Genomic DNA, 144,179 nt, shown 5'->3' on the forward strand with positions numbered 1-144,179 from the left:
ACAATCTCAGGCCTGGCTGCGGAGTACTGGCTACTTGTCCAAGGCTAGCCAGCAGATGTCCACCATGCAGTCTGCACAGATCCTCTTGAATGCCATCAGTAATATGCAGCGTTTTTATGGCCTGGAGGTTACTGGAGTGCTGGACCAGACTACCCTTAAGTATGGATGCCCTATATTCTGTCATCCTGTTCACAATTATAAGAGCATGTCCTGTAGACATTCAAACTGGGTATTGGTCCATTCAAAAGCTGTGAAGGTTAATGACCAACTAATATGCATTAATTAATTTTATACATTACCTTTGTTTTTATACAAGCAGTTCAGAAACAAGACTTAGTGTGTGACACAGACAGCTGTTAATATTTCTAATCTTAAGTGTTATAACACTTTAGTGCCATGAAGAGGCCTCGTTGTGGTGTGCCAGATCGTTTTGTGCAGCACGATGAAGCAAACGTGCGAAGAAAGCGCTTCGTACTCACTGGCCAAAAATGGGATAAGGATAAATTAACTTACAGGTACATATCTACTTTTTTACCCATCATTTTTATGTAGTTTTTTATAATCGCGTGAATTACCTGTTTGGTCAATCTGTATGCAGATATTATGTTTTCCGAATGTTAACATAACGATTAGCCTACTTATGAGTAACTTTTATACAACAGATGGATTTTGTCTCCTTTTTATGCTCTTCAGTCTTCTTAACCACACACCCAAAATTGGAAAGCAGAGGTCATTTGAGGCAATTCGTAAGGCTTTTAAGGTGTGGGAAAGGGTGATACCACTTCATTTTGACGAGATCCCTCACCAGGATATAAAAAATGGCAGCCAAGGAGAGCCAGACATATTGGTGCTGTTTGCCTCAGGATTCCATGGTGATATGTCTCTCTTTGATGGAGAGGGAGGGTCCCTTGCTCACGCCTTCTTCCCAGGCCCAGGTATGGGTGGAGACACACACTTTGACCTAGATGAGCCCTGGACCCTTGGTAACCACAATGAGCAAGGTGACTACATTTTAAGATCATTCACAGGCAATTTGTGTTCCAAAGATGAATATTGTCCGGTATGTTGTACTTATCTTTGTGAGTCAGTCACATTGACAATTGGGAACCTCTTCCCCTGGTATTTGTCTTTATTCTGTGAAGTCAGAAGAAAAAAGTATTTTGTCACACCACTGTTTGTTTGTTTGTTTGTTTGTTTGTTTGTATCCAGGTATTGATCTTTTTCTGGTGGCGGTCCATGAGCTGGGTCATGCTCTCGGTCTGGAACACTCTGATAACCCATCAGCTATCATGGCTCCTTTCTATCAGTGGATGAAGACGGATGAGTTTTCTCTCCATGAGGATGATCTGGATGGAATTCATGAAATTTATGGTGCATTTCTTTAAATAATTGCAAAAAATGTATATTTTTGTCTTGTGCCATCTGGCCTGTTACTGTTAATATTAAGCAAAAAAAATTGTAAGATGAACTGTGAATGTACGTGAATATGAATATGAATGTACAATGTCTTGAAGGATATCCAGTGCATGACGCGACCCCGGCCACCCCTACTCCATCGTTTGACTTGGACCCAGACATCATTTCTACTGTTGCTCACCGCATCACCCCAAAACCCAGACCAAGACCTACCAGACCCTGGGTCCCACCTGCAGCCCCCACCAGAAGGACCTACCGACCACGGCCCACAGAGCGGTCTGGTGGAGCTCCCCCCAATATCTGCGATGGGAACTTTGACACAGTAACTATGCTGCGGGGAGAGATGTTTGTTTTTAAGGTAAATCAAGTCTTCCAAACCAAACCACTTCATCTTCAGTATTAACAAGCATTTTAAGTTCAGATTTTTTTGTTTTCTATTGTTATTAATAGCCCTGTATTGCTTGGTGCAATCTGATTTGATATGGATACAGACTGCTGTCTTAATGTCTTTCAACAGGGTGGCTGGTTCTGGAGGGTCAGAAGAAACAAGGTTCAGGACAATTACCCAATGCCTATTTCACTCTTCTGGACGGGCCTGCCAGATAACATAGATGCCGCCTATGAACGTCATGATGGGAAATTTGTCTTTTTCAAAGGTCTTACATGCATTTAAATACCCGTTGTCACTTTCTTTCATTGCAGTTTTCGAACTGCAGTTTTGACTTAAACTACCACAAACCCACTTGGTTTTGCAAGTACTGAGCATGCAAAACTGTGCTATGTCTTTAAGCTGTCTGTTTATCCCATTGAAATTCTTTTTTGCCAAATTATGTCACTAGTAAAACACTCTGAAATGTTAATGTGGAAAAACAGCCTCTTAGTGTTGAGCACCTGGCACATCTGCTCAACTGTTGATGGCGTCATCCACTACACCAGATGCTGACTGCTCTGCTCTCATGAATCAGAAAGTGGCCTACATTTGAAAAGTTAGCAGCATTTTATGCCGGAATGGCTAAAAATGTCTTTGGAATACGTAGTTACTGTCATGTTTCATTTAATCATGTTGAGGTGACGTTGGTGTAACTGTATGATATTGCAGGGAGTCAGTACTGGGTGTTCCGAGAGGCTGATGTGGAGCCAGGGTATCCACAGGAGCTCTTTCGGTATGGCCAGGATATTCCCACTGACAGAATTGACACAGCCATTTGGTGGGAGCCAGCGGGCCACACATATTTCTTCAGAGGAGATCAGTACGTATGCAGTCCATCCTTTGATTTTCTGATGTAACGCTCTGATGTACTGTATGGGGCCATAAGGGCCACCAGGAGAAGGCCTCCAAAGTACATGTCGGTCATTTTGTGCCCCTCAGGTATTGGCGCTTCAAGGAAGAAACCCGCACTGTAGACACAGGCTACCCTAAACCAGTGAGCGTATGGAATGGTGTTCCTGCTTTCATCAAAGGAGCCTTTCTCAGTGAAGACGGAGGTGCGTCAGAGAGTGTGAAGTGTCCCCCTAGGGACCCTAAATTAGAAAGATTAGGAGATTTAACCAAAAAAGTATTCTAGCGCCAACAGTTACCTTCACTTTATTTTACCCATAATTGTAAAAGCAAAAAACAAGGACATAAAATGGTAACTGCATCTGGCACACAAAAACTGGAGAACCCTGCAATTGAATGGTGTACATGCACACTCATTATTATTCTCTTCTACTTTCAATACAGCATACACTTACTTCTACAAAGGCTCTGAATACTGGAGACTTGACAATGTGAAGCTGAGAGTGGACACGGGATACCCCAGATCTATTGTCAATGACTTCATGGGCTGCAGGGTGGATTGGCGCCCAGATACGGACACTGAGACAGACCAGAAAGAGACGGAATCAAACCCAGATGGGGGCACACGTGCCGATGAAGATCCCACAGTCAACGGAGATCCAAATCACGATGATCGAGAGGAGAAGGATGAAGACAATAAGGAGATAGATGTTGTAGTGAAGGTCAATGAGGGGGATGATCATGTCATAACCCTAGTCCTGATTACTGTGCCCTTGGTCCTTATCTTGTGCATCCTGGGCGTTATCTATATCATCATTACCACTCTTCAGAACAAGGAGACTCCAAAGCTGCTGGTTCATTGCAAACGGTCCCTGCAGGAGTGGGTCTGATCTCCTTAGTAGAGCAGTTGATCTAAACCTCTTTCATCCTAACATAGAGCACTGCACTCACCCACACGCCTCACACTCATGTCACTCAACACACTAAAATCAACAAATGCATAGAGGTTTCACAGCAGTATGGATCCGGCCCCTTCTCTGACCATAGTGCTCAACCCTTTCTTAGATATGGTAAAAGAGACTATTTGCACTTTTATGTACTTGAGTGTATATGTTCAGGGGATGTTTGTGTTGTGGTCATCTGCTCTCAAGGTATACCTGTGTGTCCCTCGTCCACTGAGCTCAGGCTCACCTGCCTTGAACTGAAAGAATGTCATGCCTGTTATGATGAGCCTTACACCACTATATGTACCCATATGTCTTTAAAAGTTGGTCGTTCACTGAAGACCAAAGGTACAGGCAAAGAATGTGTAGTTGCCTCAACATATTCAAGAGGGTTTTTGAGTTTCTGTCCGCAGAAACACTGGCCTGGCTAATGCAACGCAGATGTTGCTGATTTAGGAGTTTGCAGGCTGGGGATTTTTGGACTGTCAGTATTTCCTAAGTCTGTCTTTAACAGTCACTGCCAAGGAGGAAGGGGGTGGGGGGCGGGGGGCGGGGGGCGGGCGGGGTAGGGCTCCACTGGCACCAGGCCATGTGACCTACATTAGTGAGCCCAACCACTATTTATGGGCTCTTTTTTCTTTCAGAGGTCTGCCTGAAAAACTTTTTTCCTGGGGGATTTTTGGTTGATTTCCCTTCCCCTCCTTGTTTCGCTGTAGGCACACTCAGTGTGGACTCTTTGTTTATACATTTGATTCCCTGTCTGGGTGTGCCATTGTTCATGATCTGTGGTGCTTGAAGTGTTTGAAATGATTGGAAAGTCGAGCAATATGTACCTAATTTTTAACTCTTGACAATGCGTCAGGCTTCCCTGCTGTTTACCAACAATCTGGCTTGTATCTGTTTTTGCCTTTGCACCGTGTGTGGTGACTATGCCTTATTCATTTTCCTCTCTGTTTGTTTGAATAACAAGTTTTTGACGTTTAAAAGTTTTTGAAAGATTTTTTGAAAATGTTATACTTTAACATTGTTTTCTTGTTGCTAAAAGAATCATGCAGGACATGTATGGCTTTTGCACAGATACATGTATCAATTTGTTGCTTCTTCGTAATAAACACAGCTGTTAGAGTCTGGACTGTTTTGTACACCAATGTTTTCGATGCTCCCCTTGCAGAAAATGGTTGAAGTGGCCATCTGTGAGGAAGGCGACAGATCTATTCAGTGTTAGGCAAAAAATATTTTTTACTAAACGTTACATCTTTTGCAAAAATGTTTCTTCTTATATTTTGGAATTTTTGAGAATATAACTATGAGGATATGGACAACCCAGCCAGCTGAATAGTGGAAACCAGCTGCAGAAATGCAGGTGTAAGCTACAACAACCAGGCAACACCTGTCAGCGCAGTGTACAACTTATTAGGTGTCCAGGGACTTCCTGTTTTCTGTTGCTTTTTAATCCGTGAAAAGCTGTAACCTTGTGAAAAAACATACTGGATGTAAATATTTGTAATTATAGTCTTAAGACTATGTGGTTTGTACCAGTTTAGTTTCTCTAGTATTATTTTAAATGTCTGTGCTACATTAAAAATGTGATCAAAATTAGTTTTTACAAACACTAGCTCAAGCAGGCAACATATTGAAGCTTGCCATTTCTTGTTGAGACTTTTATCTGTCATTTGGTCACCCCATAGCTGTGATGTGCCAAGACATGTGTAAACCATCTCGTGTAATGCTGGCGCTACAGGGGAAATCATGACCATGACGCCATGTTGAACTCTCCCACTGTCAGTCACTATTGTGAGGAGTGGCCTCACCCTATGTTCCATCAACATCAAAATAAGTAGTCTATCCAGATTGTATATTTTGATAGTAAGCCTCCAACAAATTAAGGAATCATTAAACAGTCATTAGGCTTACCTCTTGCTTTTATTTTTAACTATCATCGAGAGCCCGGTAATGCTACTCAATAAAAAGTGGTTCAGTTCCTGGAGAGTTGGCCCTTTTCCCTGAGACAAATGATCTGGCCCACAGAAAGAGCTGGAGTTTTACAAGTAGTTGCAAAGGTTAGTCAGGGACGGGAATAAACTTGGAAACATGAAAAAACACAAGCCTGCACCCTGGAGCTAATGACCAGACTGATTATTTCAGCTGGGGAGGGGGTTCATATCATCAGAAACAGGGAAAGCAGTGAGTTATTAAGGAGAGGTGAGGGAGGAGGAGAGCTACATTTAAACACAGCAACTGATTCTAATGATGTGAACAGGTCACCACATCCCCACTCTGACTCTCAACTCAGCACAAATGAAGCAATCAATGTCCCTCGGCGAGGCCTACATCAGATTCAGATGACGGGCTGGTCATCTCCTTTGAATCAGCCTTGTTTTGATTGACACATCAGATTGTGAGAGATTGCTGTCCAACCTGGCTGATGTGACACATTTTGGGGCAGAAATCTCTGGACAGCTGAATATGTTCCATTTTTTAAACACATGTCTTCCATTCCATCTTTCTTTATGTCTGCCGCTGTCATCTGTAACACTATCTTTTGTTGTTTTGTTGATTGGACTGTTCAAGTGTCCAATCACATGTGAGGACATTGTTAAACTTAGCTTTAGTGACGTAGCTCATGTCAACCAGTTGCGTAATTGTCATACCTGAGCTTATCCTCATCTTATCTCGTTATGGGATCTCCTGCCTCTTAGGCCTTCTCAATCCAATCTGCAACAGGGGCACTGACTTCATGGTTACCTTTGCTGGAGCCTTAGGTGTCATCACTTACAGGAAGTTGTTGGTGTTGCCTCAGGTATTGATATCATAGAAACTGTGCCAATCCTATGGTAATACTTTTTGCAGAAATAGAATCTTGGTTCATACATAGTTACTGTTAATAATATAAAGGTTTGTATTTGAAATCCTGTTTTTATCATCTGATTGCAGATACATTGCCTTTAAAGATAATTCAGAGTTATGGCTGTTTCTGTGAAATATATTATCATCCAAATCATACTGTACCTGTGTGTAAATGACAGACTGAGTCAATGACTATGAAGTGTAGGAGAAGCTTAAAAATGCTGAAAAATGAAACTGATGGTGTCCTGACCTGTCCTGCTGCTCAGGCTTGTGCATGTCATGGTACTGATGAACTGGCAACAAAACCAATTAGCCACCTGATGAGTAAAATGAGTACAATGTAAGACTGGCTATGCACAGGTGTCTTTGTAGGACCTTGAGTGTCTTTATAGAACTGAACTGTTATGTATGCAATTCTGTAATCTGTAAATTATATTTAAAGTAGCATCACTGAGCAAGCAGGGAGGCATTAATGAGTAAGCATAGATATTTACAATTAATATAAATAAAAGAAGATCAGATAAATAGAAAAGATACTACAACTGATACTGCAAATAAACAAGACATAGTCTGCATGTACTAATTTACTGCATGTCCATCACACCAATTATGAATGTTTTGACATCACAAGACAATTCAAATGTTACTTTTGTATGTGATACCCTCACCACACCTCTCACCATTGAATGTACTGGAATCCCGAATATACCCCTTCAAATGGCAGCACTAATACAAGTGAACTAACAAATAACTAAGATATGAAGTGTTAAATACAAATGTTTCAACTACATTTTGAAGTGTCCTTAGAGCACTGCTTTGCTATCAGAACTTGTGGTGTTGGCCAGAATGTGACTTGGCTAATCTCAAATGGATAGTCGTGTTCCTCAGGCCCTAATCCTGTTAGCGGAGTCTTCTCTCACCTTAATCCACACAGTCCGCTGCAGCTCCTCCAGGGCCGTGTTAGTCCCATCAACATGCAACATCTCTGCTGACGACAGGTAAAAGGACAAGCCAAACATGATTGAGTTTATCAAATGAACTTTCTTGAATTTAAGAATGTGGAGTGTATAAAAAAAAACGGATATTGTGAGCTTGAAGTTTATCGGATTTTTGTGGTCAAGAACACTGATCAAATAGTGGGCTAGTCTCCAAGGTATGATTATCTGATTGCAGTGCTCTTCATGTTTATGTCCCTTTTAAGGCTGGATTCAAAAGAATTGTTGTGAAGTTTTTGGGTAATGACTTTTGACAGGGCCACAAACAGGTCTTATGTGCTTGTGTCTTGCTTTGATTCGTCTCACAGAAGCTGACAGTTAAAGACCTTGAGCTTGGAATACTGCGTTGTTTTCTCTGGACATATGGGCTGCATACTGCAGGTTCGTGTGAGACAGATAGAAAGAACTAGAAGAAATGGAGGCAAGCGGAGCGAGGGACAGATGGGCTGAGAAAGAAAGTAAAAGAGAAATCAGGTGTGATTAGCAGGTGGTTGGTCATACTCTTTGTCTTGTGTCTCCGGTGTCTGTTGTTTCTTAGATACCACTTACTTATTGAGTATTATTTGAATCAAAGACAAGGTATAAATAATGACATTGACTGTTGTAGTGTGTTCTTGCAGTAGTGTGTTCAGATGGAATAATGTGCTGTAGTGTGTTCAGATGAAATAATGTGCAGTAGTGTGTTCAGATGAAATAATGTGCAGTAGTGTGTTCAGATGAAATAATGTGCAGTTGTGTGTTCAGATGGAGTAATGTGCAGTAGTGTGTTCAGATGGAGTAATGTGCAGTAGTGTGTTCAGATGGAGTAATGTGCAGTAGTGTGTTCAGATGGAGTAATGTGAAGTAGTGTGTTCAGATGGAATAATGTGCAGTAGTGTGTTCAGATGGAATAATGAGCAGTAGTGTGTTCAGATGGAATAATGAGCAGTAGTGTGTTCAGATGGAATAATGAGCAGTAGTGTGTTCAGATGGAATAATGTGCAGTAGTTGAAAAGCCTCTCTTCTTAAGCCTAAGCGGTGACTGCTGCTGTCTGAGAGGATGATGGTTGATCTTTTATCTAACCCTAACCCTAACTTCTGTCTCTTCTTCGTGTGTTACTTTGGTTTTCCCAGCCATGCTTGTCTTTTTATGTGTGTTGTAATTGTTCTGTAGAAAAGGTTTAAAAATCTGCGTTAGCACCCCCCCTAACTTTCAGATATTTGCAGATTGTACGTCTAAAGGTGATGGGATAGCAAAGTCAATGTCAAAGTCTGTGGTTTTCCTTCACATGTCAGCATAGTGCTGCTAATAGGGGTTGATAACTCCCTTCCGCTCATGTTTCAGGATGTTTAACTGGGTGGTGAAAGTGGTTCCACAGCCGCCTGAGTCTGAAGAGCCGGTAAAAATACTTTTTGAAATATTATACACCAACTTTCGACATGATTAATATTTCATTAAATGTGACTCTCCTGATCTGTAAATATCACCCGACTAATGTCCTAAATCATGTCCCTTTTAAATCAGGACAAGAGTTCGTCTAAAGATGGTAAATTCACCAATTTTGACCACTTTCCAAACAATTCCTTAACCTCTGAGAATAGTTTCATTTTAGTTAAAATAGTTCTAAGTAGTATTTTAAATAATAATAGTAATAGTAATAATACGTAATTGTTCCTGTTGTTGATGGTGGTGGTGGTGGTAGTTATATTGGTAGTAGTAGTAATTCTAATTCTAAGTCAGTGACATATCCAGACACACAATTATACTTCAACTTTTTCAATGTTCTAACAGCAAAGAAAACGGCCCTGAAACCCATTGATGAGGACCATAATTCACTTGATAGCAGGTGTGTGCACTGTTCACTCTGTGAGTTCTGTAAATTGCATATATGCCATAACATAATTTGTGAAACAGCCACTGCCGTTCTTCTACATTTGTCTATAATTGTCTTCCTAGTGGTGCACCCAATGGGGTCCTGACCTGGCTGTCCAATGGCTTTGTCAGCGCTCTGCCCCAACCGGCCGGGAGTCTTCCACACATCAGAGCTAACTCCGATGCCAAGGTACTCATCAGGCTTTTGCAGTTAATCCAGATCACCACAGAACACTCCTCTAATCTACCTGTACTGTACTGTGGTTAGTTCATGAGATCAAATAACCTGTTTCTTCCTGTCTGTCTCTGACTCAGTCAATTGCCCCAGAGGATGATCCAAGGTAATGTAGGCTGAAGTTTCAGTGCAGTAAATAGAGATAGCTGTAGAGGCCACAACGGATGGATGAGTCATTAACGTCCCTTCTGCACACAGGCAAGGTGGGGTGATCGGCTGGATCTCCCAGGGGCTGGGCAAGGTAGTGCCACAGCCAGATGACAAGTACAAGGAGGGACAAACTGATGATGTGACAGAGGTAAGAGCACGTCATTAGCCTATCAATACCTGTCAGCACTGTCAGACATCAGTACAAAATATTGCACATGGTTCATTTATTAAAAGTTTCTCCTCATACCCACTACATACTTAAAACTTTTTTTCTACTATATTTAGATTACATTTTTTTTGCTACATTAGATTTAAAAAATTCACAATTGAAAGCTTCACACATGGATATGGGACTAGCGGCATTGTCAGCTCCACTGCTCTATTGTAGTACACAAGGCATTTACACAGAGTATCCATGTGCCTCTGGGTTCCTATGAGCAGTCTCTCAGGAGTAGTATTCAGATGAGTCAGAGAAATACAGGCCTTGTTTGAGACTGTTTGATATCTCAGATGTATTTATGGCGACACACTGAATTTCACCGTTTTGTTACTTCATTATTCATTCTTGATTCTGCTGGGGAGAACGGAATTTCAGTAGGCGGGGCATGGCAGGTCGACTACAAAGACTTGTGTGTGTCCTATGATGTAAATAATTAATCTGATACCTTTCCCTCAAATTATGGCACCACCTTGTGACGGGGGATAGAAAATACAATCTATGTCCCTTTCTAAAGATTTCCAATCCATTCAGTTGGGGTTGTGGAGACAATGTTAATAGAAGCCATCCAAAATGTTTCAATTGATTTTTTATCAATCATGTGTGGCATAACAATATGGTGAGTGGAGATGGGACTACCTAAAGCACGACTATGCCACCCTGGGAATTTCGCCCAGGGAAATAGTTAAACTAAATTAGCACACTAGGGGCACACAGGTTCGTCAACTGAGGAAGCTGGAGACGTGTTTCCATAAATAATCAATATGTTTTATTTAATTACAACAATAAAAACACAGTAGGGGACAGACAAAGTACAACGCATATACCACAGATATATGGACACAACACCGACACTGGACTGAGGCTTACCAGTCAGGCAGGGGTATTTAAATAGCGGGGAATTACCTCCAGGAGGTCACAGCAAACGTGCACTGCTCACACCAAATGCACACACAAACCTAGTGAAAGGCAAATACACATCAAAAATGTTCTCAAAGCATTCACACAAAGAGATAGTAACACCACTAGGGGAGGTTAGGATGGACTATTAGCCTTGGGCACCTAGCACAGCCAACAGAACATTGAACACAAAACAAACCAAACCAAAACACAAACAGACACGAACACGCGCGCAGCAGCAGCTCTTGCGAACAGCAGCTGCTTTTAAGGACAAGACGTGAAGCACGAAGACGAACTGACGAATAAATTGCATAACATTTTGTTTATAATATACTGGGCCTAGTGCCAAATAAACATAGCTACCCTGTTATTGTGTCGATGGCACACATCCTCCCACATTAGTGAGATGTATCTTCTTTTCAATTACTCCTGACTGACACGATCCAACGGATGACGGAGGAGGAGTCTGGCGCATGGAGTTGTGTTGACAACATAGATGTTATAGTGAGATTGACAGGTCAACAAACCAATCACACCGCTAGCAAGTTGTTAAGATTGTAGGTAGTAGCATGCTAACATTAGCTAGGAGGCTCACACACCTCGCAAATCCTCACTTATTTTTCAGTTACAATTAACGTTTTTTGACCTTTGTACAGTGTCTATTTCTCTTTATTTTTATTTTTTTAAATCTAAGCAAAAAAATGTCAAACTAACAATGTATAGGTACAAACAAGACCAGCTATGGAGTTTGGTCCGCCATCTTTTATTTTTGACCTTCGTGCTCTTTAGACTTGAGAAGAAACGCGATCTGATTGGCTAGTGCCTGTGCATGAAAGGTGCTGTGAGTGAACCGGTGCCCAGCTTGAGAGAGCTCCTGTGGGTAGCTGAATGTGTCGATTGGACTGAGAGATAACGTCTTCTCGATCAATTTATACGTTCGCTACAATATGTTGAATTTATGTTAATGTAAATTTAAAGGGAATAAATACAATTCTGATTTGGAAGACATTTAAATTTGTGGAAAAAAAAATTGGTTGAATTTATTTTAATATTTTTTTTTTAGAAATATAAAAAAAAATTATCTTGTCAACCAAAGATTTCGCGACCCCCCTGCAGTACCTCCGCGGACCCCCTGTTGAAGACCCCTGGTCTAGTGTCTGTGTTGCCCTTAAGTGGTCCGGGAGGCTGTTCCACAGTCGAGGTGTAAGTGTAGAGCAAGGACCATTACATACCTGTATGTAGCGCACAACGAGCGTATAATTCATCTCGAAGTGATACAGGTGCAACGGCTGGGAACGAGGACCCAACCAAATAAGCATAGCGCTTCCACAACCTGGTGCACCTGTGCTTGACGCAAGCAGGTACCGTGGAATCAAAGCATGCCCATATGGCACCTCGTTGCCCAATTATAGGGGCTGGACCGATTTACAGAGTGCCACCTAATTATGTGCAAATTAGATGGACGGGGTGAAGTAAACAGACGCTGCAGTGACGTCGGTTTAAATCTATCCTGCTACACATAATGCAAAAAATATGACAGCATGAATATATTTGTATTTATTAGATTTCATTCAACCAACCAAACAGTCATGGATGTATTAACTTTGTTAGGAAATAATGTTGGCAATAAAGAGTGTAAAGAATTATTTTTTTGTATTTAATGTATTCCACTCCCTTAGGTCTATAATGCAAAAGACCTGCCAGGTATGTAGGAATTTACTTTCATTGTAGTTAAATGCAGTAGTGCATTTCAAATGAACTATTACAAGTTTAATAACGCCAACAAATAGATGGCAGCTGTGCTGTATTCTTCATTTTGCCATCAACCATACCAATGACCTTATGAGAGTAAAAGCCCTATCTTTGCTTCTTCTAGATGCCGAGCCGCTGCCACACATACCAGTTGTGGAGCTTTTTTCTGATGAAGAATCCGAAACTGACAGTATCCCAATTCAGTTCCCTCCCAAGTAAGTAGATATATGAGCAGACTCATCCCTAAACAACCTCTGGGTTTTTGCCAACTATCAACAACATCCAAGCTAATGACGATGCTATGGTTCTGGGAGCAAACGATTCACACTCCCTTTTTGCGTGCTCTTTAATTGTGATTTTGAAAGTTCTAGATCTAGGTATTTTCCAAACTTATATTACTATTATTACAGTTTACATAATTGATCTGTGTGTGTCTATTTGGCCTGATAGAGTGATTGACTGGTTAAAGAACAGTGTTGAGAATGCCATACCTCAGCACCGGCCAGGCTACACGTCAGAGCCTTCCACGAGAAGGAACACCCCCTGTTCAGAAAAAGGTAGTACAGCGGCAGACACACACCTGCTGGCTTACAAGCTATTCACCACTCCACAGGGCCTGAGCTTTATTTGGGGAGGTAATGGAGGAGTTTTTGCCAGTGGATCTGTCTGTGTTAGCTGTGCCTGTGCTAGCACGTCCACGCATTATAGTGACTGTGTTCAGGTGTCTGTGTTAGCTGTGCTTGTGCTAGCACGTCCACTCATTGTGGTGACTGTGTCCAGGTGTTTGTGAACAGAGTCCATAAACGTCTTTGATTTTCCCCATAGTTTATTCACCACCCCCGGAGTCTCTTACCAGCGCAAATGACGAGGACACAAAAAACTCAAAGTGAGTGTGACTGTCACTGGCATAGGTCTGTGTGTGTGTGTCTCTCTCTCTGTGTATGCCCCTCATGAAGGACATGTCATAATGGCTCATGTGTTTCATGTGTTTCAAGTGTGGTGGGTTGGATTATTCATGGTCTGGGCCGTATGATGCCGCAGCCGGCATTGAAAGGAAGCGATGATTCTGGAGTGAGTAAATCAATGATTATTCAATTATTATAAATAATCAAATATTTTATGTGCATTCTCCATTATCTCCCAGTCCACCTGATTCTCTTTTTTTTTATTTCTTCAGGAGAATGGTGGCATTGTGGTACAAAATGGTAAGTGAACTTTTTCTCTCCACAAGTTCCCTCACACAGCATAATTCAGTCAGTGTAATGCCGTTCAGTCTAATTTCATTTAAGAAAGATCATTCTATAGAAAACAGATCACTGCTTGAAAACAAGGGCCCCATAAGAACCAGTCTCACTGAAGGCTTTTCTGCTTCATTTCTCAGTAGTTCTCATCAGAGGGTCAGTGTTGGTTCTTCAGACTCTAACTCCGTCCATCTTCTCCTTCTGTTTCAGGGGGGAGAGCAATGAGAGCCCCTTAAACAAAAGGAGAAGAAGACTGAGGAACTGTCTGTAAAAATCACATGATCTTGCTTACAGAGCTACTTACATCCAATACGTTACATCAGCATAAGAAAAGACAGTAGTGCCCATTCATCATTTTCAGAGATGTTCAAGCTCGAAGGAGCAATAAGGCAGCTTTATATTGACTGTGATGGTCAAAACATGTACTTTATTGTATGGAGAAAAATATTTATTTTTTCACAAGTTTGGATATACTGTGAATTGTGACAGTAGTTGTCAGAAACTATTGTATTGATATAGTTTTAAAGCTTGATTTTTAGAATAAAATGGGTTTGTTTTCACAGCAGTGATCATCCTTGTATGCATTTTAAAATGTAAAACCTTCTAGTAGTTGCACACTCTGTGCACTACTTTCTTGCACTACACTTTACTGTGTTTTTCCACGATAATACATTTGAGAATCTCTTAGCATGTGCATATTCTGACATAATTGCAGTTGAGTAATCATACACATTTAGACATAATTTGGATTGCTGAACGTATTTGAAATACACTTGACATTGCGCAACTAGTTCTGATTTTGTGTCCCATTCTTTGGAAAACTGGGCTAATTAGGTCTATCAATTAGGTCTATGAGTGCAGGGACAAATTATATCAACTCCCCTGCACTGTAAAATATGTTGCCTTTCACCTCGATTGAGGCCTATATCAGAACAAGCAACAAAACTCTCTTCAAAGGCCAACTCTCCAGTTTGCACTGGCTTGGTTGTGACAAGCATACATGCAATGAATGGGCTGTGGGTGATATGATTACGTTACATAGTGGCAGGCGTTATTGTGACTTAATGTATAATGTATACAATAAACTGATGAACTGAGTCATGTTGTGTTGTATATTCAGATGTTTTGGCAGATACTCACAGGAACATTGTTATGGGCTTTTAACTGACAAACATTCTAAACAAAGACTTCAAGAAATCATGCAAAAAATGCAATAAAAGAAACTGTGAGAATAGTATAAAGGTTTATAGTTACTGAGTAAGAGTGGCATAAAAGTTTAAAAATGTATAGCTACTGTCTTAGAGTGGTATAATAGTTTAAAAGTGTATAGTTACTAAGTAAGAGTGGTATAATAGTATAAAAGTATATAGTTACTGAGTCAGAGTGGAATAATAATTTAAAGGTTTATAGTTACTGAGTAAGAGTGGTATAAAAGTTTAAAAGTGTATTGTCACTGAGTAAGAGCGGCATAATAGTTTAAAAGTGTATTGTCACTGAGTAAGAGCGGCATAATAGTTTAAAAGTGTAAAGTTACTGAGTAAGAGTGGTATTATAGTTTAAAAGTGAACCTATTGTGTAAGACTAGTGTACTGAGATCAAAACGATAGATAGAAAAGGATAGATGGATAAGAACAGAGATTACAAAACTGTACCTTCACTGAAATACAATGACAGTGATAATATAATACGTGTGAATACAATAACAATATAATAACTAAATAATATAGTTATGTTAGATTGGTTACATTAGTTCAACACATACACATCAGAGGAGACATTTTTTTATTTGAAATTACCACAACGCCATGGGGAGGTAGGAGGAAAACAATATAACTTTGGATGGTTCTGAAGGTCAAACTCTACTCTACTCAAGCCCAGAGACAAGTAGCTAAGAGGTCTCCTGAAATGTGTGTCAGATATTGTATGTTTAGTGTATACAGAATGTAAGCACTGACTGATCTAGGAATCTCCACAGCTTGGACTCCCCCGGCACAGGGAGTACGGTCAAAGGGTCAAACGCCGAAGAAGGCCCCCCACCCTGCCCCAGCAGTCCCCTCTGCTCATTCAGTAAGTGTCACATCACATTCTGCTCACCTAAGGGCAGAGGAGCAGTCTACGCAGCTGGGACAGTCCGTGGTCCTGGAGGAGCTGGAGCCAGTGGAGATGGAGGATGCAGAGACACAGACAGGAAGATGGACCCCTTTCATAGAGAACCTCAAGAGGGAGGCCGAGCATGCAGCCATCACTTCAATGGAGGAACGGTTAGAAAAAAACTCACAGTGATCTAAGCTTTCAGAACTTAGTACTTTACCTTTTAAAATCAATCAACCATACCCATATGGAAAAAGTCTGAAAAAACCATAGGAATCACACTTGTAATTTGCTTGCAAAAGAGCTTGCATATACATTTTACATTGAGATGGCATAATGCCCTTCACCACGCATAGGTCATATATAAAACATATATTTTTCTACGTTGCTGTGTATAAAAGGGGCAATAATGGTGTCTAACTGTAGTATTGTTTAGACCAGTGGTTCTCAACCTTTTTTCAGTATTGTACCCCCTGTGAAATATTTTTTCAGCCAAGTACCCCCTAACCAGCGCAAAGCATTTTTGATTGAAAAAAATGTTATACACAGCGCTATGCCATCATTGTCTGATTTATTAAACTGTCAGCACTGAAGATTGAACATTGAATTTTGTTGTATTGAACTGAGTGCGTTTGCAATTACATTTTGGTAAGAAACTTGTGCTTGTGCTTTGCTGAAAATCTTTGTCAGTCTTGGTGGCAAGGAGGCAACTGCTGTGATCAAGCTCTTCTCCAGGCACAGTCTGTTTCTCTGCTTTGTTTTGATCACAGTCATTGCAGAGGAGGAGGCCTCACATAAATATGTGGAGGCATAGGGTAGTAGCTGCTCCAAAGCTTTCTCTCCCAGGTCAGGGTGCTCCTGCTTCACACACATCCAAAACTGTGTGAGTGTGGATGTGGCAAACTTCATCTGGAGTCCACGGTCAGATGACCCTTCCATGAGTGTTTCCTGATTAGTGACAGAGCTTCCACATGCTTCGGACAAGAGAAATGGGTTTTTCACCCAATCCAGCTGTGTAGATTTCTCCTCCATGTCAGGAAAGTAGGAAATTGAAAATTAAAAAATGTAATCAAATTGGTCTAATGTCCCACGATGACCAACTGGACTGGAGCTCTGTCCACATCCTCACTAGAGAGAAAATCATCCATCTGCACCAAAGCAGGTAAAATCCCCCTGTGCAGAGGCTCTTCTCCACAGCTCTGCTTTCTTCAGGAAGCCTCCCACCTTGTCATACAGGTTTAAAATGCTGATGTCCTTTCCCTGCAGACATATTCAGTTCGTTCAGTTTGCTGAATATATCTGATAGCATTTGCAAGCCAGTCTGTGTGGCATTGGGGGATCTGTGCTCAATCAGAAAGGTCTGTACTTCAGATCGTAATTCCAACAGCCGTTTGAGTATTCTCCCTCGAGAGAGCCAACGCACTTCTGTGTGCAGCAGCAGTTGTGTGTGTTCAGCTCCCATGTTTTTGCGAAAAACATCGCGCTTATTATACAGTTACTTGCCAAAACGATAGAAGACATTCCTCCAGAATACCTCTTTTGAATGAGTTTGTTGACATTTCGTGATTTCCGCTAAGAAAAAAATAGTTCTGCACGCAAATGCTGAGCAATCCACCTTCTGACTTCAAGTTTCAATGACCTTCCGTTACGTTAACTACGTTACTTGCGGAATGATATGCAAGGTGAATTAGAAGCAAAAAACCCGTTGCCAATGGCAGCGGTGATAAACTTTCCGCAGCAGTTAATATCTAGGAATTACAAACCTGCGAACGCAGACATTTAACCCACATATGGCCCATACAAATCAACGTACATTTTGGAACATTCTGAAGAGCCGTATAATAAGTATTTTTAAATGATTTTTGAATGGAGGCTTATTTTAAATATATCTTTTTAAAAATCTCAAGTACCCCCTGGACTACCTTCACGTACCCCCAGGGGTACGCGGACCCCCGGTTGAGAACCACTGGTTTAGACTATATAAAAAAGTACATGTATATGATTTTACAGACTTTTTTCAAATGGGTAACCAAAGGATAGAGAGGATAGAGCAAGCACATGAGATATTTAATGCTCTCCATGTCCACCAGTCTGCGTCAGGAGCGCCTGGAGACTGCACAGATGGCCCAGGAGGTGGCTAGGGAGGCAGCTGCGATGACCGTAAGGCAAATGGCAGGGGAGCAAGGGATGAGACTGGCCATGCCACCGCACATCCAGGTGGAGGATCTTGAAGAGGATCTGGAGCCAGAGTAAGTGGAGCTTCCCCCTCCGACACCTCCCAGTGAAATAGCACTCTAAACATGCTGTTGTGAACACTCACTCAAAAACATTGTGCCATCACACACTTACACACATGTATTAGCGTGAACCAAACCAGGACTGCTCTCCAGATTATCCAGGTATTTAAGGATTTAAGGAAAGCTGTTTGTTGCATCTGTCTGATGTAGTCATGGGGTGTGGGAGCTGCATGCTGTCTCTCAGCCGTGTCCCTGTCATGCTCTGCACAGGTTACAGGGGCTGCTGCAGGAGGAGAGTGAGGGGGCGACCTCATACAGTGTAATCACAGAGTAAGAGTCTACATGAAACTGGCTCAAGTTTTATCATATGAGTTCACCCTCCTCATATGATACTCTCCCTACCCACTATCTTCATGATGGACTGCTGATTATATGTGCTTGTGGGGGTGTGGGAGCTGCATGCTGTCTCTCAGCCGTGTCCTTGAAGTTTGGAGGCATCCTAGCTGTTATTTTAATGAATATTCTGCACCCTCCTCATATGATACTCTCCCCATGATGAATGACTTAACGAAAGGTCTTTGTCAATTATTTAACACCTTCAGTTTTAGAATGTTGTGATTAAGAAAAGGCTAGTCAGTGCTGAATGCAGGCACAGGTTTGTGAAAGTATAAGGGGTAGGATAGAAATTTGATAGCAGCAAATGGACATGTCCATCTTTCTGTCCATCCGTGCTCCTTCCCTCATGTCCCTGTCATGATCTGCACAGGTTACAGGTGCTGCAGCAGGAGGAGAGTGAGGGGGCGACCTCATACAGTGTAATCACAGAGTAAGAGTCTACATGAAACTGGCTCAAGTTTTATCATATGAGTTCACCCTCCTCATATGATACTCTCCCTACCCACTATCTTCATGATGGACTGCTGATTATATGTGCTTGTGGGGGTGTGGGAGCTGCATGCTGTCTCTCAGCCGTGTCCTTGAAGTTTGGAGGCATCCTAGCTGTTATTTTAATGAATATTCTGCACCCTCCTCATATGATACTCTCCCCATGATGAATGACTTAACGAAAGGTCTTTGTCAATTATTTAACACCTTCAGTTTTAGAATGTTGTGATTAAGAAAAGGCTAGTCAGTGCTGAATGCAGGCACAGGTTTGTGAAAGTATAAGGGGTAGGATAGAAATTTGATAGCAGCAAATGGACATGTCCATCTTTCTGTCCATCCGTGCTCCTTCCCTCATGTCCCTGTCATGATCTGCACAGGTTACAGGTGCTGCAGCAGGAGGAGAGTGAGGTGGCGACCTCATACAGTGTAATCACAGAGTAAGAGTCTACATGAAACTGGCTCAAGTTTTATCATATGAGTGCACCTTCCTCATATGATACTCTCCCCATGATGAATGACTTAATGAAAGGTCCTCGTCAATTATTTAACACCTTCAGTTTTAGAATGTTGTGATTAAGAAAAGGCTAGTCAGTGCTGATTGCAGGCACAGGTTTGTGAAAGTATAAGAGGTAGGATAGAAATTTGATAGCAGCAAATGGACATGTCCATCTTTCTGTCCATCCGTGCTCCTTCCCTCATGTCCCTGTCATGATCTGCACAGGTTACAGGTGCTGCAGCAGGAGGAGAGTGAGGTGGCGACCTCACACAGTGTAATCACAGAGTAAGAGTCTACATGAAACTGGCTCAAGTTTTATCATATGAGTGCACCGTCCTCATATGATACTCTCCCTACACACTATGGAACATCTGGTGCTCTACATATGGCTTACATACGTAGCTGTTTTGCTGCTGAACCTAGAAGGAATCTTTAATGAAAGATCACAGATGGTCAATTGTTGTTTTACAGAACATTCAAAAACTTTTAGAATTGGTAGTCTCAAGTGCTTGTAGGGGTGTGGAAGCTGCATGCTGTCTCTCAGCCGTGTCCCTGTCATGATCTGCACAGGTTACAGGGGCTGCTGCAGGAGGAGAGTGAGGGGGCGACCTCATACAGTGTAATCACAGAGTAAGAGTCTACATGAAACTGGCTCAAGTTTTATCATATGAGTTCACTCTCCTCATATGATACTCTCCCCATGATGAATGACTTAATGAAAGGTCCTCGTCAATTATTTAACACCTTCAGTTTTAGAATGTTGTGATTAAGAAAAGGCTAGTCAGTGCTGATTGCAGGCACAGGTTTGTGAAAGTATAAGGGGTAGGATAGAAATTTGATAGCAGCAAATGGACATGTCCATCTTTCTGTCCATCCGTGCTCCTTCCCTCATGTCCCTGTCATGATCTGCACAGGTTACAGGTGCTGCAGCAGGAGGAGAGTGAGGGGGCGACCTCACACAGTGTAATCACAGAGTAAGAGTCTACATGAAACTGGCTCAAGTTTTATCATATGAGTTCACCCTCCTCATATGATACTCTCCCTACACACTATGGAACATCTGGTGCTCTATTGCTTACATAGCTCTGTGCTGCTTTTAAAGTTTGGAGGCATCCTAGCTGTTATTTTAATGAATATTCTGCACCCTCCTCATATGATACTCTCCCCATGATGAATGACTTAATGAAAGGTCCTCGTCAATTATTTAACACCTTCAGTTTTAGAATGTTGTGATTAAGAAAAGGCTAGTCAGTGCTGATTGCAGGCACAGGTTTGTGAAAGTATAAGGGGTAGGATAGAAATTTGATAGCAGCAAATGGACATGTCCATCTTTCTGTCCATCCGTGCTCCTTCCCTCATGTCCCTGTCATGATCTGCACAGGTTACAGGTGCTGCAGCAGGAGGAGAGTGAGGGGGCGACCTCACACAGTGTAATCACAGAGTAAGAGTCTACATGAAACTGGCTCAAGTTTTATCATATGAGTTCACTCTCCTCATATGATACTCTCCCCATGATGAATGACTTAATGAAAGGTCTTTGTCAATTATTTAACACCTTCAGTTTTAGAATGTTGTGATTAAGAAAAGGCTAGTCAGTGCTGATTGCAGGCACAGGTTTGTGAAAGTATAAGGGGTAGGATAGAAATTTGATAGCAGCAAATGGACATGTCCATCTTTCTGTCCATCCGTGCTCCTTCCCTCATGTCCCTGTCATGATCTGCACAGGTTACAGGTGCTGCAGCAGGAGGAGAGTGAGGGGGCGACCTCACACAGTGTAATCACAGAGTAAGAGTCTACATGAAACTGGCTCAAGTTTTATCATATGAGTGCACCCTCCTCATATGATACTCTCCCTATCCACTATGGAACATCTGGTGCTCTATTGCTTACATAGCTCTGTGCTGCTTTTAAAGTTTGGAGGCATCCTAGCTGTTATTTTAATGAATATTCTGCACCCTCCTCATATGATACTCTCCCCATGATGAATGACTTAATGAAAGGTCCTCGTCAATTATTTAACACCTTCAGTTTTAGAATGTTGTCAGTGCTGAATGCAGGCACAGGTTTGTGAGAGTATAAGGAGTAAAATAGAAGTTTGATAATGCCCAGCAGCAAATGGCCCATCTTTCTGTCCATCCGTGCTCCTTCCCTCATGTCCCTGTCATGATCTGCACAGGTTACAGGTGCTGCAGCAGGAGGAGAGTGAGGGGGCGACCTCACACAGTGTAATCACAGAGTAAGAGTCTACATGAAACTGGCTCAAGTTTAATCATATGAGTTCACCCTCCTCATATGATACTCTCCCCATGATGAATAGCTTAATGAAAGGTCCTCGGTAATAATTTTTTTTTTCTAAAGAATATTGAGCTTAAGAAAGGCTAGTTGGTACTGAATACTGGTACCGGTATGTGAAAGTATAAGGGGTAGGATATACATTTGATATAGCCCAGCAGCAAATGGACATGTCCAGCTTTCTGTTCATCCATGCTCTTTCCCTCATGTCCCTGTCATGCTCTGCACAGGTTACAAGTGCTACAGCAGGAGGAGAGTGAGGTGGAGATCACACAGAATGGGTTCACAGAGTAAGAGTCTCTATTATACTGTCTGTACACCTGCTTGGTTTGCAGCCCATATTAAAGAGTTCCTTCAAGGGTTGGTGTCATTCGGAAGCAAGTTTGCAGCAGCTGGATGCTTTGCAGTCAATCAGTTAATAAATGGTTCACTGTAAGGTATAGTCCAAATTCCAACACATCCTTGTTAAGGTAAATAACATCCAACAGGCTTCAATACCTACCTTATCTTTAATATGGGTGACCCCAATATGCTTCAATACCTACATTATCTTTAATATGGGTGGCCCTAATTGTATTAGTCAGATATTGCTACCTGTGCTCTAATTCATTCTCTCTTCCACTAAGTTTCCATGATCAATATTGTACTCCTAATAGTATTTTACTGTTTGCAATTGTTCCACCCAACTTGTGTTTCAAAGGACCATTAAAGCTACAGAATACAATTCCCTGTTAATCAAGGTAGTGCCATACAGAGATGTGAAAAAAATCTCTATATTCCTTCTTCCCACCCCTTTCACCTACGTTCTTTTAAGAAATGAAGGCTTAATCTCTGATTTGCTTGAGCATCAAACTGCTCAAACTGCTTCCACGCTGTAGCTTTAATGGAAGGTTGTCCTTGTCTTCCATCCTGCTGCTTTTCCACTGCTTGGGAGTGGAGCACTTATTGTTTTATCTGAATTGTTAAACACAGGACTTTTCGCACAAGCCTGCCTGAACCACTCCCCACTAGTTGCTGATAGGTGGACTCGAAACTGGTGCCTAGGAAACGGTCCCTACGGGGCTTAGGCTACTCACCATATATTTAAAATCCTATTTAAGACTGGAGCCGCTATAGAACTTCAGAAGGGAATATCCCTGTAATGCTGTCCAGGCTGTTCAATAAGCCTGGCTCTCAAAACGCTCTTGGAACGCATATCCACACTCTTAACTCGCATATCCACACCAAGATAGGCTTTGGAGTACATTTCAAACAAACGGAACAAACATAAAATGTAGACTGAATCATGAAATTGACATTTAATTTCCTATTATCAGTGCGCATGGAAAGTCAACAGTAGCAAGCTGCAAGGCATGGATTGTCAGTTCTCTCCTGAATCGCTCTGAGGTATTGACTATGAGAGATTCATAGCCCCTAATTAATTTTGCAGCCATGGCAACATGTTATTCCTCATAGCAACTGCATCACCACCATAGACACTGCGGATTCCCTCTTGACGGTTGCCGTAGTAACTAATCACGCCTCAGGTCTTATTTTTCTGGTTTGGATGTTAAAGGAAGGCGCAGGTAAGATGCTTTGAGTAGTCTGTTATTTAGTTATTTACTATTTTGAATCAAATTGATCTTCCAAATTTAGCAATTCAGTTGCAATGTTATCTACAACACATCATTTAAAATGATTGTGCTATGTGATAATCCTTGGGCCTGTGTTACTCATTTGAAAATGTTAACTACAGCCAGTTTATATGACAAGATTTTTGAGACATATTTTATTGCAATGACTTCTGCATTGTGATTTCGATTCCGAATACTGTTTGTGTTCTGAATTCAGTTTTCTGACTTGCCCTTCAGACCCTTGCTGTTGCTGTTGTTAACCGATGGGGATTTGTGTTAAGATGTTCATGTGTGCAGATTTATTCATATGGGTGTATGCCTTCTCCTGTAGGGGCCAGGAAGTGTGCTATGTTGAAGAATTTCAACCAGTGGAAGAAGAGCTGGTAGAGCCAGCTGAAGAACAGGCCGTGGACGTTGTATCACGCAGTACTCAGCCCTCACCTCCGCAGGAGGAGATAGAGCCAAAGAAAGAGCTACAGGAAGAGGAGGAGGAGGAGGAGGAGGAGGAGGAGGCTTCACCCCCCATACAGGAAGTCCCCTCACCTGTAAAAGCACCGTCACCTGTGAGATCACCATCGCCTGAACCGGAGCAGGAGCAGGAGCAGGAAAAGAAGAAGGAACAGGAGCAGGAGAGCAGAGAGCCAGTAGCGGAGTCTACCCCTGTTACAGAGCAGCCACAGGCAGCCACCTCCTCTTCAGACACCACCACACAGGTAGGATGCCCTAAAGTTAATATAACTTCAGTCCCAGTAATAAACTATGCGTGAATCTCATGGCTATACTGTTACTGCATTCACTTTCATTGCATCTTCTTCAAGACGGTTTATACTATATATACAGTATATGGAAGCATGAACCAGATCAGAGGATTTGGGGGGTATTGCGTTATAGTGTTTTAAACACTGATTTGTCAAGCTTTTCGCTACAAAAAGGGAACAAGGAAAAGCATGGTTTAAGTGATGTTGGCTAAACCTAGGGTGTTTTAAGGCCCCATAATGTTAATAAATGTATTGTGCCATTGCGTTTATAATGTAAATTGCTTCTTGCATAATCTGCCCTGTTTGTAAGGTTAAACCCAGGTTGGTCTAGCCAGGTTGCTTTGTTAACAAACCAGACCGTGAAGACATAGTCTGTGGTCTAAATGTTCATACATGTAACACGTGGTACTTTGTATGATTTAGATTTAAGAGCTATTTGAATGGGGCCAATGAATAAGCATTAAACCAGTTATCTATGTAGGATGGTTTTGCATAATCTACACCACTGCATCAAAATACTAACCAGCAAGAAGCACAATTATATTCAAATGATATTCCATAAATACTGGACCTAACCAGTATTTTATTTTTTAGCATTTTTTTTTTCACACAACCTTTTGTACCCCCCGGATGCCCCCCCCCCAGAAAAATAGATAGAATAACAACCCAATGATCCTGCTAATCCCACATTCTTTTTTTAATGTACTTTTGTATAGGAGGAAGGAGCCGTGGCAGAAGAGGAAATTGGTGGTGAGTTTCTTTGTATGTTTTTACAAGTTTGGCTTCAGGGTGCAGAGGGTAAATGGGAGCAATTACTTAGTGTGTTATATATTTTTGAATAACAAGGTCAAGACATTAATAATGTTGTTATAATATTACGTCATATTTAAAGATGGTGGCAAAGGTGTTAATGTGAGTGAGTTAAGATGTTCTGCTGCAGTGTAACCGCCTGTACTCAAAAGTGATACCTGTCCAGATGACAAGCCTCTATGCCTCTTGACTCCGCTGTGCTCTCCTTTCAGTCACCCCCCGCTGTGATGTATTGAAGAGCTGTCTCATGCACATCCCTCACGCACCCCAGTGTATCAGCCGAGTGGAGCAGCTGATGCAGGAGAACAACATCACTCCTCCTACACTGCCCCAGATGCCCCAGATGCCCACCTCCCTGTCTCAGCTACAGCAAACGATAACCAAGCAGTTTCCTGTGACGCAGCAGTTCTGTGAGCTCCCACAGCAGTTTTCCCAGCGTCTCTCTCAGGGACTCCCCCAGGGACTACCCCAGCAGTTCTCCCAACAGGTCTCTCAGCTCACCCAAAGGTTCTCAAACCTGCCTCAGCAGTTACCGCATCTATCACAGCAGTTCCCCACTGCGCCGCCACAGCTGTCAAGTATATCCCAGAAATTATCCAATTTGCCCCAGCAATTATCCAGCCTGCCGGAGCAGGCCTCTTCCATGTCACAACGTGCCCAGCAGTACTACTCAAACGTGGCCAACCGCCTCAACAGCCTTAAGCCCCAGTAGGATGCCTAAACAACAGCAACAGCAGCAGACGAGAGATATGGAGTTGGACAGCCTTGTTCGTCAGTCACCCCTCCAACAGCCACGCACCCCCTCCCCCTTGTCCCCCAGCAGTGCCCTTGAGCTGCCCAACATCCCCTCCTACCACCGCTTACCCCCCATCGCCCTCCCCAGGCAGCTATCCGGACTCTCCAACCCTGGGTTCCATATTGAGGATGACCTTCCCCCCGCACGGCACTCAGGTGGATTAAACGCTCTTTACTGTGCTGTCCTTTAGTCTTCTTCAGCTGTTGAGTCATTTACATTGGTTGGTATGTTTTTGTAGGTATCTCAGGCCAGTATCCAAGTAACAGAATGATCCTCTTGTTACCCCTAGGGAGCTCCAGGCTTAGTTTGCACCCCGCTGTCAATGTTGAAGATGTAGATTCAGATGGAGAGCTAGGCAAGAAATCTCACAAAACACCCCAAGTTATCAATTACCAGGGCCCAAACCTGAAAACACTGACAGTGCCTGGAGTCCCCAAACCTAACCGCTCAAGGTAAGCTTCCTCTCTCCCTTGTACGATGCTTTAGACACAAGCGTTTGCTTAATGACTAAATGTAAATGTAAATGTATGGGCATGTCCATGTTCAACAGAATTAGAGTCCAGGCCTATCCATAACTGCCATGCATTTACTCCAACTGAATTCTTATGTGAAATCATGTTCTGCTTATCATTTGCTTTCCTTATCACAGATGAGATGGCAAAAATCTATTGCCCTATGATTGTGGTGCTGAAAGATTATTTGGGTCTGTCTTTGCTCGATCAGTTTAGGTTTAGGTTTTTAAAATTGTTGTTTTGACTACTGCAATTTAGTTTTATGTTTTAGTATTATTCCTTCACATTAATGTTATTTTTCTCAGTTTCTGATTATTCTCTTTCCCTCCTCTAAACCTCACATGACATCCTTCCATATTACCATTCACATAAACGCACCCGCACTTTACTTTTGTAGGAAGCAGCAGAATATCTGGAACAAAATGTAAGACCTTTTCCTGTTGGTCAAAATTCATCAGTCCATTAATCCTCCACCATATTTCAATGTATTTTCATGAAACTTAATTTCAACCTTTATGAAAGTTTCATTGTGTGCTCATACTGTCCTCCTGGGATGTAGCAGCTAGCTGACAGTGGAAGGGACAGACTATGGAAGGTGTAAGGTGGTGGGTGGGTTGAAGGCTGCTTATAATTGTGGACCAACCTGCTGAGTGGGATATCACCGTTTTGAAATAAAACTTGCCCACTGAAACCTACCCTGTGGACAAAGCTTGTTCAGAGTTAAATAGTTGAAGTAAAGTTTGAAAAAGGTCTGTATGCTTACTCTAAAATCCTTTTGCTCTTATAAATGGTCAAAAAGAGTTGCTTTAGCTTTAACATGTAACTTAACCAAAAGTAACGTTACCTTTGAGATGGTCAGATGATTGCCTTATCTTGTCATCATGATACAACAATCAGCCACATTTAGGTAGGTAGGCTGCTGATTTCAGTTACTATTGGCAAGGTCCCTGGATTACTTCTTCATAGGGTAATATTTCTTACATAACCCAATTTCCGCAGTTTGATGTTAATTTTCCTGTGAAGCTAGTAAACCACAGACAACAGAAGTACATTTCTTTGAAACATAGGGTATCCCCCCCCCCCCCCCCCCCCCCCCACTGTCAACTTTCTGTTGTCCTGCATGAATGGTTGTGCGTGTTTGTTGTTTATCAACTGATAACTAACCATAACTAACCTGACTCAATGTAAGATGATGTGCTGATACCCTGCTCTCTTTCTCATTAAGAAAAAAGCTCTACTCTCAAGACAACGCAGATGAGGATGAGAGAGAGACTGCAGTCCATGCATGGCCCAGCCGCAGCAGCCAGAGCAGCCTCCTCAGTGTGGATGAAGGGTTAGTGACTGTTACTATGGCAACTCACCATTGTTCTACTCAAGTAAAAGGCCTCCATAAAATAATGGTTATAACCTTTCCCCCCTCAGGTTAAAAGAACGCCCAGCCTCCTCTGCTAGCCAGACCAGCGCTATTGTCAATGATCGCTTGCAGGAGTTAGTGAAGCTGTTTAAAGAGAGAACAGAACGAGCTAAGGAGAAGCTCATTGATCCAGATGAGTCAGATGATGAAGACACGCCTCCTGCTAGTGAGTTTGACCAGAAGAGGCCAACTAAATCTATGATGAGCGAGCGCGTATGACTTGGTAACACTGAGCAAAACATGTCTTGTTATTTTCTATCCTTTGGAACATGGATTACATTTTTTATAATAAAGTGTTACAAGTCATTTTCACAAGCAATATACTGTATGGACCCTCGACTACTGAAATCATCCACACACAATCTGTGCCAAAACTAAGCAGATTTTTAAAAGTCTCAACTTTTAGTGTGATGCTCAGGACTGTGTGTGTGTGTGGGTCCTTTAGCCCCTGCTAAAGCTGCTGCTGCGCCTCCTGCAGACCAGAGGGTGGACGAGGTCCCCCCACCCCCGCCACCAACACAGGGGGAGGAGCAAGAACCCACTCCACTCTGTTGCCAAGGCAGGCTGGGATCTTGCCTAAGAAGAATGCTGCAGTACCGATTCCCCGCCAGCATTGACCCCTTCACAAGTGAGTGTGGAAGAGCAGTGCTGGCCAGGCTCTCTGCTCAAACCTTCGTGTTCAAAGCCTGCAATATTTACTTTTTTGTGCTAAAATACCCATTTATAGGGTTTATATATTAAATCTTCCTCTTAGTCTTTTTCCTTCTTCATTATCCGTACAATAGGGCCTCAAAAGAAGATTGGGTAATAGTTTATATCAAGGTTCCACTCAGTAACTATAGTTAATGTGTTGATCAATACAAAACTTTAGTACAAATAAACGGTTTTAAAACTTGAATGCATGCTGAACCTGCATTAGTTACATACAACTAGCAGGAGAACAAGAACACAGCCAAGCATTCTAGTCCCTTATTTATAAGATTTGGCAAAGTTAGCAGTTACTACTAGTTAGGCGGTTAGCTGCCTAAAGGCCTCACTATGCTTCTGCATTCTTCTCAGACCTTCTCCGCCCCCGAAAAATAAATGGGCGGGTGGTCGAATTCAGAAGGATTTGATCGTACTTACAGGCCATATACACTTCTACAACGGCTGTGGGTGCTGAAAGTAATTTTATCGCGGCAATAATAATTATAAGGACGGCAACAGCGCTTTAAAACGACGTTTTACCTTATTCAAAGGTGAAAGATTAAATGCAAGAGAATCGCCAGGTGTAGGCTACCTTCTCATTATGTGTGTGTGTTGTCAGTGTTTGTAATACAATGGTGTTGGCTGTAAATAAACTCCACTTCGCGTTTTTGACAATAAAATAAATCCCATTTAGGATAACAGCCTTTTTCCTATGTGCGGGAGTTTGTTTAACAGTTTATGTGCGCATGAAGCCCATGAGGCTTTGCTCCGACCATTCTACATTAAGAAACACATTAAATCACTGGCCAATTTATATTTGTGGTCTTGAAAGTTATGTAACGTCTGAATAAAAAGAAATAGATCAAGATAGATCAAGATAGGAGGCTAAACAAAAATCAGTAGGCTGGATTAATGAAAGTGAGTTCGCCCCACCGTGAGTGAGATATAGAGAGACAACAAGTGTTATATATAGTGGTTGGAATCGGCTAGGTTCAGCTGTTGGAGAACTTGGCGATTATTTTCTTTTATGAGAGACATTGACTCCGTGGGTGATGATGTCGTTGGGAAATAATGTCGTTAGTGAACCAATCACAGCCAAAGGGGTATCCGACCCTCTCCGACTCTTTAAGAAAAGTTAGAAAAAAGCGTTCCTCTCCGACCAGCTCTCCGACGAGGGCTCTCTGAGGGCTCGGATGGGCGTCAACACCTGGGTGAAGGTGTAACCAAGGCGTGCCAAGGCGTGCCAAAGTGTCCCTCTACGACCGAATCGGAGAGGATCGGAGAAGTAAAAAAAGGCCTTAACAGTTTTACTCCTTTTCTTTCCATAGATCTTGTATACGTCCTGTGGCTGCTCTTTGTTACCTTGGCGTGGAACTGGAATGTGTGGCTGATCCCGGTGCGTTGGGCTTTCCCCTACCAGACACCAGGCAACCTCTACTTGTGGCTGCTCACAGACTACCTGTGTGACACCATTTACATCCTGGATATCTTAGTCTTTCAGCCCCGGCTACAGTTTGTGCGTGGTGGGGACATTGTGGTAAGAGAAAACTTTGGGGAACCCTAGTTATATAGAATCAAAACATACTGTATGTCCTACCATACAAAGAATGTGTGCTGATAATATACATTATTAACACAGAATATGTATACTATTAGCAATTGAAACAAAAGGTTGGTCTCCTCTTTTTTTCTGCAGTGTGATAAAACAGAAATGCGGAAAAACTACATGAAAACCTTTCGTTTCAAGGTAAAGATCTTACACCATGCTGTGCTATCTTTACCTCTGCTACCTCTGCCTCCTACAATTCCATGATCTCACTGATCTTACACATCACATCAGAGCTTGTACTAATAAAATGTAATAACATCAGTAATACTCTGTATAGATACTAACTGATACTTTGTTACAGATGGATGTCTTTAGTCTTGTGCCCCTTGAGTTATTTTACTTCAGAACCGGTGTCAATCCTCTCTTACGTTTCCCCAGACTACTGAAGGCAAGTCAATCGTTTTATGAACCAACTTTAAAGGAAAAGAAGCACATTCAGCTGTTTCTATCGTCCACAGTATGTGACCTCTCCATCTTCTCCTTCCAGGTCATGTCTTTCTTTGAGTTCAATGAACGTCTAGAGGCTATCTTGACCAAACCTTACTTTTACAGGTGAACAAAGAGTTGAATTACTAATGTAATTCTGCCATGTTGTGTTCATAGAAGACACTATTCTTGCACCTCAAATATGGTGCCATGATATACATGTACATATATGCGTGTATGGATATTGGTGGATCATTGATATTGGTCTTTTGTTGTTTTTTATCCATTTGTTATCTTACATATTTCCAGTCACTGGTGGTCAGTTTCTTGTCTGACCACCAAAACAACTGTAAAATAAAAATAAATTTATTGACTAAAGAAAAAGCAAAAGTTACACTTATTAAGGCCTTGTAAGGGATATGACTTTTGTACTATTTCTATTTTTAGAGTCATTCGTACTACGACATATTTGCTCTACTCCTTGCACTGTAATGCCTGCCTGTTCTACTGGGGTTCTGCTTATGAGGGCCTGGGCTCAACCCAGTGGGTGTATGATGGAAAGGGAAACAGGTGTGTTAACCTTTACAATCAATACCATTCCATGTGATATTTTGATGAAACTATGATTATTATGCTTATGCTAACATATTAACCTTGCCTTTATATCCTTTGTATGTTTCAGCTACATCCGCTGCTATTATTTTGCAGTGAAGACGCTGATCACCATCGGAGGCCTTCCAGACCCCACCACACTGTTTGAGATTGTGTTCCAGCTCATCAACTACTTTGTTGGAGTTTTTGTGTTCTCTATCATGATTGGTCAGGTGGGTCCTGTAATATATTTTTTAGTTTATTTTGAAAATGTATCAGTTAAATTATTATTAAATAGCTTGATCACATTAAATGCAGATTAGTGTCCTGAAAACCACTTTACCAGAACCTATTTACTTTTCAACTGTATTGAAGTTAATTGACTTATTTGCTGATTCACTTTGAAACAATTGCCATGAAGTAGAGATGCCTTTTATGTCAGATTTATTAAGGGAATCAGTACATGACAATGACTTCAATGTATGTTGTTCCATTAGATGAGGGATGTGGTGGGTGCAGCAACAGCAGGAAAAACCTACTACAGATCCTGCATGGACAACACAGTGAAATATATGGCTGCATACCGGATACCCAAAGAGGTGCAGAACCGTGTAAAGACCTGGTATGAGTACACCTGGCAGTCTCAAGGCATGCTCGGTAAGCTACCTCTACTTAAAAGACTTGTATGTATTACATTTACTGTACTAAATCATAAAATGACCATGATATGTCACGAGTATTTAAGGAAACAAGCTAAACTGAAATACTGGCTTCTCCGACAACTTCTACATCGTCACCTCTGCCATGATGTCTCTCGTGTCTCATACAGGCCACTGAATGTCATAGATGTTCACCCCCAATATTATAGAATAATAATAATAATTACAAGTCATTTCCTATCTACTTATAGTGCAGGACACTGCAAACGTACCTACTTATAGTGTATGACTCGTCACTTGTAGTTTAATGTTGATCTCGTCTTGCACTTGTTCATGTAAGTTCAGTGTCCTCAGTCTGGCAACCTGTTTGAGAATTGAGTCTGGGGAGGTGGGGGGGAGGGGGAGGAGGGGGAGAGGGGGAGGAGGGGGAGAGGGGGAGAGGGGGAGAGAGGGAGAGGGGGAGGAGGGGAGAGGGGGAGGAGGGGGAGAGGGGGAGAGGGGGAGGAGGGGGAGGAGGGGGAGAGGGGGAGAGGGGAGACAACGCCTTCAAATGATTTGAATTTGGAATGTGGTACTGATTTTAAACGCTTGGTTTCTGGGCTACATATGGCTCCTTTAAAAGCTTCTTAGTTATCCATCACAGAGGGCATCATTTGAAAGCTTTTAACATTTTCTTCCATTGCTTCCTTCCATTCAGATGAACAAGAGCTCCTAGTGCAGCTACCTGACAAGATGCGACTGGATATTGCAGTAGACGTAAACTACTCCATTGTCAGTAAAGTTGCACTCTTCCAGGTGAGACTAATTACAATTACCTTTGTATGTACTTTATTTTTAAATCATGCCTTCCATTGATGATGTACCTTGATTCTGAATGTTTTTTTTATTGGGTTTTGTCTCCGTCTTAGGGTTGTGATCGCCAGATGATCTTTGACATGCTGAAGAGCCTCAGATCTGTTGTCTACCTGCCGGGGGACTATGTCTGTAAAAAGGTACAGATCTCAAGTCAGATGCAGAACCTCTGTGAGTTGTCTATCATCTGTTCCGTTACATGCCTTTTCTTGTCCTGTAGGGAGAAGTGGGTCGAGAGATGTACATCATCAAAGCTGGAGAGGTGCAGGTGGTTGGTGGTCCAGACGGGAAGACAGTCTTTGTCACCCTGAAAGCTGGCTCTGTGTTTGGGGAGATCAGGTGAATGTGAGCATGAGTAAGAGAATGTGGTCAAAGCTGATTCACTGTAAACAGGATATTGGTTGTAATATTATTTATTCATACTTCCTCATGTTTGTGAAAAAAGCTTACTGGCCATAGGTGGAGGGAACCGGCGCACAGCTAATGTCATTGCCCATGGCTTTGCCAACCTCTTCATTCTGGACAAAAAGGACCTGAATGAGATTCTAGTGCATTACCCGGAATCTCAGAAGCTGCTTCGGAGAAAAGCCAAGTAAGTGATACAGCAGTTCTATGCTTGGTTACAAATTCATATATACACTAAAGTATACACACTGCAGCCTAACTTACATATATACAATACTGCAAAGATGATGGACCTTACATATATACAATACTGCAAAGATGATGGACCTTACATAATATACAATACTGCAAAGATGATGGACCTTACATATACAATCCTGGAAAGATGATGGACCTTACATACTGTATGTAGCATTACTGCAAAAATGATGGACCTTACGATAATTGTGTGTTGGAGATCCTGGCATGTTGGCATAATTGGATTATGTTTAATTACCTCAGGAAGATGCTGGCAAAGGACAAAAAGCCTGATGCAAAGAAGGAAGACAAAAAAATAAAAGCCCAGGTCATCCCTCCTCGAGCTGAAACACCCAAACTCTTTAAGGCTGCTCTTGAGATGACAGGGAAGTCAGGCCTCAAAGGAGCACTTTCCAAACTGAAAGAGAAAAACAAGTCCAGTGTCTCTCTTCAGGTACCAATGGGTTGATGTACATTCTTTTAAAACAATCTACCCAAGAGTGTTGCTCATATCCTCATACTCATGTCTTCCTCCTGTTTTACAGCCCTCCTTGGCATCAACTCTGCTGTCACCTTCACCCACCCCAGGGCAGCCTCTGGAACCAGAGCTCGATAATCTGTCTCAAAACTCAGGGAGCTCTTCAGTGACTCGCAAAACAAAGGCCTGTCAAAGGGATAATGCTCCCTCTTCCAAGGAGCAAGAAGGTTTGGAAGAAAAGGAGAATAAAGAGAAGTAGGAAAAAGGATGAAATGATTGGACATACCAGGAAATCATTCCTCCTTTGATCCAAATACGCATTCTTCTCCTCTCACCTCCAAAAAGTGGTAATCAACATACAATTTCCTGAGGACTCAACTGTCATGAAATCTTTCTGGATAATGGTGTCCTTCATAAAATAGGGACACTGCTTTATGTCTTTGGGTCTTAACTGTCAAATGATGTCGATTACTTGTAGTGCAATACTTTGTTTAAAACATTGAATTGAATATATGTTAATCAAGCAAAAGAGATTTTTGAGGTGTAAGCATGGTACTGCCATCTCCATATTTTGTATTGGCTGCTGTTGCTGTTGCTGTTGAATAAATGCCTTAACCTGAACCATAAATCTACACTGGCAACATAACACACAACAACTGTGCTCTCCACTCCTCACTTTCTGTCATTTCCCCCTCCCTTTCCACCATCTTAAAGAGGCAGACAGCTCTAGATGCAGATTGTATTGGTGTGTTAGTTGTTAAGGAGAAGGCTGAGACTGACCGTACTCCTTAACATGTTGTCTTGGATACACTTTCATGCATAGTATATGGTGGTGAGGATAAAGCCAGAAAAGGTTATGTAAGAAATGATGAACAATGAGGAGTGGTAGAAACTGTGAAATAGAAAATAATGATACCTCAGTCAATTGCCTTTTATTTTTTTAAATGTATGGAATTTATTTTATTTGCCATTTTTCCCTACAAACTAATTTCAGTACAGGAACATTGTTTTCTTTTACATTAGGCAATGTGATTGGTATGCATAATTGACATTACAGTACATATTTTACATTACAGGTTTACAAATGTATCTTGCAAATACGTATAAAGAGACATTTATACTTATTTGTCTTTTATATTATTATTATTTTGTTATTTTAAGATAAGCAAGGGGTTTCATGGAGATGTGACAAGGTCTGTTGTACGGTTGGCTACTGAATGTGTTTGGTTGTTGTTGGTTGGTTGGTTGTTGTTGTTGTTTTTAGTAGATAACTTCTTTTTGTGAGTCCTCTCTTTGTTTCTTTTGGTATGTTTCTGGCCATGTTTTTCCCCTGGGACCTAATGCTGAATTATTTCACAAATAGTTTCTTATGTGAAACAAGTTCTTTGTGGACTTCTGAGAGTATTACAGTTGACTGCGAAGGATGTCCTCCATCAACTGCACATTAGGCATAGGCCTCCCTGTAGGCTAAATGTGGAATGTGGAAAGCCTAAATAAGCAGTGAGCATAGAACTGGTTGAAAGATTGTTAATCATTAAATCACTGAATTACCTTGCATAAACATCATCACTTAGTAATGTGTCAGTGAGTTGTCAATGAGTTTTATTACATTTATGACAGATAATACCCCTGATTATAATCATCTAGTGTCAGCTGTATGTTTAAATATGATCACAATCTAACTACCTTTCCCTTCAACCATTGCAGCGTTTATTAAATCGCAATGGTGCACATCCAAAATTCATAGCCATGCACTGCCAAGGCAATGACACTAACAACGGGGTTAACTGGTCCAACACTCCAGCCTCATACACTATGGAACTGCATCCAATTCCAGGATGTCTCCTTCTCATAGTCACAGAAGAAAAATAAACATGACGTATGTAAAACGTCATCAAACGACATTCAAAGACACAAACACAGCATCCAAAAACACAATGGAGTAAAAACTAGCGTGATTTTTATTGATCTTTTTACAAAACTACAGTGACTGAAGAGAGGACCGTAGGTTTGTATCAACTAATCCTTTTGGGGTCTTTGTGTGCTATAAAACCTTTTGCAAAAGTTGTACTGACAAAAACCATAATATAGAGCAAACAACACCATAGCAAGTAATGTAACTAACATTAGTGGGTTAGCAAACTGTCTCTAGTTGCTGCTGCGAGGGCTAACATGGAGAGGTCGAGACGGTTTCACACAGCCAGACACCAATACTCATAACTCCCCTGCTACTATAGCCATCACTATATTGTATTCACTATATAGATATTTGCTGAATTTGACATTGTAAGTATATCTGATTAGAATTGCTTACTGCACCTTTAACAGGCTTAGGTAGATTTTTTGTTATCACTTTGAGGAATTTTCCAGGGATTTAACCAGGGAACTTTGCAAATATACACACTGGTTGACATTATGTTAGTATTTCTAGGCAGGGATTTAAGGGTGTAAACACTTTGGGCCAAAGAAAATGCATTTTAGTATGACAGATTATTATGTCCGACATATTACGTATGACAAGATTTTGTCCAACATATAACAAGACGTATCACTTCTTATTTGTCTGGATTAACGTATTCTTCACCATCAAACCCACCTGGGAACATATACACTCGTTGGGCAACACTGTGAGGAATCACAGGCAGGGACACAAGGACTTAAATGGTTTGAGCCACTGAAAATTCACTTCAGTATGACAGAACGTGGCTTCTGAACGTAGTATCAGTAAATGGCCGAACATTTTTCACACTCCATGTACACATAACTTTCACACTATTGTACATATTAGTTGCCATTATATGACAATTGCCAGGTTGGTGCCCAAGGGGTTAAATGCTTTGGGTCACTGAAAGTCCACTTATAAAGGAAAATTACGGTAGGCCTACATCTAAATGTAAAATCACTTTTAACCTGTCTGGCCCAATGTAATCTTCACCTTTAAATTATTATTTCAATTCAATTGACGTTATGTGACGACTTATTGAGCCCGGGGGGCTAAGACAGTGTTGGCAACTGAACACTCACTTCAGTATGACAGAACATGATATCTTGTCACAGGCTGGCACATCTCTTTTTCACTATTAAAGCAACTGGAGACCATTGCTCATGCACAGATTGGTTGACATTACATGTGAACTTACAGGATGGAGTCCAAGGAGTTATCACCTCTTACTTGTCTAACCCAAATTTGTTTTCAACTTGTATTATACGGCTCCTCAGTATGTTGCAAAAAGTTGAAATTGTTGCAGAATGTTATAAATAAATTAATTGCCGCTATTTGTATTTACGACAGTGGTGTAAAAGTGAGCTACACTCCGCGACGTTAGGGGGAGCTCAGTAACAAAAAAAATACCAATACTCGTGGATCTGACAGCTGACTAAGCTGCTAGCTAGCCAGCCAGGCTCAATGTTATTAAATCTAACTAACGTGGTAGTAATTCCCAATGACCCCCCCACAATGATGGCTTTGTTATTGCCAACATGTCTGAAACGTGTGAGACGGGTGTAAAATGAAGTAACGGTAGGGGATTCGAGCACAAACAACACGGTGTGGTTGGATGTGGCTAGGTAACATTCATTTAGGTACCGAGGGACTACGTTAGCTGGCAAACGTTGTCTTTTGCTGAGTGTGGCATATCAACTAACTATCCAACACAACCATCTCACTGTATCTTCATATTACATAGAAATACAAAGAAGCATGGACGCACCAGAATTACCTGTTGAGGTGAGGCCCCTGTAGCTAGGCTACTTTATCACTTACTAGTCAGTTAAATAACGTTAATTCTTTAGCAAATCAACCTACAAACTGTCTTGAGCATACTTGTTGCTACAGTTAAAGCGAAAGGTAGTTAATTCGGCGATACTGCTACTGTATTTCTTTTAGCTGTGACGGTACCCTACTGTGACAAGGAATAGAGTCTCAATAATGGATGGCTGGCATGGCTGCTCACTGTCGCACTCACAACCAAAACATGTCTATGCTCACAACTGTTACATTATAGTTCAGTAGTATGTTGGAACTTCCGGGAATTGATCAGACGTCTGTGCTAAGTGAAATAAAGCTTTGCCCACATATGGGAATCTGGATTAAAGTATTCAATAATAGGAGTATAACAAATACATATCAAATACATTTTCGTATTTCGTAGGTCAGATGTTCAGTCACTCTCATAGTGGTGTGTAGTGCAGCTTTCTCAAACTGGGAGATCATGGCAGTGTCTCTCATGTCATTTTACCAGATATCTAAGAAACCGTAGTGACAAGGGCTCCAGTGACAGCTTATCTCTGTCTCCTGGTCTGTTTGTGTGCTGATCTTACCCCAGATTTAGATTTAGGTCTTGAGTTTAAACCTAGCGTGTTTAAAGTTGGTTTAAAACAAAGTGTTTGAAAACATTGACATTGTCTTCTGAATGTAAACAATTTCTTTCTCTTTTTCGAGTGGAAATACCACAGTTGAAAGGGACCTCAGTTATTTTGGAGAACTGGTTGGGAGTGTTAGACGTGCTTATACTTTTAACCAAAATCCTGAGTTACTGTCCAGCAAGGTTGCATTAGTTAATGTGCATGTATTTTTTAACTTTAAGTAAAACTGTTGAATACGGATGCTGTCACCCTGATCAAAACACTTTCAGCATTAGCCATGAGTTTGTTCTCTTTCCTCAGATAATTACCTACATCTTCAGCCTCCTTCATGTGTCTGACAGAAAAGACGCTTCATTGGTTTGCAGAAGCTGGTATGAAGCAAGCCAAGACTACCAGTTTCAGGTAATTTGAGAGAATGTCCATACGTCGGGTAAATGTAATGTTTATATAATATAAGAGAACTGATATCAATTGGAGACCCTGATCTTTGAGCCATATTGTTCCTAGTCAGTGTTCCAGGTCTTCTGTGGTTTACCCTGTTTACTCTGTAAGATTGCATATAGCACCAGCACTGTGGTGTCATGAAGAATGGCTTGTAGAATAGCCATGGCTACTGGCTTGCTTCGTCTAGACATAACATCTGTCTTACATCTGTCATGTGCCTCCTTATAGAAGAATGTCACTTTTAGGTTGCCAGCCAGCACCTCCTCCTTGGCGGTGATTCAGGGACTTGGTAGACACTCCCGGTGCGGCCTCATCATCAGCCATCTGGATGGGTCGAGTCTGTCCAGAGCTCTCCTGATGGAGGTTGGCATGCACCTAGGTCCCAGGCTGGTGTCTTTGTCTTTACCGGGGAGCAGCATTACGGAGTCCTCCCTTCTTGACCTCCTGCCCCACCTTACAGGCCTGCGCAAGTTGGACCTCCGAGGCTTGGACAGCCTCTTCATGTCAGGAGCTTTCCTGTCTCGAGAAGAACATCGTCACCAGGTAGCAAAAATGAAAACATTGACATTGGACAATATGCCCTTTAAAATAGCTTTTCAAGATAATCAAAGAAAAATAAGAAACTAATCTGTGATTTGCCGCAGTAATGGCAGCGCTAGCACTGCATGGTTAAATGACGATAGTTTTTATTAGCAAGCAAACTAGCTAACAGCCTGCAGAAATGACAAAAACTGTCTGAAATACAGGCATTTATATAAGCTAGCAAGCTTGCTAAATGGTGTTGTCCTGTAATGGGGTTTTAGAGCACAAAACAGAGTGGGTATGACAGGTGTGTTCACCTCTCCTTCACATTATCATACCCCACCAAAGTCAATTTGTGGATGGTAGAAGGACTAGCTATTTACAAAAACATACCTTACTGTAACGGCAAACAGCTTCATAATGCTTTAAGTGTAAGTTGTTTCTATTGACAGTTGTGTCTTATGTACCCTGCATGTACCCTTTCTCTCAGGGTGAAATGTCATGCCTTCTTAAAATCCCAGAGATTGACCTGAGTTTGTTCCCAGAGTCGCTTTCCCCCAAACATGGAGAGAAACTGAATTTGGCCGGTAATTAACACAATGCTGCAGATAATGGATAAAGTTCAGGTTGAAAAATATCACTTTATAAGTATTCTTTAGTGAGGCTTTTTCAGAATACTTACTGAGTATCAGTGGCATAGCCAGAAATGTTAATGTGTGCCTGTGGGATATAAGGTGTGCAAGAACCAAAGCAAAAAGTGTATCTGTGAGAGAGAAAAGAGCATAGTTGCATTTGGTCTGCTAGCTTTGAAAACTGAAAGTCATTTGGGCATCATACACTCCTTGGAAGTACGTTATTTTAGTACTTTAAAAATAAGTATTTTATCTTCTCTCAGGTGCGAAAGGCCTTGGAGGGTCTTGAGGAGTTAAATTTGTCGGACCTGAGGTACCTGTCAGACCTTTCCTTCAATCGGTTAACAGGCTGCACCCCAAGACTGAAGAAGCTGGCTCTCTCTGGCTGCCACATTGCCTTTGAGTTCGACCCGTACCGGGGGTGTCCTGTGGGGCCTGACTGCTCTGCCCTGCTTTCACTGCGAAACCTTCGCCGACTGCTTCAAGAACAGGCCAGCACAGTACGGGCCCTGGACCTGAGCAGAACCTCAATCACCCCTGAGTCGCTGCGCACCGTGGCCCAGGTGCCTGGCCTGGCTCTGGAGGATCTGTGTCTGCGAGGCTGTAAAGAGCTGTCAGACACCGCAGTGGAGGTCCTGTGCCAGCATCAGCCCACCATCAGGAGTCTGGACCTCAGCGCGTGCACAGAACTCACCAGCAGGTCAGTGCAGGCCGTGACCGCCGGCCTGAAGGGGCTGCAGGTTCTGTCTCTGTCACGGGACTGGCGGGTGACTGATAAGGGTCTAGCGGAGCTTGTGAAACTGCCAAGCCTGCGGAGGCTGGACCTCTCAGAGTGCTTGCACGTCAGTGGGGCTGAGATGATTAAGGGCCTCTCCTCTCCGCAGCCCAGGGCAAAGCTGGAGACCCTCAGCCTCAGGAGCTGCACCTACATCAGGGTCAGTCCATCCAGTGTCCCTCTGGGCTTGATGATTGGATAGTCTCTCTCTCTCTCTTAGCCTTTGGAAAACTAACATTTCCCCGGCCTTCCTCTGGTAAAACGTTTACTCCTGACTTCTGGTGCCTTTACAGGACATTTCCATCTTCTCGATGAGTCAGCTACTGGGCTTCAGTTTGAGGGTGCTTGACCTGACTTCCTGTGTGTACCTCACGGATCTGAGTGTGCGTTCCATCGCCACATACATGCCTGGACTGCTGGTGTTGCGGCTCGGCTGGTGCAAGGAGATCACGGACTGGGGGCTCCTTGGAATGGTAGAGCCCACTAAGGAGTGTGAACCCAGCACTGAGAAGGTGAGACAGGAGATCTTACTGCATGACACTGGTACATGTCTATCTGAGAAGCAAAACAAGCATATTGTGTAATTATGTGTAAATGTATTCAATGCAAATGACGGGGGGGTGGGGGGGGGGCGATGAGGGAAATAAATCTCTCTTTTTCTCGGACCCCTTCCCCCACCAGGAGGACAAGGGACCTAGTTTCACGCGCACATTTGGAAACATGGGCTTCTTCCAGCCTCCCAGTCTGCCCTTTCAGGAGAGACCACGGCTGGTGACAGATGAGGACCTGGGGGCCTTTCGGGAACAGATGGGGGCCTCTCTGCTGGCCATCAGGGGGCTCCAGGAGCTTGACCTCTCAGCCTGTTCCAAAATCACAGACCGCAGCATCACTCAGGTAGGCCTTTGGATGTGATGAGGAGGGTCGATGAGCAGCATCTGTCCAGCAGTAAATACTCACACTGCCTTCATTTTCCTGTCCAGGTGGTGCGTTTTCCAGACCTGCAGCGCTTGTCTCTCTCCATGATGCCCGAGATCAGTGATGACAGTCTGGCGTCTTTGGCATTTCACTGCCGGAGCCTCACCAGCCTGGCTCTCAACCACTGTCCTCAGATCAGTGACCAGGGCATTGCCAGAGCTGCGCCACTGCTCCACAGGCTGCAGCACCTGCAACTGGCCTGTTGTGATGCAGTCACAGACCGGTGAGATGAGCCATAGAGCCATTCCATATCAATGTCTCTAAATAGTTTCAGCTCAGCATTCCCAATGTTTAGTTGATCTGATACTTCCCACCCACATGCTGTCCATGGCTTCTCTCTTACTTTAATTCTTTTTTTTTTACTGTGAGATAGACCACTTTGTTCCTTAGGCCTTCAGTATAAACTCTTTTCTAGGTTTCTGATATTTGGTATTGTGTGTGTGTTGCAGATCTCTATCCATCTTGGCCAAGCACTGTAAGAGGCTTCAGACGCTGGACATTTCCATGTGTAAAGACATCACCATAACAAAAGTGGACTTCCTTCAATCACAGCTGCCCTATCTGGAGAATGTGCAGTGTCGCTTTGTGGGCGGAGCAGACTTGACCATAACTCTGTAATGTAAATAAATCACCAAATCTATAAAAACTAATTTAATGTAAGATGCGAAGAGTATTCATAAAAAGGGAACAGAGGTTGTTTAATTTATGTCTTTACATTCCAGGTGGTCATATCCTATATAAATATATATTGCAATGGCAATTTAATTTTAATACACTGTTCCCCTCACAAATGTAAACGTGTAAATGTGTTCTGTTCAATGGAGTGCAGATATCTTGCTTAGGTTTTGGGCAGGTGTGTACATTGGATTGTATTTAATTACTGATGATTATAAAAGTAGTAGTCAGAAGTAGACTGTAAGTGGTAAAATGATATCAAAAGATATTAAATATTCCAATGGCACAATCAAATATTGTATCTGAATTTGCACTTTAATGAAGTTAAACTGCTGTTTTCTTTTATGTAAGAATTGATTTTATTTAAGAGAGTTACAAAATAAATAAGAATGAGAAGAGTACTAAAACCAGCAATGTGTGTTGCCTCCCCTTCATGCCTACTCAAATTTACAGAATAGTACCATTATAGCAAGGCAGAATAGTACCATACCAAGCTAAAATAGTACCATACCAAGCCAAAATAGTACCATACCAAGCCAAGCTGAATCAACTGAACTGATCTTTTCCAAAGTGAGTTTTGGGAGCCATTCCACTCCTAATTTGCATACAGAGCAGAGAGCATGAAAATTCACACGGCAAAACCCAGGCCTGGATTTTCTGCAAACCAGAAATGAAGTAGATGATGACACTTAGACTATGCATTTCTGTATCCTAGTTTCATAGGATTAATGAAATCAGTTTGCAGGTCAATACAAACAATTCACTGAACTGAATTCAGAAAAACAAAGCTCTTAATAAAACACACTCAATCAGTGGAGGTATATGGAGTTCTTGACATTTCCAACAACATCTGACAATTACACCATTACTAAACAATCCTTCCTCTGCAAATGATGCTTAAAAAAAAGGTACAATTTGAACTGAAATTGAATCAATGTAGAAACATAGGTAAAGAAACAATACACGTCACTGTAGATTTAAAGACAGTGTAGCATTAGATGTTAAAGAAATTAGCACGGCAACACAATGGCCCAGGTTCATTTCTATATTAAACAGTGAGAAAGAACAGGTTAGTATTGGTGTAGTGTAAAGAGAAATATTTACAGCTGGACACTTCTAGCATTCCTTGTGGTCAGAGATGGGCAGTATTTCAATTACTTGTATTTGACATACTAGTTAATTTGCTTTTGAGTATTTTGTAATTTGTATTTGATAGGGCTGATAAAAAATCGAATGTAATTTGTAACAAAATAGAGTGGAGTAATTTTGTATTTAAAATACTCAAATTACTTTCTCCAGTGTTGAGGCAGAAGCTGTATCAAAGCTGTATGATGTCCTTGTACGCAATTACGTATGACGGAAGCACGGTGGGGATAGCCCTCCCGGAAGCCATAGAGAATGCAATTAGAGCCCTGTTTTGTGAAAGACACACAGCTGCTGCCTGCAAAAATATATATATACAAAATCAATCAAGTTGTTGTCTTTTAATAGCTTTGCTTAGTTACACTGACATTCTGTGACTGTTCTTCCTTTTTTACTGGGTTCACCAGAGCGGAATATGTGTGCGGTGGGAAGGGCGTGGTGGCGGTGGTTACAAACATGAAAAAAAGGATACGGGACTCAAATGTTTGGGAACCACTGCCTTTCACCACTTACAAGGGCCCGTCCTAATAGCCTGCACCTGGACCCGTGGTAACTACGTTATGCCACTGAATAGCCCAAACCTGAATGTTCTGCTATAGCCTGGGTGCCATCCGTTTGTACGCGTTCCACTGATTGCTGCCTTCTCGCTGGGTGCCATCCGTTTGTACGCGTTCCACTGATCTTGCTGAACAAACGGTCTGGGAACGCTCCACCCGCTTTGGTTTGGTTATGACGATATTCGGGCAGAATATGGGCGAGAGCGCTGATTGGTCCCTTCCTTGGCTCGCGTGTCAACTGGCCGCAATCTTGGGGAGGTGATCATTTTTTGTTACAATGTGTCAGAATGGGAGTTTTCGGGGAACGATATATGTCAATAATTTGGTATTTCATGGGTCTACAGTGTTACAGTTATGGTTCCTGCACTTCTTGATTTCATTTTATGAATCTGAACTCTAACTGTCAATTCGCGTGAACGGTAATTTAAAAAGAAAGTCAAATGAACTTAACGAACTCACTCACAATACAGTTACTCAGAAGATTGAAGCCTCATATCATATGTAGCCTATATGTCTATGAGCAGGAAGGCTTCTCATCATAATAAACATGACCGACGTGGAAGCCAAAAGGTAGCTTGATCGAGCAGGCGATTTCATCTGTTCTCGATAATTAAGAAGGTATTTCAGAGCTAAAACTGCCCAGCGTGCCCCACGTGGTTCAGCTCCTTACGTGACGTCATAACCAAACCAAAGCGGGTGGAGCGATCCCAGACCGTTTGTTCAGCGAGAAGGCAGCGATCAGTGGAACGCGTACAAACGGATGGCACCCAGGCTAGTTCTGCTATACCAAATTGTGAGAAAACTGAAAATTCAGAAAAAGTATTTCCTGTATTTTAAAAATACAAAATACATGTATTGTATTTTTTTACATTTTCTTGCAACAGTATTTTGTATTTTATTTTGATACATTTATTTGGGTATTTTGTATTTTGTATCAAAATACATTTTGATGTATTTTTGCCCATCTCTGCTTGTGGTTTGCCCTTTGGTTTATGGTTCCAGGGGAAATAAGTATAAAGGTTAATAATGTCTATGTCTATTCACAAAAGGTTAAAGAAGGAAGAAAGTTTTAACAAGATCATGAGATTATTCATATTATTTTCATTGGATTTAAACTGATATAAATGACCAATGCTTGGTACCACTATAAATTAGCTGTAAATGCAAAAATTTCAGTGTAACAATTTACAATGACACAAATTCCAACACTATATATATTTTCCAAGCCTTACAATTACAGAACAAAGGACCACCACTGAAACAATGACACATGATGTTGCAAAGATGTTTAACTTAAGAATGATCTGTTGTCTTTCGGTCATGGTGAATGGCATTAGAAGCCTCTGCACATCATCAATTTTAAACATTAATAAATATATATGTAGTACCTCACTACAAATCATTTAGAGGAAGCTCCACAAACAATAAATCATATGTAGGGGTCATGTGAAACATGCTGAATTGACTGTGTGTTACTTTGGAATAAAATATGAAAGGTCAATGGCAGGTGCTTTTGATTCTAATATGTCTATTTTCGGAAACAAAATGACGTTCCTTACATACTGCACATAATCAAATTAAATTTGCTTAAACAAATAGAAGATTTGTATCACCCTGTGTAGACCAGGATGCAATGTGTTTATAGTGAATTTAATTTAATTTGATTTTTTTCAATCAATGCATCACAAATTAAATACTTGTTACAGCCAAAAGACCCAGACATGTATAACATTAAACATACGCAAACAACCAAAGAGAATGGCTTAAATGAAGATGGAAACGAAAAAGCAGGTTTAGGTCAATGTTTTAACCAAATGAATACCCCATAAGGGTTCAGCTGAAAGTACTGGCCCTGGTTCACAACAGAACACAACACAAAACAATGATGGATGTGCATTAGTAAAATTTCAGAAGGTAAGCCACCCCTCTCTGTTGTGGACATGAGTGTATTTCAGTACCAGAATATGAGTTGCTCCGTGACTGAGCATGGAGGCCTGTCTGCCTCAAACTCGGAGTTTTGAGATGTAGGGACTGGAACACATCTGCATATATTATACAATATATCGTTAGTTTTTCATAGTAACATTAAAGTAAAATACATTCTGTACCTATTTTCTTTACATATTAACAATATTTGATATCCAAAGTGAGGATGACAAAACTATTTAAAATTCAACACTGAGGAAATATTTTTTTTCAACTTATGTTTAGTATAAGTTGAGTTGTTTTTGGCCATCTAGCATTTTCTGTAAATTATACAGTTAAGCAACAGAACACAGCATCCTATTTTGTAGCATTAGTCTAATTTCTGGCGGTTATTTGTATTCCAAATAGATACAAGCATTAGAGACTATAGAGGAATAAAATGAAATCATGTCCTCAATCATCATGCTTGCTGGCCAAAACTCAGCATAGCAAGGCAAACAAGCAGTCAAATGAACCCACCCGGTCTGGCATGGGGAGTGGGGGCAGCTGCCAAGCAGCCGCAACTTCGGCTAATCCCTAGAAAATGTAGTACCAAAGATCACCATTTCAGCTAATCACCTAAGTCCCTACAGTAGTGCTGTTAAGCACTGTTTCAGGTCTTACTACGACCACTGTACTCAAGTATATCTTTTTTACTGATGAATACACCAAAGGCAAGTACCAAATGTTCTCCTGTACCCATTGTTAAAAAGCTGTCTGCTTACAGCTGCTACGCTGATAAAATCACTTGAATGCCGTAAAGGAACAGAAGAGTACGACAGAAAGCAGAAATGAAGGTCTGACACAGTGCTCAACAAAGAGGAGTGAAAACCACATGACTGTGAATCAAAAATAAAGAAATGATTTGGACTGAAAACAGAAAATGAAAACAATTATTATTAATTATTATTATTATTAGATCTCACCCGGTCAGTTTCAGTTACCATGGCTTTGCAAAGTGTCATCCAGTTTAGCATTTTAACATGAACATCTTTAAGAGCAACACAGACTCCAAAGCAGCATCTTCACTCTCCATCCTTCCACGCACTCATACAAAGCCAACCGTAATCCTTCTCCTTCTCCTGCGCTGATGAGGCTGCCTCTGAGGAGACTGGAGCTGCGGCTCCCCTGGCTGACTCCCGCTGACCAGACCTCAGCATAGTGCTACTGCTCAGCCTGGCTGAAGTCGTAACAGAAGTTAAAGTTGCTCGGGGGGTTGGGCACAGCCGGGGCGCGGTCTGGAATGGGCACATTCTCCAGGTCCAGAAGGCGGAGCTTGATCTCCATGGAGAGGAGGATCTCCAGCTCACTGCGCATGCACTCACTGCTCATGTCTCTTCCCAGCAGCACGCTCAGTCCGTCCGTCCACAGGCAGAACTGAGGGACACCCACAACATTAGGTCAAGCACAGGGACATCATACTTGGGGAGATAAAGTGCTACACACAGTGAAATGAAAGCCAGCTTACATCGATCCTGGATGAGGCGATGAAATTGAGGCTATACTCCTCTACGTCGTATGTTATGGTGAATGCAAGGTCCAGAACTTCCTACCAAGAGATGGAGCACAGCTGGATTAGACGTTATTATAAAGAATAGCACTGATAAAGTTGACAAGAGTTTGTGAACTGGTGAACTCACTAATAAACAGAGTTTGAAAGCAACTGCATCTAAGATATTCAGGGAATTCCATCAAGTATAGACTACATTCATTTTTGCAGAGCAGTACCTTTGTCTGTTTGCCTTTGTTCTCCTTCATGTGTGGACAGTCCTTCCCAGTCAGCAAAGACTTGATGTCAGCCACAGGAACTGAGAGAGGGATTGGTGACCATATTCAGTACTTTTGATGCATTTACACAAGACAGGATATCAGAAGATGATCTAGCTACAGACAGCATAGCAAACACATCCCACTCACTCTTCTCTTGAAGGGCTTCAATCGAAGGCATCTCTGCTTCCTCGTCCACGTCCCCATAGTGAAGCATCTTGTGGTTGGGTGAGAGGCGGCAGTACCACAGTTTGTCTGAAAAGGCAAGGGATGTTTTCTGTGCTTCCTTGGTTTCTTTTATTGCCCTACCCCCAACCATATAAAGTGGCATTATAACATAGACGTAAGCTTTTGACAAACAATAAAATCCACTAAAACCTGGGCAAAAAAGGGGCATGTTTTGGAAAGACCCACCCCAGAACTGGGATCAGAGCAGCTCTGTGACTAGATACAGAATAGAGGGCACAAGCCACAATGTTGATGTGTGGTGTAGCTGCTGGGTCTCTAGGCACTGGCATGATGTGTGGTGTAGCTGCTGGGTCTCCGCTGGCATGATGTGTGGTGTAGCTGCTGGGTCTCCGCTGGCATGATGTGTGGTGTAGCTGCTGGGTCTGTAGGCACTGGCATGATGTGTGGTGTAGCTGCTGGGTCTATAGCCGCTGGCATGATGTGTGGTGTAGCTGCTGGGTCTCCGCTGGCATGATGTGTGGTGTAGCTGCTGGGTCTCTAGCCGCTGGCATGATGTGTGGTGTAGCTGCTGGGTCTCCGCTGGCATGATGTGTGGTGTAGCTGCTGGGTCTCCGCTGGCATGATGTGTGGTGTAGCTGCTGGGTCTCTAGCCGCTGGCATGATGTGTGGTGTAGCTGCTGGGTCTGTAGGCACTGGCATGATGTGTGGTGTAGCTGCTGGGTCTCTAGGCACTGGCATGATGTGTGGTGTAGCTGCTGGGTCTCTAGCCCCTGGCATGATGTGTGGTGTAGCTGCTGGGTCTCTAGCCCCTGGCATGATGTGTGGTGTAGCTGCTGGGTCTCTAGCCCCTGGCATGATGTGTGGTTTGGCTGCTGGGTCTCTAGCCGCTGGCATGATGTGTGGTTTGGCTGCTGGGTCTCTAGCCGCTGGCATGATGTGTGGTTTGGCTGCTGGGTCTCTAGCCCCTGGCATGATGTGTGGTGTAGCTGCTGGGTCTCTAGCCGCTGGCATGATGTGTGGTTTGGCTGCTGGGTCTCCGCTGGCATGATGTGTGGTGTAGCTGCTGGGTCTCCGCTGGCATGATGTGTGGTGTAGCTGCTGGGTCTGTAGGCACTGGCATGATGTGTGGTGTAGCTGCTGGGTCTGTAGCCGCTGGCATGATGTGTGGTGTAGCTGCTGGGTCTCTAGCCGCTGGCATGGGACTCACCTTGTCTCCGGCGGCTGCTGATCTTACGGAACAGTGTGCCATGGCACAGGCGATTGAGTCTCTGCTGGCGAATCAGCTCCAAGAGCTCCGGCTTCAAACGCTCCTTCAGTTCACTGACAGACAAGACCACAAAACACAACACACATTCACTCATCAAGGATACACAACCTGTTAGTTTACCTACCTTCATCTGTTCTTTTATGAGCTCCCAAAAGCCCACACAAGAAAACTGTCAGATTTATTGGCAGCCCTTCATGGTGAGGGTAAAATGCCTAAAGTGACGGATCCAAATTTCAAAGTGAAGGACATGTACTTTGGCATATCAATAGAGCAAGTGAGGGCCCACATGTGTTTTGTTTAGTGACAAATACTGGCTGAGCAGGGCAGCAGAACACACAGGAGTGGAAAACCAGATGTCCACAGGGCCAGGAGCCAAAGCCAGAGTACACATAAACATGAGGAATGCAAAGGGCAGTGACACATGAACTCTTGAATGTCCGCACAGGAGGCCATTTTAAGGACGGAATAGTTCCGGGAGGGATCATTGGTACGTTAGGTAACGTCAGTGATCTTCACAATCGTTTACACTCATATCTCGCGGAAATCTTGACGGATTTACAAATTACTTGATTTACAAACGTCATTACCTTGGTAATAATTCTCGATGCTTGAACATGTTGAAATGTGCAGCTTTATTGTGTATCACGGCTATTGTGTTTCAATCATTTTACATCAATTGGCGAGGCATAATTGTTCTTTCTTTTCAATACAACTTAAGTTGCACATAATAAAACTGAAGTTGCACATGATTTCCAATCGGGTTGGTTTGTTAAACATCTACATTATGATTTCCACAGGAAATTGCTGACTTTATTGCCAATGAAGCTGCCAGAATTTTGTGCAGTCTGTTCTATTGAACGTTCCCTTGAAACGAGATCCCGTGGGATCACCTGTATTTTATTATATCAGTAATATTGCTTTTAAAAAGTTGATAATAAAAGTATACATTTATCTCCTGTTGCCATTCTGTATGCTGAGTTTTAGTAGCCTATTGATTTTACATAAATAGCTTGTGCATGTGCATTTATGGCACCTATCTGAGCGAGCTATTCCGTCTCAAAATGGCCGTATTGTGCGGACATTTGACTCCTTACTTATCTAGCCTTTATTATAGATATCTATGGTGACACAGTACTGTGACTGGGGCCCTTAGACCAGAACTGTGCTTCTTTTCAACCTGGGCCGTATTTTCCCATCTTTTTGGGTCAAATGTTTACTAGGGACAAATCCGTTTGAAATCGGTCCAGTATTTATTTAGGTTTTTAACAGTTGGTTTTCCACAGTTACTTTAGTGTCATTTGTTTACCTTTTTCTTATTGGTCCGGTCCGAAAGATGTAATGACCGAAAAAACATAATTTTTATGCTATTTTCTACAGTGTCTTTCCAGTTACTGAGGTAAAGAAACACAGGTCAATCTCAATAAGGATCCTTTCCATGTTATAAGACACTTATAACAGTATGTGCCTGTCTGGCAAAAACAAGAGGTTTATGCTTTATGCTTGCCCCATAGGATTACATTGTATAACTATTTGGCGGTTGCCGGTTACAGCGTCCTAACTAAAAACTCGACTGATTTCGAATTTGTTAGTTTTTGTCTCTTGCACCCAAAAAGATGGGGAAATGGGGCCCAGGTAAAAAAGATAACAGAGTTACCCTGTCTTCTGAAAAAACAAGAGATGTTGTAGACTCACAGGACTGGAGGGGCAAGAGTCTCCTCCTGGTGCAGTCGCTCTGTCTGACGCAGCTTTAGAATCTCACTGTAGTTCAGCGCGTTGACTTTGTTCTTAAACAGCTCCAGAGAGGTCGGCTTACTGGACAGAGTCCTCGTGATCTGCTCCCGCACAACTTGCATAACCTGGACAGAGAAGCAGGTTTGGATTTTATTATTTAAATTGAAAAGGTCTTGATCACCTCACCTAGGATATCACAAGTACAAGTATCGCATATTACACAGTTTCTAAACACTTTGGTTAAGACAAGTACAAGTACAATGCCATGTTCTGTGAATAATAAATGCATAATCCAGCAAAAAACCTCTCGCTGTTGGAGTCTTTGTGAGACAGAGCCACACGCATCATAAGGCTGTCAACTTCTTTGTGAAAAGTGTCTGGAGCAATTCATCTCAGAAGTACAATAGATTAGCCATCTGACACTGATGTAGTTTGACTGAGGGTGACACCCCCCCCACACTCCTGCCCTTGAGACAAGGACACTGAACATGTAGACCCCCACTGTCACCAAAGGCCTTTAAAACAATAAACCTTCTGAGACAGGAAAAACTCACAATGACCATTATTATCATATTGTGTTTTTAAATCATGTTTGATGCAAAGTCTGCAGGACTCCAACAAATCCTCCCCCGCCGCTAATGTCTGAACCTACAACTACAGTATCTGTTCTCAGAGACACACACCAGAACTGTCCTGGCACGGCAATCAGTCCTAGAACAATACAATATAACTAGAACTAACAATATCTCCACTACAAATACAACTGGTATTTTTAACATTTCCATACATTATCACCATGCAACCTTTTACGTATGAACACTGTTGTAAATAATCAAATTATTTACATGTGAATTACATAGTCCTATGTACAAAATAATTTTATGTAGCATAAGTGCATCTCTTAAACAACCCATAATCATCTATGTTTTTCAAACTATGGTCAATAACCTCTGAAAATGTCAGATGTGTAAAGAAAGCACTTAAGAGGAAGACAACAAAAGGCAAACTGACCTCCATATGTGTCTTTCGTGAAATCTCTGTCTGCGTAAGATGAAACAGAAACTGGACACTTTAGAACAGAATCTCACTGTCACAGCAAGAGTCGTCCCCAGCTGAAAGTGTTTTGTAAATAGACACTTGGGTATCCACTCCACCTTCTTCCGCTTGGCCCTTTTCCCTCCCTCTCCCTCACTGCCCCTTCCTCTCTCTCAGTACTTCTATCCCTGCACAGCAGATGGGTGGACAGGAGAGCAGCCCATGTTTCACCTCAGCCACGAACAACAGCAGCAGCCCCAACTCCATCATAACCATGCTGAGTGAATGAGCCTGTGTGGCAGTGACAGCCCACTGACACACACACACACACACACACACACACACACACACACACGCGCACACACACACGCGCACACACACACACACGCGCACACACACAGAACTCTAGTGTGCCCTCAGGCAACTAGCTTCCAGAAGCATATTTCCAGGGTTGATTAACAACTGAGAGTATGACCTGGGACTTGTTTTACAAATAGAGGAAAAGACTGATGGGAACTGACAGAGCAGCAGACAGCTGTGAGGGGCACATGAGGACATACAGTGCCAGTCTATAGACCATCACTTTCAAATCAGGTCAACATCTCAAACAGACTTTCATACAGCCACCATTCAGTTCTCTACTCAGTCTTTATGCAAACCCATAACAATTACATTTTTTGTCTTCAATTGCCCAGTTCCTTTTTCTTTTCAGTCCTAAACTGACTTTTGGCAAAGTAAACCAAATGAAAGGCACTGGAGAAATCAGAACAAATATCCAGAATGGTTGAAAAACAGAGCAATCATACATCCATTTTAATGTCCACTGGTTGTACAGTGTGTGTTTTTAATCATCAGAAAACACGGCTCTGTTCAATATGCAGTTGAAAGTCTGCCGTGCTGTGTCGTCCATGTTCAGGCCTCTCTTTATTTAAATGCTGATGTAACTAACTGATTGTTTGGAGCGCTTGTTTTCCTCCCACTGCATTTTTTGCTTTGGCCTGGCTTTCTTTTTGTGGCTCTAATACCCTCATAAAAACCTGATGCCACTGCCCAGGAGGATTGTGGGAGTGTATCTGTGAACCTGAACAATAGAGGTCTGCTGGCCAGACATCTGCCACTTCCAGAAGGTCAAAAGGTCAGGATTTCTGACCTAAATGCACTTTTAAAAACTGTTGTTAGCATAAGTAATTAAACCGTTAGCACTGTTATTGTGCTAAAACTGTACTTACTGTATTGCGCCATTTGGAAGTGATAACATTTTTAAATACTAGAAACATTACACATGCTGTTACTAAAATGGCTTGTGAGTCTAACCCTTCTCTACATGTTGCAACACTCATTTCAAACTAATCTATATCCTATTGTCTCTCCTAATTCATTGTTTCCATGTGCACTCATCCATTACACCAACACTCTCTCACTGCTACTGCTAACTGCTGAAGGACCAACACTCTCTCACTGCTACTGCTAACTGCTGAAGGACAAACACTCGCTCACTGCTACTGCTAACTGTTGAAGGACCAACACTCTCTCACTGCTACTGCTAACTGCTGAAGGACAAACACTCGCTCACTGCTACTGCTAACTGTTGAAGGACCAACACTCTCTCACTGCTACTGCTACTGCTGAAGGACCAACACTCTCTCACTGCTACTGCTAACTGTTGAAGGACCAACACTCTCTCACTGCTACTGCTGAAGGACCAACACTCTCTCACTGCTACTGCTAACTGTTGAAGGACCAACACTCTCTCACTGCTACTGCTAACTGCTGAAGGACCAACACTCTCTCACTGCTACTGCTAACTGTTGAAGGACCAACACTCTCTCACTGCTACTGCTAACTGTTGAAGGACCAACACTCTCTCACTGCTACTGCTAACTGCTGAAGCAGTGTTTCCCACAGAAATTTTGGAGACTATGGGGGGGGGTGCGCGGCGGGCGCATGTCCTCGGGGGGGGGGTGATGTTTTTTCGGCCTAAAATTCGTGATTTCGCTGGAGCTTCCAACTTTTTCGGGGGGATAAGCCCCTACATAAAACCTATTATTTTTCCTGTGACCCAGCAAAACTAGGGGGGTCTAAATCATAAGATTTTTTTTTTTAAATAACCTTTTAAATAGTGTCCTCTAGTGGGTTTTAGGAGATAAATTAACAAATTGAGTTTTAAAATATGGCACAAATATAAACATATTGAAGACATCTGCTGAGATTTTGTTTGGGATTTGTGTGAAGCAAGAGCACCCTGACCCGGGAGAGAAAGCTTAGGAACAGCTACTACACTTTGCCTCCACATATTAATGTGAGGCCTCCTTCTCTGCAATGACTGATCAAAACAAAGCAGCGAAACAGACTGTGCCTGGAGAAGAGCTTGGTATCAGCAGTTGCCTCCCTTTGTTTTAGGAAGAGAAATGAACAAATGTAGATTTAAAATATGGCACAAAAATAAACATATTGAAGACTATAATGGTCTAAAGGTGCTCATTATAGTTAATGTCAGATATCCTCTGTTCAATTTTCAAACTCTCCCTCACTATATTACTTTTTTGATCGAGCAATATTCCATGACACCTGATACGATGCCAACGTGACCGTTTCAGAGTACTTAGCCGAGTCTGTTTCTCTGACTGATGTATCAACGAATGTACCTTGTGCTTGCCCAGCTCTGCTTTTAGGAACTCCTGGGCTATGTTAGCATCCAAGTTCAAGGCTTTAAAATGCGACCGTGACGTCTGCATATTAAGCAAAGGGGTTTTCCATTTCGCTCTGCAAATAATCCGCCAATTCAGGCAAGAACGCCCGGTGTTCATATTCATACATTCGTTTAGCTCTACGCTTTGCTGGATCCATGGCATTCTTTCAGTAGCTACAGCTAGTCTGGCTAGTAACTCTCTGAGACTGCGTGCACACATTAGAATGTTTCACTTTGGAACATTAACGTTACTTGAAGACATCTCTCAAGATCGAGTGATGACAAAATATACATGAATAAATACCCCCATTCAAATCGGACAGCTTTTTGTCTGTATTTCCAAATATATTGGCCGGCAACTACTAACTGCTAATTTATCTTCAAACAGAAAGTAACGTGTGCGCATCGGGGCAGAAGTCCGCCTTGCGCATACAGAGAGCAGAGGACAATTGTAAACGCGCGATCATCTAGTGACAAAAATGACATGCCGTTGTGCAAATAAGATAAATAACACAAAGCTATTTATTGTGTTTAATAAAATAACAAGCTATAGAGTATAGACCTGTTCTATAGGAAAGGTATCCTTAACTGACTTCCGTTGTGATCTGGCGCTTTATAGAAAATTAAATTGAGCAAAGTTAACTTGACCTTTCAGGGGGGGTGCCGTTGGGGGGGCGGGGCGCCCCCCTTATACAATGGTAGGGGAAACACTAACATATCTCAACAGTGTTTTGTTTTCGGCACAGTCGCAGGCAGACAGCCGAACTTCGTGCTTTCATGCAAACCCAATGAGAGCGACACGAACTTCGTCTGAGCAAAAAAAAAAAAAAAAAAACTTCATGTGCACGCAGAGACTATGGCGGACGAAATTAGACTATGGCGGTGCGCCATAGTCTCGTCAATGTGTGGGAAACACTGGCTGAAGGACCAACACTCTCTCACTGCTACTGCTAACTGTTGAAGGACAAACACTCTCTCACTGCTACTGCTAACTGCTGAAGGACCAACACTCTCTCACTGCTACTGCTAACTGTTGAAGGACCAACACTCTCTCACTGCTACTGCTAAAGGACCAACACTCTCTCACTGCTACTGCTAACTGCTGAAGGACCAACACTCTCTCACTGCTACTGCTAACTGCTGAAGGACCAACACTCTCTCACTGCTACTGCTAACTGTTGAAGGACCAACACTCTCTCACTGCTACTGCTAACTGCTGAAGGACCAACACTCTCTCACTGCTACTGCTAACTGTTGAAGGACCAACACTCTCTCACTGCTACTGCTAAAGGACCAACACTCTCTCACTGCTACTGCTAACTGCTGAAGGACCAACACTCTCTCACTGCTACTGCTAACTGCTGAAGGACCAACACTCTCTCACTGCTACTGCTAACTGTTGAAGGACCAACACTCTCTCACTGCTACTGCTAACTGTTGAAGGACCAACACTCTCTCACTGCTACTGCTAACTGTTGAAGGACAAACACTCTCTCACTGCTACTGCTAACTGCTGAAGGACCAACACTCTCTCACTGCTACTGCTAACTGCTGAAGGACCAACACTCTCTCACTGCTACTGCTAACTGCTGAAGGACCAACACTCTCTCACTGCTACTGCTAACTGCTGAAGGACCATCACTCTCTCACTGCTACTGCTAACTGCTGAAGGACCAACACTCTCTCACTGCTACTGCTAACTGTTGAAGGACCAACACTCTCTCACTGCTACTGCTAACTGCTGAAGGACAAACACTCTCTCACTGCTACTGCTAACTGTTGAAGGACCAACACTCTCTCACTGCTACTGCTAACTGTTGAAGGACCAACACTCTCTCACTGCTACTGCTAACTGTTGAAGGACCAACACTCTCTCACTGCTACTGCTAACTGTTGAAGGACCATCACTGCTGAAGGAGGTCTTTCTCCTATTGACCTGCAGTGTTGTCGTCTGTTTGAGCAACATTTTTACAGTTACATAGAAGCTGCATACATATCGCTTAAAAGGAAATACAAGTGTCCTCTGTAGATCTGTGGACTACTTAACTAAAGTAAACGAAAGCAATTTAGCCACGCAAATATAAATAATATGAACGCAGGCACATGGCAGGGTCTAGCCCCTACACTTGATTTGCAGGAGGCTCGAAGCTCAAATTTTGAAACCCTCAGCCAAAAAAACTTGGCACTGCAGCTTTTCTGAGGAACTAATCAGCACACTATTGGGAAGGGGTTAATCAGCACACTATTGGGAAGGGGTTAATCAGCACACTATTGGGAAGGATTTAATAAAAAGCTTTGTTTGCGAGGAACAAAAGAAAAGGAAAGTACACAAGCAGCAGCAGCAGCAGCTTCTCAAGCAAAGCAAAGGCAATGGATGAACTGTTATACTGTTGACAAGAGGAACATCAGATGGCGAGAATTGTGGACTATGGATGCTAACTGCATTAAATCAATTGACTATGACTAAGCATCCCATTCAGTGCCTGTAGTCAATTATCGAAAGGAAGGGCTCTGCTTTGAGTACGCACTCCAGCCCCGCAAGGCAGGCTAATCAACTCCAGGGACTGAATGGAGTGCTACATCAAAGACCAGAAACGAGAGAGATAGAAATAAACAGACAGCACAGACGAAGGTGTATCACTGTAGGGAACCTTTCCATGTTGTCAGACCCTTATAATAACATTTATGAGCCTGGCAGTCTCTGACATGCATGATTGCCCCATGGGGTTCCATTGGAGAGCCGTTTTGCAGTTGCTGTACTGATTGAGATCGTTACTGTTTTGAGTTAAAATAGGCCCAAATTAAAAAAATCCTGATGTTTTTCTTTAAAGAAGTTTCCTGAGGTTGTTGAAAAAGCGAACCAGTGATTATAGCTGTGGCACTCACAGACTGCTTTGCGTCATGGGAATCAACCTGTACTAAACGAAGAAGTCTGTTGTTTTAGGATGTTTGGGTGCCTAAGGTGACTAGTGTTTGTATCATATTTCATTCCCTTATCCTAATCTGGGTTCCTAATCCCGGGAGGCTTTCCCCTCCCCTAACCCGGGTTTGTCCCTGTGGGTTTGTGCCCACTTGAAAACCCCAGTGAAATGCTCACGAATGCATCTTTGTTGTAGTTGTTGTTATTAAGTAGCATATGATGATTGTAGCGCATCCTGTTGTTATAATATTAGGCTAGGCTGTTGGGTAGGAGTACTTGCATGTAATAGAGAGAGGTTTGACCGCTCTGGGAAGTCTCCAGCCAATAGCAGATCATTTTATATATTTTCCTGTGTATAAAAAATGATTGGCTGTTGAGCTCAAAAATGAACAGACAGCGAACTCTACATACAGTGCCTTGCATATGTATTCACCCCCTTGGATGTTTTACCCTTTTATGGCTTTTATAAATCAGTCATGGTCAATATAAGTTGGCTTTTTGGAGAAAAAAATGCACAAAATAGCTTTCTTTAATGTCAAAGTGAAAACAGATTTCTACACAGTTATGTAAATTAAATAAAGACATGTAACGAAAATAAGTGATTGCATAAGTATTCACCCCCTTTATATAGACTGACCTAATTCAACAGAGGTCCAGCCAATTGGTGCTAGAAGTCTCACAATTAGTGAAATGGGGATCAGTGTGCAGTGTATGTGTCTCAAGTGATTGTAGTATAACGACACCTGTGTCTGGAAGGTCCATTCACTGGTCAGTATTCAGTAATCAGTATTCCTGGCTACTGTTACACCATGAAGACCAAAGATTACCCTAAGAAACTCAGAGAAAAGGTTATTGAAAAGTATAGGTCAGGGGAAGGATACAAAAAAATGTCGAAGGCACTTAACATCCCCTGAAATTCTGTTCAATCCATCATCAAGAAATGGAAGGATTATGGCACATGTGTAAATCTGCCTAGATCAGGCCGTCCTTACAAACTGAGTGACCATGCAAGAAGGAGACTAGTAAGAGAGGCCACCAAGACACCTATGACTACTCTGAAGAAGTTTCAAGCTTCAGCAGCTGGTATGGGAGAGACTCTGCATACGACAACTGTTGCCTTGGTTCTTCACCAATCAAAGCTTCATGGAAGAGAGACACTTTTGAAAAAATGCTCCACTTTGGTCTCATCAAACCACAGAACCTTCTTCCACTTGACCATGGAGACTCCCACATGCCTTTTGGCGAACTGTAGTCGATCCTTTTTTTCAACAGTGGCTCTCTTCCATAAAGCTTTGATTGGTGAAGAACCCAGGCAAAAGTTGTCGTATGCAGAGTTTCTCCAATCTCAACTGCTGAAGCTTGAAACTTCTTCAGAGTAGTCATAGGTGTCTTGGTGGCCTCTCTTACTAGTCTTCTTCTTGCACGGTCCCTCAGTTTGTGAGGACGGCCTGATCTAGGCAGATTTACACATGTGCAACAATCCATCCATTTCTTGATGATGGATTTATCAGAATTCCAGGGGATGTTTAGTGCCTTGGACATTTTTTTGTATCCTTCCCCTGACTTGTACTTATCAACAACCTTTTCTCTGAGTTGCTTAGAGTGATCTTGGGTCTTAATGGTTTAACAATAGCCAGGAATACTGATGGCTGAATACTGACCAGTGAATGTAGTATAACGACACCTGTGTCTGGAAGGTCCAATCACTTGAGACACATTCACTGCACACTGATCCCCATTTCACTAATTGTGAGACTTCTATCACCAATTGGCTGGACCTCTGTTGAATTAGGTCAGTCTATATAAAGGGGGTGATAAAGGGGGTGAATACTTATGCAATCACTTTTTTTTTTTGTCCAAAAAGCCAACTTATATTGACCATGACTGATTTATAAAAGCAATAAAAGGGTAAAACATCCAAGGGGGTGAATACTTATGCAAGGTACTGTATGTGGTATAGTAATATCAGTCTTACATGGATCAACAACTACACAAAAGACCTATTATGCTAAAAAAAAAAAAAAAAAGACACAAAGGGACACAATTTTGATATGACCCATGTGTATACTCACAAGCCCAACGTATTGAACATCAAGGAATTCCTATTTTTGGGCATACATGAGTGGCACAGGCGTAAAAGCATGTTACCCCTCTGACGACAAAGCAGGGAGCGTCAGACTTAAAGAAGGCAAAGCAAGGCAGTCTAGGCCACCTTATCAAAGTCCTCCTGGGTGGCCCTCATCTCCTTCCAGGTCTTGTTGAGCAGCTGGATACAGATGCAGAAGAGCTCGTCCAGCAGTCGGTCCTGGGAGAAGAAGATGGGGTGGTAGTGCGAGCCCGTCTCTGAGGCTGCCAGAGAGGGAGAGGAGGATGAAGGATCACATTTCACAAGGATCACAAAATCACTACCACACACAACTACACGCTCCACTCATGCTTATTTAATCAAACTCAAACACACACACACACACGCACACACACACACACACAGTTCTACTCACGTGGTTCTCCTATGCGTAATATTTCACAGAGGGTAAGTGTGAGCTGAATGCTGCTGCGGGCGAATGGACACTCATGTTTGTCCTCCCGACTGCTGTTCTCCAGAACAAACTGATTGAGAGAAAGAGAGGCACAGAAACAATGTCAAGGAAGAGGCACAGAGAGGAGAACTTAGTTCAGACCTTACCTGAAGACCTGGTTAGGCATCAAACATCAAAATACTAATACCTCTTCAAAGAGCCATGTAGCCCTTTTCACCCAGTGGTACATCATCTCATTGTCTATTGCAACTGAAGATTCTTCCATGATGTAGCATGCCTCTGAATACTATAAAATGTAGGGCTGAACGATTTGGGAAAATAATCTAATTGCGATTTTCCCCCAAAATATTGCGATTGCGATTCGATATGCGATTTTTAAAAATGTTATCCTCTTTTTTTCTCCAACAAAACGTACTGAATGATTTAAATATGACACAATATTAGATACATTTAGTGTGAAATATTCTTTCCCACATTTTACATTTGTATTTAACTGCTCATTACAGAAACAAATCGGTGACTTTGCCACTGTGCTTTTAAGTTATTTAAACAAAGTCAAGTATAAACACAAGGCATGCTCTTTTAAATTGGCCTTATGCAGTAATTGTACTTCAGGGTTAGGGTTAGGATAAGCAGTTTTACCTTAAAATAACAGCTTTGAAAATTGGGGCGCTACAATGACTTTTAATATGGAGAATCGCCTCTGTGCCATTGGCATACCAGGGTCTGTAGGCAAATGACTGCGTTATGTAGGTGTGCCTGAAGTCGCCTGGTTTTTACTGTCTGCCGAACTAGTAAGTAGCTTATTTGCCGTCTTGTGTTGCACTTGCTTGATGTTTGACTGTGTTAGGACAGTTGTTGACTAACTAGTTGGAGCACATTTCAAGAGATTTTGCTAGTTTGAGCCACTAGCATCTCGTAAGTGATTAGCAAGTGATCCGTTATGCTGCTTTAATCACTGTGTGCAAAATTTTCCATCTTAAATTTATTTATTTATTTTTTTAAATCGCGGTTTTTATTTAAGTTGCGGTTTGAAAATCGCGTCTCATCATATCGCCATTAAACCGCAAATACAATTAATCGTTCTGCCCTATTAAAATGATTCATGGTAGTCTTGCAAGCCTCTCAAAAAACATCTGACAAACAAGTGATGTGCCCACCCTGCTGAAAGCATCAGGATAGCGGGAAGAAAAGTAGGCCATGGTGTCCAAAGCCAGAAGTCCTGGAGGCGTGCGGTTCAGATCCTGCCCCGGGTTGCTGTTGGTCTGGCAGAGAAATACAAATTCTTAGACTCTTCGAGAAAATGGGAACGTGCCTTCACAAACTCCATATTGAAACGCGTGTGTGGATATTTTATCAATGGACAATGTTTGAAACTAATACGTCTCAAGTCTTATGACTGACATTTTACTGATTAAAAACAGCAATAAATCTGAATGAGATCAGGTCTAGGCTCACAGAGAAGCCCAGCTTTTTGAACTCCTTTGCACAGAGTGAGCGCCGGCGCTCGTGGCTCAAGCTGCTCTCGCTCTCCGTCTCGAATGCAGCCTGTCTCAGCCCGTGCAGCGTCTCCCTTTGATCCTGCAGGAGCACAAACACACAGCACCTCTGGGGTCAGTCACACAGCTGCCACTGGCTTATCACACAGCCAGGCAGGAAGTGTGGAAACTGGTTGGACACTGCGGGGACCCGATGTAGTCAGAGATGACCTGGAGTGGGTTGCACCAACAGCATTTAGGACCAGTCTAAAGCTAAGACTGGCGTAACTCAACGTTCTATGTCTAAAATGATGTTGCGCCTGTTGCACCACGCTGACTTAGGCTGCTCTCTCTCCAAGTCTAGTCCTACATTTTACACCTTGTGGAGAAGAGACTTATGTTAAGACAGAGAAAGTTTTCTGTGTTGGTTTCTATAGTAATTTTCACAAAACCGTCGAGTGCAGCTAAATTAAAACGACAAATATAACCATGACGCGTCTAATTTATTGACTGTATAATGAACGTGCTTTACGACGTGAGAGAGTAGTGCGAGACAGAACTAACCGGCTGGATATATACAATGATGAGGAGTTAATTCAAAGGTTTCGTTTCAGTAGGGTTGAGATATTTTCTCTAGTCGACGAACTGTCCGATGTTTTGCGATTTTAGTCAAACCGAAATGCTGCCCTGACACCAACGTTACAGCCTTTAATTGCACTGAGGTTTTATGCAAACGGTGAATTTCAAAACACTGTGGGGGGTATGATCGGCGTGCATCAGCTTTATAATTAAAATATATTTATGTTGGTCATGCTTCTCAATCAATGTTCTTATTTCCGAATCATTTTTAACGATCCTCCATAGGTAGTTATACGGAAAAGTTGCGAACTGAATGAATGAACGGTAATTAATGGGCATCATGGCAACGCATGTTTCATTCTAGAATTTCACGGGCACTTTCATGAACACGCCTGTTACGGCCAGTCTTAGTTAAGACTGTTTTTAAATTCTGTTGGTGCAACAGGCGTTAGATATTGGCCTCTAAGACCAGTCTTAACAAACGTAGCAAAGACTAGTTGGTGCAACCCGCTCCGGGTGATTGGGGACACAGCTGTGAGACTCTTACAGTAGAACAGTGATGGTTTGGGTAGAGAGTGACATGGGAAATAACAGGGTGAGAACTACAGTGGTGGCCAAAATTATTAGAACACCTGACAGATCTGAGAATAATTACCTTTCTTTTGCCTCCAAAACATGATTTAATTTCATAATGTTCATGAAACATGCAGATGGCTGTGGTGAGCACAACAAATATCAGATGAAGTGAATCCTACTGTTTTTATCCACTTTTAACTTTAATATGTGGTACGTCCACCTTTTGCAGTAATTACAGCAGCACATCTCTCTGGCATAGAGTCAATATATTTCTTGAGAACTTCAACACTAATGTTATCCCATGCCTTCTGCAACTCAAGCCAAAGGCTTTCCTTGGAATTTACAATAGATCTGTCGAGTTTATTTTCCAACTTGCCCCGAATTTGCTTGATGGGTTTGAAGTCCGGACTTTGAGCGGGCCGGTCCATCATTTTCAATGTTTTAGCAGATTCCTTGTCGCCGGTAGTTTCGGCAATAGTTAAAATAATGTTTAGGGTCATTGTCCTCTTGGAAAATAAATCCAGGCCCAATAAGACGTTTCCAAGAAGGAACTTTGTGCCTCGCCAAAATGTTGTGTTATACTTTTGTATCCGTGATGCCATCAATTTAGCCAAAGTCACCTGTTCCTGAGGCTTAAATTGCACCCCACAGTATAATGCTACCCGCTCCTTGTTTAACTGTTGGCAAGAGATACTAATTTTTATATCTCTCCCCCTCACTTCGTGGAACATACACGCTTTGCTTGTTGCCAAACTATTCAAACCTGGACTCATCAGTACACAACACTTAAACCAATCTTTCTTTGTCCATTTCTTGTGTTATTTTGCAAATTTCAGGCGTTACACTCAATTGTTCTCTTTCAGTAATGTTTCTTTGCTGCTATTCTGCCAAAAAGTCCTTCTTCTCCCAGTTTCCGACGGACAGTTGTTGAAGACACTAATGCACCATTAGTCATTGTGATGTTGATCTAGTCACACAGTTCTTGTGAAGTCTTTCTTCTGTCCTGAAGACTGAGAATTTTGAGATGCTTCACTTGTGTGTCTGAAAGTTTCTTTTTGAAACCTCTCCCCTTTCGGTTCTGGTGCCATGATGGTCTAAAGTGTACTTTACAGTGCTTGGACTGCATCTCAAGTCCTTGGCTATGGGGCAGTAACTCCAGCCAGCATCAAAAAAAGCCTTTATTCAAACCCGTTGCTCACTCGTTAGCTCCTTCTTCACCTTAGCCATGTTCAAAGAGCAACATGTGGTTCAAGACTGCTTCTAGAGGCTTTGGATCTATACCATTTGGTGGTGTGGCCTCAGTGACAAAACACTGATGTTACCAATCACTTAATGAGCAGGATAGGCCTTGTACATTCAAAAGAATCGCCAAGGTGTGTCCTAAGACTCTTGCATCACCATCAATGTAACCACAATAACACCTGACAATGATTACAGAAGTAATTTGGCTTCTTCTGTGCAGGAACATGATTGTGTGACATTGACAGTGAAATAGGCCTAGCTTGTTTTTGTACGGAAAATGACCTAAATCTCAAAATGATGGCTCTATTCTATGGTTTATAGAGCATAATGATGACTGTGTAGATATTGAATTAGTTTTTAAGGTATTTTAAAGGCCAATTCAACAAAAACAACTGAAAACTCTTAAATATGTCTAGTGTTCTAATAATTTTGGCCACCACTGTATATCAGTGATTATTTGAGTGAAAGTGAAAGTCCTCTCTATGGCAGAGGTGGTGTAGACACACACACTCTGAAATCCACCTCTGCATTTAAGCCATCCAGGGAAGTGACACACACACAGTGAAGTGAGGTTTCACACTAACCTGGTGCAGTGAGCTGCCTTTGGCGGCGCCTGGGGAGCAGTGATCGGGGTTAGGTGCCTTGCTCAAGGGCACTCCAGCCTAGATGTGGGCATGGGAGAGCAGTGGTCTACCACTTCCCCCGCCCACATTTTTCCTACTGGTCAGGGATCGAACCGGCCACCCTACGGTTTCCAGCCTGAAACCCTAACCAGTAGGCCACGGCTGCCCCTCATTGAGTTGGGTAAGAGTGACACACGGTAGATAACAGGGTGAGAACTATAGCAGTGAATATTTGAGTTGGGTAAGAGTGACACACGGTAGATAACAGGGTGAGAACTATAGAAGTGATTATGGGTTGGGTAAGAGTGACGGACGGGTGATCCCAGTGGGTGTATTTCTTGAGCGGGCAGGCTGAGCCCACCTGACTGAAGGAATCAAGAGGTGTTCTCATGCGTGGCTCCAGCTGGTTGAGGGAGAGGGACTGCAGCACATACAGGTAGTGGGCCATCTCATCGCCCACAGTACTCGAGCTGTGGATGATGTCCTGGAAACAGAAATACAAATACAAGCTCAACAGATCACCATAAGAGCATTTTAACATTTCAGTGAAGAGTCTCCTTAGGAGTTGAGGCAATCACATCTCTTAATAAGATTAGAAAGATGGTGTGACCAGGCTTATAGACATGTGGAGAGCAAAGCTCACTCCCTGGTGCCTTAAAAGAAATGCTATAAATGAAGCTAACAGCTGCAGATGTTTTAAAGCCAGCTATCCAGGCCCAGTGTTCATTGGATGATGTCCAACTGGGACAGTGCAACACTAAAAAGGTTACACCTCTTAAATGAAAACTTTGTGATTTTTTTAAACTGGGCCCTATTTTTTTTTTTAGATCTTTTTGGGTTCAGAATTTTACTACGGACACTTAACTAAACCATTCAGTGCCTGTAGTCGATTAGTCCTCCTTTTGTTAATGTTAGAAACTAGCCCCCCACTGCAATAATTGACTCCAGGCACTGAATAAAGTGCTACACCAGAGACCAGAACAAGAGACTGTGTCTTTAGAGTTCTTTTGATAAGCAGACGCAGGGATCCTTTGCATGTTGTCAGACCCATTTAATAACTTTCATGAGCCTGAGAGTGGCCAAAACAAGTGCTTTACTATGACACAGATGCTTGACACAGATGTAGGATTCCATTGTTTATCCGTTTAAGAGTTTAAGCGTTCTAACTCAACTGCACCAAAGTGTACCTAGTAAAATGTAGGACTCAAAAAGATCTAAAAATAGGGCCCAGGTTCAAAAATATTCTTTGAAGTCTTCTGAATCCAGAAGTTTAAGCTGAATAAATCCAAAAGTTTAAGCTGAACTAAAGCTTTGAAATGTTGACTTTGTAATGCACAAATTCACTTTTTACCTTGTAAATGTATTGCCGAACGTTTTTCATGGAAAGGAAATCAAACAGCTTCTGAAAGTAGAGTAGAGGACATAGGTCAAACATGGTCAAACAGGTCTACAGTTTGGGAAAGCACTTTTAACATTGGAAAGTGAACTGACCTTTCTCTCTTCATCCCCAGCTGTCTGTAGCAATGCCATCAACAGGGCCATGGCTTTGGTCTGTATTTGCTGGTTTATCCTGAGAGCAGGTCAAGAGAGAGAGAGAGAGAGAGCAGGAGAGGGAAAGAGAGTATGCGTGTGTGTGTTTGAGAGAGTGGTAAAACATCTAGAGAAGCATCTTGAGTATGTAGGCGTTTCCTGCTTACACCTGCAGGTGTGAGATGAGCCTCTCCAGTGTGACCTCCTGCATGACGTGGCTGAAGAGGCTGCTGCTGCTCTGGACCATGCTCTCCAGCATGGCTAGCGACACCTGCTGGATGGAGGCGTCCATGACCTTAGCGTTCACAAAGCTGGCAATCTGAACAGGGAAACACAAAGTGGAATACAGGAATTCAACCAGGGGTGACAAGGTATGACAGAGAAGCCCCCAAAGAGAGAACAGGAGAAGTGAAGTGCTGAACGCCTCGTGATTTAGAATGGCTTCCCACCTTCTTTATGAAGACTGAGGACAGGTTCTCCCAAGACACAATTCCGTGATCCATCAGTTCCATGAAGCCCATCAATGTGTGAGTCATAATGAGAGGAGGCCTTCAAAACACACAGTTGGCCATCAGCATTGACCCTGTAGTTTCTCCTCTGTTAGAGATTCAAAGCAAATCCTCCTGTGCCACCTTGTGGCCACAACATGTGTTGATACACCAGATGTGGTCTCTTCATGGTGAGATGCATTAAAAGATGAACAGATATGAAACTAAACAAAGTCCATGAACCACCTGATGGCCCAAGGAAGTACATTAAAGGGGATTTAATACAACTCACTCATTAGTATCCTCTACAATCTTCACCAACAAGGAGTGTCCATTGCGACTGATGAATTCTTGGGCGAATGTGACGTCCGTTGACAAGGAGGCCAGCTGTTTCAAAGAGTCACAGCGCACCCCGGAGTCTGAGCTCTGTATGCCCTTAAACAGGTCTTCAGCACATCGGCCCTAACACACACACACAGACACACAGACGCACAGACACACAGACACACACAGACACAAACAGACACACACAGACACACACAGACACACAGACACACAGACACACAGACACACACACACACAGACAGAAACTGAGGCCTGTTTGTACCCATGAACATGTCAAGCTGTATACAACAACCCCCATCACTTTCACAGTTGAATGATAAATAAATCCAGTGTTCAGTGTTTTGTGCTTTGCTGGGAAGACTTACAGGGGCTTTTGTCAAGCGTAGAATACTGCCATTCTTAATGTCCAGGCGATTCTAAAAGACACACATACACAGTTGCTACAGACTACAATTTAGATATAAAGAGAGAGATTGAGGGAAGAAGTGAACAAAGGGATATGAGAATAAAAGGGAGAGAAGGGATGCTGGAAACACCACACCCAAGTTTCTGTGAGTCCGGTTCTAACAGCAACTTGGGAATCCTGATAATGATATTCCACCCTGAAGTTTCTTACCTCTCAGTCTTTAAGCAGTGAAAAGCAGGGATTAGATCTCAATGATGTCAGTCAAACAGAAGAATACATATGAAAAAAAAACCTCTAACTACTGTGGCCCAACAGTAGCACAATAACAAAGAGAGGAAGAACAGATTTACTGTATATGTGCACTCATAGGACACTAGAAGTCTAAGTGACTATCCTAACGGTGTTAATTATCGGACTGTGTGTGTTATTGACAAATGTTCACGTTGTCATGTTAATCCATTATTAAATGAGTATACCGATTGTTTATGCATTATAAAACTTAGCAGTAAGATTGTTTAACAGAATGGCCGATTTTTGACACTGGCTATGCTATGTGAGTATGTTTCCAGACATGAAAGACAACAATGTGCCTATGCTACCCTGTCTAAATGTTGGTATTTAACTGTGGTGAAAGTGGCTCAAGTGATGGATTGTTCAGCTTTCAAAAATCAATGACACTAAAGCTGCTCCCACACAGGTTCTGCCTCAGCGGATTGGAACGTCAAGTCAACCCTGTACAATCTAAGCACACATATTTAAAAAAGAGGAAGCGCAGCCACTTACAGACTCTGTGATGTAGGTCTGGACCCCATCTGCATACTGAAGGGCGTAGTTGTCTGGGCCCTGCAGATTCCACCTACAGGAGTGCAGATTCACACACATCTATTACATATAGGTCAGAGGGCAGCACTCCACAGCCACTGCTTAACATGCTAAGGAATAAGACATAATTTTCATGTAAGACGTACGGATGTTGGTACTCCAAATACTTGAATGAAAGCCTCATATTCACACATTTGCACACAAACTCACAGGGTGGGGACAGTTGTGAAATGTACCATGGGGTTGGAATAGAATATTTAATACAGGGGCACTATGACCCGAGGGCAGGAGGAACCCAGTAAGCACACATGCAAACACACTCACCGGTCACAGACTTCTTTTATGACTGCACTGAGGGGCTTTTTCTGGAGGGGGGGAGACACACAAGGGAACACTGATTTGAGCCGTATTCAGCAACAGCTGATATACACAACAAACCTTTAAATAGATAATCCTGTCTGAGTTTACAGCAGAGCCACTGTCCCATCATGCCTTCAACTGGGAATGTACACACGAGGAAGGACATAGTATAAAGCACAAGCTACTCCCATGTCTGAGACTGAGCTACCCTTTCATCTGTGGTCAAAATGCTGGTCAACCAATCTTAGATTTTAGTGTACTGTGGTAAACCAATCACTGCCCTATAATTTGTGGTCTGACAAGCGGTCACCAAATTATAAGGTTTTTGGTAAGTTTAGTGTGTAAAGTGGGGATGTTGAACAAATGTTGCGAGATAATTATTGTTTTTCCAAACAATAAGTACAGCCGCATCATGATAAATTCACTCAACGATCTCCTTCATAAAGTTCTTAAGGAAACAGCATGAGGGAAAGGCGAGTCAATGACGGAGCCAGATTGCATTGCAAAGATGGTTCAATCCCAAGATTGTTCATAATAATAATATACAATATAATATTCAACATGGCAAATCCACTAAAGAAAAACTACTCAGAATGACAAGAGTTCATCTTATTTATTTCATCTTTTCAGATGACCGACACTATAAAGAAAATCAACATCCTGTCTGCAGACACCCAAGCCACAGACCCTCCTACCCAACACCCTTCATTTAAGTCAAGTATAACGTTATTTGTCCCCACAGGGGCAACTGGTTATGCAGCAGTAATAACACAAGACCAAAAACAGAGAAGTAGATAAAAATACAAGGTACAATTAAATACAGTATACCAAATAAGTGCTCTGTGTTTAGGTACTGTAAAAATTAGAAGCCATGTTTACCAAGTGATGTTAGGTGGTGAGGCTGATATTGACATTGGAGTGTTGTTGGTTTTGGCAAGTGGATACATATGATGGGCATTATCCTTACCATTATTACCAGTGGAACACAAATTTAAATATCTACACTATGGAACAAAACTGAACTGAGTTATGCTTTCACTCAGAACTATGTTATTAACTACAGCCAAATATCATACGTCTTCCACAAAAGAAGTAAAGGACGCTTCAAACTTAACAGTCTCCAATACTTGGGGCCCTGTTAAGGTCCAACTAAGGGCACCTCACCTGGTCCAGCGAGTATTCTGAACCTCACCTGGTCCATATAGGGCACAGTATTCTGAGCCTCACCTGGTCCAGCTGGATGAGTTGAGGGTAGGCCCCTGGCATCTGGATCGCAATCTTCACAATGTCCTTCTGCTGTGGCATCTTGGTGTCAATGATCTCACTCTGTTCAAGCCAGGAGGAATATGACACATTCACAACAGGCAGATTTGGGTTGGAACTGATTATATATATTCTGTATATGTCTGTATGTCATCAACAAACAAACAAACAAATGAAGAGTCAAATTGCAGTTACCTTAAGATAGCATGACTCAATATGATTAGATTAAGCAAGGTAAATATGTCACAATGAATTACTGTTCTTACCCAAAAACAAATCAATGAAACCGTTAAATGTACAGATGAACACAGAGTATGAGCTCCTATCACACAGAAACAAAATGTGTACCTTTGACTTAGAATTGGACCTTGACTGGCAGATCCACCAGAGTGATGGATACTCCTTCACCTAATAAGCAGTAGGTGACGGCATATGTCAGCTGTCAGATGCAACTTGATGTTAATGTTGTTAGGGTTTTATTATCACAAATATAAAACAGAGGGGATGTTTTTATTGCCAAAACATCCTTAAGATTATATTCGTCAATGGACTAAATATTGTACTGGGCTACAATGTTACCAGTAGCAGAGTAAGCGACCCTGACCTGATCTGACTTGACCTGACATGGATGGATGTAATAGCACTTTAAATTAAATCTATGAAATCTAATAAGCATTTGACGAGAGGATGTCAAAAAGAATTTCAAACCACACCCACTCCTGCATTAAAGCGAAAACCTGTACACTCTTTTACTATCCAAAAACAAAGCACAATGATCAGCAATCTCATCACCTCATTTTGCCTGATAAGCAATGTCATCACCTCATTATAAGAATGACTGGACCTAACTCTGTGCTTCCTCTTCATGAAGGAAGTAACAGTGTGGTGACTGCTAAAAAAAAACTCCATCAGCGTTAACATGATAAAAACAAAGTCCGTGCAACGTCTTCATGAAGGAAGTGACTGCTAAAATAAACTCCATCAGGGTTAACATGAGGGAACCAAGCATTTCTAAATGTATTTGAGATGCAGTGAAAAGGACCCACTGAGCGGTAAAGAGGAACCTGAAGGGTGTTCTACGTGTTTGAGTAGCCCTTTGACAGAGAGAAAATGCCCACAACCGACTAGATCTAACAGTTTCTGAAATACAGATATGAATACATTTTCATTTAACACTCACACTAACTACTGGGCCTACTCTAGGTTTTCCTGTTTCCCGCAATGGCTATTTGATCAGGGAAGCACAGGGAAGACGAGTACTGTAAGCAGCCCTGATGAAGTAAACTTGTGTATCCCAGACTACCATTCCTGGCATGTTCCAACATGTAGCCTACTGAGCCTAAGTGGAAGATCAAATCCTTAATGAAATGTGCGCGTCTCTGTCAAAAAACAATATTATGTGTTTCCCTGAAACGCAGAAGGCCCATGACCGACGTCACAACTTCTGACCAATGGTTATTTTTCGGACTCAGCTCTCCAGACTGCTGGATCAATCTCATTTATGGCCTAACTTGTTACCTGAAGCATGAATCAGGTAACGTCCTAAATTACTTCTTCTCCGTGCCTATTACTTATAGAGGGCAGCAGATGGTCCTATAGTCCTATACAGTTGACCGCTTGTCATTTCAACAGCGGTTATGAAATTTCTTGAGTCTAGATAACTAATTATATGCGTCACGCATGGAAAAGTAGCAGCTGTGTAGAATTCCAATGCAAACGTCTCGTCGGTCACCGCCATGAGACTTAAAACAATTGTAGGCTATTTAGCAGTAATCTACTAATACGTGGTATTATGTGCATATTCAAACAAAAATAATTGGTACAAAAATCGATTCCGCGACATTCTGAATAGCCTACTCAACATGCCTCACAAGTGGTATTTAGGCTAACGTTACTCCGCGTTTCTTTGAATCCTACCTGTTCAAACTTTTTTTCCGAAGAGCGCGGATGTGAAGGCAAGCCGCATTCATATACTTCAATGTAAAAAACGACGATCTTAACAAAAATGTCCAGTATCCAAAATAGTGTTGTGATTAAAGTATATTTACAAGTTATAGGAGTAATTGATTGTTTTCGCAGTTCCGGGTTGAATGGGAGTTTTACCCGCCCCCAATAAGTGCAGTAGGGAGGGACCCAAGACTCAAAAATGCTCGGCTTGGCATTCTAGGAAATAGTTCTCTGGAGTGCAGGAAACACATGGCTATCCTATTCGTTTTCCTGTTTTTTTTTTTTTTTTTTTATCAGACTATCGAAGTAGGCCCTTTATGAAATAAAAGGTTGAAAATTCTAGCCTTCTAGCCTAGGCTACAAGATGTAAAAAGCAATCCCACTATTGAGATGCTGATATTTGTGAAATTGGCTGTAGTGCGGCTTTTCTGTCGCTTACATTGGTTTAGTTTTAAAGTATCACCTGACACAAGCCGGATAATTCTAGGCAACAGGTTGATTTGGCAGCATAATGACATGAGACCACAGACCTAGAAGACTATTTACTTTTTTATCCAGAAAATTGCCCGACAATTGTTAGTCAAAAGCATTTGCCATCCTAGCTCACCCTGTTAAGTTAACCACCATAAGTCAATATGATAGGCTATGTAGGCAATGCTTGGCTGTTAGGGTCGCCAACCGCATTGAAACGCTATGGTGACCCTCGAAGTGAGTTGCTTCATGGTGGAGATAGGCTGTGTAGGACCCCAAAATCATTTTCAATTGGGTTGAGGAGGGTCTGATGAATTTGTGAGGGCCATTCCTTTTAACACCTGGCATAGGAATTCCAGAAATACTCAGTACCCACACTGTTAAGTCATCCAGTGTGAGCACAGGCCTGGAGCAGGTCATGCACTTCTGATTCTGAACGCCTTCCTAGTCTCTACATTTAACTACTGTTTGTGGGCCCCATATGTTTTTCACACTAAGCAGTGTGTACTACTGAATTTTGTTCACATGGCACTGAGCATACATGGTGGTTCCCTGGGGTACTTTGTGAAGTTCTGAGGCCTAAAGCTTACATGGCCCCCAGACCAAAGTGGCAGCACTCAACTGCACCTGGTCAAATGGTTGGACTTTTTCAAGGCTATCAATGTTTATTCAATTAGTTTGACTACTGGCAGTTAAGGGCACAGTATGAAAGATTTAGGGTGACTTATTGGCAGAAATGTAGTTTTAATTAATAGTTTTCATTAGTGTATGAAAGTTGTGTTTTTGTGATCTTAGAATGACCCCGTCATATGTACATAAGGAGCGGGTCCTCTATTTCTACAGTAGCACATAACTAATCAAACAAGACGCTGGTCCTACAGAGGGCCTCATGTGTGTTCATGGCATTTGACGGCCACTGTAGGTTCTTGTTAACCAAGAGTATTCAGTTGCTTGGTTGCATATCAGCAACCCCACCACTAGGTGCCACTAAATCATACACAATTCCCCTTTAAAAGTAGCTGAGATACATTAGTTTAAGTTAGCTGGAGATTAGCCAATTAATCAGAGGAAAATTAGCCAACTCGCCATCCACCTGAAAATGCCTCTGGGCTCTTAAATGTTCTCTTAAGCGTCTGCAGTATTTACCTGTTTTACTACATCTCTGGTCATGGATTCCGAGGATTTTTAGGTGGGTTGAATCTAACGTCTCTGTTGATCCAGTGCTTGCTTGCTTCCAAGGCTGCAACACGCTGTTTGTTTGTTCTGGGTGTTGTTGCCTGCCAATTTGTTTCATATCTGGCAAACCGGGGGTGTCAAAAAGGGAAGCTGGCAGTGGGCGGGATAACACAGGTCACAATAAAAACCTACGTTCCACTCCTGAACGGAAATGAGACAAAGGAGAACAGACTGGCTGTAGCTTTGTTGTTGCAGAAGCCAGTATTTCAACTGGGCATATTTCCTTAATCTCTGTTGACAATATCATGGTCATTCTATGATTAAGTACAGTAAATATATTACATATTGTTCCTTTAAAAATAGCAACAAAAGAGCTGGCCTCCCATACGTTTTTATTGGTATTTTATAACCGTATGTTTTATAACAAAGTCCTTCAAAACTGATATTTTGGCCATTTGTAAAATATCTATTTTCGTGAAATATCCTTGATTCAGTGTCTCCCCAGTCAAAGTAACCTAAACCAAGGAGATTATTTAACTTGTAAGAGCTACAACAGAATAGCTTCGGTTTGGGCTGCAATCCTTCCGGTAATGATGACCATGCACTTCAATCATTAGTCCCAAACGTTTAGTAAACCCCCCTACCCAAATGCAACATGCAACTGTTGCTGAACACCAAAGCGACACTCAAACGGATATCCTAGTTATCCACCAGTCAGGTTGAGATCAACGCAGCTCAGACACCATGCTCATGCGCATATAGCTTCCAATCAGATCGATCAAGATGACTGATGCTGTTCAATTTCACATTAAGCAGTAGGATTTAATTGAATTTCATATCACTGAAAATTACAACAGAAAAACTAAGGACAGCTGTGCAGTTCAAGTGTTTAATGCGTTAACTACAGAATGCATACATACAGGAAATAAGTAGCAAGAACTAAAGGCAACTAGAAAGTACTACAAAATACAACACCCGGACCAATACATTTACAAAACATTCAAAATCCTTACAAAATGGGCTGTATTGGTCCTCCTTTTGTTCAGCAATTTAGATCTTTGTACAAATTCAAGATTTAAATTGCCATCAAATTTCTGAGTATTCCACAATTTTACACGAGCCAGGGAGAACCTGTGAGCCGCATTTAAAACGGTGCTACCTTTACCCCAACCCAGCACTCTAAAATCACACCCGTCCACCTCGGTTGACATCTCTACACTGCCTGCTCTCCAACAACACAAACCAAACAGAAAATAGGCAGATTTTTCATAAAGTACCACCATACAGTTTCAGAAGAAAAAATAAATCAGTCTTGAAGGCAAAAACTAAAATCAATGGTTGGGGGTCTGTCAGAAAGTCAATATTGTGTGTATTTGTGCATGCTAATAGTTTCTCTCAGTCTATCAGATGGCCTGGGCAAAATCATCTTTCGTAGTCCCTTTTAATATTTACAATGTAGCTTCAAAACTTTATTTAACAGCATGTCATCGCGACATAAATAAAAGAAACTTTCATTTTTTTCTGACCAAAAAAACAAAACTTTGATCTAATGGGGGGAAGAAAAGAAAACAAGTCCCAGTAATATTCAGTGCTGACAGTGATGACGAGGGCATCAGTGTGCAAGTGAGTGAGTGGGTTGGGGTTGGTTCTCTTTGACCTCAGAGATGGTGGCTCTACAGCCTAGCTGGCACCTGTGCCCTCCATCACCTGCTGGGCTTGCTTCTGCCCCATACAGCACTGAGCCACCGACTGGAACAACCTGCAAAGAAATGAAAGACAGTTAGGGGAGAGGACTGCGACACATGCTCCACTTCTTTAGAAGAACGTACTGTTCATGTCACACATACCCCTTTTCCACCAAAGGCTGCTTCAGAGCTAGTGCCTAATCACAAACCAGTTCTTTGCATTTCGACGGCCAAAGAACTGGCTGTTGGTCAGCTTCCAATATCCAAGCGAGCATAGCCACCATCAATGGCACTAACATTGCAAGGAAAGCTGAGACGTATACAGTGAGGTCATGAGGTCGTATGGAGGCTCTAGCTTATGGAAAAGCAAACTGGTTCCTCTCACTGGCACTAGCACCAGCTCAGAACTAGCATCTTGTTCACATTGGTGGAAAGGGGAAAACTGTGTGCTCACGTCCTATGTTGGAAAGCACGCCTCAATTTTTCACAGTGAGGTAAGGTCAGAAGTTACACGACGACTCCTCAATCTCACACAGTGTGCCCAAGTCAGGACGTTACTATTGACACCTACTTCTCAATCTCCGGAGCACAGTGGACAAAGTCGTGGCTCCAGAACTTAAAGGCCGGGTTCTTGATGAGCTCAATGAAGGTGATGAGCAATCCCCAAGGATGTGGCCTGTTCACAATCAGCCTTTCCAGCAGGACCCTGCAAAAACCACAAATATAATCATGTCTGCTTACTCGACATGACACACACACACACACGGGCGGGCACACACACAAACACACACACACACACACACACACACACACACATTACCTGGTGATTTGCTCCTGAATGGCCTCTGTGTTAGCCTCGGCAAACAAGTAAAGCATGGTGCAGCTGAAGTAATGTGTGTGGCTATTGGGGTAACGAAGCTGGTTGGCTATCGCGTTCAGGAACAGATAGCGGCCTGGATGAGAAGGAAAAGGGGGGTTCAGATGAGACAGAGGCCCATGATTACAATCCATTAGCACATTACCTTACTGGACACACATAGTGTGTGCGCGTAGCTGGGAGTCTTACCCTCAGTGTCCAGGTCCACAGCCAGGTTCTGGAAGATGTCCATGTGCGCTGAATGTGTGATGGTGCTCATAGAGGGAGTGCTGCCCTTGTTGTGGATGTGAGCGATGGCCTGAGTGCCCACATACAGCACCAGCGCATTGATCAGCTGAATATTGTAGCGATTGCCAGGCTCATTGGACACCTGTGCCAGGGGATACAGAAGGAACAGCTCAGGCATGCCCAAGAAAAGCAAGTGTACACACTAATCCTTCCAAACAATCCATCCACACATTCACTCGCCAACAAGACAGTCTACTTCTACAGCACAAACAAACAACATTTGCCCAAAGAATATCATTATTTTTTTTTGTACCTGGTCTAAGGATGTGTCGCTTTGCTGTAAGTGCTTCCAGGGACCCAGAGTGGAGCCCCCTACCTGCAGGTTGCTGCGCAGCTCAGACAGGAAGGTGACCGGAGAACGAGTCTTCAGGTAAGAGTCCAGATCCTTCTTAAACTGGGAGGGCATCACTCCAGTAAAGTTAGTGAGGATGCGTGGAGCAATATTGATTTCACTTAACATATCCACCTAGTGGGGAGAAAAGAAATTCAGAATGTTAGTCCACTCCTCCACAACTCTCTATCATTGTTATGTGCACTAAACTGAGCACACAGAGTGTGTTGAAATGAGCAGATGCTGAGCTGTACAGGTCGTACCTTCAGGTTGGGTGTGAAGGGGTCTGGAAGTCTCATGTTGCGAGGGAAGGCACTCAGGATCAGGTTCCGCAACTGGATGCAGTTGGGAGGGATGACATCACAGAAGCCATAATGGTAGTCGCACAGGAACTCTGGGAAATCATGGAGCAGGACCAGAAGCACACGGAGGGTGCCCTAGTGGTGGAGAGAGGGATGGCTTCAGGTTAAACACAGCGAACCACTGAAATGAACTCCTTTCCACTCCTCAGTAATAGAGCAAATATTAAGCAATTACAGCAAGTATTTAGAGGAAAATACCTTGTAGAGGATTTGCATAGGTTTGTTTAGCTCGACATTCCTCAAGAAGGGGGCCAGGTACTTGAAAAGGTCTATGAGCAACTGCGCATACATGGGCCAACCCTGAAAAAAATGAAGTGCACGTTATGAAGGGGTTGAATCTATACCTTGGGAATGCATTGCAGCTTGTGCTTGAAACTTACCTTCTGTTGTGGGGTGTGTGCTAGCATCCTGGCGATGAAGATTCTGTGAGAAATCAGCTCCAGCCACGCATAGACAAAGCCAGGGGCTTTGGTAGGCCTCAAAATGTGGAAAGTATTGCTGTGGAGCGAAGCACACAAACACTTGCAGTTAAAAAACATGCCCCCTAATCATTGTCTGGTGCGTGGTGTGCATGGTGTGTGCGGTATGGTGCTCACCAGAAGGCAGTGAGGGTCTGGAAGTTGATGGTCTCCAGGACGTGCTCCGGGGCGTTGAGCTCCAGCAACAGCATGATAAAGATGCGGTGGTAAGGCAGCTGCTGGAACTCCGTCTGTCTCACATCATGATCCTGGATCAGAACGCCGACCACAATGCCAAGCACCTTCAAACAGACAAGCAGCAACTTTAGAATAGGGCTGCAACGATTACTCGAGTTACTCGAGTAACTCGATTACAAAAAATGATCTAGGATTTTTTTTTGCCTAGAGGGGTTCGTTTAGTTCATATCATGCTCTGGTGTCACCATTTCATACGGACTTTTATTATTGACGCGCGCGCACGCATTCAAAGATTTACGGTCTCTGTAGACAGCAGCTTCGTCAGTCTAGGTTTCAGTATGGTAGTGACCAGTTTAGTTAAGCACACAAGATTCACATACACGTAGAACAATAATGATGTAAGCACTCGAAACTTATTTGTCACAGTATGGTGAAGTACTATTTTAGGCATTGTGTGCCTACCTTATGATAGTACGTAGTTTCATGAAGTGCAGGGTACGTAGTAGCGATAGCGGGCTAAGCGGAAATTTAGCTATGTTCTGCTCTTATGTTGATTCGATGTAGTAAGGATGGGTTCATCCTTATAAGTTTATATTTCGAATGTTTAATGTATTATGGATGATATCATGTTGCCTAGTGTGTCCACTTTCTATTAATATTAGTTGTGTAATTGTTATCATGTAATTCAGTGCAGTGCTGATTTGCCCAGGCTATTCTCATTGAACACACATATTGTACGATCGTACGCATCGTCATGTAATGGAAATTGATGAATTAAATGGAGATAAAGAATACTGCTTTGGTAATCGTGGGTGTTTTAACAGTCACTGCCCAAGCAATACAACCAAGCAACCTAGAACCAGCAAATACAGTTCTTTAACTCATTAACGTTAACAGTTCACCATGCGGAGCCACTTCAATGTAACGTAAATGTTGACGCTAGCTGATTTACGATTGCTAGATACTATGGACACAAGCGTAAGTTTGAATTTACGGTGTGTGAGGTTATTTGTAGACTATACTATGAGTCATAGTGATGCTAGGCATGATGTTACAGTAAGTAGCAGAGCGAGTACAAATGCACCAAGATCTCATGTCATGCACGTCTCTCCTCCCGCACGCGCGGTCACATACACACAGCTGCTGAGTTTTGACCCAATTAAAGTGTTGGATTAAAACATGTTTTCTTTTGTCAGGAATAACAGCCAATTGCTTATTATAACTAAATTATTTCAGGCTGCAACTGTCCCTAAACCCAATGTACTGGTAGCCTACATTGTCTCTATAACGCTCGCATGGTGTTTCCATGGCAGCAGTCTAAAGTTTGCAACGCAAACCAGTGAGCAGCATTTATCATAGCAAGCACACACAGAAACACACACGAACATTACTCCCAAAACAGCACTATAATGCGTGTGAGTCAAGTTTATTGAATCTTTCAATGTGCGTGTGTCAGCAATTATATTGACACAGAAATTAGGGATACGTAAAGAGGAAACACCACATGAAGTTTCGAAGGTAAACAAACCAAGCGTGGTCGCCATTGTCACTAATCCACGTTAGTTCTATCTATCTCAATCTGTCTGCTAATCCTTCAGAAAACAATGACTAAGTGTTACATAAACACAAGACGTTTATAATTTGAATGCAATGGGGTTAGTTACTTTGATGACATTTTGGAGGTTTTGATAACGCGATCGCGGCAACTGCGCGATGCTAGTCGGTCGGATACGTTAGCATGGCGGCTAATAATGCGAGTCACTATTGACATGACGTTGTTGAAAACGCAAAATTACTTTAATCCGATTACTCGATTAATCGATGAAATTCTTGATAGAATACTCGATTACAAAAATATTCGATAGTTGCAGCCCTACTTTAGAATAACTAATTCCAACCCATTTTCTTAACTTCTGCAGGGTTTATTTGAAAGATCCACAATTTTCAACACATTCAAACCATCAGATTCCTTCTCATTCCTCTTTTCAGTTAATACTATAAGGTGATTTTACTATGTAGTGGATGCTTATTCCCCTGCACAAATGTCACACCACCTACATACAAACATTCAAAGGTCTAAAGAGTCTCTTCCTTACCTTGTTGAGCAGGTTGATCTTTGTGACCGTGTTGGTGGCCTCTCCTGAGTGTTTGACCAGTAGAGCGATGAGGCGCACAAAGGCATCCAGGTTGTGGTAGCACTTGGCCCTGATGATGGCTGCACTGGCAGCAGGGTTGTGCTGCTGCTCTGCCTGTGCCCGGTAGCTGATCTCCACACACATCTCAGTGCAGAGGCGGAAGAAGCGCGTGATTAAGTCATCCGTCTTCAGAATGCCCTGCTGATGCATCTGTGCACGGAAGAGGTCGCAGGGAGAAACAGGCTTCTGATGAGCATCACTCATCTTGATACTTGAAACATTTATTGTTTTTTCATTATTTATTATTTTAACCCCTACAATATTCTTTTGTACCTGGCCCACAAAAGCCGAGAAGGCTTTGGTACTGTCCCGTCCAGCAGCTGCAGAGTGGTACAGGTTCACCCACTCTCTCAGCAGGTACTCTGCCTTCTCGCGCAGGCCTGGAGGGTCATCATACTCAGAAGCCTGGGATATCCCAGAATGCATCATGAAGTTGGGTCCGCCGTGAGCGCGATCAATCATGGCTTCGTAGTTGGAGCGGACCACATCCATCAGCTGGGGCAGCCTGGGACACAAAACACCCTTTAACCTCTAATAACACCTGGACAGAGTAACCTCTAATAACACCTGGACAGAGTAACCTCTAATAACACCTGGACAGAGTAACCTCTAATAACACCTGGACAGAGTAACCTCTAATAACACCTGGACAGAGTAACCTCTAATAACACCTGGACTGAGTAACCTCTGAATGTAGTGCTTGCTCATGAGAGCATATAAGTGTCCGTCTGTGTGCCTGGGTGTGGAGTGTGTTCATTTGTAAATCTTATTCGTCTGATGCATGTATGTGTGTGTGTGTGTGTGTGTGTGTGTGTGTGTGTGTGTATCTGCTGAGAGCTGCAGGGTGTGAAGTGTGTGTGTGAGTGTGCTCTGAGGAGAGCTGCAGGGTGTGTGTGCTCACCCTTCTGGGGCATTGGCTCTGGAGTGAGCACTGGTCCTCATCAGCGTCTCGATGGTGTGGAAGAGATCAGCCTCTGTGATGTGGCTCACACTGCGCTCGTCTACAAGGAGCAACTTCACCAGCTGCATGGCAAACGCCACGGCCATGTAGTGCAGCCCATTCTCCATCGACTACGACACACACACAGCAGACATGCTTAGTCTTCAACATGAACACATACGCTCTGTGCCACCCAACATCCCCCAACAGCTAGGGCTGAACGATTTGGGAAAATAATCTAATTGGACTAACATTTTTCCCCAAAATTCTTTTCATTTTATCCTCTATTTTTTCCAACAAAACGTACTGAATGATTTAAATATTACCAACACAATATTAGATACATTTAGTGTAAAAATTCTTGCTTAAGTTGCTTAATTGCCATCTTTTGTTGCACTTGCTTGATGTTTGACTGGGTCAGGACAGTTGTTGACCTTTAACTAGTTGGTCATAGTGTCAAAGTAAGCACATTTCCAGAGATTTCGCTAGTTTGAGCCACTAGCATCTCGTTAGCGATTAGCAGTTGATCCATTATGCTGCTTTAATCAGTGTGTGCAAAATGTTCCATCTTTTTTTTTACACCACGTTGTAATCGCGGACGTTGCGGTTAGAAAATCGCGTTTTACCATATCGCGATTTAATCGCAAATGCAATTAATCGTTCAGCCCTATCACCAGCACTTGCTGTGGTCCCAGATTCCTTTGTGTTTCCTACCTGTGCCAGATGCAAGTCATACTGCTGCATGTTGACCAGGTGGTTTCTGATCAGCAGCTCCACGGCCTCCACGTTGTACTTGTACTCGTCACGGCACTCAATCAGGCATCTGTAATCGGTCGGGTCACAGAGGCAGTTAAGACAGTCCGACCTCGGGCAGGAACAACACATCGTACTCCAACACTGCAAAGACTGCAGTCTGGGTTCCCACACATTTTCAAAGATAAAATGACCCAAAAATATGTTCTGATATATGACTCGATGAAAAATGGCACACCTGGTGATTTGCTTGTTACACCACTGCGGTCCGTAGGCACGTCCATCCTGCAGGGCTTTGAGCACCAACAGGTGGCATTCTCTGTAGCGCAGAAGCAGGTCCGGATCGGCTCCACTGGTGGCATCCAGCAGCCCCTCCACGGCCTGAGGGGACACACGAACCCCACGAGGGCCAAATTTACAATATACACCAGTCTCGTAATGGAAGACAAGTCTTTTAAATGGCATGATGCATTCAACAGGAAATGCTACCAATCAGGCATCTTCAGTGAGGACGGCCTTCTTGATTACTTCTAGCCACGCCACATTGCGTACAGAAACATGGAAAGGAAGATCAGTTCACCTTACTTGTTATGAATGAATCTGGATGTCAAGATCAACAAGATGATTGCTTTACAATCTAGCCTCAACCATCTCTTGCACTTACTTTGATGAAACTTCAAAAGCATATTCATATCACAAACCTGACTTGTATGTAGGCTAAACGACACACTATGATTCACCACTGAATGAGGGCTTCCCTGTGACTGCTGCCAGTATACAAACTCAGTTGTTTCTTCAGTTCTTTTTGTTCAAGAGAGAAGACTTAAGCACTCGTGCCGTCTCCTATACACCAGGCCTCCCCTCACTTAGGCCTAGCCAGCACTGCAGCTCCACAATCCGCCTCATGTGAGGCAAATAAGGGTGTGATGAGTCAGAGGCATACTTTACAACAGCTTTAAAACAGCTTTGAAACTTTAATTACAAAGTAAGACTTAGTTTCAGTAGAGCAGTTGAAATAAAGTCTGAGAGCTAAAAGCTGACCTTCTGGAGCAGGCCGAGCGCAGCGATGCCGTCACGGGAGTTGCGTGCGAGCAGCACGGCCTCGTGCAGACTGCGCAGCGCCTGGGTCTGTGGGTTCATGGCCAGGGCTGGGGGGATGGCGTGCAGGTGCTGCTCCAGATCTGCAATGCACTTGTCATAGATCTGAGCCACATCATCAGTGGCCCATGCTTGCTGCTGCAAAACACAAAACCAGACAAGAGTTAGTATCCCTTTCCAGACAACTCTACCCATCAGGGGTTTGATGATCTCTGCCTGGAGTGAAGGAGGGATAGGAGCCGCTACCTTCATTGGCTGAGCAAGGAATCCTGTGGGCTGAGACAGGTCGTTGCTGGGGAGGAAGCCGGGGACATTTCGGGCAAACTCCTCATAAACAGCCAGCTGCTTTGGATCCACACCACCCACCTGAGAGAGAGAGAGAGAGACTCAGGTCACAACCTACAGTAGGGCACTGGTTAGGATTCAAAACCCAGTGGCAAGAATGGAAACGTGAGAATATCCTTAAAAAAACTATAACTGAAATTGCCAATTGTTTTACAGCAACAGCTTTGAATCACATGCTTTTTTGTGGCCTTCTAGCTTGATTTTAACAGTGTAATTGTAAACTGATAACAACCCTAGTGAAACGTCAAACAATAATAAGGTATGTAACAGGCATGCTGATTACAGCACTGATTTAAACCATGCTCTTGCAATGACACGCGGTTGTGAATAGTGCTCTGTGTTGACTGCATGGTGCTCACCTTCAGCCTGATCTGCTCAGGCATGCGCTCAGCCTGGTAGGTGAGGACGACAGGGTCACAGTAACGCCGGCCCTCCTGACGGGCGTGCTTCCTCAGCTCAAACTCCTGATCAGGCACAGAGGATATATGAGAAACATGACAACAACCTGACAACAACAACAACAACAACATGACTTCAAACGTGTCAGACTTTTTCATACTGTGGCTGTGGAAGGCTCAGGAGCACTCACCGTGGCCAGCCGCTTGTCCATCTCAGGACCAGCCTTCTCCACAGCGGTCTTCTGGATGAAGCAACAGGCAAGCTCACAGTTGTCCTGGGCAATGCGAGCGGCTGCCTCCTCCATCATCTCTCTCTGCTGGGGGGTGGGAGCCTGGGGAGGAGACAGCCGTTAAGCACACAGAACATCCCAGAAAGCAAAACACAAAAACCGTGTCACATGTGTGTGTGTGTGTGTGTGTGTATAAAACACACCCTAAGTGCTGCAGCGAAGCTGTTCTTGAGGTTGGTGGCGATGCTCATGAGAAGCGGCTCTCTGCAGGTGATCATGGCCATGCCGGCGGTCAGGTTGCGCATCATGTGATGGGCGGCCACACGCATGCGGGACTCCTCTGAGTCCAGTGCAAAGTCCTTCCTGACGATCTGCTCACAGGTGGTCATGGCGATCTTGATGGAGCGATCCACCACAGGGTGAACCAGCTCCTGGACAGCACGCTCAATTGACTGCCTCACGCACTGCTTCAGCTGAGGGTGGGCCTGCAACAGGGGGATCTGAGAGAGAGAGAGAGAGAGAGAGAGAGAGAGAGAGAGAGAGAGAGAGAGAGAGAGAGAGAGACAGAGACACACACACAAACGGATGTTTACTCTTGTCACAGTGAGTGGGTATGACTACTACTTAAAATATTTCTCGTGCAAAATTTGCAAAATCATGCCACCCTTACTGTCTCTCCTGACACTAAAGTTGATATAGCTGTATTGACTTGACTGGTTAGTGAATCGGTGCTCACATTGATGTTGATGTTTATGTGCGGGGCCAGCCCTGCTAGGGCGTACACATTGATGTCATGATAGCTAAACTGGGGGGTGGGGGGGCCGGTGGCTGTGCAGGCGACGGTAGTGACAGGAGCTGAAGGAGCGGGTGTGAACAGAAGTGAGTCTGCGCACACAGAAGAACACAAAAACACTAGAATGGTTAATACATACAAACATGTGAGCAATAACCATGACAAGAGTTTACTAAGTAAAATTAAACATCACAGAGGACCCTCCAAAAATATGCTGTTTTTACGAGACCAAAAATACGCACTAAGGAAAAATGAATATATTTAGATACGCTTTTCCTTAACACTCTGAACAGGTCTGACTGCCTCAATAGACACATTGGATATGGCCGTGTACCTGTAGTGACCACCGGCAGCATCTCTTCAGGGGGCATCTTGACCTCTTTCTTTGGTGCAGACAGCTGCTCCTCCAGGTTCTTCAGTGTGTCTTTGTCCTTCAGCAGGTTGCCTGGCTTCAGGTCGTTGATGTCCAGTGACAGGTTCTTACACAGAACCTCAATCTCAAACTTCAGGTTCAACTGAGGGGGGAAGAGAGCACACAGATGAGCATCAGCTGTCCTGTGACAAGGAGACCTGGCATATGTGAGCAAAGATCAGAGCTGTAAAAACCTTTAAGTCATGTTCCTGATGCAGCTCTGCCAGTACATTCATGATGGCCATGGTCCATGGATTCAGAGGTCTGAAGACCACGCTGCGCAGGCTGGACTCCAGGACTTTGGCAACAAATGGTACCACATACAGCAACTCCTGCTGCCCTTTGACATAGGCCTCAAGAAGCAGAGATTTCAACTCCAGATCCTAAAGGAGAAATGGTCAAATATTACATCTCCCATTCTAGGATGCAACTACTCCAGCATCACTGTGCTCACACACTCGTACTACTGAAAATTCACAGATACCACTGTTTACACAGTAAGTTCAAGGTTTAATTTCGGTTGGAAATAGCCTCCTAATATACTTAATTTCATATATTTTATTTTGTAACCACCAGAGCAAATCTGAAAAGTGGTATTGGTGCAGTCTATGGCAACACAGTGGGATCCTTGCTCTTCATCTACCAACAGGCTAGTGTGACTTGCCCACCTGGTATAAGATGGGCTTGTTTTTAGCCAGAGTAATCATGCCCAGCCAGTGCCCCAAGTTCTTCAGCAGGGAGCGGTCAGAAAAGTTAGCAGCTGCCTTGTCAGAGGTAAGAAGGACCTGAAAAAGAAAAGCAAGGTTGAAGTAATGATAGACCATGACGACCATTTCAACTTCCCTTTCCAGGCACACGCAAAAGAAAAATGAAGGATCATCAATAACAACGTGTCAAACCTTGATGTTCCGGTACGTCTCATTCAGAACCATCTTCACAAACTCTGGGTTCTTCAGTGTATCCAGAAAGTTAGAATACAGGCTGTGGAAATTTGGCTCAATGCTGACACGCTTCATGACTAGGTACTGAGATACCCAGGGCATGAACTCCTCTTTTACAGTCTCCTTAAGCTCCTCAACCTGTTACATAGGGAATGATAACAAAGCAGTTAAAAGAACTATCCAAAACACACAAAATAAAAACAAGTCACGTGAACATACAAATATCAGCAACTGTGTGAAAAGATGGCAGAAGCACCTTTTGGGTCATGTTGGATTGAGAAAGGTTGTTGAAGATGAAGGCGATTTTCTCTTGCACACTCTCAGGCGGCTCCACAATCCTCTCCGTTTGATCAGTGGCTACCAGCAGGGTGTCAATGTTTGTTGTATTTATAGAGGGCTGGGAAAATAATACAAACACAGATTGTCATTGAAGGCGACAGTTCACAAGTACTGTTCATTTGAATATCATGCATACTTGTGATTTCTTCAGAAAGATTGTGTTCCTGTATCACATCCAGCAACAATATCTCAGTTTACCAATATCATATCATATATATATTATATGGCAACGACAGTACGAACATTCTGATTGGCTAATGGGTAGTCATGCCAGCCGCGCATTGACGTTCTAGCCGGTCTGCGGTCTGATAAGTATTCTTATTGCACACCTCATCAATCTTAAAAATGAGTGATACCATGTACCAAGTACTAAACATTACATCCTTAGAAATTAGCGATATATCAACAGCCATGAGCATGTATTGATAGAATCAGGAGTGGACTCCTATTATGAAATGATCTGAGAACAGGAAACCAGTTGAACGTCGTGGTAACATGACAGTTGATGAGAGTTGAAGAATAAAGACTCAAGAATTCGCGAACATTTTGATATCGGGTAATACTTTATAGGACTTCAGAAGCAGCGAAAATGTGTTATTGAAAGTGATGATGAAGACTTGACTACTATAGTTTGAAAACCTTGTGTTTAACTGTAAATTAAAGCCATTTAAGCTGAGCCCTGTTGTCCGTTTTCTATTGATCATTGTAACTTGAAGTTAGCAAGTCATTGTTTGCTAGGCAACACCTGAAACACTGTGTCGTGAGAAGACTTGAGAGCTGAACAAAACGACATGTTTTCTATTTACAATTACCATTTATTTTCAAAATGAAAAGAGCTTAAATGCCATATAATAAACAACTTACTAACCTCGACCGTTCGGTCATGCAGGTATATCAGACTTCGGCCCCGCAGCATCAACCTCGCTATCGCTCGGTCGATACCTTACGGCCTCTGTCTGATATTTACCTGCATGACCTCACTCTCGGCCAGTAAGTAGTTATTAGCGGTCACAATTACCTTAGCCCCTACCTGTGCCAGAGAAATTTAAGCAAAGCCTTTTACAGGAAAATTTTTACACACACTTATCATCCATAGTATTAATTCCAACAACCACTTGTCTAGCCATCCGTGCTAGATGGTCCTGTTTGCCATTAAAAAAAACAGAAGCATTGCACAGAAAAAGAAAGCTGTGTGCTGCAAATAGACATGTCCGATGTGAAGATGTTACTTTACATCAGTTTGAAACAATCACAGTAATACGTATACATCTCATGCGTTTGATTCCCATCTCTTCTGACTCATACTCACTGGCACATCTTTCTTAAAGTTGACAGCAGTGGGCCTGGTGATGGTTGTGGTTTTGGCAGCAGTGGTGGTGGTTGTAGCAGTGGTGACCAGGGTGCTGAGCGGCATAGGCAGGCCGGGGACTTTGGGAGCCTGGGACTGGGCCTGAGCCTGGGCCAACGCGAGGCTGCCTGGTGTGGTGATGGAGCCCTGCATCTTCACTGGGGGGTCCCGTGACTGCTGGCCATACTCGATATACTGCACACACCGGATATGGAAAACACATGACGGCAGACTTATTCATCTAGAAGTAGGATCCACAACCCACTCGCAGGAAGAGCGGACGACTGATGAAAATGTGCAGACAGCTGCAAAATGACTAAAGGCAACTTTCGATTGCCAAAATACAAGAAACCTGTTTACCTCTTGTAAATGATGGGGGAACTGAAGGAAATGGGCTATGGATGCCAAGTGCTGGCAATACTGTGGATAATCCTTTAGCCTGTGAGAGAAACCATTCAATTAAAACTCAAGTTTTTTTGTTAGCTCAGTAAATTAAAACCCATTTGGTCAAAGATACAACGGAGGTCGGGGAGTCCTACCTATTTTTAAACCTATCTAGTGCAGCAATCCCAAAGTAATACATTTTGGATCCAAAGGGTTTCCTTAAGGCCTCCAGAACATATCTCAGTGCCAGCCCCAGAGCCATGTATGTGACCAGGCCCTTCTCTATGATGCCTCCGAACAGGCAGGCCGTGATGTGCAACTCTTTGTCTGGGTACTGTGGGAAGAAGCGATATTCTTCAAACAGGTTCCTCAGCATACAGTTGAATACTTCACGCTCGCGCTTGATGCTGGAGTCCTTGAACCTCTGCAGCATCTCCAGCACCTGTGGATGAATCAGGGAAGACATAAGGTGAGGTGGGCTTCACGTATGTGTCTCTGGGAGAAGCCTGCAAGGAGTGCTCATCATTCCTGTGCGGAAAACTTGACTAGCATTCTCATCCAAACTATGGACCTCCAAGAAGGCTCACCTCATCAACAGACATGGTGGGATGTGGGGGATGGTTATAGATGCGCTGGAAGTAGCTGTTGGCCTCATCATCAATCTCCTTACTAAAGTGCTGGTTAGCCTCAGGCCAAACCTGAGATAGGTCAGCTGCGCACACACACACAAAAAAAAATCATCAAATACTTCAATTATCCCAGAAAATCCATTAAAATAGATCTAGAACACATGTTTTCTCCTATAATCAGGTAATCATTAAAAGTATGATCTGAATGACCAATTGGCAGATTAACTATATTTAGAATTTCACAGGATAAGTGTTGAAGAGATGCAGCTCCTCCAAACACAGAAGACACTTACTCTGCTGAAAGGTTGGTGGGGTCAGACCAGGCGTACTCTTCCTGGTGCCGAATGGGTCACTGGTGACCGCTGGCATCCCCAGCCCAGACCCAATACCCAGTGGAGCTGCACAGGGAATGGAACCAGACACATACATCAGACACCTAGACTGCCTAAATGTCTTCTCAACAGCACTTTCCGCTTGCACACCACAACAGAAAAAACACAAAGTTACAGCAAAGGGTCATTTTTCACCAATTTGACTTCTAGGCATGTGGCTTGGTCATTTTTAGAGGCAGTCAGACATTCGCTTTCTTCAGTTAATCTGGAGACGGATGCTGGCCCATTCTTATGTAGACACATGGGCTTATGTGAGTATCATGCACATTCCATCATTTACATGAGAATTGCAGGTATAGTTTTTCACTTTTTAAACAGAAATACAGCAAAAATGAAACATCACTATACATCATTCAAGATGCTATTTACTGCATATTGAGTGTTGATGTGAGGTTAAAGTGTCTAAACATAAACATAGGGAATAGTTGTCCTGGATGACATACCTGGAAGCTGTGTGGAGAGACTGCTTATTCCAAAAGTGGCACTAGGGTTTGGGTTGGACAGAGGAGGAAAGGCCTTGGCTGGAGACTGGGGGTTGCTGAACGCAGAGCCCAGCGGTGTGGTGGGGAAGCCTTGCATGCTCGGGGTGTGGGAGGCGGCCGATGTGCCCAGGCTCAGAGAGTTCATGGAGAGCGATTCCATCTGCAGAGGCTAAGAGGGGTCAGACTCAACAATGCAATGCAAGGGAACAAAGACAACCATTCTGTACTTATCTACCAAGACATCAAGTAAGTCATCGGAGTTGAACTAGGAAACCACTAAAGCTAGCCAAGACTAAAACCCTTGATAGGAAATAAGGAACAAGGCTTTGTTGGCAGGACCTAAAACATTCCCCTGGACACAGGCTACAATGCAAGATGACTAGCTGGCTGGATGGCTACATAATAAGGTGATAATTACAACAACAACATATGAAAAGAAAACTTCCAATGATCTTATTTAATACTAGTACAGTGCCCGTAGGAATTATGCATTCTGTAGTGTTAGCAGACGTAGGTGTAACTGTTGGGTAGTGTAATAGCAAGACATATTTGCACTCCACATAGATACAGGTTACACTGAAGTATTATTGTGATGCATGTTTCCTTTTCATTAAGAAATGTTTTAATGTTAGCCTTTTTGGAGATATACCAACAAATAAAGTTTGAGATTATGTATGGATGCAGTTGAATATAGATGTCAAAGTTGCTGTCTAAACTATAAACTAAATGTCATAAAGAAAGAAATTATTTAAAATGAAGTTATGGTTGAAATAGGACCACTTCTTTATTGTAAGGGTAAGTGTAGGGTAAGAATGGTCATGCAGTTGGACTCAAATGTAGGTTAATTTTAATGAATGTATGTACTGTATGTATGATCCACGTCTCATATCCACAAAGAAATGCTTTTACACACGGTCCGAAATACAAATATAGTTGACATTATGTGTGTGATTCAAAGGTATACAGAGACCATAAATGGACATGCGAAATCTCATAACTAACGTAACTACCGTCAGGGAGATACGCCCTAGACAGACTGACACACAGAGATTCCTGGATTTATAGATAGATGGTTTCCAGCCATAATAACTATAGCCGTCTGCTGCAGACGGCTACCTAACATAAGTCCTCTCAATTCAAAAGTGGTGAGGCAAATTGGCTCTTATTAATGACTAAAACTCAAGTGAAGCACACATACCTGGACTGGAGAGATGGCGTCTAGACTGCTGGGAGTGCTTGGAGCGCGGCCCTTTGGCATCACTCCAGGGGGAGGCTGGCGTGCCTTGTTCATTACATTACTACAGTTAGCCGCCATGGTCAAGATGGTCTCCGAGAGCTCCTGTGATACATTCCTGTAAGGAGAATGGCACCTCTATAGTAAATACATGACTCCTTTGGACCAGATTTTACTTTCAGACACTGAAGGTTGAAATGTAGAGGAAGTAGAACATACAGCGGAACAAAACATGGCACATGGCGGGCATACAGAGACATCTGCATTCCACCAACACAAAACATGCCAAAACCGTCTCATGTAGCAATCTTAACCTCTTCAAATGTTTTAATGAGAACATTTGCGGTGAAAGCTGGTCACTAGTAACCAAACGTCCCAGACAATAATGAAAGTAGAGCAAGCCTTACCCAGCACATGACTGCAGACATGCCAACATGGTAGCCAGTGTTTCAGGAGGAAGCTGAGCACTTTTGGGCTGGTCCTTGTCAGGAGCTAGACCACCCATGATGGAGGGGCAGCGTCTCTTCAGAAAGGTTACGCAGGCTTGGATGAAGGGCTCCTATTTAACCAGAAGAAAAAAAGAAACATATTAATACAAAACCCTATGAACAACACCCCTCTGCCCAATTAAAAACCCCAATGGATTGTGTGTAAAGGCTTGACTACCTGCCAACCTACCCCGTGCTCTCGGATTTTATCGGTCAGCCATTTGTCGAGTTTGAGGTATTCACGGCGAGAGGCAAGTGCAGCAAGGTCAATTACAAAGGCAAATGGAGTACCATTTAGCAGCATGGAGAGAGACTGGAAGGAGACACAGAACAGAATGAGTTAAAACAGGCCCATCTCTCAGGTGCCATGAGTGTCTAAAGTGGATCACCAAGATCAGGCTACCTTTAAGTCCTGAGCCACATCTAATATGCGTGAGAGCTTGGCTTGGTCATACTGTTCCCCTCTCATGTACCACTCTGCCATTGAGTGCATGATGAGCTGGCGGATAGAAGGGGACTGGCCCTATACAGAGAACACAGGGGCACATTCTGGATTATTAAGAGCCAAAACCAGGTTGAACAAGTCTGTTAAACAAGCGCGTGGCATCGGTGATCTAACCTGTCCATGCCAGGCGTAGTGCAGGATGATGGCAGAGTTGGGGTGGTTTCCCAGGAAGATGGGCATGAGGGTGGAGATCAGCTCATGGCGCAACGTGTGCCAGGACGTACTGATCTGAAGCAGTGCCAGCACCAGCATGTCTGGGCAGTGCTTGATGGGAAAGCTGAAGAGCTGCTTCACCTGGTCATACTGGCCCACCTCAGACAGCCGCAGCAGACTCTCCACCAGGTCAAGACTCTTCCTGTAGAGGGGACAAAGGACCAGACCCATCACCATACAATAGTCAGTCTCTTTAGCACTATGGAGATCATTTTTCATGAGTTCTGCTAAATCACTGAAGAGCCAGAATGTTGTACTTCGATACTAAGAGCATTAGGACATGACGGCACTGTGAGGAGGTTCATAATCACCAGGTGGCTATCTCTCGGTTATCGTCTTCAGGGGGAGCCTTCAAGATGTCGATGGCTACGGTGTGACAGGGATAATCAGCAAAGCAGAACACATCAGGATTCATCAAGGAGTGCTGGATAAAAGACAGCTGAAAAGGGGAGAAAAAAATATAAAGTGTTGATTAACAGTGTTGTTTCTGTTTGTGTAACAATATCAATACACTACAACAATGATCCAATGATGCAGCTCTGATGTGTGAAGTAAAGGAAGAATTGTGTTACAAAAACGTTTAGTACACACTGCCTTTTTATATCGATGATGTTGCTGATATTACACAAAGGGGCAAATAGGGACATTCATGCCAAGCAGCCCCTTACACCAGCCTGGGTTCTTTTCAAGCCAACCACACGGTACATGAAGGTCTAATTTCTAGGTATTTTTTCCCAGTTAGTTAATAACAAACTGGTGGGATGTTCATTAGGAAGGTAAGTAGGAAATGCTGATTGTTCGTTGTTCAAGATAAGTGTGATTGTCGAAGAGTGATGTTGAATTAAAACATTATGGAGAACTAACAAGTGATCCGTGAGATGGTTGAGTCCAGTTCCATACCTGCCCTTCTGCATGCTTCCAGGGTCTATAGATGAGATCCACAGGGAAGACCTCCATGCCAAGGCCCCTCTGAATCCCATATACCACAATCTGCAGTCCCTTGCTGTCCCGGATCATAAATCCTGGGTGGTCCAGCTCATATGTCACCTCTTTGAAGTTCAAATTAGGGTTCTTAAAAGGGGAACAGATACCGCATTCATCAAAACACAGACCCACGTAATCAAAATCATCAATAAAAATAATGATTATGATCTTGCATTACTATCGCATCAATAAAGTAGGAAAATAAGAAATAAATCCGACAGAAAAAGCAAATACATTCAACTAATTTAAATGTGTAATTAATACTTACAACCTCCTTGACGACGTCTATGAGGACTTCCACATTCCAGGTGTGGGCCTGTGAGCCGTCGCTCTTGTCCTTCCCGTCGCTCCAGATGCCGCTCCCCGGAGTGGAGATGGACTGTGCAGCAAACCAGACATCACAAAACAAAACCATTTAGAATTCCACAAAAATGCCAAAGGGATTCAACAGCATTTCAAAGAAATGACAGGCGAAACTTTCTTCAGAAAGCTGAAAATAAAGGCTAATAGAAAAAAAATGAAGCATATAAACCTGAAGGGGAATCCCATCGGAGAGACCAGAGTGGGTGCGGGCCATCATGCCCAGCACTCTGGCCACTTGGCTCGCCGTCACCTCCCGCACTCCATATTGCAGAATAATGTTTCGGCACTCATCAACACTGAGGGACACAAAACCAAAATGGTCAGCAACACAATCATTTCATGATTACACAATACAGTACATTTCACTTTATGGATGTCTCCATATTAGGAGGGTTAACGATTAATCGAACATCAACACTGCCAACTGTCAATCAAGAAAATCCATATATAATACATTTGCAACCCTACTCTCTTCTTTTTGGTTTGTACTGAAAGGATGAAACATAACCACTGACTATGACCCAAAAACAATTCATCCCCTCCAACCCTTACACAGCAGAGATGGGGACTTGTTATTTAATGGCCACACAGGCCTCAAAGCCCCCTACATCAGCAGTCCACCTATTAATAAGCATGATTTAACACAATCCGATCCCAGCTATAAAAAAAAAACTAAATCTAATGAACAGATCAATACAGTGCTTTAACCGTGAAAGAACCACAAGATTGTGATAGAAAATCAACAAGTTGTGTTCCCAGTGTAAATTGACCTAGCTTGTCTGCAGCAACAACACCAAAAGTACAGGGACAGGCGGGAGTAAAAAACAGGAATAGGAGCTTTTTTAGCACTGATTTTTGAAGTGCTTCTACCTCACAATTGTTACGAATTGTCTCAAGACTGCAACCTTTAGTCACAGAAAGATCTTCCAGCTCTCCTATGATAAATTCAGGGGTTTTACCAGCTGTTAACAGAACCATGTGTACACATACGATTATCTTTGGAATCCCTGGAAAAAAATTCAACGGGATCCACAAAACATGCTTAACACATATCCACCTCACCTTGCACAGAAGCCATAGCCGACTTCCTGCATAAACTCAGCAAGCGAACTTTCCATCATGGTTTTGGTTAACTCTCCAGAGTCTGGCAAGATCCTATCCATGAGAAGGTCCCGTTTCTCCGGGTACAGAAGTGGTGCGAGCACCACAGGACAGCGCTCCTGCGGAAAATCTAAGACACATACCACAGGCTCAGTAACAGAGCAGAATACAGAGAAGAGCCATTCACTGAAATTACAACATGATGGTGAACTACAATGTAAGTTCAAACTTCATGTGTCAACTATTTTTTTGATTAATCAATTTGTTGAATAGGCCAACTTTGCATATGAAATCCTATACAATTCATACATTTTAAGATCGAAGGTTTGTGTGCTAACCATGGTTTTCATAACTTATAAAACATTAAGCTATATTCAATCATAACCACATTAACTGATGCATTTGTTAAACGTAGTTTTAAAAACCGTGCCGCTGACTGCCTGGTGAAATTTCATGTGCATAAATATTTAACACAAATCGGTCATCAGGTATTCTGTGTCATTCAAGACGTTTTCTTTGCACAAGCATACCATTTTAAAGGCTAGCATTAGCACCTCATCGGCTCTGTCATCCATCAACGTGTTTGTCTCTTTTGATTTAGGATGTATTTAAATATCTACTTATGCTATTTTGTTTTCTTATAACCATATAACATGGGATAAAATCTAACCTGGTGGCCATTTTGGAGAATAATCGTACTTTATTTGTTTCCACAGAGCCGACATGTGTCCTTTTCAGAAACATGTAGCCTAAATAGTAGATGTACTGCCGTGCTGGTAAACTCTGCATCATTGCAATGCAGTTGATGACCTTCTTAGCAGAGAGCAGGGGTTGGTGAAACGCAAGTAGGTTACACATCTATGGGCCATGCTGGTGCTGCCCTGCCATTTTTAGATTTCTTTTTCTGTTTTCTCTCATCACAGCAATGTGATGTATTCTAGCTACTCCATAATTAAAAAATACATAAAACAATGCAAAAAGCTAATGCATGCAGCAACATGCTTAATGATGTGGGTAACTAATTGACCTATTTTATAGCATTTCTTTAAAGAAGTTATATGGTTTTTATTGTCGATTAAGTTGATAGTTGTTGCAGCCCTAGTTCAAACTGTAAAAGACTACCACAGTATCACACAGCAGGGTTTCCGCTACGTTCATTTCAGCGTGGCGGGCCGCCGCACCTTCGTCATTCCCCGCCACGCATCGGAAAAAATCGGAGCCCTGTTTTTTGGTGTGTTATTTGCCACATCAAAGGATTCTTCTGCCTTTCCCGCACTTGATCAGCGTTCCACGGCATCCACGGCTTACCACAGCCGGTTTACATACTCCCCCCGCCCCCTCTCTCGTTTCTGACACACTGGCCCTCAAACTAGAAACCGAACAACTGGATCAGAGGTACGTGACGTTGAATTAATTTTATTTTACATGTGAGAACAAGTTGTTGAACATTGTGCAGGGGTTACATCGTAGGCCTAATATGTTGTAGACGTAGACGGCTGGTTTCTCACATTGCGTCTATTTCGGGAGGCTAAATGTAAATAAGCTTCAGTAACGGTCATTTCTAAACGCACAGCTGTGTGTGGTCCCTCAATGAGCCCTGCACTTGTAGCGGATGACAACAGAGCAAAGTTTGTTAAAGGTAGCAAGTCCGAGGCCTGCGTGGTTTTAAAATAGGCGGACACCTTCGCAGAGCTCATAGATCTATTAGTTAGGCTAAGGACAAGCCGACCAACTTAGCGATTTCGTTCGTAATAAATACAAGAACAGTTAAACAAGTAGCCTAATAGCTAGTAATTCCCGCCGGAGTTTTCGAATCCAAAATGTCAACGCGTCCTCTTCAAAGATAATAATTCTAATGCATTTAGATCGTCTCACTCTGTCCTCTTTTTCAGATGAGTTTGCTGAAATACTTCACTAAAAAAAGGAAAGAGCCATTTCTCAAATTAACCTCGAGATATCCTGTGAATTCATAACCCCACTTGGACATGCGTTCGTGTGTGTGTGTGTGTTTTGCCTTTCAGCACCGCCTTCTCTTGTTTGACTTGTTGACCACTTTGCGGCACCCTGCTTAATGACGTAGTTGTAGCAAGCGCTGTACAGCATCATTAGGCTTCAGCAAGCAGGCTACTATGCGTGCAGTGTAAATATCCCCAAAATAAACACCTGCCCCTTTTGCTAAATCTTCTTATGATGACAGTATCAGTAGTCAGTAACAATAGTCATAGTAGTCACACAATGTATGTGAAGTAGGCTACTGTAAACAGTAATATTTTGTCATCATATTTCAACATGTAATGTTTTGAAATGAAATATAGGCAGGTAGTAGTAGTGGAGCTGGAGAATGCTGCCTAGAACCAAGAGAGTCAGATGTGAGGGAAGACAGTGAGAAGAGCCAGCCAACCAACAACAATAAAAAACCTGGCAAACACAGGGCTTCAGGTTGGGACCCAACATGGGTTGAAAAGCCTAGGTTTAAACCGTGGCTGTATAACACCGATCATGTTTTGCCAAATAGGTAGCTCATGAGGACCCATACTTTGTACACCTTTAAGGACCTGAAATAATGACATTGTCCCGTATTTAGAAACAAAAGTACAGTTCTGTATTGAGCTGAAACTGGGCCCACAATTCGGTTAAAATGCAGGAAATTGCGTCTAAGAAATACAAAATTTTCTGGGGGGGGGCCCCCAGACCCCCCGCTGAGGTGCCACCGCACCTTACAGGAAATCCTGGGGGAAACCCTGCACAGTGGGCACTTCATTTCATTACCTCGTCTCAAACCAACTCTTACCTCTAACCTCTTCACACCCTTTTGGAGCCTGAGAGAAGGTAGCTTATAACCTGATCCTTAGTAAGGATGCAATGGTACAGCGGGACAACGGTGTGGTATGAATCAGGGGTTTTGGACCATGGCAAAGGCATGGTTTCGCTTTAATAATATTTAAGAAAAAACACATTACCCTTTAAACAGTTAACATGACTGACTGGGCCAGGTGAGGGAGCTTTCAGTTGATCTGGTTTGATTTTGTTTGAGTTAGGGAATTACTTGCTCTTAAATGTTTGCGGGAGTGGACATTGTAACGTGGTTCATTGTTTTTGTTTTTTTAATTGAGGTGATGAAATCCCAGATCAGTAGCCACCAAATTGCGCTGCAAGCCTTTGGCTATGAACACTCCCATTGCCTCTGCAAAGGAGGTTATGTTTCCAGCACAATTTGCTTATTAGTTTATCTGTCTGTGCAGGATTGTGCATAAACTACTGGCCTGGATTACTATGAAACTTGATGGAAAGGTTTAGCATGAGCCATGGGCTCTCTAGCACTCACCATCCAAATGTTGGAGCTGAGAGAATATTTTTTAGTTCCCCCTCTTCCCCAGCTCCTATTTGCATACAGAGCGCTGATAGACTCCAGGGAAATTCTGATAGAGACCTTCTGTGAATCTGAATGTACAACGTGTCTGCATCCTGCAGTGCGATTCGCAAGTTTTGGAAATTATATGAAAGACATATCGCAATACTGTAGTTCACCCGTGTGAATTGAACCGTAGGGGGTGATCTGAACGGTTCAACAACAAATCGTGTACCATTAGGGATGAGAACGGATAAGATTTTAACGATTCCGGTTCCTTATCGATTCCTGCTTATCGATTCTCTTAACGATTCTTATAATTTGGTAAGGGGCGAAAAAAGAGCACAAACGGGTTTTTTACATTAATGTTCTTTTATATAAATTTCTAGAATGTTTACATACACATTTAAATAAAACTTACATAACTTAAACTAGAAAATGCATTTCCTGAAGGAAATACCAGTGCATGAAATGCAAAGGTTAAGAAAGGAAGAAGAAAAGAAAGAAGAGTGAAAGAAGGAAAGAAGAGTGGAAGAAGGAAAGAAGAAAGGAAAGAAGAGTAAAGAAAGGAGAGAAGAGAGGATGAAGGAAAGAAGAGTGAAAGAAGGAAAGAAGAAAAGAAAGAAGAGTGGAAGAAGAAAAGAAACAAGAGTGAAGAAAGGAAAGAAGGAAATAATAGTTGAAGAAGGAAAGAAGAAAGGAAAGAAGAGTGAAAGAAGGAAAGAAGAAAGGAGAGTGAAGAAAGGAAAGAAGGAAAGAAGAGTGGAAGAAGGAAAGAAGAAAGGAAAGAAGAGTGGAAGAAGGAAAGAAGAGTGAACAAGAGTGAAAGAGAAAAAGAGTGAAAATATTGAAAAAAGGAGATAAAAATGGAGTGAAGAAGAGAGATTGAGTGTGAGAGAAAGTAGACTGAGAGGGAAAGAGAGAAAGATGGAGAGATGGAGAGAGAAAAAAGTAGAGAATGGAAGGTGTCTTAATGTTCCTAGTTACAGTTAAATTGAGAGGGACAGAGAAGAGGTTCCTTGGATTTGGCGCAGGTGTCAGTGAAGCACAGGTGCAAGCCAGTTTAAAGACCCTATTATGATGTCATAATGGCCCAATGTAAGTCAATGGGAAAATTTTGATTAGTTTTTATTTAATATCTTAAAAAGTATAAAGTTCAGAAAAGTGAAAAATACATAGCATAAGTGTCCTTTACAAGACCTACGCGACAAAGTTTGAATGAAGTTTCTACGTTAAGCGGTTCGGGCTGAATTAATCGCAGAAAAAGGTAACAAGAATAAGAAGAAGAAGAAGAAGAAGAAGAAGCCTAGGAATAACAATACAGGGCATTTCATGCACTGTAATAAAATGTGTTCTGTTTAAAAAATGTGTTCTTCAATGTGTTCACGTTCATACAAATAACAATGCTCCTTCCTTACAGAAGACGTACTAACTGCAGCCTGTAACGATGACCGACTAGCAGCCTCTGAGCCCGTCTGATTTAGAACCTCATCATCAGCTTAATTGGATGGAAATGGAGATTATTTATAGAGCGATCGCTGGTTTGCACAATGAAAAAAATGGCACTAACAAAATCGCTGAATTTTCTGATCTGACATACAGCCCTTGTTATTGAGGTAAAGGACTGTATATTTTCTTGTAGGTTGCTTGGTTGTATTGCTAATAGCGAACTATTATGCTAAACGCTTCTAATAGCAATGTAGAGTCCACTACAAACACAATAACGTACAGAAACATAATTACTTGCATCATGTACAAACTAGGCACTCGGTATATTTAACACTTAGCTATTGCTGCCACTGAATTGGCTACGAGAAACTTATCCATATCGAACTGTCAAACTGAGGGAGCTGCACGCGTTGCTTGCTTATTAACGGAGTCTTTTGTACAGCCTAACCCTACCCTAGGACCAACAGAGGGGAGGCAAGCACTGCCCCTGCCTCTAGCCAACGGTTGAAAATAGAAGATTATACAGTTAAGCTAGCCTAGTTATGTAGGTTATATATAATATATGACAATGTCCAACATCGCCCATTCTGTTAAGCAATTCAATGCTAAGTTTAGTTATGGTTAACACGAAAACGCAAACGTTTGCTGATAACACACGAGTAACACCGTTATGACTTATGATAAAACATTTTGAGGAGTTTACCTTGGCAAGTAAGGGATGAAGCGCCGACGTTAGTTGAGCTGCTGCTGGCATCGAAAACATGACATTCTTGTAATTTTATACCATGTGTGCTCAAGTGCTTATTCATGGTAGATGTACTTCCTCCCTTTGAGGAAATACATTTTTTACAGAGGTTACAAGTGACCGTGTTCGCATCCGTTCGGGTGAAATAAAGCCACACTTTAGATCGCTTCTGTCGAGTTGCCATTTCTGCTGCGTTCTGACTTTATTATAAGAGTTCGCGCATGCGCAAACGGCACAGAGACCCGTTAAGACCCGGTTATGAATTTGGCTAACGATTCCAAAGATTCGGCTCATTGGGAACCGGTTCTCAACAAGACCCGGTTCTCGGTTCCCATCCCTATGTACCATTGCAGCTCTTATCCTTAGTGTCCCCCAAGCCTGATTTACTCCATCTTTTAGGGGAATTACGGGAGACCATCCTCCCTTGGGAATGAAATTCAGTGATGTTAAATCCTCACCTCTGCACAGTGTTTTCAGGAATACGTCGATTTGCTCCTGTTCAACCCCACTATTTCCTTTCTGCCCAAACAGAAGATGAGAAAGGAGCAGGTGCAGGACCTCTATTGCTATGTCCTGAAAGCCCCCTTCCTGGCTGGCCCCAAGGTCGGCGTCCACGTAGGAGCGAAGAAGGTCTGGAAGCCGAAGCTTCACAAACTGGGCAGCTGGGAAACAAAAAAAAAAACATTTAATTTCCATTCTGAAATACTTGCTGCAGACTGTGTTCTGCACAAGGCACACAGTGCAAAGGCAGTAACTGTCATGCTGCTGCAACTCATCATACGCGTTAATGTAAGCTACACGTAGGCCAAGGCGGGGACAATGCCCTTGATTTATGGGTTTGCAGCCTAGGTGAAGTCTACAGTTGGTGTATGAAGCACTCAGAATATTGCACTAGGACTAGCCTTGTTTACTAAATGTATTTGCATCGGGTTGGGGGTTGGTAGAGTTAGGGTTAGCCATTTCCATTTACAAATCTCACAAGCATTTTAAATGGTAGGGGAAAAAGTTAAGTAGCATTGCAAAAGGCTTTTCATTTTGTGTCAATCAACTATTGCAGACATTCAAACACCGCCTCATTCCATGATCTACTTACCAAAGCCTCGGAGGTCTGAGCTGCAAGAGTTCAGAAGAGCTAGGCCAAATATCACCTGCAATAAAAATCAAATAAGTACTTCTTTCCTAGTCACCAAGTACTCAACAATATATAGCAGTTTCTCAAAACAACTCTTACCTCCTGAACCTTTGTAAGTTTGAGGACTTTACTCAACTGAGTAAACAAATGGGGTGATGGCTTTAAGCTCTGTGAAATGAACAGAAAACCTAGGTTAGCCTTTCAGTTCTGTGGTCAAACCACTGAAGTTGTGTTCGTCTTTAAAATATACACATTCACAGGATAGAAGAACACTACAAATGGAAATGAAATTACCTTCTGATAGTGAAGGGGATTGTCGATGGCGTAACAGAGTGTTGAAATAAAGTTTGGCTTTGTGATCAGACACACGTTCTCCTGGATCAAAAACTGTGTCTTGAAATTGCAAATAGACAGGAAGAGAAAAAAGTGCAGGATAAGCAATACAATTCACAAGGAAAGCAATGTTGTTAAGGCACGATTTCAGCTTCTATTAGCCTAAAGGTAAATTCTTATTCTTTACTTAGTCTGGGAATTATCGCCCACAATGATATTGTACTTATAGAAAAGTTTATCCCTCAGATTCTCAAATCTGAGGAATAAACAGACAAAGAGGCTAATTTTCTTTATGGTAACAGTTTTCCATCAATGTGCTGAGCTTGAAAGCTTTGAAAGTACAACAGCAAACGCATCATCATGATAACCAATAGCATGATACCATGACATATTTTATTGCCACCGGAACATTCCATGGCAAACAATTAATGGTAACTGAAAATAATCTTGCAACACAATATATTTACAAAGATAAATAGTTTATCCACCCCCCAAACACCACATTTAACCACTTAAATTGACAGGAAATTATAGGGGAGTGCTTTTATTTAAGTAAAGTAATGGATTTACCTGGTGGAAATCTTTGCCACTACTTTTACCATCGCCACTGAAATCGACATGCGAGAAGAGGCAGCGTAGGAGATGCCTGTCTGCCTCTGGGCCGTGACGATTCACAATCTGTGTGCACAATAGCTAAATTCAATTAATACTTTTAAAACATCCCTGATTTAAGACGGAGAGTAAATATACACACACACATACACACACACACACACACACTTAAAACAAAAGTAGACATAAACTTCCTGTAACACCTGTGGCAGATTTAGTCCATTAGGCTACTTTCCCAACTTTCCCAAAAAAAACATATACTGAGTGCCTGGCTCACATTTCAAAACTGGGATAATCAATGTTTCCCAGTGAATATTGATTCACAATCCATTTGTCCGAACATCCTGTCATAACTCAATACTGTCCTGATATTCTCAAAGACCCAAATGAAGTTCAAAGATGAAGGGGAATAGCCTTATTGGACAAGCATTCCATTCAAACACTGTCTTTATATGCTTGCATATAGCCAACTCCTATCAGTAGTTCAAGAAAATTGAAACACTCTACTTTGACTGTTTTGTTTGAGGCAGCAGTTTCCTGGCACTTACCCAGGATTACATGGCTTCATGTGTTGAAGTTATCATTGGGGGTTAAAATCAACGATAGCGTGCTCTTCAGGCCACATTGTTTACACCAATATCTTGTTCAAATAATTTGATGTGCCAAATAAAAAACAAATAGTTCTAACATTCTGATCGGAAGTTGAGATATATGAGAGTTCTTGTTCTCCAATCAAGGCATCAAAGTTCTTTCACTTGTGTGGGACATCATGAACATTAACATTGAATACTTTTACACAAGCAGGATTTGTATTCATATTGATTGCATTGAATGAACTTACATGCTGTATTTCTTGCTGGCTGGCTCTGTAGTTTTTCTTAGTTAAATTGTCCACCAGATAGCTGATTTGAGACAAAGCCAGCGAGAGCGAGTCAAGATTCATTGCTGGTTGGGGCGGAAGCAGGCGGCCGAGCCCGGCGCAAAATCACCATTATTCCCCTTTTGTCACTGCAATAGTAGGTTAGTGTTGCTCCCCCCCCAGTAGAAAATGTTTAGTTCAACATAAACTGATCCTCTCAGTGTATGAACGCAAGACAGTGACCCTCAGGGCATCTGGGAACGTAACATCTGAAAAAAAAGAGAGAAAAAATTATATCTATTGTCAGATTTTGCAATCAGGCTTCAATGCATATCAATCACTATTATCGTTTATATTCTGCAAAATAATCATCTTTCAAATGTAATATGAAAGGCAAAATATGATATTTTATTTGAATATTGTTTTGTAAAAGCTTTTCAGTACCCTGTAAACTGGCACACTTCACCTAGTCATTTCTAATAACACAATGTCTCATATGAGATCATGTTCATTACAGACTTGCGCACATCTTACATTTATCTGTATTGTAACAGTAAAGGATGAGTAATTCTATAAAGTTTAACCCATAGTAATAGGGACTAAAAGTTGCTTAACAACTTGGTCGCTTTTGTTCACTGACTCACACTGCATTCTCACAGCAAAAAGAACCGCACAAGACTTCACTCTAAAGCAAACTAAGACCACCAACTTCAACTAGACCAGGGTGACAACATCACGGATGCACCATTGATTGATAAGGGCACAATGACTGAATTTGCTGAGCTCAATTCAAGAGCACTGATGTCCGATGTTAAAGAAGGCTAGGTTTCATTTACCCTGCAGAAATTAGACCAATGCATTTGAGTGTCCAAGCAGATGCAAGGCCACTGATTACCATCTAGAAATCATACACCAACAAAAAGCTCTTATGTCTCCCTTCAACACAGCCAATTTGGAGTCATTTCTATAATCATGTAAACAAGCAGCAAAGCCTTTTAACGTTTCATTATAGGTGACTACTAGAGATGTTTACTAGGCCCAGCTTCCTTTCCTAGGTACCGTTCCCAACAGTGCAAATCAATTGACGCACCAAAGTAAAAAAAAAAAAATGTCTCACATTAAGCCTAAAATAAAATTGCATTTTTGATGCGATTAAATGTATGTCCATAACCTAGAGAGGCATATTAATAAGGTGCAACGTTGCCCATTTCAATGCCTACAACTTTAAATATATTATCTTTACGTTTCACCTCAGAATCGATAATGGTTCAATTCACACAATAGTTGTTCAAGTTAACATAGCACTGTTATAAGTTTATAAGAATTTGTAAATTGCTGTGGCAATTCATGTTTCCACTGACATAGCTAACGCTAGCTGATGTATCTTTAAACAAGATAGTTGTTTGTTAAGGACTTACTTTGACTAAATATGTAATCACACATAGTCAAACAATTCACAGTGTGATTAAATATTTGATAAACTAATCATTAACTTTAAAAGGCAAACACAGTTTTTGGAACACAGTTTCGAATAAGGACTTGCAGGCTAGCTACAAAGCCCGCTAACTGTTAAACTTTGATTAGACAGCAAAGGTTGCAAGCTCCATAAATAATGTACATAAGGTTGTGTTTTCAGTTTTTTTTCAACCTCAGTTTTAGAGTATTTCTTTTCAGCGCTTATTGTTGCTAGGTTACCAAAACCATCTACCAGCACTTAAAAAAATCAGAAATTAACTGGAACGTCCTCCTGAAGGTGAATTTCTGAGTCGGAAAGTAGGACAAACCTCACCAATCCAGACCAAGATGGCTGCTCCGCACGTCAACAGTGAGAAAGCTGTAGTACTCCTGTCTTATTTGTGTCTCATTTAATCAGTCATAAACACACACTACTATCCAGCTTTGAGCTGCACTAAATACTGTGTATGCGTAGTTACCAACTGGTATTACTAACATCTGGTAACAATCGCTTATAACTGGTAGCCTACTGCACCTTGGTGTTCGACTCTGACGCAGTCAACTCGGGTGTGACGTAATCTCCAGCTCTGATTACAAGGTAAATGTAATGCAGCATAACTGAAATTATAGCAAACGTTTAGTACTCATCAGATTAAAATTATGATTCCGACAAACAAAAGAAAATAACAATAGAACCACTCATTCCAGCAGGCTTTGGTGTTTACGTTATGGTTGAAGTTGTCTTTTTATATGAAGGACACATTTGATTGCCTTTTCCACTGCTTACACTGTTGACAATGTATGTCCCGCCCCCTCCTCAATTTGAATTGGCCGGCATGTGAAGTTACATTGACCAACTCAACGCTGTTCCAAAAGTTGAATTGTTTTTAACTTGATATCGCTCTGCTCCTAGCACTTTCATAGTTCTATGTCGAGGGCGTTATTCCGCCGAGGACGCCGAGTTACTTAGGAAATATGTTTCGAAAATAGGAGCTGCCAGCGCAAAACACAAGTTTGGTGGACACACAGGCCCTAATTCCGGCGTTTCCTCTCGACAACAGTAGATACGACAGTTAGATAACGCTAACATTGGTTCTGAAGCAGCCAAATAATTCAGTGAAACTGAAAGTAAACGTTACACCCATAGAATCAGTTCAAATATCTAACTGACTATTAGAAGCGCTAACGCTGCCCTTTAGATAGCCAACGTCAACCAACCAAAAGTCAACCAATGTTAAAAATGTGAGCAAATACATCGCTAACGTCACCGAGCAAGTTGACTAACTTTGCATCGCCTTGTTTAGTCGAACAAATGCCAACAGTGAGCCATCTGATCTTTATCATGCCACCAAAAAATATACTAAGGCGCTCCACTTAATGCGGCTGCCAATATCCCCCAACAACATACCAAAAGCCATATACTGAAAATCCATATAGCAACTGTAGCTAACCGTGTTCCTGGCTAGCTATTAGATCGTTTCTCCTTTGTCCATCTGCAGCTTACGTTAGCTAGGTTCGGTTACACAGCTACATCATGGCACAGGATATGGCCCAATGCAGCTTAGCAAGCTAGCTAGCTAGCGTAGTTACCACAAGCAGGAAAGCCCTCTCGGAAACAACGTCTTTAAGAGAAAACGTAGGTGTTAGATATAGCAATAGACAAAATGGGCCCAGCCAGCGGCCAATTTTTACAAGCACACAACGGACCTAAAGGACAGAAATTAAATATTAGACAGATAAGCGACAGTGGTTGTTACACCCGACGTTATCGTAGCAAGCAAACGCTAACTAGCTAGCCAAGTTATGGCTAATGTAAAATTACGTCAACGTTAGTTGGCTAATGTAAGTAAGTAAATGCTGCCTTACTAACTAACCAACAATTTAAAGACATTAATAATCCAACTGGCTTGCATTACCATAGCTTTAAATTCATTCAAATAACGTCTTAGTCACCAGGAAAAACAATCCAAGCAGGCCTCTATACTGCTGCTCATACAACATCGACAATGTGTCAGTAGCAGCATACACAAGGGCTATCTGGCTAACGTAACATACACAACATGTAACGGAATGGCAGTTGTCACACCATTCATTTGATTGCTAGGTAGGACCAACGTACCTCACCAAGTCAGCGATCCGCTTATATCTAGTTTGCTAACAAAGACGAGCGTTAATTACGACTAACAGAACCCACTTATTTCATAGCCAACGGTGGCAAACGGGTGACTTAGCTGGCTAGGTTATCGAGGCTTGATGACTTAGCTACTTCATTATCCAACGGTAACATCGCGTACTAGCTGATCATTAAACATTAGCTAGCAAGCTAACTCCAACAGTTCACTGGGTATCTGAATTAGCCATACAGCCACGAACACCCCTTAAGACCCCGGATTTCGAATACTACAATTACATTTGAATGAAATTACCGCAACGTAGTCAGGACATAAGTTAGACTGGTCCACGTTAAGATGTACAGGTTAGCTGTGGCTGCGTTTCAATTATCCACGATGGTTAGCGTTACTTACGTAGCTAGCCACCTACTTAAATCTCACGTTAGATAGCCAGCTAGCAAGCCAAACTGACGTTGATGCCTGTGCTTGCGATACTATGCTATGGCTAACTTCGCATGCTAACGCAATTTAGCTATGCTAGCTTGCAAAACACTGGAAGTAGATTAGCTGATTTAGCCGGCCCAGCTAGCTAGGTAGCGTAACGACCAGTCAGCAATGGCATTGAATATCATAATGCATTATTTGGTGTTAAAACAATTTGAAAACAAGACAGACGAGATTTGCCAGATCTTTACCTCGCTTACAGGAATTATATGCTGGTGACCATTTTCTTTCTTTACACCTCACAATATTCACAATTAAAAGGTCGCTTTCTCCCTGATGCAGTTTGATTTTTCAAAATAAAATGGCGACTGTCAACTTGCGCGCGTACCCTATGCGGCTCGACCCCGAGCTCGCGACACCGCAGTAAATCGGGTGATGTACTGTTGCAGCCGGAAAACAGCAATGGCGTACGCACCGAACTACATGGTCCCTATGCAGTGTGCATATGTGCTTAGAATCGACGGAAAGTTGAATAAAGCACCGGACAATTAGCAGTGTTTTTCTTTTTTTAAAGCAGTGTTTTTCTTTTTTTAAAGACATGATACAAGTAGGTTTTGAAATTCATGACGATACGGTGTGGTAACAGACCTGAAGAGTCGTGTGGATTTTTACATATAGTAGTCGATTCAATCTGAAACCTCAAGTAATTGGGCACCTATTTTAAAACTGGTAATATACTGAAAATATAGGCTACTACAATTCCCAGCGAAGTGAGAGCAACTACCATTTGTAGTTTCCAAGTTCTAATGTTACTTAGCAACTGATCTCGGAGTTTACAGAAGATATTCCTTCCACATATGAGCTGTTTTGCTCACAAAATGCTTACAGATGGTCACCTGCCTTGCAGGGTAGGTCCACTGCTGAATATAGGGAAGTTTTGAATTTCTGTTACCTATGTTATTGATAGCCTACAGAAACTGCTATCGACGGTATACATTGACTTCTCAGGCCGTGTCTGACTTGTAGCCTGGCTCCAGCCGCCGGTTACTTTCATATATTCATGCAATACATTTGGGTCTGGTTGTACCAGCCTAGCATGAGCATGAAGGTTTAAACTGTTTAAACTGGGCCGTATTCACAAAGCATTTTATCTTACCACTAAGAGTGCTCCTAACTCGCGCTAAAACATTTTACGTAGGAGTAATTTCTTAAAAGTGATTCACAACGCCTCTGAGACCTACTCATACTAAGGATAATACAAACTCCTAAGCTTAAGATAAAAGCACCGTTGCTATGGATGACGTCGATTCTCATGCACGAGTTTAGAAGGGGTGAGGACGGTGATTAGTTGTTGACAGGCTCTCTCATTAAAAACTCATTCGTGACGTCCCTCTAACAATCCCACTATATCAACTGAAAATAAGAGAATATACTAGGCTTCAAATTAAGTCATGAAGAACAACAACAATCGGCGGCGATTGTTGTTGTTATCGATTTTCTATCAGTTCTCACCACACGACGACGTCTCATCTTTGCTCTTTGAATGTAATGGTATGGAGTTATTGAAACTTACTACGTGTAAAAAAGACTAGAAATTGAATGTTTATTTTTAAGCCTCGAAAGTTGCACTGGGTGCCTTTAAAGTAACACTATGCAACTATTTGACACTTTTTGAGGTTTGGTTTAATAGGTTTTGGTACCATCCTCAAATAAATTAAGATAGCATATGGCCATGTAAAGTAGGCTACAGATAAACACCTGTGTCCTTCCCACTAGCCATCCAGGATATGACTGTAGTTCTGTTTTCCGGGGTGGAACCAGTTGCTAGAGCGTATCATAAAGTGCAGAGCCAGGTCGGAAGGGAAAGAGTCTCCTCATTGGGTTTTAACAGAAGAGAGGAAGTGATTTATACCAGACTAAGACTATAGGTCATACATGTCTCAATTCCACACTAAAGCTGATAGGAAAGGGTAATGGTTTATATGCTGACTGTAATGTTAAGGAAGATGTTGAACATGTTATTCTTAATTGTAAGACATGATAATTTTAGAATGAAGTGGCAAGATGTCGAAGCTGAAAATAGTAGGTTTATAAATTATATTCTAGACGAGCAAGGGATGCAACGAGACAGAATCAAAGCTTTTATTAGGTTTCTGAACGGTACAGGTCTAATGAAAAGAATATACATAAAAAAAAAACAGTTAGTGACTAAGCAAGCTTATATCAGTGTCAGCTGGGCTATTGGTGGTATTTGCAAGGTTTTTGCATGCCTTTTAGGTAGTTAGCTTGCTAGTTTTGGAACAGAACTCATTATTGCTGCCTAAAACTATACTGCCATTTTCTATTTCCAATATGTTGCTAATGCTGACTTGCTTCTGTCTGGTCAATCATAAAATGTGTCTCTGAATGAATTGCTGTAGCCTATACAGTAGATCAGTCATGCATGTGATTTTGTGCACTGGAACAGAGTGCTGGTTGAAACGTGATTGCATGCCCAGTTCAGGTGTAGGTCTACTAATAGCCCAATAATGCCATTGCCCATTCAGAAAACACTTGGGAATAGAGCATACTATCACACTAACAGATAAAGAAGATCATGGTATGCCTAGAGCAAGGCAGATATATGAGGCTCTTTGAATTTCATTTGGATTACACTCTTGTGAAGTAAAGCATTAAAAACTTAGTTGGCACTCCAGCACAGCTTACTTTCAGCATCCCTTAAAGATCTACAGAACAGTGTGGCATATCACACTTGGTTAGCTAATATATATATAAAAGCACGTAGACGTGAATGGATATAAAAGTTCACCAATAGTTATAGGTTAACACTTACCTATTATACTAACCAATACTTGACCAGAAGCTTTGCAAAAGCTTGAAGAGCAAACATTGTAGGAAAGAGCATGTTAATAAATAATTTCACATTTAACGGTGATTTATTATATGTGGGAGAATTTGAATCCATCAGTGGTTATAATTAGAGTTTACTTCCTGATTTTAGATCAGAAAGCTTTCATACAAAATACAAACCAAACTACCATAAGTGCATCCCAGAGCATTATTTGCATGCTTTCTTTGTCCTCGCTCCTCGGCCCTCCAGCTTATACTGTGGAAATCGTGTGATGTCATGAAAGATGTCCATTTCTCAACTCTCTGCCAGAAGAGACGAGGAGCAAGGAGGGCCTATGAGTGAGGCTAGAGAATCCTATGAGGAAGTCTTTTTAGTCACCCTGACCGTCCCCCAAGCCCATCTGTCCACCATGGGATCCAGAGCCTTCAGCTGCTCTGCCCCTCACCTCTGGAACTCCCTTCCCCCTAACATCAGGAACATTGACCCTTACTCAATCGCTCTTTTTAAAAAACTAATCAAAACGCACCTGTTTAAGCAGGCCTATAACCTGTAAAGTTGTTGCCGTATAATGTATAATTCAATGTATTTTTTTCAATATATTTTTATAATTCAATGTATTTTAAATTTTTTCAATGTTGTAAGGCGACCTTGGGTCTCTTGAAAGGCGCCATATAAATAAAATGTATTATTATTATTATTATGTATGAAATGCAACGAGGATGGAGGAATCAAGGACAAACATACATGAGAAATAAGATGTGCTTACTCACTCACTCATTCATCACTTTAAAGGTTAAAGACACGTCAATTACTGATGACACAGCAGCATTACCTCTTGCTAGACTTAACAAACCTGTTTTTATATACGGCATATAATTTTTTTTTAAAGACTTTACAGTTTTTCACTATTGCTAAAACCCGTTTTTCAAAACAATAACGGCTTCCTAAAAACTGCACACAGAAAACTGAAAACCTCACACACAAAATGCTAAACCTGACACTCCCTTTGCAAGATGACTCCTTGCTATCAAATCTCTTAACTGTTCACAAAATGGAACTCGTGTTTTCATTTGGTACACACAGCCATATTTTCAAAACACACACACATACATTCATTTAGTACACACAACTAAGCATTTGCTGCATACTACCAAGCATTTACAGCACACAGAAGTGCAAAATTGAAAACACAATCATCGAATCACACCATATGAATGACAATGACTCATTGAGCCATTTCTCCTTTTGTAAAATGTATCAGTGTAGGCCTACATTGTTCATAGTCAAACATAAAGCTGCAATACTGTGTTCTCACAAACCATATTTACAATTTCAGTCTCCTGTTTCACCAAACACTAGATTGTATTGACATAAAATTGTATACAAAATGCTTACAGTTTTTCTCAATTGCTTACACACATTTTTTGAAAGCTTGCCTTGTTTTCTCAAAACTCTAAACACAAATCCCAAAACAACTAACAAAAAATGCAAAACCCTTTATATCTCCTGGAAAATGCTAATTTGCTTTCAAAAAATATTGAAAGTATGTTTTCTTCCTCCACAGTGTGGTGCTTTTTCAGCCCTGCAAAATACAAATACTGTGAGCACACTATATTCTATTGATATGCAGTATTACAGTACACAAGGCAAACAGATTTCGTACTTGTTCTCCATCCTGAAGGTTCTAATGAAAAACCATGAAAACATGGTCTTCCACAGCGGCCCAAATTTCATTAGAGATGACCATTCTCCTTCTTCTTTCTCCTCCTCCTCCTCCTTCTTCACTTTGTTCTCATTCTCTTCCTCCTCCTTGTCCTCCTCTTCCTTCTCTCTGTCCTCCTACTACTCAAGTTCCTACTCCTCCTCCTTCTTGTCCTCCTCTTCCTCCTCCTCTCTCTCTTACCCCTCTCCTTCTCTGGTTGTCCATCTTTTCAAAGTTTTCAATAGTTTACCAAACAAAACAGACGCTCCAGACACTTTTATGGTGCAGTCCTCGCTGCAAATTGGTCAAAAGACCTGAAAGTTTAGAGATTTGACTATTTGTGTCTTGCAGGTTGATGCTTTGAGATTTTACTACAGAAATGTGTGCAACAACATAACTTTGTGTACAGTGTTTTGACAACAATGTGATGTGTAATTGACAATTGATAATTGACAGAGGGCTTTCAAAGAGGGGGACCAGGCAGAGCTGAAGCGCGTACAGGGAGAGCTGAAGATCGCGCTGAAAGAGGCAAAGGATTCATACAGGAGGAAGGTGGAGCAGAAGCTGCAGGAGAACAGCATGAGAGAGGTGTGGGATGGCATGAAAACCATCACAGGCTGCAAGAAGAGCAGCAGCACTGTTGAGGGGGATGCAGTGAGGGCAAACCAGTTTAACCAGTTTAACCAGTTCTACAACAGGTTTGACAACCCTGCTACTGGAGTTAATGCCTGTCTAACACCTATTCCTACACCCCCCCATCAGCTGCTCTGCCACTCTTAACAGCAGCACCCCTCCCCCAGGTGACTCCACAGAGCCCCCCCCTCCCACCTACCATCACGGCTAAACAAGTCACAGGAGAGCTGAGGAGACTGCACCCCAGGAAGGCAGCTGGCCCTGATGGAGTCTGTCCAAGACTTCTCAAGGCATGTGCTGTGGAACTGGGTGAGCCTCTGCAGCATCTCTTCAACCTGAGCCTCCAACAGGGGAAGGTCCATGCTCTGTGGAAAACATCCTGCCTCATCCCTGTTCCAAAGAAGCCACACCCCAGGGAGCTACTGCACATCATAAGACCCCAGGTACGCCATGCACTTGACCCGCTGCAGTTTGCCTACCAGGAGAAGGTGGGCGTGGAAGATGCCATCATCTACCTTATGCACAGAGCACACACTCATCTGGACAAGGGGAAGGGTGCTGTGAGAATCATGTTCTTTGATTTCTCCAGTGCCTTCAACACCATCCAGCCCCTCTGTCTGAGTGACAAGCTCGTGCAGATGGGTGTGAACGACCACCTTGTATCCTGGGTCACGGACTACCTGATGGAGAGGCCGCAGTTTGTCAGGCTGAAAGACTGCGTATCTGAGACTGTGTTGTGCAGCACTGGCGCTCCACAGGGGACTGTGCTCTCACCAGTGCTGTTCACCCTGTACACATCAGACTTCACTTACAACACAGAGTCGTGCCACATCCAGAAGTTCTCTGATGACTCTGCTGTTGTGGGGTGTATCAGGGATGGACAGGAGGGTGAGTACAGGAGCCTGCTGGACAACTTTGTGCAGTGGTGTAGGAATAACCACCTGCAGCTGAACACCTCCAAGACCAAGGAGATGGTGGTAGACTTTAGGAGGTCTCAGCCTCCTCTGCTACCAATCTCCATAGAGGGTGTCAGTGTGGAGGTGGTCAGCACCTACAAGTACTTACGAGTACCTGGACAATAAACTAGACTGGTCAGCTAACATAGATGCCATATACAAGAAGGGCCAGAGCCGACTCTACTTCTTGAGGAGGCTGAGGTCCTTCAATGTCTGCAACAAACTCCTGCGAATGTTTTACCAGTCTGTTGTTGCCAGCGTCCTTTTCTATGCTGTGGTGTGCTGGGGAGGCAGCACAAAGAAGAGGGATGCTGGGCGACTTGACAGGCTGGTGAGAAAGGCAGGAGCTGTTGTTGGCACCGATCTGGACTGCATAACAACGGTGGCGGAGAGTAGGACCCTGAGCAGGCTGCTAACCATCATGGACAATGTCCACCACCCACTGTACAGTACTTTTAATGGACAGAGGAGCATCTTCAGTGGCAGATTCCTGTCACTGTCATGCTCATCAGACAGGCTGAGGAAGTCCTTTGTCCCCAGGGCCATTCAGCTCTTCAACGCCACACAGAAGGGGAGGGGGAGGGAGATGGACTTCTCTGCATGAGTCTACCTCAGTCTACCCTCCTCTTCTCATCACACTTTATTCCATCCCACTTGAAACCGCGTTGACTCCAGTGAACAGCACACTTGAACAAGTAAAGTCTTACTACGAATCACACGACAAATGCATTCGTGGGGTTGAAGATAACTTAAGTGAATACAGTGACCGCTTGGTGAGTGTTGAGACGCAACATTGCAGGGGGAGAATACGCTGTTGAAAAGGAAATTAGATGACCTGGAGAATCGGTCGCGGAGATCCAACCTGAGAGTGGTCGGCATCCCTGAAAATATGGAAGGTTCAGACCCAGGTAAATTCATGGCCGAATTTTTTAATGAAGTACTGGGCGCAGATTTCTTTACGGGACCTCTCCTGCTTTCCCGTGCACACCGAATTGGAGCTAAACCAACCGATGAAGGCCTGCGATCAAGACCAAGAGTATTCCTGGTCCACTTTCACTACTTTCAGGACAAACATCGCGTCAGCAGACAGAGGCAGGAGCTAGTCTTCCGTGGAAGTCGTGTGTTTTTCCATGAAGATTTCAGTGCGGAGCTGGGGAGAAAACGATCAACGTTCAGGGATGTTAAATCTCTGCTCTACGAGAAAGGGATCAGGTTTGGCTTATTGTACCCTGCCCGGCTCCAGGTCACCCATGAAGGTAAAAGACACTTCTTTGACTCACCAGAGGCAGCCAAAGAGTTTTACGATTCACACTGGGCAAAATAACGAGATGTTGAATGACTTTAAGTCTTAACAGATAACAAATAGGCCTACAGATACTTTCACGTAGCCCACTGCTGGCACTGTTGATGTTGGTTTAGCTTACTTTATCGAGGTAACCTGTTTTTTTCTTTGATTGCTGCATAAGGCTACTTTGCAGTCTTTAATAAGACTGAGTATCCTTTCAATCAGCAGATGAGAATGTTTTTTTTTTTTTTTATTGTACATGCTCAACTGATGTTTTCTGTAGCTAAGCGGGCTGTGCTTTGAAGGTGATGAGAATGTTCTAGGAAGGGAGCCACCCTTGATCAAAACGTTAGTTTTAGTTTTAAAGGAAATGATTTTGGAAGTTTCTAGTTTTGTAATACCTGCGATCGTCTTCAATTGGGGAAGTAGATCTAGGTTTGGGGGGGTATATTTTGGGGTGTTATGGGGTGTTCTGGGGAATCACCATGGCAGCTTACCTTAAATGGTCGTTTTTGTTTTGTTTTTCTCAGTATGTGTTCTAAACAGCGTATGCTTACATTGTTTATAATTGCTTGCCCTATATGTCTGTTAATGTTGCCAACATGATGAACTCTGATGAAGGCCATCCTGTGAGGTTTATATCTTGGAATGTCAAGGGGCTTAATGGTTCTGTTAAAAGAGCTAGAGTTTTTTCTCATTTAAAACAATTAAAACCAGATATATTACTTTTATAAGAAACACATCTCAGACTGGAAGATCTTAATAGACTCCGTACAAATTGGATTAGTCAGATTTTTCATTCCAAATTTACTAGCAGGTCCAGAGGTGTGGCTATATTGGTTTCCAAAAATACCCAATTTTCTCCCTCCAGTGTAATCAGTGACCACAATGGCCGTTTTCTCATAGTTTCCGGTTCCCTTTTTCAGAAGCCTGTTGTACTTGTGAATGTTTATGCCCCTAACTGGGACGATGTTCATTTTGCAAATAAGATATTGTCACTTATCCCCAATCTAAATACACACCAGCTAATTTTCTCAGGAGACTTGAACTGTGCTATTGACCCATTGCTGGATAGGTCCAATCCCAAGAAAATATCTTCCGGTATGGCCAAATCTTTTTCACTTTTCATGCAACAGAATGGTTTTGTGGATCCTTGGAAAATTGTGAACCCACTCAGTAAACAATTCTCTTTTTTCTCCCATGTCCAATGTTCCTTTTCCCGTCTAGACTATTTCTTTATAGATAACTTGTTTATTTCAATGATCAAACGGATTGAATACACCGCTATAGTTATATCTGATCACTCACCTGTGTTGTTGGATCTGGGCTTTCCTTTAAACATTAGAGAGCGACCTCCATGGAGATTTGACCCTGCTATCAAGTGAGGAATTTTGTAGTTTTATCTCAACTAACATACAGCCGCGGAAAAAATTAAGAGACCACTTCAAAATGATCAGTTTCTCTGGTTTTACTATTTATTGGTATGTGTTAAAGTAAAATGTACATTTTTGTTTTATTCTATAACCTACTGGCAACATTCCTACCAAATTTCAAATAAAAATATTGTCATTTATATCATTTATTTGCAGAAAAATGACAATTGGTCAAAATAGCAAAAAAGATGCAGTGTCTTCAGATCTCGAATAATGCAAAGAAAACAAGCTCATATTCATTTTTAAGCTACACAATACTAATGCTTTAACTTAGGAAGAGTTCAGAAATCAATATTTGGTGGAATAACCTTGATTTAAAATCACAACTTTCATGTGTCTTGGCATGCTCTCCACCAGTCTTTCACATTGCCGTTGGGTGACTTTATGCTACTCCTGGCGCAAGAATTCAAGCAGCTCGGCTTCTTTTCATGGCTTGTGACCATCCATCTTCCTCTTGATCACATTTCAGAGGTTTTTTATGGGATTCAGGTCTCGAAATTGGGCTGGCCATGACAGGGTCCTGATCTGGTGGTACTCAATCCACACCTTTACTGGCCTGGCTGTGTGGCATGGAGCATTGCCCTGCTGGAAAAAACACTTCTCAGAGTTGGGGAACATTGTCAGAGCAAAAGGAAGCAAGTTTTTCTTCCGGGACAACGTTGTACTTTGCCTGGCTGAGGTTTGTAAAAGACCATAAGGATTGAACCAAAGCGGACTGGAGGGTCTCCTAGTTCGTCTTCTCTGATGAGTCCAATTTTCAGCTTTGCCCAACACATGGTCGTCTGATGGTTAGACGGAGACCTGGAGAGGCCTACAAGCCACAGAGTCTTGCACCTACTGTGAAATTAGACTCATCAGAGAAGACGAACTAGGAGACCCTCCAGTCCGCTTTTTTCAATCCTTATGGTCTTTTACAAACCTCAGCCAGGCAAAGTACAACGTTGTCCCGGAAGAAAAACTTGCTTCCTTTTGCTCTGACAATGTTCCCCAACTCTGAGAAGTGTTTTTTCCAGCAGGGCAATGCTCCATGCCACACAGCCAGGCCAGTAAAGGTGTGGATGGAGTATCACCAGATCAGGACCCTGTCATGGCCAGCCCAATTTCGAGACCTGAATCCCACAAAAAAAACTCTGAAATATGATCAAGAGGAAGATGGATGGTCACAAGCCATGAAAAGAAGCCGAGCTGCTTGAATTCTTGTGCCAGAAGTAGCATAAAGTCACCCAACGGCAATGTGAAAGACTGGTGGAGACCATGCCAAGACACATGAAAGTTGTGATTTTAAATCAAGGTTATTCCACCAAATATTGATTTCTGAACTCTTCCTAAGTTAAAGTATTAGTATTGTGTAGTTTAAAAATGAATATGAGCTTGTTTTCTTTGCATTATTCGAGATCTGAAGACACTGCATCATTTTTGCTATTTTGACCAATTGTCATTTTTCTGCAAATAAATGATCTAAATGACAATATTTTTATTTGAAATTTGGTAGGAATGTTGCCAGTAGGTTATAGAATAAAACAAAAATGTACATTTTACTTTACCACATACCAATAAATAGTAAAACCAGAGAAACTGATAATTTTGTAGTGGTCTCTTAATTTTTTCCGCGGCTGTAAATACATTCTTGACGAACATTCTGTTTCATATTATGTGCTGTGGGAAACCCTGAAAGCGTACTTACGAGGTCTCATAATCTCCTATAGTTCATTTGCCAGTAGGGAACGTAAGAAGGAAATGCAAGCTCTAGAGCAGTCCATTTTAGAACTGGACAAGAAATATTCAGAGACTCCCTCTGCTAAATTATATAAGGAGCGGGCTGATTTAAATGTAATTATCTGTCTACCAAACAGTCAAAACAACTCATTCTTAAGACACGTGGTCTCTACTATGAATATGGTGACAAATCAAGCCGGTTAATGGCTCATCAATTGAAACGTCAAGCCGCTTCTCGACTTATACCCCTGATAAAAGATACCCACCAAAACACCACAAACAAGCCAAAAGAAATTAATAATATTTTGAAAGACTTTCACTATTCTCTTTACACTTCTGAATTTCCCTCTGATACAACAGATATGGAGCACTTCTTAGATAGTTTGGAAATACCAACTCTAGACTCTGAGGCATCAAAGGATTTAGATCAAGCTCTTACACAGGATGAGCTTAAAAGTGCCATCATGGCAATGCAGAGCAATAAATCCCCAGGACCTGATGGGTACCCTACAAATTTCTACAAGAAATTCAAAGAGGAGCTCACACCAATCCTTCTGAAAATGTTTCAGGAATCCTTGAAAAATGGTTCTCTACCCCCCATCCTTTCACATGCGTCTATCTCCCTTCTTCTTAAAAAAGACAAAGATCCAACCCAGTGTGGATCCTACCGCCCCATCTCTCTTTTGAACGTAGATGTTAAAATATTGGCTTAAATATTAACATGCCGTTTAGAGCGCCTCCTCCCTCAAATAATTTCAGATGACCAAACAGGTTTTATTAAAAACCGCCATTCCTTCTCTAATATTCGACAGCTAGCTGCTATAGTTTATTCACCCAGGGCTTCTCCGTGTCCAGAGGTAGTTATTTCTCTGGACGCAGAGAAGGCATTTGGCAGAGTGGAATGATCTTATTTATTTGATGTTTTGAAGAGATTTGGATTTGGTAAAATATTTGTGCAGTGGGTAAAGCTCTTATACCATTCTCCTTTAGCAAGCATTCAAACAAACTATTCTAGATCTGACTATTTTCCACTAACTCGTGGCACCCGCCAGGGTTGCCCACTGTCCCCCCTTCTTTTCGCCATTGCAATTGAGCCACTCTCTATCGCACTTAAATCAACATCTCTATTTCAAGGCATTAAGAGGGGCGAAATGGAACACTGTGTATCTTTATATGCAGATGACCTCCTGCTCTATATTAATGATCCTATGGCTAGTGGTCCCAGAATTGTGTCGCTTTTAAATCAGTTTGGAGCTTTTTCTGGTTATAAATTAAATTTTCAAAAAAAGCATACTTCCGTATTAACAACTCAGCTCTACATAATAATAATAATAATAATTCATTTTATTTTTAAAGCACTTTTCATTCAAAGGAATCTCAGAGTGCCTACATATTAGAAAATAACTATAATAATACAATAAAATTAAAAACAAATTTAAATATTAACATAAGCATAACAGAAAAGATTCATCACAAGGCCAGAAATGCCTTCCTGAATAAAAAAGTCTTAAGTCCAGCTTTAAAGGAATCCAGCGTCTGCGTTGCCCTTAGGTGGTCAGGGAGGCTGTTCCATAAATGTGGCGCTGCCGAGCAAAAGGCCCGGCCGCCCATGGTGCGACGCTTGGTTTTGGGGACGCGGAGGAGCAAGCTGTTTGAAGACCTGAGGGTGCAGGTGGAGGTTTGGGGAGTAATTAATTCTTGCAGGTAGGGAGGTGCATGTCCATGTATGCATGTATGGGTGATTATAAGGACTTAGTCTATCCGGAAAGAGACAGGGAGCCAGTGTAGTGAGTGTAATATTGGTGTTATGTGCTCATATTTCCGGACCTTCATCAGAATCCTGGCAGCGCTGTTTTGGATGTATTGCAGCTTCTGGATGTTCTTGCCAGTGATCCCATAGAAGAGTGAATTACAATAGTCCAGTCTTGAGGAGATAAAGGCGTGGACAAGCTTCTAATATTCAAACAGGATTATTTCCCTTTCCCATATCTCAAGATGGTTTCAAATATCTAGGTATACACATTACTCGCTCCTTCTCCTCTCTGTCTGAAGCTAACTATGGCCCCCTAGTCAATCAAATGAAGGCTGACTTTGAAAGATGGCGCAGTCTGCCACTTACCATGGCAGGGAAAATACAATCTGTAAAGATGACAATACTTCCCAGATTTCTTTATTTATTCCAATACCCAAGTCATTTTTTAAAATCCGTCAACCAATCCATAACATCGTTTATTTGGGGGAATAAGATTCCGAGAGTTAAGAAGTCCATTCTCCAAAGAGATCGTGAGGTGGGGGGATTGGGCCTTCCAAGCTTTATCCATTATTATTGGGCATCCAACATACAAAAGATATTATTTTGGCTCCATCAATCAGATACAAACTGGTGTCTACTTGAGGCTCAGTTTTGTCGTTCAACATCTCTCCAAGCTTTAGTGTATTCCTCCTTGCCAGTACAGCTCTCTAGATGTATAAACAATCCTGTTGTTTTGTCAACTCTCAAAATTTGTAATCAATTTCGCTGTCACTATAAGCTAACATCAGCATCCGTTCTGGGCCCGATTAATAAGAACCATCTTTTCCCTCCCTCTACACTTGACTCAACGTTTAAACAATGGAGTTTGAACGGTCTCATATACATCAAAGACCTATACAGATTTGACAGTTTTGAAAATTTGTGTAAATGGTATAACCTTCCGTGCAGTTCTTTTTTAAGTATCTACAGGTTCGCCATTTTGTTAAGAGTACATTTGTTCATTTTCCCGATCTCCCAGCCGTCACAGTGCTGGACAAACTTACTCTCACCTTTGTGAATAAAGGTCTAATCTCTCTACTTTTTTCTTAGTTGATGTCTCTTGAAGATCAAAGCATAGACAAATATAAAAGTAGGTGGGAAGATGAAGAAGCTTGGTAGCTGGCCATGAAGAAGCTTAGACAAATATAAAAGTAGCTTGGTATAGACCTGCCAGAGGAATATTGGGTAAAGGCACTGAAAAGAGTCAATTTTTCATCATCATGTGCCAGACTGGGGCTTATTCAATTTAAGGTTTTGCATAGAGTTCATTTAAGCAAGGCAAGGCTTTCCAGCATATACCCAGAGACGGACGCTAGCTGCGATAAATGTTCTTTTTCTCAAGCCAACCTAGTTCATTCTTTCAGGTCTTGTCCCCAACTTTCAGGTTACTGGGCAATAGTTTTTAAAACGCTAAGCGAGGCTCTTGGAGTGATGCTGGAACCCTGTCCACTTATAGCAATATTTGGTGTAGCTGATGAAACCCTGGGTTTAAATGCAAACCAGTCAGACATCATTGCATTCACCTCACTTTTGGCCCGTAGAAGAATTTTGTTAGTTTGGAAATCTTCTACTTCCCCATCAGCTTCGGTCTGGCTGGAAGATGTAATGTTTTTCCTAAAGCTGGAGAAGATAAAATTTACACTCAGAGGGTCTGTGGAAAGGTTCTATTTGAAGTGTACTTTGAAAGTTTGAAAGAGTTGCCCACTGGGTGAGTGTCCCTAATTGTACCTGAGATCCTCCCCCCTCTCCATCTTTTCCTAGATGTTTATTTGTTTATTTTTCTATCTATTCATTGCCTATTTATTTATCGCTTATATTCTTTTCCTATTGATATTTGATCGCCTCACAGAATGGTCGACACATTGTAAGTATTTACTATATTTGGGCCAATAAAGGTGTTATGGACATATGAGGGCCTATGTTTGGAAGAATGATGCATAGCTGTAAGAATGTACATTCATGACTGAGAAATGTTTTTGTTTTGTTTTTGTTTTTATGAACATACTAACTGCCAAGAGGTGAATGGGGAGGGTGGGTGAGGGTAATTTTGTTCGTGTTTAAAAAATGAATGAAAACATGGAGGAAAAATGCTTCAGATACTGCTTGAGATAACCTGTATTGTGCAATTCCTTCAATAAATAAATGATAAAAAAAAGAAGAGGTGTAAACAAACACCGATTGAATTAGGCCTTTATGTCGAAGCGGAAATTGCAGACAATATTGACCGATATAAGTCCTGTTAACCAGGTGTGATATGTGTCTGTTCTCATGAAATGCTATGAATGTATTGTTTTTTTTAACACGATCATGTAGGCAACACAATCATCAATATTTCGTTCATCATCATTCACCAATCATATTAGTTTGCCCATACTTGATATAGAGCGCTGATATCATGCATGTTTGGCTTGGTAGCTGGCCATGGTCCTGGCATGCCTATAGTGGAGATTACATGTGTGCAATGTCCGCTGACACCTCCTATAGATAAGGGGTAATGTGAGCTTAAAGCTGCTAGTGAAATGGAGGATAGGGAGGAGATGGGATGCTTTGCAATACTGACAGAGTGTGTGGCACATTGGCCAGGTAAGGCAGGTTTCAATCTCCTAGAATGTGGGAGTAGGGTGAGTGACAGCTGTGACTCATCCCTAAGGGCTTCTCACAATTTCCCCTCCCCGAAAAACATCATTTAAAGTTGCCATGCGATCATTCAAAACAATTCAAAATATTGTTCATAAACCTCCATCTTATTTTAAACTGTATGCTAACTCTTCGCTAAAGCATAGGAGGAAAGGTGCAGGGAATTTTCACCTTGGGCTATACCTCATGTAACTGTTTTTTTAATTTTGTTTTGTTTATTTTTGTTTAAGTTTTGTTTGTGGTGATTATTTTCGTTTTGATAAGTTTGTTTTACCTTTTGTCTGTCTTATGATTGGGTTTAGTTTCGTAGGAAGTGAGGTCATGGGGGTCAGGGGGTCATACACACACCTTTATTATGGTAGCATACATTGTACCTGACTAGACATAGACATGTATACATGTCTATGTGACTAGACCTGAGACGCCGGCTCGCGGTCATGGTAGTATACCGCTGAGCCCAAGCTGATGAGTGTGATTGCGTTTACCTTGCCTCATTTCCCCTCTCAATCGTTATGCAGCCAACGAGGTATGTTTGTCTATTTATGACGCTTTATTTCTTTGATTTCTTTGGGTTTGATTGTTTGGTTTGATTGTCTGTTGATTGTGTTTTTACTGCTTTTAACCAGTTCGACGTTGGATTTCAAATGAATTAAAGAGAGAAATAAATCCATCAGTAAATGAAGATCTTTGGCCTAGCGTGTTTCCTGGAGAGGAGTGGAGGGGAGTGATACCTCACGCATTACAAAATCTTTGCATACAGGCTCCAAAAGGACACATTGCGCCTTACAACCAAAGACCCATCTTTTTAAAGACCTCCGCATAGAACGCTCTTGTGTTTCCTCACTCATAGGTCCTCTGTCCTCACCTCTTCATCTCCTTTGGCAGCGAAATTAGACATCCTTCATGACGTCACAATGTAAACGCTCTCCAGTTCACGAGCATTAGGAACGAGGACAGAGGAAGCATGCAAGTAACGGAATGGAGCTTCTGTAGAAATTCTCTGTCAGCTCGTATAGTTTCGCCTGGTATGTTGCCCTAATCATTACCGCGGCTATGAGCAAATATCAACTCTACCGTTGCTCTATTTTGTCATTTTGGTGAGCTTGGATTATTCTGTGTAAAAAGAAACCGAACCAAGGTGAACACGCTCCAAGCTACAAACTCATCAACCGATTCGACCTGAAAATGTTACCTGCATGTTCTCTTTAGAGGAAGAGCATTTGAGCTGGCAATCAGTGTGAAGGAAATTATTGTTTAAAGATAGATTCAATCTTTTCTTTTGCAACAAGCTGTATTAAGTGCTTTGTTAGTGTCAGGAAGACAAATACATTTGCATTTCCCACCCTAAATAAAGTGTACCATCTGCTCTCTGACCACAGAATAATGAGGGGTTTTAATTGATATGAAAATCTCCTGGAGGTGTACCGAAATAAAATATGTCGCTCTAAACACCAGGGGCCGTATTCACAAAGAATCTTAGGGCTAAAAGTAGCTCATAAGTGGCGAATTTAGGAGAAACTCCTAAAAATAATGGGCGTGTCAGTCTTAAATTTAGGACTCCTATTTTTTTTACTAAGAGCAATTCACAAACGCAAATGACGACACTGGGAATCATCAGTCAGCCGTTTAATTCATCAAACTATCAACGCACTGTAGACCCCACATCATCCAACAGTTTATCCAGTTGCCTTTGGACAATCGCCAATTACACAAGATCAAAGTCAATTCCATGGCGATCGCAGGAATGTCCAGTGACGGGACACACATTACAATAATTGCCCCATCAAAAGATGAGGACGTTTTCGCCCACCGTGGCCTGGATGTACCGATGACTCATGCATTTCAACGGAGAGCGGTCTGCAGCAGGTTTTTGAGAACTTACCAGCTGGATGCCGCTGGGGTGACAGTGGCTATTGGTCCTGGGACCAGTAGGCTTTCGCTTAGGCTACGTTTCACGTTCGTTTCGCTTGAAGGGCCGTATGTGCTGATATTTGAAGTGGTCAAGGGCTGGAAATATAATAGCCTAACAGTTTGCTGGGTGCTTTAATTATTACTGCCTTGATTACATGCAATTGCCATATTTTATATTGATCGCTTTCTTTTTCTCTTAACGTGCATAGTGTCTAAACTCGTGCATGAGAATTGACGTCATCCATAGCAACGGAGTTTTTATCTTAAGCTTAGGAGTTGGTATTATCCTTAGTATGAGTAGGTCTCAGAGGCGTTGTGAATCACTTTTAAGAAATTACTCCTACGTAAAATGTTTTAGCGCGAGTTAGGAGCACTCCTAGTGGTAGGATAAAAGGCTTTGTGAATACGGCCCCAGATGTGTCCTAATTTTCGACAAAGAAGACGAAGCATTTAAAATTGTTTCTATTTTTATTGTAAATAAACATTCAAGTGCTAGTCACCGTCGTGGTCTTTTTACCACAAGCACACATGTACATCAAGATTCAGCTGTCTGTTCAACTCTATTCGGAACTCAAGCTGTCCATTGGGTCTGTGCACTTAACAACATGTTTGTGTCCTGTCTCTGTAAATAAGAAATATAGTCGATCAGACCCAGAAACAATTCCAGCCAGTCGACACATTGCTTGGAAGGAAGAGGTGTGATCTGACTCTGTTGAGTGAAAATATTGATAACCTTTTGCAGACGGCACTTTTAATCTACAATATCACATTTAATTTAGAAAAACATGCAAAATGACATTAAACAGACACATAGTTTTCAAAGCACAATAAGTGACCTTTATTGAAGTTCATTACAAAAATAACCACAAGATGGTTTCAGAATTCAATGAACTTGATGAGCAGCTGATAACATAGATGTCTAACCTTTCCCTTAAGAATTTCATTGTGTAACAATGACATATTCTAACTCAATAAATTCCCTTTCACCATCTTACCTGTTTTCTCACACTTCAGACAACTGGACACATAATTATGGTGGAGAATATAAAATGAATACTTTACACCAGGTCAAGAGTTTATTTGACAGTATTTCAGAATATCATACAGTAAACAAGATCTTAGCAAAAATGTATATCCACACTGTAGCATTTCATAAAAATATTTGCTCACTTAGTGTTTGAAACTATCAGTAATACATTAAATCATATTTATAGGAATACAGCTGTACAAGTTAAATACATCTAACACTACACAGTAATATCGATCTGAGTGGGGGCTCATGAGCGTGCCATCTTTCACAGATTCAATATTTTCTCAGAATAAAAAACTTTTCACAGCAGGCAGGAAACAGCTTCAACAGTAAAAGCTATGAGCTGTGCAATATATGCTTTTCTCTGTCCCTTGTAAACAGCAATAACGAGCATATGTCTACCACACTGCACTGAATCTAAAGAACCTATGACTGGAGTATACTGTACGTCTTTGTGCTGGGGGATCAACAGGAGTTTACTGAAAGGGAAAATATAGCTTTCAAGTATTCTGTGTAAATACTCTGTCATGGATGTTTGTTGTTTACTGCATCCTTGGCATTCTAATACAGCTTACTTTAAACTGATGTCATCTCTTTGTCAGCTACCAAAATATAATACATATATATTTCTCAGCTTGCACTATCTGTAAATTCTGTATACTACAATGACAGAATGATTGGCACCTTGATTATGAATAACGGTTGCTGGGGAGCAGCAGGTGTTCCTTTCTTTTTTTGTGATGAATAGAATTCAGGGTTCAGGAAGAACAGAATCCTGAATCATTCAATACAGACTTGGTAAAGCAGCAACGATTTCCTTTAGTCATGCTAAAAATGGCAACACTCAACACAATCCCTTTCCTTCAGTGAACAAATGCAATACAAATAAGAGGTGTCTGTGTTGCTAATAGCATCCATCAAAATCCAATTCAGTTCATATCTTTAGGAACACTAATGGTGGGCATATGTTGGGCATTGTGCCATTACTAAGCTATGTATGTTCAAATGTGATGGAGCAATTCACTTAGCCCAATACACTATTACAGTGCTTCTCCCACATATCTATTAGACAGTGTCTTCAGCAGTGTCGGTCAGTACAGTACCCACTGGGGCCCTAGGGGCCAAAGGCACCATGAACAGCCTTTCAGCGCAAGCAGCAGCTTCATTGGCCTCTGTTCAAGCAAAGGGTAGAACAGTGTTGCTGGGTGATGTGACTTTTGGCAAGTTATTGGGTAGCTCCATTAACACAGCCTAACCTTCAAACATATTGAGCCGGGGATTACAGGGAGAATATTGTAACAAGACGGTCAACAAAGCAGGAAAGGGAATTTATTCTAAATGTAGGGGAAATTCAAAATTCCAATGTGGCTAATCTCAGTTGTCATGATACACATGTGGTGCCATGAAGTGAGTGTCCTGTTATTAAGAAGAATTCTTAGTTTTCTTTCAATCAAAAGATGAAGAAGTACGCTGAGTGAGTATGTTCCTGAATGTGAGTGAGTATGTTCCTGAATGTGAGTGAGTATGGTTCTGAATGTGAGTAAGTATGGTTCTAAATGTGAGTGAGTATGTTCCTGAATGTGAGTGAGTATGGTTCTGAATGTGAGTATGGTTCTGAATGTGAGTGAGTATGGTTCTCAATGTGAGTGAGTATTATTCTGAATGTGAGTGAGTATGGTTCTGAATGTGAGTGAGTATGGTTCTGAATGTGAGTGAGTATGTTCCTGAATGCGATTGAGTATGTTCCTGAATGTGAGTGAGTATGGTCCTGAATGTGAGTGAGTATGGTCCTGAATGTGAGTGAGTATGGTCCTGAATGTGAGTGAGTATGGTTCTGAATGTCAGTGAGTATGGTTCTGAATGTGAGTATGTTCCTGAATGTGAGTGAGTTTGGTTCTGAATGTGAGTGAGTATGGTTCCGAATGTGAGTGAGTGTTCCTAGATGTGAGTGAGAATGGTCCTGTTGCTTCAATGTTACCTTGTGTTGTAGTTGGCCCGTGGCAGCTCTTGAGTGACGCCTCTGCAGTGGGTCCTCAAGACTCTTATCTGCACTAGATCTGGCTCCTAAGGCACTCTGCTCTGTCAAGTGCTTCTCTGAGCTCAATGCTTGCACCTAGCCTCACTCCTTCACTTCCTTCTGTTTTCTCATCTTTCTGATTGGTCTTTGGGAATAACAGGAAAACAACAACAAAGAAAACATCTCTGGGATCACTCACTACTGTAGAGGAACCACATTTACAGTTCAGAGGTGACACACAAATAAAACGTAAAGGAGAAAGGAGGTATCAGCTCCTACACTTGGCTACATGTAGCCAATTTTTTTACGACATAACGCAGAACTGTTAAATGGTTCATAAGTTTAAGGAGGCTTGTTGGATGGGGCCATCTGAGAGTTTTCGGAACAGTGGCTTTGGCCCACAGAGTAGTGTGGTACATGAAGCACAATACTTCACAATCCTTCTCAAACCCAAGAAGTGAGCACAGGAGAGCCCATTTACAGTTTAGTCTTGAATTAATCCAAGGACTTCTGATATGTAATCAAAGATGAGTCTCTATATGATTTAACAAAATGGATTATTAAACTGATCTTGATTTATATGTAATAATTTACAACCTAAGAGATAAAAAAAATCTGTGTGGCATTTTCTTTCCTTCATTTTTTTTTGTTTGCCTTTTCACACAGTTATGATATGTGATTTTACAAAAATTCACAGGAAGTCTATGAATATCGGATATTTACGGTACTAACACTTGGGTCAACTCGAGGAATTCCTTTAAGGCAGAGCTGTTGATATATCGCAAAATGGAATTGTAACGCCATTCAACATTCATTCTCTGCTAGCATACTTCACTGCTCTCCATGGTGTAGAACAGCATTCTCTGCTAGCATACTACACTGCTCTCCATGGTGTAGAACAGCATTCTCTGCTAGCATACTACACTGCTCTCCATGGTATATAACTGCATTCTCTGCTAGCATACTACACTGCTCTCCATGGCGTAGAACATACTACACTGCTCTCTCCTCATTGTGTAGAACTGCAACAATGGCCTCATTTATGGGTCCCCCATAAACAGGCGGACAGAAATATCTTACACTTGTTACATCATTTGCATTTTGTCCACTGGGGTTGTTGACTGGCCTTTCATGCTACACTGTATGTATTGTCTCCTTTCTGGAGAAAATATAGTCTCTCTTTTTTTTTTTTTTTTTTTAAATGGCTAGAGTGAAGGTCTAGTACAGAAAGCAATCCATAACAGAAACTTGAGGAGAGAGGCGGCAATGAAGGATTTCCTTGTTTAGGTTGCACAAAAGGAGCACAAAGCAAGATCCCATTTAGTCAGACTTCAGGAGTTTGCCTCAGTTTGCTTTTGTTTCTCTTCCCACAACGCAGCTCAGCTCCCTCTGGAGGGGGTTCTTTGTGTCCTCCATAACTTCAAGAAGAGTTTGTTCCACTCGCTGGGTTAACATGCCCCCCTCCCAGGATTGTTTACCCCTGTGGTCAGTCCGTGCCTGAGGCCCAGGAATCTGCTTACTCCATACTGAATAACATCCGTGCTGAAGTAAGTCTGCAGGTGTGTGGACTTAAGGCGCCAAACAGAGTGCTCAGCTTCTTTTCTCTTCTGTTTCCTTCTAATCTGTAAAACACTCTCAAGCTGCAGCAGGGGTTGCTGTGGGTGCATCCATCTCTCAAGCTGCAGCAGGGGTTGCTGTGGGTGCATCCATCTCTCAAGCTGCAGCAGGGGTTGCTGTGGGTGCATCCATCTCTCAAGCTGCAGCAGGGGTTGCTGTGGGTGCATCCATCTCTCAAGCTGCAGCAGGGGGGCCTGTGGGTGCATCCATCTCTCAAGCTGCAGCAGGGGGGCCTGTGGGTGCATCCATCTCTCAAGCTGCAGCTCAGGTGTCTGTGGGCGCATCCATCTCTCTAGCTGCAGCAGGGGTTGCTGTGGGTGCATCTATCTCTCAAGCTGCAGCAGGGGGGCCAGTGGGTGCATCCATCTCTCAAGCTGCAGCTCAGATGTCTGTGGGTGGGCCTGCCACCCTGAGTAGAGCAACCCCTCCAAAAGTTGGCAATGCGTGACTTGCGCAGGAACACACACTCACTCGCTCTCATTCAAAGGCACACATGGACACACTCACACTCACTCACACACACACAGAACATGTCATTGCCTGCAGAGGAGAGGTCAAGGGTACAAGCTGGAATGAGATGAGGGTTGAGTCCTAGGGATTTGGTGTGGTGCTACTTCCGGCAGGGTAAGGATGGTTGCATGGACAGCATCCCAGGTGGCGGCACCGTCTGAAGGGGCAAACACAGAACCAGTGAGTGCCCAGATAATAAACAGTTATAATCACCAGTTCTTCTCATATTCATAGACAAACAGTACGGTGATGAAGTGCAGTCTAGCGCAAGTGTGAGAAAGAGGAATTAGATGGTAAATGTTAAGATTGAGAAAATCATGCAATGTTTCACAAACCGTATCTTTTGAGTGCCCCATTATGAAGAAATAGGGAGAGCTTAGAGTTTCACTTTTCATGCACATGGAAAGGTTGGAAGGTACCATTCCTACAGGGAGAGGGAGTAAAACCCTGGACTATCATTAGAGTTAAAAAAGGAGGGATTTCATAGTGATCGTTACATAGTGATCGTTACATAGTGATCGTTACATAGTGATCGTTACATAAGATTGTTACATAGTGATCGCTACATAGTGATCGCTACATAGTGATCGCTACATAGTGATCGCTACATAGTGATCGCTACATTGTGATCGCTACATTGTGATCGCTACATTGTGATCGCTACATAGTGATCGTTATGTAGTGATCGTTACATAAGATCGTTACATAGTGATCGTTACATAGTGACTTCAGAGAAGTATTCAATGTTTCCTACAAGTGACAGCTGATAGAACCAGAGAAATTTTAACTCCAGAGAAAGGCATGGAAATTAGTGAGACAGGTTATCGGACAGAGACATTATTTACAATAGTACTAACACATAACAATAACACATTCTCTATGGTTTAGTCTTAAAAGGTGGCACATCCACTTGTGTTGTCAGCTGTATATTTGGGAGGAACTGAGCACCCACCATACTCAGGCACTAGGCCTGTGCCCCTCTTTAACAGCAGACGCACGCGACGACACCCAGCCTTGATCAGCTCAATGGCTCGGGCATGGCACATGTCCCTGGTGCTTTCACCGTTGATCTCAATAATCTGGTCTCCAACCTGCACAGGAGATAATACCAAAGGGCAGTTAGGTATCAGCATGAACTGGTCTTTGTCAAAACAAACCAGAAATAGTTAGGAATATAGAAGCAAGCAGCAATGCGGGGGTCAAGCAAACCATCAGGCCAGAGTTGCCATGGATGTCATTATGTCGAGAGCATGTCCGTAAGCAGTCAAAGCAAGTTTCATGTCCATTGACTAAAGGTTGGCCAAAATATGAACTGTCTGGTGCCAATTTGGGGGGAGATTGGACAAAATGTTTGGCCTGTGAAAACCTTTTTAACCTTTCCATAACATCCAATTTGGCGGATGCATCAATAAGGATGACATGACAAGTTGCAATGTCTCGAAGGTGAAATGACAAACACTTTTTGAGCTTCCTCACAATGGGGTCACAAGTCCATGTACCAAGATTAGTTTTGATGAGATATGACCTAACATCTTGTTTGGTGGCTTCACCACAGACATTTCTTTAGAGTTTTTCATACAATTCAATATGTCAGAAAATCCATTATGCCAGAATTGATGTTAAACTCGGCTTGATCCAAGAAATCTAATGGTACCTCATTTTAAAACATCGGGCAGCCATAGAGGTTGGCAAAGATCTGTAGCACTACAACTAAGTGTTTTCTCCCATTAGTTAGTTAACTAAATGTTAATAAATGTTGTGCCCATTGCAAGTAGAACAAGCTATAATGTAATAATTATTGTTTTAATGTTCAGCTTAAGTATATGTTTTCTTAAGTATTAAGTGTCCCTTTGTCCTAACAGTAATAAAAAGATTGCAGTGCCGTAATATTATTGTAAGGCTCGCTGGCAACAACTGTATATTTTACAATATCAAACAACAGCTATTAATATTATGGGGCTGCAATATTGAAGATATATTGCATATCAACATCACCTAGAGATGAAAATCGGTTGATTTAGCCTGTTACAGCCACAGCTACAGGCTTTTTTGTGTTTCTCTGCCTTTTTGTCATGATCATTTAAAGGTACGGTGTGTAGTTTTTAGTGGCAAGGTTGCAACCAGTTGAATACCCTTCAAGCAGCTTTGAGTACCTACGGTGGCCGTCAAATGCCATGCCCATTCTCTAGTCTATGCAAATACAAAGGGCTCATTCTAAGCTTACGAAAACACAATGAATCACAGTTACAGGCAGGGTGCGATTTGCCGGGGGGGATGGGGGGGATGGGGGGGATTTACCACCCCTCTGGTTTTTACATCCCCACCTCAGCTGGATGAATTTCATACATGGGGGGGATAACCCTCAATGGTTAAAAAAACAATGAAAAAACAGACAGGTTTTCTTACACTTGCTTACATCGCTGGCACTAACGTTCACCTTACCCGAACTGTCGGCATTCTCAGAAGTCGCTGGCTTTGCTCATTTCCGTGTATAGGTTATGTACAATCAATATGAAAATATTTGTTCACTGAATTAGCGAGTTATGTCCAAAACAGTTGCGTTTCAGTTTCAAAGTTTCAGTTTCGGTTTCAGTATTTCAACGTGAATGACAGGGAGCACAAGAACTTAGCATCTAGCAGCGATTATCATATCATAGACATATATGATGCATGTATACGAAGAGAATTAGGCCTATGTATTGCTTGTTTTTTTTTCATGATAAAAAAAAAAAAAACATCCCCCCCCTCTGGTTTTTTGACAAATCGCACCCTGGTTACAGGTATACACTAATGAAAACATAATTATGAATACTTCATTCCATTTCTTCTAAAAGATGCCACTAAAAACTACACACTGTACCTTTAAGTGTGTTTTTTGTGTGTGCTATTGTTCTGACATCTGCTCCAACCTTGGATCTGCAGACATCTAACATAAGAATATCGGAAAGGTGGGTGAAGAACTCACCCTCATCCTTCCACTGCGGATGGCAGGCCCATCTTCTGCCAGCCTCAGCACAAACAGGTCCATTTTGTACTCTCTTCCTCCCCGAATACTGAAGCCAAAACCTTTCACACTCTTCTCTAGGTCCACAGTGAAGTAATCAAAGTCCTGAGAGGGAAGACAACCCAAATCACAGGCATGAATATCAAAATGATGGCTAAAGAAGTGTCCAGCGCTGCCCATTGTCAACTGTGTCCTAAATGAATGTTAAGTTAACATTCAGATCTTTCAGCAAGTGTTGATTTCAAGCTCACTCTGGGTGAGTAAGTTCATTCATGAGGAGTGGATGGTTTCTACTCTCCATATTGTAATTTTGACATTCACTGAAAAGTAAATTAATAGAAGTAAAGAGTAAATACCATTTGCACACATATTGATTACAAATCTTTGATTAAACCAATGATAAAATCAACGGTGAAACATTAACTTCAGTAATAATTAAAGAAACTACTACATTATGGGGACTCCTGGGGCCGTATTCACAAAGAATCTTAGGGCTAAAAGTAAGTGGCGAATTTAGGAGAAACTCCTAAAAATAATGGGCGTGTCAGTCTTAAATTTAGGACTCCTATTTTTTAGTATTTTAGTATTTTATCCCTAAAGTAGCAACTAAGTCTAAGACAGCTTAAAACTCCTCATGAGGACTCCTAAGTCACTAAGACTTATTCACAAAAAATCGTAAGAATGCTGCAGCCGACTTGGAATTGATAAAAGACATTGCTTAAACAGTGAAGGTATTAATATTGTCGTAGAATTAGCGCGGGATGCAATGGCGCCTTTAAACAACGATGTGTCCCGAAGTGAAATGTTTGGAAACATAAAGATAGCCTATTTGGCTTCGCGGAAAACGCAAATGACGACACTGGGAATCATCAGTCAGCCGTTTAATTCATCAAACTATCAACGCACGGTAGACCCCACATCATCCAACAGTTTATCCAGTTGCCTTTGGACAATCGCCAATTACACAAGATCAAAGTAAATTCCATGGCGATCGCAGGAATGTCCAGTGACGGGACACACATTACAATAATTGCCCCATCAAAAGATGAGGACGTTTTCGCCCACCGTGGCCTGGATGTACCGATGACTCGTGCATTTCAACGGAGAGCGGTCTGCAGCAGGTTTTTGAGAACTTACCAGCTGGATGCCGCTGGGGTGACAGTGGCTATTGGTCCTGGGACCAGTAGGCTTTCGCTTAGGCTACGTTTCACGTTCGTTTCGCTTGAAGGGCCGTATGTGCTGATATTTGAAGTGGTCAAGGGCTGGAAATATAATAGCCTAACAGTTTGCTGGGTGCTTTAATTATTACTGCCTTGATTATTACATGCAATTGCCATATTTGATATTGATCGCTTTCTTTTTCTCTTAACGTGCAAAGTGTCATTCCCGTTGGATGCACAAACTTGTCATCATGCGTGTGCATTCTGCTAACTGCACTGTCCATAACTATTTAATATGACTTAATTTGAAGCCTAGCTTATTCTCTTATTTTCAGTTGATATAGTGGGATTGTTAAGAGGGACGTCACGAATGAGTTTTTAATGAGAGAGCCTGTCAACAACCAATCACCGTCCTCACCCCTTCTAAACTCGTGCATGAGAATCGACGTCATCCATAGCAACGGTGCTTTTATCTTAAGCTTAGGAGTTTGTATTATCCTTAGTATGAGTAGGTCTCAGAGGCGTTGTGAATCACTTTTAAGAAATTACTCCTACGTAAAAGGTTTTAGCGCGAGTTAGGAGCACTCTTAGTGGTAAGATAAAATGCTTTGTGAATACGGCCCCTGGAATGATATTATTGTTGTATCTCTAAGTTTCAAGACTGTTTGCATCCCCTAACCAACACTAAAGATCTGACACCATTTAATTAACAAATTCAGTGATACATGGTAGTTTGGCTGGTAGTTTTACCTGTGGTCTGTAGTCAGGGACTGCTGGTAGTTGTACCTGTGGCCTGTAGTCAGGGACTGCGTGTTGCCTGTAGTCGATGAGAGGCGGGGGGTGGCGGTAGTCCAGTGTTGGGGGCTGGCGGTAGTCAGCCACTGGAGGGTGTCTGTAGTCCACTGGAGGCTGACGGTAGTCTGTGTATGGCGGCTGACATATATCAGGTTTCACATCTTGTCGCGCCTTCACCTCTGACCTGTAAATACCGGAGAATCACAGGACCAGTATTCCTGTCAGAGGACTGCCAACACCGTGACAAACTAATCAGTGGATTCTTGTTGGAGTCTTATCTAGTGTACAGAGTAAAATACATTATATTTGACATAACTTTGCATAATGGCATAATTTATGGTAATCAAAGAAATTCAGATGTTTTTAGTCTTACAATACATTCATGTAATATAAAGTCATCAGCAATTACCAATAGAGTATTTCAACTTAACCCCAAGGCTGAAAAACATTCTGTCCTTTTGTTGTGCTGTACTCAAGGATGCCAAAAGACAGATTTCTGGAGGCCTAGCTGTCAAAAAGTCTGCACTTTTGTAATTATGTGTATAGCCACTTGATATGTACTTTCACCCTTCTGAGTATAAATGACATCCACATTGTCTTCTGTAAGAATTTTCAACAAAACACTTTTTTGGAAAGATCAGATTTAGACTGAACTAGTTGCTGCAGCTACTGCTAGAAAAAAAGAAAACAGTTGGCAATAATAGGAAGAGTAACTCAGCGATTCCTAACAACAATATGTCTTCCATCTTGAGTGTTAATATGAGAGGAATCTATTTTTAACTTTTTATAGCTGAATTTGTTAGAACTGTCATTCCAGGAAAATACTCTGTTGGAAATTCCAAGTCATCTGACTGCTCTCTGGCTACACATTTTATGTTGCAATGACAGCTCCAGACATTCAGAGGGTCGCTCTAGTGTCATTAATACAGACAGCGCTGGCTGCACCTCCCCTTAACATATACTGCACAAGTGGACCGTCCTCTTTTAGATAGAACTATGGCAAGCCATTTTGGCAAGTCACAGAAGGTGGGCAATGCTCACTTAATCTCATCCTGTGTGTGATCTACCACTGTCATCCTTTCAAAGATGTATGAATCAAAGCTGAGCCTCCTGAGGCCTAACATCTGAGTGGAACATGTCACCTTCAGGCTTAGTCCCATGCATTATGGACGAGATATCCACAGGTAAATAATTAACGAGGAGGAGTTAAGTGATGTTACACAACCCAGCTGAAGCTCTTTGGCACAAGGAGCGTTGGATGGCCCCAGGCCTTGTGGGTTATTAAACTAAACACTTTCAATCAAAGCACACTGAATACCATAACTGACAGCAGTAACCACCCTGCCACCCAAACTCCAAACTGAACATGATGATGACTGAAAAAAAAACTGTTAATGCTTCACTTGTGTTCATTTCTGGTGACGATATAGAGACACCTGGTACAATGAACTGTCCCCACACATCAGACAACGTGGATGGACACCAGTCTATCTCCCTCCTTGCGAGGCTTGCACCCATAGGTATCTTCAAGATAAGGATATGGATACAAGGACAAGGTTCAACAGCAAACACACCTACAGTTAACAGACAGCTGACACTGTGCAAGCATTGTTCAGTGAGTCAACATTAATAAAGCCTGAGGAAGAACAAACCAAACTTTAAGACTGAGACTTGGCAGTTATGCAGACATTTCACATATGGAATGGAATGCCCCCAGCTGACAGTGTGAGTATTGTAGCACTGAGTTGGAGAGCACACTAGATGTTCTGAATAAGGGTAAACTGGCTCTTCATGCAGTGGACCACAAATTCAAGTGTGGTTAAGTACGTGTATTTTTCCCGGCGGCACATTAGCATACAGTATGGCTTGCCACTCTCTGTTGGGATGAATGTCTACATTGAGTCCCAACATCAACCTCATCGGCCTTGAGGCCAATCGCTCCCACATCTAGTGGAAAGATTAAGGGGAGTTGTTTGCATATTTTTATTATAATACAGATAAACACACACAGTACATTCTGCGATGGTTAGGTACTTGGTGAATCCACACAGAATGATTCAAAAGTGATTCCAGAACTGGTATGAGAACTCAGGTCTGTGACCAAACAAAGTGAGAGTGGCTTCAACAGAACCCAGGAACATTTGACATCTGACTTTGAGCTAGTAATACCTGCTGTCATGGAGGTATAACTGTGGTGGGGGAAGTGTCACTGAGGTGATCTGGCTAGGAGCAGCCATGGGGAGGCAGGGGTCCCCCACAGGGACAGGATGGGGGGCTGTGGGTGTGGGCTGGAGGACCTCCATGCTGGGCTGAGGTGCAGGTGGACTGGGCTGCGTTGTCACCATTGGGCTGCTCTGAGCCAAGGTGGGGCTGGCATCTGTGACCAGTGGGCTGGGCTGGCTGGTCGCTAGGGGCTGCTGCATGCTGGAGGGACTCTGATGTGCCGCTGGGCTGGACTGGGACTGTGGACTGTGCTTCTGGGCCATAGGGCTCTGCTTCTCTGACGTGGGTCCAGAGTGCGGTCCATTTCCTTCTGTCAGAAATAAAGAACTGTAATGCTGATCAAAGAATAACCACACTGCTCTAGCCTAGAAGATGAGACTAGTCTTCTGAATCCAGGAGACACATATTCACGTATGATATTAGTCTAAACCACCAGAATAAACTTGGTTTCTCACAGAACACAGGAAGGAATATGCAAACACAGACAGACAACGCACTGCTATTGAAATAACTAAACAGCTACATAATTCCCTCACCATTGTGAAGCAAATGCAAATGCATATGAAATGATTAATGTATATACCGGTATACATTTAGAAATGCATTTAAGACTAAACGCAGTGTAGTGCGGTGCAGAATATGACCGCAGCACAAAGTGAGAGAATGAGCATGGACGATTATGACATCATGGGCCCCTGGGAGCCTCCAACTCTTTGGCACACACAGCAAGAAGCACCTCACAGTCCAACCACCCAGTGCTTACCTGACATATTTAATATCTGTAGACTGGAGTCACACCACATCAACACCTGATGTAATAAGGTATATTAGTGTAGGCAGTAGCTGTGTCTGTCTGTCTGTCTGTCTTGTTCCTGGCCCAGCATGCCTTGCCACTGACCCAGCCTGACCTTTCACAACCAGGCAGGCTTGCTTAGCGTAGTGTTATTTAAATCACATTTATTTTATGTACTATTTGTGAAATGAAAAAAAATATCCCTGTCGTTTTTTTTTTCCCTGTTCGATTGCCAGGCACAATAAAATGTTATAGAGACATAATCTGTATAATTATAGCATCCACAACATATCCAATCTGATATTTAATTAAAAATGTATATTTAACCGCAAAACAATTAAGTAGGCTATAAAATATGACTGAACTAGACTTTTATAGAGCAGTCCAAACCTGAATCACTGATCACTGCTAGAGGCCCCCAGAAACCCTTAGAACCTGAATCACTGCTAGAGGCCCCCAGAAACCCTTAGAACCTGAATCACTGCAAGAAGCCCCCAGAAACCCTTAGAACCTGAGGCTATATGCACACGGAGCCTAGATTCACTGAATGTGGTTCATTTTTCACACCTATCGAATCTTTTAATTTAGTAAAGACAGAGCCTGGTAACGAGAGATTTGCGTAAAAACGGAGCCACCAGATTGTGTTGAACGGGCTGTAGTACATACCCCACGCCTGTGGGTGGCGCTTTAGCGCTTTATTTACACAACTGAAAAAACGTGAAAAACCTAGAAGAAGAGACTAAACAGCATGAGGATAAACACATTACACAAGACATTCAAGCTCCAATTAACACCATTACATTATGATGGTTAATAAAATCAGTGGTCAGACTAAAGGATATGCGTAAATGAATAATTTTTTCTATTGATAATTAAGAGTTTGGAACAGTACAACATGACATGTCTGTCATCCCATTTCCCATGAGGCTTTGCTCCGACCATTTTACATACATTTATGAATAAAAAAGCAAATTAAATCGCTGGCACATTTATATTTGTGGTCATGAAAGTTATGTTACGTCTGAATAAGAAGAATTAGATCAAGATAGGAGGCTAATCAAAAATCAGAAGGCTGGGTTAATGTTAGTGAATTCGAGGCCCACCATGAGTGAGATTTTGAGGGAGAACAAGTTATATATATAGTGGTTGGAGATCGCGAAACGATCACGTGGGGCAATGACATCATCAGGTTGCGTGAAACCGTGCAGACGAACACCAGCCCCCGTACCGATTCAAATCTACTCACTTTCTACCCCAGACTTCGATCGTTGCGGATAGAGAGTGCAGATAGAGAGTGCCCGTCTAAATGAAAGGGCCATCTGTATTAGCTATCTGTATCAGATTGACAAACTATGGTCCATGTAAACGACCTCTGAATCACTGCTAGAGGACCCCATAAACACTTAGAACCTGAATCACTGCTAAAGGCCCCCAGAAACCCTTAGAATCGGAATCTAAAAATCTTGCTGGAGGGGCCTAACACACGCCCATTCAAGAACATATAGGACCCCACATATGGTGCAAAACATACATTAACACACATATATTTCTAGCGATTGAAAAGATCAGGGGCTAAGTCAAGTTTGCCCAGGGCTCATCTTTTGCTTTGTTTTGTTTAGTTTTTTTCTTTGGAAGGGAGATCAGCATTGCTAGGCTGGAGAGGTATATCTTTACATGCGTGAAAAAATAGAACAATTTAGTTTTCTTTTTTTATCCCTATTTAGCCTATATGTACGTATGTGTTCCTTGTCGTAGAACACTACGACATTACCAGATGGGAAGTGACGTAATCACGCATCCAATTTCGAAACACTATTCATTCACGCCTGGAAGGCTGAGACACGTCAATCATCTCCTGAGCCCGCCCCCTCAGGAGTGCATAAAAAGCCACACCTGACGTGTCTTCCTCCTGTTTCTGATTTTCGCGTTCCAGGTGCAAGGTACTTGTAACGACAAACACTTTTTTCTATTACGCTCAAATTATTATAATTATTGCTATCCTCGTATGCCACATACTCTTCGTAGTTGGTGAATTGGGTTCCACCCATCACTGGCTCTGAGTGCTACGAGTTCGGCTTTAATCTAAGAAACTCGAGTCATTGTATCTAAGCTGTTACCAGCTGTCCTCGGACTAGCTTGCTAACCTTTGCTGCTCAACGTGATCTTCGTTGTGATACTTGCACTCGTACTAATATTCGTCCCGGCCTGCGTCGTTTTGTGCTAACCTTTTCACGTTTCAGTCCGTCGAGTTGGCGTTCCTTCCGAACTCCCCTTCGGAAAGCTGCACAGCATGGCTCTGACCAGAGCTGCCAGGTTAGCTCATTAGCTGGCTAGTCCACGGACTATCCTGCAAAATGGGTCGGTCCCTGACGACTGTCTTAAAACTCAAGTTAGCTATTTAGCTTGTTAGCGGGCTAGCTCACTGAGACTTCATAGAGTAGCTAACTAGCTCGTTAGCTGGCTAGCTCGCCATGCTATGAATATAAACAATTGTTATATACCTTATCTCGCTTACTGCCGCGAGTTAAGGCTTATAGTCTTAAAACTCAAGTTAGCTATTAGTTCGTTAGCGGGCTAGCTCACTGAGACTTCATAGAGTTAGCTACCTAGCTCGTTAGCGGGCTAGCTCACCTTGCTATGAATGTGAATATCTCTGTCTACTCCCGCGCTAACGTGTGCCCGCGAGTTTGGCTCATGAGAGTTAGTAAGTAAGTTAGAGTTGAGTTGGCTATTTAGCTTGATAGCGGACTAGCTCACTCAGGCTTAATGGAATTAGATACCTAGCGTGCTAGCTTACCTTTGCCTGATGGCTTGCCATTAAGAATGTAACTACTCTATCCCTCACTACCGTGAGTGCGAGTTAAACTTCAGAGAGTTGTGTTGGCTATTTAGCTTGTTAGCACCTACTATCATACTAAAGCGCCCATAGGCAATTGTATTGTTGGCGCTATATAAATTTAATTTAATAGAATACGCTGTCACTCCCGTCACTGGCGTGAGTGTGAGTTAAACTTCAGAGAGTTGAGTGAGATGTCTAGCTTGCTGGCTTGTTAGCACCGTTTATAAAGTTATTGAACTCGCTCTGTACTAATGTTTCTATCGTTCTAGTGCCTTAGCAGGCTTAATGCCTCGCGTGCTGGGACTGCAGGGATGCGAGGCAGCAGATGTCTGCTCAAACTGGAGTTACACTCTCAGCTGAGCAGTGCACGCCTCCAGCAGCAAGTGACGGGGAGCCCTGCTGTAGCTTTTACTACCGCAACCGCTCCCAGCTGCGCCACCCCAGTCCTCCCTCCCACCTGGGGACCGCACACCCAAGGCGGTGGAGCTCCCTCACGGCTTCCAACCAGCCCATCCCAGACGTGGATTTTCTGACTGGATACGGAGAGCCTGCTGGATGGAGAGTTCTACTGTGGCCCTCCTGTGTCAGCCCCCACTGAAAAAGACTGCCCATGGTGCAGGTGTGACCTCAGGTCGAGCACAGTGTGGTCTCCCAGCTGTGCAGTACACGCCTGCGCCAACGGGTAGCAGCGAGCCAGGCTGCCGCTTAAACGGCCGTAGCCTCCTCACGCAAAGCGCCCTGATATCACAGGCACCAGTAGTCATGAGTAGGTGAATGCCCCTCATCGCATTCACCACGGCACCCATGTTTTAAGCAACATGATGCTGTTTTTTCCCCAGATCTTGCCCCCTCCCCAGCAGAAGAGGGCACAGCTCTAGACAGCGACAGATTTCCCGTGCTCCAGCATGCTACCTGCAGCGGGGGAAGGCTGAACAGGTTCCAGCGCACCTGATCACCTGCCATTTGAAGGAAGGGGAGGTGGTCCCCTACCGCCAGTAAGACTGCCTGCCGCTCACATGCAGCATGCATGTCAGGCACAGTGTATCAGTCTGCATAAGCATAACCCATGGCTCAAACATAACATGTCACGAACATAAGTCATGCTTGGTAAGTTTCCCCTCAACATTTCCACCACTGTACTCATTACCCACATTCTGTCAATGTGATGGTGTGCCCCCAGATCTTGATCTCCCTCCCCAAAATAACGGAGCATACACAGATCTAGACAGGGGCTGATTGGCTATGAGCGGGCTCACTCCCGACCTATGATTCAGCTCAACGCACGGCGTAAAAGCCGCACGGCGAGCTGGCACACATGCACTACGTGGCTGTAGATGCCCAAAAACATTAACAGTGGTTTATGCTCTGCAGTCTGACCACTTCTCCCAGGTTTAAAACAAACAATGTGATGGTTTGCCCTAGATCTTGTTTTCCCCCTCCCATAAAGGGTGGTTAGCGGGTTTCACCCCGACTATGATATAGCTCGAAGTGCAGTGTGAACAGCTGCTCGGCAAGCTGGCACGCAGGCACTGCGTTGCCAGGGAGGCCCAAAACACTAACAGTGGTTTTATGCTTTCAGTTTGCTCAAACTCAAAGTAAGCAGTGTTACAATAGTGCCATATAGTGGTGTTGCACCTACATCGCCTAGGCTTCGTGGTGAACAAACTAAAAAGCTTTCTAATTCCCAGTAAGTCCGCTCTCTTCCTGGGCATGATATTAAATACCACCTCTCTCTCATCCCGCCTGCTCTTGTGGGCAGCAGCTCGCATCAGTTCCCTCAGAGCAGTTCACTTGCTGTCGAGGGGAAATCCACAGGCTGCAGACTGGTGTCTTCACCCTCAGGTGATCGAGCAGATCTGGCTACGTTTTCACAGAGCTCAGGTGGATCTGTTTGCCAACAGAGAGAACGCCCGCTGCCCGCTCTGGTTCTCGCTGGGGGGAGACAACCCCCTGTTAGGTGGCCACCAATGGCCAAACATGCGTCTTTACGCTTTTTCCCCGATATTTCTCCTTCAGCAGGTGCTGAGTAGGGTTGGGTACCGAGAACCGGTACCAATACGGCACCGGTTCCATACAACCGATACCTACCCGGACCGAAATGCAACGCAGATTTCGGTGCTTCCTTTCGGTGCCTGAGCAGATAATTTTATTTTTATTTTTTTTATTAAAATTTTTATAATTTAACAAAACTAGCGATAGCTAACGAGAAGTAACGTTAGTGGCGTAGATCTTTCTGAGTACGATCTGTATACTTTTTTGTGTTGATAACAGATTTCGTGGGGCACATATAAAACTGCTCCATCTCCCAATATAGACTCTCGCCTGTGTCGCTCACGCTGCATTCCGTATGGGACTAGTGGAAACGGGATTTGTGTTGAGGAGTTGCCATGGTAATGGGTTGACTTGCGTGTGGTTTCGGTTTCAAGATCAGTGTGGTTGTTCTAAGCAGAAGTTGGATACGCTTTATTAAACGGAGAGCTACCGTCTCATCCAAAGATATTCCTTCTCAATGTGAGTTCTTAAGAGAGCACTAACTTGGACGCTACAATAACATTGCAACAGTCTGACAGCGAAGAGCAGGCAGCCTTGCACAGAGCAAGCACAAACAGAGCTAGCCATCAATATAACGGAGAAAATGTCGAAAGGTAAACGATCAAAAGTGTGGCTGTATTTCGCACAAAAAGATTCAAACAACGCGACGTGCAGCATATGCAACAACAAAATTGCGTCTAAATGGGGGAGAGAACTCAAGAGGCCCTGAAGCTAAACTTTTAAAGGGGCAGTACACATTCACGAAACCAGTGGGTTTAAATGAATGCAAACTAATTAATATTTGTTTTACTCTGAAGGCAAACATGCTCATATTTCTGCAAAAGTATTACTGAAGTGTGAAGTGTGTGTACAGAGTTTGTTATGTATTTATTTATATTTATTTAAGTATACTGTAAACAGTTGTTATAAGTTAATATATTGTTTATAGTTTGAAGTTAAAAGGTTTGAAGCCAAGTGTTTTGTATTTATTTTTATTTATAGTATACCTCAAACAGTTAATATATTGTTAAATTTAAAGAAAACTATTTGCCTTGGCAATAAATAAGCCTAATGTCTTTAATTAAAAAAAAAAAAAAAGTATCGGTTCTGGCACCGTTTAGGCACCGGTATCGTTTTAAAAGTATCGGTTATGTACCGGTATCGGAAAAAACCCAAACGATACCCATCCCTAGTGCTGAGCAGGATAAGGGATGAGGGCAGAGAATTAATATTAATAGCCCCCCATTGGCACAATCAACCATGGTGCGCGAATCTATACAGGATGTCAGTGCAACCTCCATGGACGCTGCCTCTACAGAGAGATCTCCTGACGCAGGCGCACGGCACGATATGGCATCCCTGACCGGAGCTGTGGCAGCTCAGAGTCTGGCACCTGAAAGGAGCAGGCTCATAGCTTCGGGGCTGTCTGATGCAGTGGTGCCCACAATACAGAGTGCTCGGGCTCTGTCGACACGATCCCTCTATACGCTTTAGTGGCGCAGATTTGATCTATGGTGTGTCGCGCGGCAGTGCGACCCTGTCAACTGCGCTCTGAGCGTCATCTTAGAATTCCTGCAGTGTTTTCTGACAAGGGGAAGGCGGCTTCCACTCTCAAAGTTTACCTTGCGGCTATTTCGGCCTGCCATGCAGGCATTAATGGTAAAACTCCAGGTAATCACCCTTTAACGTCACGCTTTATGGCTGGCGTTAGGCGTCTCAGAGTGCCCGAAAGGCACTTAGTACCCTCATGGGATCTGCTGGTGGTTTTACGCGCTCTCACAGGTCCTCCATTCGAGCCCCTTGAGACAGTAGACATGAAACTTGTTTAATTTAAAACCGCGCTGTTGTTGGCTTGGTGTCAGCAAAACGTGTGGGTGACTTGCGAGCTCTGTCAGTCAGCGCATCGTGCCTACAGTTCGCGATTGCTGGTGACAAAGTGGTTATGCGTCCGAATGCCGCTTACACGCCTAAGGTGGTGTCAACTCCATTTCGCAATCAGGTAATTGAGTTGGCAGTATTTTCGCCTCCCCCTTTTGCTTCGGCGGAGGAGGAGCGCTTGAATAAGCTGTGCTCTGTGCGCGCTCTCCGCTGTTATATAGAACGCACCAGTGCTTTCAGGAAATCTGACCAACTATTCGTATGCTTTGGAGCACACGCGAGGGGCAGAACTCTTTCAAAACCTAGCCTTTCCCGTTGGATTGTGGAGGCTATTGTTTTGTCTTATAAGAGTTTATCTTTAGAGCCGCCGGTAAGGTTGCGTGCGCACTCTACTCGGGGAGTCTCTTCCTCTTGGGCCTTATTGAAAGGCGTCTCAGTCGAGGATATTTGTAAGGCTGCGAGTTGGAATTCTCGCCACACTTTCGTTAGATTCTATATGTGAGATGTGGCTACTCCTTCTTTCTTGCAAGAAGTCTTACACGCTGATAATTCATTAGCTCCCCAGAGCCTGTGAATGGTTATTATTATGAACGGTTGCCAGCTTTTACACGTTTAATGCTGAAGTTCCGATGTATGGGGAAATCATGTAGACAGACGATTGGAAATCGCTTAGTCTGTGTGAGAAGGTTATTGATAACGTATGTGTTCATTAGCTTTTATACTAATGCAGATTAACCGTTATATGAGAGACTCATGTAGGCAGGTGATCGGAGATCACTCTGGCTACGTGAAAGGAAGGCATAGTAATGTATGTGTTCATCAGCTTTTATATGATAAATGCAAATTAACTGATTTAAGGGGGAATCCCGTAGGCTGGTGATCAGAGATCTTGTAGCCTATGTAAAGAAGGGATTGCCCCGTGATGTTAACCGCCAGCT

The 144,179-nt window shown here is 42.4% G+C and overlaps 5 protein-coding genes across 19 annotated transcripts in view; 2 read left to right on the plus strand and 3 right to left on the minus strand.

The window, feature by feature from the left end:
- The window catches only part of mmp15a (matrix metallopeptidase 15a), a 5,156-nt gene extending 994 nt beyond the window's left edge, over nt 1-4,162 (plus strand). For both annotated transcript variants that reach the window (XM_080841665.1, XM_080841666.1), the window contains 9 exons: nt 11-159; nt 393-515; nt 694-1,001; nt 1,210-1,371; nt 1,515-1,774; nt 1,934-2,072; nt 2,516-2,666; nt 2,786-2,901; nt 3,140-4,162. In XM_080841665.1, coding sequence (XP_080697791.1) covers nt 11-159; nt 393-515; nt 694-1,001; nt 1,210-1,371; nt 1,515-1,774; nt 1,934-2,072; nt 2,516-2,666; nt 2,786-2,901; nt 3,140-3,585 — 1,854 coding nt within the window. In that variant the 3' untranslated portion in view covers nt 3,586-4,162. The remainder of the gene's footprint in view (nt 1-10; nt 160-392; nt 516-693; nt 1,002-1,209; nt 1,372-1,514; nt 1,775-1,933; nt 2,073-2,515; nt 2,667-2,785; nt 2,902-3,139) is intronic.
- A 32,973-nt stretch (nt 4,163-37,135) lies between these two features.
- fbxl9 (F-box and leucine rich repeat protein) lies at nt 37,136-42,017 on the plus strand. Of its 2 annotated transcripts, XM_080842302.1 has the most exons (8): nt 37,136-37,403; nt 38,342-38,443; nt 38,714-39,028; nt 39,903-40,574; nt 40,708-40,926; nt 41,096-41,308; nt 41,395-41,612; nt 41,839-42,017. In XM_080842302.1, the coding sequence occupies exons 1-8, from the start codon at nt 37,377-37,379 to the stop codon at nt 42,005-42,007; spliced, it is 1,935 nt and encodes a 644-aa protein (XP_080698428.1). In that variant the 5' UTR covers nt 37,136-37,376; the 3' UTR covers nt 42,008-42,017. The 2 variants fall into 2 exon arrangements, with proteins under 2 accessions (XP_080698428.1, XP_080698427.1); XM_080842301.1 differs by lacking the exon at nt 37,136-37,403 and having other exon boundaries at nt 38,146-38,443.
- A 4,876-nt stretch (nt 42,018-46,893) lies between these two features.
- On the minus strand, nt 46,894-71,606 carry elmo3 (engulfment and cell motility 3; the record flags this gene model as incomplete). The annotated part of the gene is made up of 21 exons (XM_080842247.1): nt 71,497-71,606; nt 69,544-69,642; nt 68,281-68,321; nt 67,918-67,990; nt 67,094-67,144; nt 66,676-66,845; nt 66,345-66,444; nt 66,063-66,214; nt 65,857-65,935; nt 65,717-65,767; nt 64,727-64,849; nt 61,326-61,448; nt 61,028-61,132; nt 59,829-59,937; nt 59,540-59,676; nt 50,645-50,808; nt 48,893-49,005; nt 47,647-47,751; nt 47,458-47,537; nt 47,198-47,278; nt 46,894-47,106 (listed from the first exon to the last, which is right to left on the minus strand). Exons 2-21 carry the CDS (start codon nt 69,619-69,621, stop codon nt 46,894-46,896), a joined length of 2,148 nt encoding a protein of 715 aa, XP_080698373.1. The 5' UTR covers nt 69,622-69,642; nt 71,497-71,606.
- Nucleotides 71,607-74,048: 2,442 nt separating this feature from the next.
- Nucleotides 74,049-106,803, minus strand: cnot1 (CCR4-NOT transcription complex, subunit 1). 13 transcript variants are annotated; one of them, XM_080841544.1, is made up of 48 exons: nt 106,680-106,803; nt 102,401-102,687; nt 101,518-101,625; nt 100,909-101,007; nt 100,714-100,782; nt 100,576-100,630; nt 99,941-100,144; nt 93,901-94,069; nt 93,008-93,134; nt 92,747-92,854; nt 92,392-92,562; nt 91,803-91,930; nt 91,393-91,633; nt 91,177-91,296; nt 90,952-91,086; nt 90,693-90,844; nt 90,250-90,403; nt 89,013-89,220; nt 88,471-88,575; nt 88,136-88,260; nt 87,704-87,990; nt 87,525-87,603; nt 87,126-87,368; nt 85,734-85,874; nt 85,436-85,615; nt 85,205-85,321; nt 84,731-84,919; nt 84,459-84,639; nt 84,002-84,216; nt 83,535-83,831; nt 83,293-83,433; nt 83,063-83,167; nt 82,605-82,724; nt 82,302-82,496; nt 81,499-81,641; nt 81,222-81,330; nt 80,469-80,638; nt 79,841-80,072; nt 79,469-79,717; nt 77,313-77,476; nt 77,097-77,214; nt 76,915-77,016; nt 76,618-76,791; nt 76,277-76,489; nt 75,925-76,105; nt 75,679-75,811; nt 75,430-75,564; nt 74,049-74,932 (listed from the first exon to the last, which is right to left on the minus strand). In XM_080841544.1, exons 2-48 carry the CDS (start codon nt 102,500-102,502, stop codon nt 74,854-74,856), a joined length of 7,272 nt encoding a protein of 2,423 aa, XP_080697670.1. In that variant the 5' UTR covers nt 102,503-102,687; nt 106,680-106,803; the 3' UTR covers nt 74,049-74,853. The 13 variants fall into 13 exon arrangements, with proteins under 13 accessions (XP_080697670.1, XP_080697667.1, XP_080697675.1 ...); XM_080841541.1 differs by having other exon boundaries at nt 84,068-84,216; nt 87,126-87,359; nt 89,013-89,211; nt 90,964-91,086; nt 92,744-92,854; XM_080841549.1 differs by having other exon boundaries at nt 87,126-87,359; nt 89,013-89,211; nt 90,964-91,086; nt 92,744-92,854.
- Nucleotides 106,804-128,618: 21,815 nt separating this feature from the next.
- The window catches only part of magi2b (membrane associated guanylate kinase, WW and PDZ domain containing 2b), a gene marked incomplete at both ends in the record, with an annotated part of 91,941 nt that continues 76,380 nt past the window's right edge, over nt 128,619-144,179 (minus strand). The window contains 6 exons of the mRNA XM_080842082.1: nt 128,619-128,675; nt 128,854-128,942; nt 129,471-129,609; nt 131,484-131,627; nt 133,469-133,661; nt 135,647-136,010. Of these exons, the coding sequence (XP_080698208.1) occupies nt 128,619-128,675; nt 128,854-128,942; nt 129,471-129,609; nt 131,484-131,627; nt 133,469-133,661; nt 135,647-136,010 (986 nt within the window). The remainder of the gene's footprint in view (nt 128,676-128,853; nt 128,943-129,470; nt 129,610-131,483; nt 131,628-133,468; nt 133,662-135,646; nt 136,011-144,179) is intronic.

Source organism: Sprattus sprattus (assembly GCF_963457725.1).
Source record: "Sprattus sprattus genome assembly, chromosome: 7".
NCBI classification, from domain to species: Eukaryota; Metazoa; Chordata; class Actinopteri; order Clupeiformes; family Clupeidae; genus Sprattus; species Sprattus sprattus.

What these genes read in the sequence shown, in the direction of transcription:
- cnot1 (XM_080841538.1), bottom strand. Translation starts at nt 102,502, where the DNA reads ATGAATCTTGACTCGCTCTCGCTGGCTTTGTCTCAAATCAGCTATCTG. An exon ending in AACCGAGAGATAGCCACCTG is followed by an intron (nt 91,634 to 91,802) that starts GTGATTATGAAC and finishes TCCCCTCTACAG; the next exon opens with GAAGAGTCTTGACCTGGTGG. An exon ending in CTGAGCAGATCAGGCTGAAG is followed by an intron (nt 82,725 to 83,062) that starts GTGAGCACCATG and finishes TCTCTCTCTCAG; the next exon opens with GTGGGTGGTGTGGATCCAAA.
- fbxl9 (XM_080842301.1), top strand. Translation starts at nt 38,237, where the DNA reads ATGTGCATGTATTTTTTAACTTTAAGTAAAACTGTTGAATACGGATGC. An exon ending in GCCAAGACTACCAGTTTCAG is followed by an intron (nt 38,444 to 38,713) that starts GTAATTTGAGAG and finishes GCCTCCTTATAG; the next exon opens with AAGAATGTCACTTTTAGGTT. An exon ending in GGAGCTGCACCTACATCAGG is followed by an intron (nt 40,575 to 40,707) that starts GTCAGTCCATCC and finishes GTGCCTTTACAG; the next exon opens with GACATTTCCATCTTCTCGAT.